Source organism: Lampetra planeri, chromosome 3 (genome assembly GCF_965212315.1).
Source record: "Lampetra planeri chromosome 3, kcLamPlan1.2.h2, whole genome shotgun sequence".
NCBI lineage: Eukaryota > Metazoa > Chordata > Hyperoartia > Petromyzontiformes > Petromyzontidae > Lampetra > Lampetra planeri.
In genome coordinates this window covers 14,968,510-15,112,688 of record NC_136109.1, presented here as the reverse complement: position 1 = coordinate 15,112,688, position 144,179 = coordinate 14,968,510, and the positions used below count along the sequence as shown (strand labels likewise).

The window sequence follows — 144,179 nt, the reverse complement described above, 5'->3', positions numbered from 1 at the left end:
GGCGTCACAACCAGTAGCACGCGTCGGCCATATCGGGGGGGGATTTTAACCCAGTCTCTCTCCAAGACTCGCATCGCAGCATATAGCTGTACCGACCAAGCCGAGACGACCCATCGTTCACTCACTGCACAACATGCACCCTAACAACTGAGGGATACAGTCCCAACGTAACAGGACAACTCCACCTGAACCTTACGAATCTCCAGCCCACTGTTTCAACGCACCTCGGAGTGTCTCACTCTCCGGGCCGTCAGGTCAAGCCATCAGACACAGCATGATGGGACCACACTCTCTGAGCCATGTGAGCGCACAGCCCACTTGGCTAGACAAGCCACGGAGTGTCTCGATCTCCGGGCTGTCAGGTCAAGCTGTCAGACAGCATGACGGGACCACACTCTCTGAGCCATGTGAGCGCACAGCCCACTAGGCTAGACAAGCCACGGAGTGTCTCGATCTCCGGGCTGTCAGGTCAAGCTGTCAGACAGCATGACGGGACCACACTCTCTGAGCCATGTGAGCGCACAGCCCACTAGGCTAGACAAGCCACGGAGTGTCTCAATCTCCGGGCTGTCAGGTCAAGCCGTCAGCCATTGCATGACGGGACCACACTCTCCGAGCCCTGTGAGCGCACAGCCCACTAGGCTAGACATGCCACGGAGTGTTTCAATTTCCGGGCTGTCAGGTCAAGCCGTCAGCCATTGCATGACGGGACCACACTCTCCGAGCCCTGTGAGCGCACAGCCCACTAGGCTAGACATACCACGGAGTGTTTCAATCTCCGGGCTGTCAGGTGAAGCCGTCAGCCATTGCATGACGGGACCACAACGTTCATGTTAGACACGCAACACTCACTGGGCCATCCTGGTCAGGACCTGCGCCCCAAGATAGGTGACAGCCAGCAGCACAATTCCAAATCCCTGGCCGCATGTCACCATCACAATTTAACACCATCACAACACATACAATTTGAATTATGATCCCCCACAGAACTGATCCAATGCCGAACAGGTACGCACAATTTGTGACGATCCCGAATATTCAATGGGTCACAACAATACACCTCACATCCCGTATCCGTACACATCATCTCCGAGACTCGCATTGCAGCATGCAGCTGTACCAACCGAGTGGAGAGCAACGCAATTTGACGGCAATTAACGGAAACGGACCCCCGATCCATGTAGAACACAAGGAGCATTCTCGCACAAAAGACATCATCTGTGCAACAACGGACAGGAACCAACCAGTGAGTTTGAAACGAATCGAACCTGTCATTTCAAAATCTCCTTCAACATTAACCATGGGACTCAGGGCATTCGAATTTTGAGAGCAAACAAACTATACACAAACCCCAAGAATCGCCAAATTGATTAATACAGTATATGCAGTATATGAAATTCGTACAGTGAATCATTTGGCGCAATGCTCCATCCAGTCCCCACATGGCAACACACACAATCAATACTCCAGACAATCCGTATATAGTAAATAATCACAAGCAAGTACCCAACATTCCATACACTGTTAACAATTCCAAGCAAAGCTCCATACGGTCTGTACCTTGGCAACAATGACGATCAAAGTTTCTTACAGTTACACGTGGCAATCACGAGCGAAACTCCATACAGTATACACAATAACAACGGCGATTTCGCAACAAAACGATGTAACAACACGAGTCATTAACACGGCAACATACAGGATATCAACGGAGCTCGGGACACCAACACGAATTAATCATTAACTACACCCAGAAGATACCGATCTCGACGCCGTATTTAACAACAACACTTGTTACAAGCAGAAACCCCCATGGTCGCCGCGTCACTTTATCACGCACACAACCGGACGAACACGCTCCGCAACCCAGCGAGTTAAAAAAAAAACACCCGCGATCGCAACCCGGCAAACGCAAGATGGGTGAAGTTTATTATTATTTTTCTTGGGGCCGGGTGCTTGTCATGTCACGACTCGCCTGGCAAACTGTGAATAGCGGAGGGCGGCAAGGTGGAGCACTGGAACGGCCCGAAGAATCTTTCATGGTGAACACGGCCTGCTCTTGCGAACCCATCCACCTCTCGCGCTCGAGCAGAAGGCTGGAACTCCCCCTCTGCAGGCGTTGGTGTCGGCGGGAGCGGCATTTCGGCAGCAGGAGCGGCGTTTTGGTGGGAACCGCGCCCCGACCAGCCCTCGAGTTGGCGGGAACCGCGCCCCGACCAGCCCTCGAGTTGGCGGGAGCGGCGTTTTGGCGGGAACCGCGCCACGATCAGCCACCGAGTTGGCGGGAGCGGCGTTTTGGCGGGAACCGCGCCACGATCAGCCACCGAGTTGGCGGCCCCACCGCGTGGCCCGCATGCCTGGGCCTCCCCCCGCCAGCCCCCGCAGAGACGACGGTGTCCTCTCCCCGCGGCTCCATCGCTCCGTTCCCGATGGCGGCGAAGCAGCGGTGCGATGACAGTCCCGCCGCTCCGCGTGCAGCGCCATCTCTCTCCCTCTGTCACCGGGGCTGCCATCCCCGGGGCTGTCCGAAGGATGGTCGTCATACCATCCCCGTCGTACGAAGGCGTCCAGATGAGTTTTGTCTTTGTTTTTCGTGTGCCCATTTTACTTCCCTAGGATAACACCTAGCAATATTTATATTTCCACAACTTCTGACGCCAAATGTAGTAGGTTCAAATTAGGTGCACACACACGCAACTTGGAGGCAACACTATTTATTAAACGATAAATAATATAACACTCTACATGAGGTGGTGACCACCTTCCTCAACTCACTAACACTCTGGAACACGACACAGACTGGACCAGGCAGGCAACGGCCTGCCTGGCCCAGGACGACGACTCGGGACTTGACGACCGAAGATGTCTTCACCTTGGAGTACAGTACAACAGCCGCCTCGCTCTGCGTTCACACCACGCTTATATTTGGTTTGGCGTGGCTGGCTCCGCCCCGGCGTGGCTGGCTCTCTTCAGGCCACGCCTCCCTTCCCAGGACACGCCTCACTTCCCCCACCTCTGGGAGGGTCCGGATCCCTCCACCACGCGACCCCCCAGGCACCCCCTTGGGGCCCCCAGCCTTCGTACGGGCCGACACAGTAGTGACCTTTCTCTGTCACTACACATATTCTGTCTGGAGAAGAAAGATTACAGAAACCTCTTTGTGCTTCCTGTAAGAAATCACCTGTTTAATAAAGGAGCGACACTACGAGGTGGATTTGACGATGATTGAATGCTCTGAGGTGAGAAACATTTACATAATGGATAAGGATTTTCATTTATTTCCCACTAAAATCCCGTGACACCTCAGAGTGGCACGGGATCAAGGTGGCATCCTTCCCTTCATTGTACACACGCTGCACCTTTTAGTTGAGCAGAATGAACAGAGCACGTGTGCACTCCAGGCAATCAAAAGTTAGGGGCAGCGTGAGGGAAATTGCGCCACAGCGTTAATGGTGCAGCCCCCATGCACCCATTGATGAAAACTGACCAATAAAGGCCTGATATGTCGGATATGCATGTCCGTATGTGTATGTGTGCATGCTTGGTGTGAGGGGTCCATTCAGAACAGAACTGTTTCACAGATCACAGAGCGAGCCTCCGAACTGTAGAGATATTGCGCAAAGGGGAATATCACTTCCAAACGGCATCTGCTATGTGCCTCTTGCTTCAGTGTGAGAGCGGAGTGGTCCTGCTGTCATGTATACACAGACACGTGTGTATCTGTATACCTCAAGGTCAAGGCTAAGAGGTTGTCCCAGGATATTTCTCTTCACCCCACCACACTTCACCCTTCTTCTTAGGTTTTTTCGGTAAAGTCACGTAGAAAGTAAAATAAAATAAAAAACAAAAATCACGACGTTTCGGAGGCAACACAAGTCTCCGTCATCAGGTGGGACCGTCACAGCCAGATTAGCTGTATCAAGTGAGGCAATGATTCAAGATGTAATCCCTTAAAAGCGAGTTGAGGGGGGAGGGAGAGGGAGGGGGGAGCTCATCAGACTATGGTAGATTCTGCACTTGTAAACATCAGAGTACTGGACTTTAATAAAGCAACCATAGACTTTATATAAGTTTATTCACCAGCGGCAAATTGCCCTGGAATTTTGCAATATTCAAGCCTTTATGGCGACACCAAAAACACAGCTCACCATCCCACCGCCGGCCCGCGACGCGCAACGCTGGCACCACAATCACCACGCACCGGCCGCGCAGCAGTATCCGACACGCTGTGTCATTTCGAGCTTTGGCACCTCTTTTCTTGGCAGGGCCCCCCCGCTTATTCCACACTTCCTCTCCTGATGGTTCGAGGTCACAGTCATCGGTAACAAAGCAACCATAGAAGGAGATGCTGGTCATTAAAATGTTATGGCAAAACATGGTAAGTAACCTATACGTTCATAAAGGGAATATTGTAGTGTAACAATGTATTCGCATTCTTTGGGTCTTACGGTAAAGGCACATAGATAGAACTAATAATAAAACATAAAAAAATATAATAACAATATCACGACGTTTCGATTGCAACACAAGCAATCGTCATCAGGTGAAAAATATAGCGGGAGAGCTGCTGGGGCAGGAAAAAATATATGGTGGGAGCGCTGCTAAGGTAGGGAGTTATAAAGGTTTTAGATGGGTGTAGGCCTAGGGTCACTGAAATTTGCGTGTAAATGTAAGAAATTCGTGATCACGAACACAGCCACCGTTAGCTGTATTAGTAAATGGCGGCTTGTCATCCTCTTTCCGAGCTCTCTCCGAGCTTACATTTACAAGCAAATGTCTTACATTGACATGCTAATCCCTCACAATACAATGGCCACCCCCACAGCTTAGTTTGTCAAGATTTCTCCCATCTTAAATTTACATGCAAATTTCATCTCTAGCCCCGCCCACTGACCCTTGGGCTACACCCATCTCAAACCTTTATAATTCCCTGCCTTAGCAGCGCTCCCACCATTATTTTTTTCCTGCCGCAGCAGCTCTCCCACTATATTTTTCACCTGATGACGATTGCTTGTGTTGCGATCGAAATGTCGTGATATTGTTATTATTATTTTAAATGATTTGTTCTATCTACGTGGCTTCATCGAAAGACCCAAACAATATGAATTCCTGCAGTCACGAAAGCTTTAAGTCAAGATTGAATGTATTCGCAGTGTAGAAGCAGCTTGAAAAACAATGCTTTTCATGGTTGAAGTACATATATATGATGGGGTAGGACAAGTTCCTGAGACAGGTGTTTGATTTGGCACCTAGAAGTTCGCAATCAAGGCAGCCAGCTGGGTGAAAAAACCGTCGAGGTCAGGTGTCAACTATGCAACGAATTATAATATCTGACAGAAGGAAAATAAGTGATGGCAAAGTATGCTGACATGAATAACATTGCTTTGAGAACCTTTTGACTGCCCTCATAATAAACAAGCCACTTCATAGGCTGAATAAAATGACACTTCCTGCAATTTGTTCTTTTGTATTCTGAACAACAACAAGAAATCCTACAGCACTTCTGGTCGAGTGACAGCCACATGCAAAATGTCTGTTTATGCCTATCTCGTTCGAGAACTACTGTTTAAATCAATTTCTAAGCCCAATATTCAAATTAACATACACATATAAAAGCCATACCCATAACTCCTGAAAATAGAAATAGTTATTGTAAGGTTACAGTGCCTCCACTGTGGAAACGCACGGCAAAAGGAAATACATCACGAGGCTTTTTCCACCCTGGTAGGCGATGTCGGCAACTTGGTGGCAACAATGAGATGCACCATTTTGCGCGCTCTCTCTCTCTCTCGTTGTTTCGTTGCCACGTCGTTGTCGACGACTGCCTTGCATTTAATTTCCATACCCTTCTCTCCAAGTAGGAGCGCCGATAGTGGGGCGTGCATATTTTCCGTCGTTCGTACGAATCCCAGCGCCGTGCGGAGATAATTAGACGTGATAATCCGAGATGTGTGTTCGTTCAAGTGTGTCCATTGTCTTCCCGGATTCACGATGGCGCAACGATCACCTCATTGCTCGATGCACTTCTTCACAGCTGCGCTAGAGCTGATAAAAGTAATGCGAATGCTCTTCGTTGCCTTTAAACCTTTTTCGTGCTTACAGCGGGACAAATGTGCACACAAATGTAATATGATAACATCATACAGAAAAAGTATAATGTAAGCACTTCTTATATAATCTATGTATCTTGTGTATATTTTGTACACTTTTTGTAAATGGTAATGGAAGCTTTTTGTTTTAAGACAGAACGGAGAAAAACTAAATATGAATAATAGATATATAACGAAAAAAACCTATACAAGCTGATTACTGCTTTAAATCGGGTTATGTCGGGTCTATTTAGGACAGGATTAAAAATGCTATCTGATGTCTGCAGTTGACACATGTACAATTCATAAACGTACCTCAACTTTGCATGCAATAAATACCAATGCTCGGTTGCCAAATGTAATAGGGGCACATTTGTTTTTATAAGGTGACATCATTCATGTACAAACTATTGTGTGTGTGTGTTTTTTGTATCTGTTTGTTTTAAAAGGGTCCGTAGCAGCTCGGTTAATACTCGAGTCATGCAGTGCTGGATAACATTCACACATGGCTGCCTACATCACATGGTGAACTGGAGCAAAAAAAAAAGACTGGGCAGATGGAGAATAAAATGTAATATGGGATTTAGACTCCTGATAGTTTATTTTATGGTTAGGGGTTGAGTCAAGGTTAGGGAAACAGGCCATACACAAGCCTGTTGAGGATTAAACTTTTATGAGGTTATTGTTGCGGCATCCTGATGGCATCTCTTTTCAGGCACTGTTTAACCTCGAGGTCTGGGAAAGCAGATATCATCTGACCTAATGACACTGTGGTCAGAAAGCTTAGCTCACAACTAGAACGGGGCTATCTGATTATTTAATAGGTTACCTACTGATTATTGGTTTCATTATTCGCCGAATCAAGTTAACTTGAAAAAGGTCTCACCTCTGTCTCCACGTGCCGCTAGATGGGTGGTGATGGGCCTCATTCTATCATCGGCCACATAGCGCTGGGTGTGGATTGTAGGGGAGATCAGTGTTTTTAAAAGCGCCCATGTAATCGACCATAATAAAATAAGTTTTAGGGCAGATTAAGGGGACTATACACATGCAACGTAAAGCTGTGGAGTAGGTTATTCTTCATAATTTGCACTCGCTCTACATCTGCAACTAGGTATATTTGAACGTTCTTTCTGGTCTCCAAATGTGTCTTTTTTTGCATGCGATTTGTTGACTAGCTTGAAAATGGTACGATTCTTTTAGAGAGTTATTCCAGAAAATGCTGTCAGCTTTCAGTTTCTGCCACCGCAACAATCGTTTCAACGTGAGAAATAAATGCAATTTAAAAAATGCAGATATAAATATTGAACACGTTGAATTTAACTCATTAATACTCGAATTTGGTGGGCCATTTCCAGTTACCTTCGAGCATCCAGAGGAATTGTGAACAATGATGTATGAATCAAATTGTGTAAACTATGCTGCAGGAATTATATTAAACAGCCATGGGGAGTCATTAAAATAAACCATGACGTGTAATGCAAGTACAGGTAATCCGTTTATCATAATTAGAGACCTGCAAATAATTAATTTGAGATTTTTTCCCGTCTATTTTCTGCACTTAATTAATTTAAAAGATAATCAGGACATAAATGATATGCAGGTGGTCCTCCGTTCTCAGTGAACACCATTTTGTATTATTATTATTTTAATGTTGGGCTTGAGGAATATGTGGGAATGTGGGTCAAATATAGCAAAACAGTGTTGCCTGCAGAATGTTTATTGTTTGAGAAAATGAAGTGTGATTTATTGAGGTAAAAGAAAATGTAAGCTTGCAATTTTACTTGTACTCCATGGATGTCCTCAACAAAATAATATTGAGGGGCAACCTTGTAGATTTGGCCCAAATTTAGAAGGGAGAGAAGCTGTATACAACCTCTGTTCTCAAAACCAGACCAATGTCTTGCTTCTGATGTTGAGTGGAACATAACGTCAGAAATCTGAAAAGGTGAAAGCAACCAGTTCACACTTAAGAGCAAGTGATTAAACACAGCATCTGATAATATGTTGTATTGTTAATGATTGCACTAAATAGTGATGCTGTTTTGCTTTTGTGGCAGTTTCTGGCCAGAGCTATAACCTTTGTAACCTTGGGCAGATATGTATATTAGTATTCAACTCAATGCTCCTTACCAAACAAGAACACACTTGTTCAGGAATTAATTTAGTCTTTTCATTAACGATGCTCTTTGACCTTGCAAGCATTTAGATTAATTCTCCATGAACAAAACCATAAAAATTGGCTGTAAAAATACACTAATTTGTATATGTATGTATATCTAAAGCTGTGGTTTATGTTATATATTCCCACATACTACCATCAATCATTTATCATAGATTTGAATTAATGTGTTCATTACTATCGTCAAATGTTATTAATGTCTGTAATCCACTGGTGACTTCCAATTGGCTTTAAATTGCAAAATATGTAAAAGCTTTCTAAAGAAAAAAATGATGACTTCATATTAGGGCATATTAACAAAGATAATGCAATTGTTATACAATGACGCTGTCATGAGTCAATAACAGCGTCTCAAAAAACTAGACACAGTCGACCAGTGGTGTCTGTGACAGATACTCTGCATCCACGACAGTGAGCACATCATTAATGCAGAGGTCCGTCGCGAAACAGCATCTCCGGCGGTGACTGAAACGTTGAGAGTCAGAAAACTTCAGCTCTTCGGACTCACGTTGGCGGGGTGGACGCCTCTGCCGATCGCACCAAAACCCTGCGCACCATCATCATTCATGGCGGTGGAGCTACCGCGGGATTGCAGTTGACCTCAGGGGCAGACCATGGTTGACGTGGATGCACGCCACTGTTGAGCTGAATGGAGTTTAAAAAACACTCGCAAAAAACACCTTCTGAAAGACCCAACGCAGAAGGATTTGATATTCCACAAAAGCGCATGGTCCACCCTAAACCGCATCCATACACACCATGGCAGATGCGGATACTTGATGCAAATATGGAAAATGTAAAACTCTCCAGTGTGCGACTGTGGCCATCCAGAACAGACCATACAACATATTGTGAAGATGCCATGAACTTCACCAGTGCAATCTCTCTTTACCACCAATGCGGCCACAACTGTGAGGCTAAAATTACCCTATTTCACATACATAGAGATGCCAGACAGTGTGGATAATTGTGTTATTGATGAACGTTTTGAGTTTGCTTTGTTCAATGTTTATACAGTCCAATTTAATCTAATCTGCAATGGACTGAGAAGTAGCCACCGATTTAAAAGTTGTGTAAGTTTTACAACTTTATTCTTTAAGGAGCAAACAAGCAGAAATACTTATCTGTTTTATCTGCTTTTTCGGCAGAATTCATGTATTGCCAGAAGCCCTCATTCTACCACCTTTGTTAATTATAAGTATGGCTTTGTTGGTATAAAAAAGTGGTGGGAAACAAATCTCCACTTTACTCTCCAACACACCGGTGTGCTGAAGTAGTAACTAATTGGGACGTTTTGTTTATGAGACAAACCTTACTAATTGGCTGTGTCGGGTGGTGGCGGGTTCAATGACACATTTATATTTATGTGATCTCAGCCAAAAAAAACGCTATTATGGATAATATTGGTCGCGAAAGCCTACTTGCTAAAATAACACATTCAAACAAAATTTTACAGCTGTGTGTATATATATATTTAAAACCTAACATGTATAACAATCGTTTTTTATTGAGAATAATAATTATAAATTCAACAAAAGAGTGGCTATGGCTGCATTGGTAGTGGTGAACAAGTAAAAGGCAAATAATTCGCTACATCCAGTCATTAGCACTGCCTCATAATAAATATACAGCACATATATGTTAGCTCGGCGTTTCAGGCAATGCCCCTTCTTTGGAGTGGAGAAAGAGGGCAGAGAGATCGACTTTATAGTTGGAGATTTATACTTTACACTGCATCAAACTGTTTTCGTTAAAACTGTGTTTGTTACTTAATATTTTAATTACGCAATTGCACGCATTAACATGCATACATATACAGATAATCTATTTTATGAAAACATTATTTTCTAAGATAATGTTAGAACTACTTTTCATGTGGATTCATAGTTTTTACTTTGAATCAGTATATTTACACTTTTAAAAAGACACAGTTTATGCATGTATGTTTAAGCATACATTCAATTTTGCAGCAAATTGAATGACAGCAGTTGTTGCAAGTTACTATGCATTGCTTTGGCATTTAGAGTGGTTTGAGGGGTTGTTGTTTTTACCATGAATGGTCTGCTGGAATGCACACGTTGTGCCCTGCTGGTCTGTGTGGTGTGCCGTATATGTACGAGTCCAAACAATGTGGGGCTTTCATTGCTGAAACTGCGGCAATCCTGATGGGGATTGTGCTGGCTGAAATATTATGCACATCCAGGCATAGTTGAAAAAGTTTTCTTGTGTGCCAAATGGTGCATTTACTATCAGCTATAAATAAGCATAGTGCACGTATGTCAGAAAAATGGTCATGGAAATAATAAGTGCTGTATATGATCATGGTTGACTGTGGCTGATGGGGATGATGATATATCATCGTGTGAGGAGTGGTGGTAGGAGTTAACACACTACGCCACGAATCTGGCGACCCAAGTTAATATCTTGGCCATGGCTAAAAACAAGTGGTGAACGATATCTGAACAAGTCCTGGGCCAACCAGTGCCTTCACCAACTCACACTGATCAGCATGGTATAGTTTCGTCGTAGAACCTATTTAACCGACAATGTGAGGAGGCCTTCATTCAGCAGTTGATTGAGAAACGGCTGCGAATTATTACGTTGACATTACTATTTTAAAACTACTGTTAATATTGCGTTTATTAATATCCTGTAAACAAAATAAAACCATGTTGATGGAAGTGCTCTACATGTCATGCCTAATAATACATTTTACTTAAAATGGAATGTGTGTAAATATGAATGAATTGTTGTGCTGAAACCTTTCAGCAGTGTACAAATATCAAGGTCATACCTCATGTTTTCCTGCCCACTGTCACTGTGCATAATCACAGATACAATAAATGCCGGGCATAACTATTTGCTTGCTCACATCTCCAATAAAGTATCCTTATGCAGATGATTAGTATCAATGAAAAAGTTTGATCCTGTTATTTTAATATAGGTTGCTAAGAATGGCTATAAATTACACTTACTTGATCTCAATGTAACATTTAATTAAAAAATATACATGCAAAAATGTACAGCGAAGAACCCACATGAGCCATGGTTTACTACTCAATTATAAACCTCATTTGACAATTAAATTAAACCTGGGTGTGTATCTATATAACTATAGAACGAGGTAAAACTGATGGAAAAATACAGCACAAAATACAGCATCTGTTAATACTTGTGAAGTATTGGAAAATGACGGCAGGAAACTCCTTGACGGGAACACACTTCTTTTATTAAATCTTGACTTGTAACAATACAACGCGTGGCCTCTCTTCTTCACAATGCGCTTCTCTTGACTCTGGATTCTGTGCTGCTGGCTCTCTGTGCCTCGTGTAGACTCCGCGCCTCGGTTACACTCCTCTCTCGCCTCGTGTAGACTCTGCGCCTCTGCTACACTCTCCACTCGCCTCGTGTAGACTTTGCATCTCTCTCTCTGGCTACACCGTATGCATACTCGGCTCGTGTAGACCTTCCTCTCTCTCTGGCTACACCGTATGCATACTCGGCTCGTGTAGACCGTTCTCTCTCGCTGGCTACACACTATACATTACTCAGCTCGTGTAGACCGTTCTCTCTCGCTGGCTACACACTATACATTACTCAGCTCGTGTAGACCGTTCTCTCTCGCTGGCTACACACTATACATTACTCAGCTCGTGTAGACCGTTCTCTCTCGCTGGCTACACACTATACATTACTCAGCTCGTGTAGACCGTTCTCTCTCGCTGGCTACACACTTATACCTTACTCTCCTCTACTCTCCATTACTCTCCATTACTCTCCTCTCCGGGCTCTATCTCTGCACCTTCGTCTTCATTCTTAGATGGTTCCACTTTCTCCCCCTGCTCCTCTGTGCATCACCTTATATACCCCTTCTTCCCGGGAGACGGAGCGGATGCGGACCTCAACGTCGGCACCGCTCCTCAGTTACCCAATCCCCACGCGCTATCCCTACGATCCGGTTCCGCTCAGCGCGTGTTTCCACTCCCCGACCAATCACACCGCGCTGCTACCCGATCACTCCCTCTGGGCGCGTCACCGGCACACAGCCAATCAGCAGCACTACCCCCACCCGCGCACTGACGCCTGCTCCTCCCCGTCAGCGCGCGTCACCACACACACACCCGTACATACGCGCTGGCACACGACATATACACCCAGCGCGTATCACCACTACATCACCCCCTCCCACATAGCTCGCAGCCGGCCCGGCTGCTAACAACAACCAACCGCGACGATAAACGACAACCAACAAAAAAAAACCCCGTAACCCCCCGAGTGTGCCCCGTAACATAACACAACAACAACAACAACAAGAATAACTATGTACAGATTGACAATGAACCCGAAAAGTCAACAATAACACGATACGAGCAAATTCGAAACGAACGCGCCCCACGTCCCTGCGACTACACGCAGTGACGAGGCGCTCCAACTGCCCCGACTCCTCACGAGGCAGGTCATGCAAAGTAGCACGACCTGGCGCGAGTCCGTCTGGCTGGTCCATCGTATGGGGCGGGACACTGACGACCGTCCGGCGGTTCCGGCTGCTCCAGACGGCGCGGAACGGGCCTGAAAGGGCCGGCCCCGCCGCGGAGATCCGGCCGCCGGTGATCGGCAGCTGTCAGTTCCGAGACACCTGGGAGCAGATCAGGCGAAAATACGTGTGGATCAGGCAGAGACATTTCCCCCTCTGGGTCGCCGGTCACGTCACACGCCCGGCCATCACGACACAAGGGGAGGCCATATGGAGGCGAGAACGGTTTCAGTCGGGAGGGGTGAACGTACCAACGGCGCTTTCCCCACTTTATCTGAACGCACTGGGGCCGTGCAATGCGCACGACCTCCACGGGTCCCCTCCACGGTCTCAACAATTTAGGCGACGTAGCCAAGGGTGCCTGAGGGCAATGCAGCCAGGCCCTGTCACCTGGTTTCCATTCGTGCATGGACACCTTCCGTGCCCGCAACCGTTCATTAGCAATTTGACGAGCCCGCGAATTAAGCCGCGCGGCCTCCCTCGCCTCTGTCAGCTTGTGAATATTAAACTTAATATGTTCTGCCAAATTAGAATTAGTTCGTGGAGCGGACAGGCCAAGTTGCGTTTCTATTGGCGGGTCAGCTTCCCGACCGTACATCAAATAGAATGGGGAAAACCCCGTAGCTGCATGGGGGGCCATTCTATACGCGGCAAGGACTCCCGGGACCTGCAGGTCCCAATCTACATGTGCCTCGCACACCCGCTGGCACAGCATGGAAGTCAAGGTTTTGTGGAGTCTCTCCACCATCCCGTCAGTCTGCGGGTGGTACGGGGAGGTACGCACCTTCTTGGTACCCAACAGATCGCACACCTCTTGCAACAATTTACTCGAAAATTTTTTACCTTGGTCGGTCAGCAGGCGTTCGGGAGCCCCCTTGTCCAGGACATAGCCCTGGACGAAGGCATCCGTCACAGCCGCTGCCGACTGGTTAGCGAGAGGCCACGCCATAGGCCATCGGGTAAAGTATTCGACCCCCACTAACAAATATTTATTCCCTCTCGGCGTGACTGGGAAGGGCCCCAAAATATCGAGTGCAACGAGCTCGTTGGTACGCGAGACCTGAATAGATTGCAGCGGTGGATTAGCTGCCACGGCCGGTGGTTTACGCCTGGCGCACTCAACGCACCCCTTCAGAATATGCACCACATCACTTCCCATTCCCGGCCAGTAATAGTCACGCTGAAGCAGGGCAAGCGTCTTGTTAACTCCCAAGTGCAAGAGGCGTTCGTGTGCCGCCAAGACAACCCTCCCCCTCACAGCGGAAGGCACCACGAGTGCGTTCCGCCGGGACAAACTGTCCCATTTCAATAACACGCCCTGCGCAAGTACATAGGAGCCGGTACGCTCCTGGTCCCCCTCGGGACCCCCAACCTTGCGGCGCAATGCTAGCAGCGAGCTGTCCGCCATCTGGAGGCGGCCCCATTCGCTGAGCGACAGCGAGAGCAGCGAGTCCCGACCCTGAGAGGCAGTGGAATCATCCCCGATCGGTGCGCCCGCTGTCGCAGCCAGTGCCCCCATCTCCCCCGCAAGCGTCGGTTTACAGCGCGCCGATCCCGACAAACACGCGCAATCATCACAAGGCAACAACCGCGACAAGCAATCGGCATTCGTGTGTCGCAACCCCTTACGGTACGTAGTCGTAAACTGATAGTCCTGGAGGACTTCCAACCAACGCGACAACTGGCCCGAGGGCTGGGCGACCCTCAATGAATACTGTAGCGCCGCGTGGTCCGTTCGGACTGTAAAGTGACGACCATAAAGATATGGCCTAAACTGCTGCACAAAAAAAACAATGGCAAGCAGCTCGCGACGGGTGACACAGTAGCGCTGCTCCGCCGGAGACAACACCCTACTACCGTAGGCGACAACTCTTTCGACACCCCCAACGACTTGGGATAGCACCCCCCCAATGCCCGTGTTGCTAGCATCCGTGTCCAGCAAAAAGGGACTGGCAAAATCGGGATAACACAAGGGTGGGGCACCCACCAAGGCGTCCCGGAGGGAGCGAAACGCGGCCTCCTCCTCCGGTCCCCATTTGAACTTCACTCCCTTCGCCGTTAGAGCGTGCAAGGGTTTTGCAATAGTGGCGAAGTGCTCAACGAACCGCCGATAATAAGAAGCAAACCCGATGAAACTACGCACGTCGGAAACGGACGTAGGTGTCGGCCACGAACTGACACAATCCGTCTTCGCGGGATCGGTGGAGATCCCCGAAGAATCGACAATGTGACCCAAGTATCTAACGGACCTACGAAGGAGGTGACATTTGGCCGGTTTAAATTTCAACTTAGCCGATCGCATTCGCAAGAACACCCCTCTCAATCGCCGGAGGTGTTCCTCAAACGTTTTACTGAAAACAATGACATCGTCCATATAAATCAAGCATGTATCCCACTGCAAGCCCGACAAAACCAGCTCCATAAGTCGCTGAAACGTCGCTGGAGAGGAGTGAAGTCCCATGGGTAACCGGTTAAACTGGAACAGCCCCCCTGGAGTCCGAAATGCTGTCTTAGGTTTCGACTCTTCGTCGAGCGGCAACTGCCAAAACCCCGATAACAAATCAAGAGTCGAAAAATATCGCGCACCAGACAATGCATCGAGGGACTCATCCATCCTGGGGAGCGGATACGCGTCAGCCACAGAGATCTTATTCAGGCGACGGAAATCAACGCAGAATCGCAGGGACCCGTCCTGCTTCTTAACCAGCACAATAGGCGCTCCCCACGGGCTAGAGGAGGGCGAAATAATATCGGCTTCTAGCATATCGTTAACAGCCGACTGAACATGTTCCTTCTCCACGGGACTCAGTCGGAAGGGATTTAGCCTGACCGGCGCCGCATCGCCCGTTTCAATGTGATGGTGCAACAAATCCGTGCACCCAATGTCATACTTATGTTTACTGAATACATCAGAGAATTCAATGAGCAACTCGCGCAGCGCACCCAACTGCGCCGCCGACAAATCGTCCGAGGCGGCACATAACGAATGGACCCACTCAAGGTCTTCCCTTGGCTCAACGTTCCACGCGGGGCTCGAGCCCACCTGCGCAACCAACCCATCATCTCCAGGGACCTGCGCCGCGTGAGCCAGCACGGTGCCCTGCGGAATGACAGCTGGTCGCGACCCCGCGTTCAAAACCATCACAAACGGATCCCTGTCAGCCCGCACCAAAGTGTGAGCCACCGATAAATCAAGACCCCCGACAGCCTTGTTAGAAGGACCCAAAAGCATACTCTGTCCCGAAGCCTCCCTCACCCATGGTTTCCGCAATCAACATCTGTGAACCCGGGGGCACTTGCACTGTCTGCGTCGCCACCGCTTGTATCGTAGCGCACGCCGTCCGAATGTCAGTAGGGCCCGTCAAAAATGAAATCCGGCGACCCGATGGCAGTTCAATGCATCGTTGATCGATAAGAATTTTAATGGGCATTTTAGCCAAAAAGTCAGTGCCCAAAAGACACGGAACTGCCAAAGAAGACGAAACGAAAACGGGTCCCGACAATTTGATATCTCCAATGCAAATGGACGCCCTAACCTGACCGATAATGCCCAACGATCCCCCATTAGCGGCGTAAAATGGCACATCCACTGGAAGCAGCGGACGACATTGGACCGGAAGAATATTATAAATGAGGTCCGATATAATAGTTGCCGATACCCCCGTGTCCACTAACACCCTAATCTCAACCCCATCAATAGATCCCGTAACAACGGACGAACCCGCCGAAGCAGCCACAATTCTATGCCCCAATTCCGCCCATTCAATGTCTCCCTGGTCCCGGCCGAACCCCCCTCGCCGAACCGAATCCCCGAACCTTAACCGGCCCTCCTCCGCCGCAACGCGGCGTCCCATGTGTGCCGAATAAACAGGCCGAGCGTGTGAGGTGCCGCGACTTGCCGGGGATTGTAGAGATGACTTGGGCTCTCGGTCGTCGTCCAGCCGAGCTCCCATGGCGCGCTGCCGCGGAGCACGGCACCCGGACGCCACGTGGCCCCGGAGGCCGCAGTTATAGCACGTGACGAGGGTCGGAGTAGATCTTGGTTGCTCCGACTTTCGGCCCGATCGCAGAGGCGACCGGGCCCCCGGCCTCCAGTCCCCTGGTCGTCCCGTGGCGAACGCCTCCTCTCGTGGGCTGACGACTTGGGGTTCGGCGACCACCAAACCCGGGGCTGCGACGACAGCAGCGTTGCAACCAACGCCTTGCTTCCGTTGTAGGGCCTCGTGCGCTTGAATACTCGTGGCGACTCTCAAAGAAGAAATATCAATCTCGTCAGCTGTGTTGATAGGGACCCCCAGGTCCTGCGCCAACTTGAGCAGCTGCTCCAAAACCATCGCGTCTTGGCCCTCCTCGTCCATCCGAGGGAACGCAGCATCAGCAAGAGCCAGCAACGCCGTGCGATAGGCCAGCGCGGTCTCCGTGGCCGCTTTCCGTCTTGCGTAGAACTGATGGCGGCACGTAGAGGGAGGCCCGTAGACCCTGGCCAACAAACCCAGCGCATCCTTCAGCGTTGAGCGGTCCGACTTCCGTGCAGCCCTGAAGGCCGCGAGCGCATCGTCGTCCAGCATGGCGGGCAATGCCCGCAGCGCCGTAGCATCGGACCACGCTGACATCTCTTGATGCGCCAAAAACCTTCGCTGAAATTGGCCCCAGTCTCCGCCTTCCGCCTTGAAGGCTGACAACGTGGGCAGGCGCTGCTGAAAAATGAAGTCATCCGCCTCGTGGTTCCTCTCCGCCTGTCCGTCGGTGCCTAAGATGGCGGCTCCAGCAGCAGACGTAAGATGGCGGACCCCCTCGCGCGCTGATGACGTCGATGCGCGCGCTTGGGAACCCACCACCACGTGGCGCTCGCCGTTCCCGCCAAAAGTAGGCCCAGGCGCAATGGCGGGAATCCCCCATTCGTTTTGGCGGGAATCTGCGGGGCGACCTTGTAAAATGTCCCCCACCGTCCCCGCTCCTCCCGACGAGCTGATCTCCGCCAAGATGGACGCGGCGGCGAGCAGCAGCTCCGCCAGTCGGGAGTGCGCCTCACGAAGCCCGGCGTCTGTCCCCGGTCGCTCGGCCGGCGCCGTCGACGGACCCTGCAGCGTGGGCAAGTCCTCTTCCTCACCCCCCGCCACCAGCGGCCCCGAGTCGTCCAGGTCTTCCTCGCGGTCAATCCCGTGGGTCCTACTGGTCTTCCTCGTCTCCATACTTGGAAGCCCGTTTCACTTCTGACGCCAGATGAAGTATTGGAAAATGACGGCAGGAAACTCCTTGACGGGAACACACTTCTTTTATTAAATCTTGACTTGTAACAATACAACGCGTGGCCTCTCTTCTTCACAATGCGCTTCTCTTGACTCTGGATTCTGTGCTGCTGGCTCTCTGTGCCTCGTGTAGACTCCGCGCCTCGGCTACACTCCTCTCTCGCCTCGTGTAGACTCTGCGCCTCTGCTACACTCTCCACTCGCCTCGTGTAGACTTTGCATCTCTCTCTCTGGCTACACCGTATGCATACTCGGCTCGTGTAGACCTTCCTCTCTCTCTGGCTACACCGTATGCATACTCGGCTCGTGTAGACCGTTCTCTCTCGCTGGCTACACACTATACATTACTCAGCTCGTGTAGACCGTTCTCTCTCGCTGGCTACACACTATACATTACTCAGCTCGTGTAGACCGTTCTCTCTCGCTGGCTACACACTATACATTACTCAGCTCGTGTAGACCGTTCTCTCTCGCTGGCTACACACTATACATTACTCAGCTCGTGTAGACCGTTCTCTCTCGCTGGCTACACACTTATACCTTACTCTCCTCTACTCTCCATTACTCTCCATTACTCTCCATTACTCTCCTCTCCGGGCTCTATCTCTGCACCTTCGTCTTCATTCTTAGATGGTTCCACTTTCTCCCCCTGCTCCTCTGTGCATCACCTTATATACCCCTTCTTCCCGGGAGACGGAGCGGATGCGGACCTCAACGTCGGCACCGCTCCTCAGTTACCCAATCCCCACGCGCTATCCCTACGATCCGGTTCCGCTCAGCGCGTGTTTCCACTCCCCGACCAATCACACCGCGCTGCTACCCGATCACTCCCTCTGGGCGCGTCACCACACACACACCCGTACATACGCGCTGGCACACGACATATACACCCAGCGCGTATCACCACTACACTTGTGTAACGACATAAATGGGCCGTTCTATGGCGACAGTGGGTGTACTATACACAAGGGCTCACTAGAGGGCAGATTTCGGATGTCACGGAGGTCGGGTCAGGACATGACAGTCTGGGTGAACCCGCGAGAGCACGTGACCGGACGAGGGGCACGGAGGCCCCCAGAAGGGGGTGAGCCGGCCACGTGATGTGGACACAGACTCTTCGCGAAGGATCGAGAAGAGGGCGTGACCAGAGGCGGAGCTCGGTCACGCCACATGAATTATAAGCAGAGCTCCGAGAAGGAGCGTGGCTGTTCAACCCGGTGTAACAGGCTGGAGTATACCCCCAGGCCGTAGTATACCTGGGTTAAAACGGCCTAGGCTAGATCATACCCGGGTATATTATGGCCTAGGCCAATTTATACTCTGGGGTATATTATGGCCTAGGCCAAATTATACCCCTCTAGGCCAAATCATACCCCGATGATAGTAATAGTGTTGAGTGATATACACATGAATTACTAAATTTTTCCAACATTTTATTTAAAACTGTAAACACATAGACTTTGATTGCTTCAACCAGAAAAAAACCTTTAATAACCCTATCCCTAACCTTTACCCTATCCCTAACCCTATCCCTAACCTTTACCCTATCCCTAACCCTAAAAATGCTTCAATTGATCAAATTGAGATTCTTACTTCCATTTATATGCTTCTTAGATATCGATTGAAGTTCGTTTGAACTTTCACATGGGGCATATTCTGGCCTGGAGGGGTATGGTCTGGCCCAGCCTAGTTTAAACCCCCGGGTATAGTTTAGACTAGGACACTTTATCACCCCGGGTAAACTCTGGCCTGGGCCAAACTATATCCGGGTTTAATCGGGGCAGGGGTTATTTTAGCCTGTTACACCGGGAATAAGTCGTCTTCTCCGATCTTCGCTCTTCAGTACGCGACGACACGACGGCGTGTCGGCTGTTCTGGTTCAACCATATAGGGAATCCGTTCAAGTGGTTAGGTGGTTAGGAAAGGTGGCCACCACCTTACGTAGTTAACCTGTAATGTACATAGTCGCTCAGAATATACATAGTTAACTTTGGAACGTTGAATAGTGTTGGTTGTGTTAGAGAATACAACGTGTTACCTCCCAGTCTTGGTGTGCGCCTGATTAGAACTCACTACACGTGCAATATCAATACAATGAATGAACACTGCAGCGTCATAACTGAGAGGGAGCCAATGAATGCATACCATTTGGCAGAGTTCACCAGGGCCTCATCTGCTGTGGGTGATGTGTGGAGTGGAAAATGCATTGGGTGGGAGGAGCAAAATTAAGGGGCCCGCCCATTGTGAAATGGCAAGATGGCGGCTACAACAAGTAGGTTTTTGGATTTTTACGTGTGAAACTCTTGAGTGTTATTGCCTCTTTTGTGTCGTGTTTTTTTTCTTTCTGGGTACACGATTTTCTTCCCACATTAAACAAGGTACTCATCAAGAGGAAATGGCCAAACATCCCAATGCAGGGCCCACCTGAAAACGAGTTATGTGACTTTCTGGATCAACAAATTGCATGCATACATACAGCAGGCCACCTCTGAATATGGATAAGGGTGCTACAAGGCCATCATCTGTAGATATAAAGCAATTAGCCGTGCACGTGAGACTATGGTTGCTTACAAAGTTTATCTTAAGTGACATGCCTGATGATGCTATGTGTCTGTTACCTGCCACATCAGACGGAACTACAGTACTTATGTAGCCCCAGAACCGCCTCTCTGTAACTGTGGTACCCTCATACCCAGCACATTGTCAACTCCTTCACAGTACTCTCACTCTGCAAACGCATGGTGCTCTCCCACTAAGAAATGAACAGCACTGTGAGTGCAGATGCTATGTAGGCTTACGCATTAAGTGGCTTAAATCTATACCGTGGCCTCTCCTATACATGCACCACATACCTGTCTGCAGCTTGGTACAACCGATTTCTGACATCAGAAACAGAGGTTTATTATTTTACAGTGTTAAATACATGAGCACTGACCACTCAAAAACTGTCACATGTGTGGTGGGTTCCACGGAGACACACACTTGACTTTGAAGGCAACACGTTTATTCTCACACCCCAACAGGGTAACTACATAAACGTACAACAGGTTAACTAGACTACAATGGGTAACGACATAACCGGGTCAGGCAGTGTGTTACTGACCCAGCCCGGGCCGATATGACGGGGGCCCCGTGTGGGGCTCTGGGTTCTTGACTGTTGGCGAGTGAAGATCCACGTCGGGTTGAAGAAGCCTCTAGCCACGTGCTCCGGGACCCAGTTCGTGGTGCGGACCGGGATAGCGAGACCGTGTCTAGTTCTGCCGTAGCGTGGTAAGATGGGCGTTCAACACCCGAGTGTAGGTTACGTTATGTTGTGTTGAGTTGATGTAATAAATAGTGTTGTTCCCAAGACAACGTCTGAGACTCAGTTGGACTCACTACACATGTATTGTCACCAATGCAATAAGTAGGATAAATAACTCCTCCATGTTAAACAATGCATATTTACTTGTTAATAGTCTGAACAGCATCGTGAATTTTGGCCAAAACTGACATGGTGTGGGATTTATAAAGGGCTATAAATTATGAATATTATATTTTTTCAGGGTGCCACGGTGGTGAGATGTGAAGTACCGTGCCTGGTACATAGGTTGTCTGTTCTATCCCGACCCTGATGCCTGCATATTTGGAGTTTTTACGTTCTCCCCGTGGTTGCATGGATTTTTTCCCAGGTCCTCTGGGGTTTCCCTCTACATTAAAAGACATGTATTTGCTTGCAATAAATGTCCACATGATAAGCCACTTCGTTGAGCTATCATTTATGGCCAAGTCGCTTCTGAAAAAGAATTATATAGTTTGGTGGGCCTTACCTGGCAAAATATAAAAAAAAATTGTTTCGTTTAAGAGTATTTGTACAATTGCCGTTAATGTAACATATACATTGGACACTTGCACGAAGACCATGGAATTACAATTGTAATGCAATTGTTATGTATAACACATGTACACTGCAAGTGCAATACAATATTAAGTTACTATACAGAGTATAGGCACGAGAGATGGGAGGTAAAAGTTGTTAAGATGTACGAGAAACATTTATGGGCAACCACAATAATAAAAAACGGCATTTGCACCTCTGATTAGCACGTTTGGCTACGTATGGTGCGAAAGAAGTTCAACATAGACACAACTGCAAATTGCCAAACATCAAGCGGACTGAAATCAAGAGTTTATAATTCCACTTCAACTCTTTCTAAACCAAACACCGTATCGAAGGATGTGCCAATTAAAACTAGACTCTTCCATATAGGAGGTCAAGCATAGTGCTTTGTAAAAGCTGTAAAACACAGGTTCTTCACGAATCTGTTGGTTGCTGCCAGGAACCAGGGCTAAGGGGAATATTGATGCTAAATATTATGGTGATTCCATCTTATGGCAATGAGATAATGATTATGATGCAGCAGTTCAAGATGGTTATGAAATTTAAAATACAATGTAATCTATTTTTACATATATAACGTAATGTGGAATACCAAAGATCTCCACTGACCTGAATCGATTCATCTTGATTCACTCAAACAACAAATCATGATGTAATATCACTTAACCTCACTAAATATGCTCGCCTGATTTGAGTTCACACATTCAATTGTCCGATCCTTGTTTAATCTGAGAAAGTGGCGTATTGGTTAGGGTGTGTGTGTATGTTGAACTTCTATCGCACCGTACATACCAACCGTGCTAATCAAGTGTGACTCACACTCGGCTGGTTGCGAGTTAATATTTTTAAACGGGATCAAGTCGGCCCTTTTATTCCTCCAGGGTTGATAAGAGGAAACTCAAGTGGTTGTCCTATTTAAAAACTTGCCCCTACCATAGGAATGTGGAATTTTCACAACTGGCTTTAATATGTCAACATGGGACGAACAGCACCACAAATTCGTTTAAGCAGAAACACACTTGTTTCGTCCTTGTTTCACTCACATTGTTAATCCGCGGATTCCCTGTTAGATCTTTTAATTTTCTTTCTTTTCTGAAGTGTCGGTAATCATACAATCATCCAAACCGTTATTGTTCAGATGGGAATGCAGCATATGCTAACCCACTTTGTACAACCAGCCACAATACATCAGCATACTCCACAAAGCTTGTTAGTCAGGGTGGCATTTCATCTGGCATGAGCTGAATGGCTCAAAACACGATATGACCAGTAATAGCTACCACCACGCCTAAACCCTGCCTTTAGTTTAGCTTCATAGCCCCACATATTTCTTCTCTATTCCAAATGCAATTGATGTGCATGTACTGCTTAATTGTACAACATATTGAGATAAGTAGCGTTCAAACACTTTAATATTCATCATTTCATTTAGGCTGTCATGTGGAGAAGGATTGGAATTGTTTTTCTTGGAGACTACTGGACATCTGTGAAAAAGGCCTTTATAGCTCATCGGATTCCTCCAGTATAAATAAAGATTCTGATTTCCCTTGCTTTTGTTTTATTGGACCTGAGAGTAAGCAAGACAAGTCAAATAAAGATAGAAAGGAGCAAATCAAACACAGTAAGCATGTGCACAGTCATTTCTCAATTTTAGCAAGAATAATGTAAAAGAAAACAATGTTATCATACATCCATATTGACTGGGTCCATGATGACCCTACAGGCTTTGTTGTTTATGTTGAATTCTTAAAAAGGATGGGAGTTTACGTTTTTCTTGCCCGGCATACAGAGCATGCATTGCCTGTGGAGTTTATTTTATCCTTTCGTAAATAATGAGGTTCGTGTCTCTGGTCCATTGTCTTCAAGAAATATTTTATACACCAAATTACCACTTAAAAGATGACAGACTAAGGCGGCACAGTAAAAGTTTGCTATGTATATGGTTTCCTTCATAAGTCATATGGAGAGTAATGCCAATTTGACAGATTTGCTTGAAAGTGAATATATTTTTAAAACACCCAGCCTACCTTTGCTTTCCCCAGGGCCCCATGGTGCATGTTTATTTGAAAAGGGGAGGGAAAACGCGTCCGGTCGAGGCTATGAAGCCTGACCGCCTACGCAGCAGCATCTGTAGTGCGAGCTAATGAACCTTCTCGAAGGCCACATGTGAAATATTCATCACTGTTTTTTCACTTATGCCACCTGTTTTATGGTCTGCTTAAAAGCCTTTTTCCCCCACCCCTAATATTGACATATTCTTTATTTAATGCGATTATTTGTATCCATATATCTTGACCACGTTTGTGTAAAAAGTGAGAAATGTAAACAAACATGGGCATAGGTTGCATATCCATGTGATCCGGTGATCCGCAATGTAAATGGTGAGGTAAGAACGGCTCAATTTTTTACAGCGTCTTGAGAAGCACTTACATATAGATGCTGTATAAATCTACATCGCAATCGTGACATGATACTTAACTTGCATTACAATCTACTACAATATGCAGCTATCATTCGAATGGATCCCCAATTCGAGATGCTGCGAAGGAGTGAGAGAGCCCCGGGCAAAAACACACACACACAAAAAGAAAGAGGGCGAAGGAAAGGATGAGAGAGGTGGCTGTGGGGATACAGGATAGAGACATTAGATGGAGGTAGGGGGGTGGTAAGTCAGAAGTGGAGGAGAGTGGTATGCGCCTAAACTTGAACAAGGAGTTGAATCCATCAGTGCACACAATTAGGGAGGTGGGGGGAGAGTTCTAGACTATCGGGAGCAGACGTTGAGAAGTCACCACGATTAACCTTGGGGGGTGGTGGTATCAACAAAAAATGCCTGGCTTCTGTAGAAGCAGAGAACATGGGAAGATGAGTTAGAGCACGAAAGGATGAGAGAGATTGGTTAAAGACAAGCCATAGAGGTGGTCATTTTGTAATCAACCTAATCGTCTATTGGGAGCTAGCGAAGCATCTCAGGAAAGCAATCATGAACAGGGCGCAACTATCGGATGTGCCCCGTATGCGACGCATAGGGGCACAGTCGGCCACCAGGGGGGCCCGAATCAATATATAAACAAGTACAACATCTGAATAAAAACATTCCCGAAATAAATAATTCATAAAAATATTACCTGCGGTCTACCATGGGCTAAGCCCGATGAACGCATCTGGCTATCATGTCAATGCAGCATAAAATTGAACTTTCTACTCACTTTGAGGACATCCTCGACCGATGGGCCGGAATGAAAGTACCGTGATAACTTAATTGCGAGTAGTGTACCTTAAAATATGTTTTATTAATACTGTCACTGTGAGACTGTATTCCTCTAAACCCAATAAATGGCCCAACTAAAACAATATATACAGTATATGCAGTAGTTATAGCCTACACATTATTGTATACGGGGTAAAAACATTCCGTAGCTATTTCAGTAAAAGTGAGTCGGGAGAAAGCAAGGGGGGTCCCACAATCCTATCCTGCATACTCCCCGTTGAGATCTCATTTGTGGGTGAGGATGAGACATCTGGTTGCGATGGATTTACGAAGGCGATGTGAAAATTCGTGGATCAAGATCTCTGCAGCATAGAGTAAGGAAATGATAGATGGAGATGTTGTACAGTTGGAAGTAGGATGGCTTTCAGAGAGATGAGGCGTATGAAGATACAAGGAAAGCTCTGGTTCAATAATGACTCCAAGGTTGTATACACTCTTAGCGCACTTGAGGTCAGAGTTTAGCAGGCAGTTACACATCATTGTGGATCATTGCGCAGGTCTGATTTATCGTCAATGCCAATTTTCTTTTAAAAGTACAGTTGTAAAAAGTTTGAAATGATGCAGGTTGAGAAGCAATGAGAGTAGATTCAAAAGATATAACAGTGAAAAGAGCCCAGTTGAATCAATCGTTATGCACAGCTGGGCAAAAATGTAGGTAGCTTTTTTCCAGGTTTTCGGATGCCATCATCACGATCCATGGGCAAATAGCTCGTAGATAGGAAAAAGAAGCTGATCAAAAATGGAACCTTTCAGGACACCTCAGCAATGGAGTGTCTGACACGTGTAGGTGACAAAAGCATGCAAGAGACACCAACATAGTCGTCCTGAAAGGCTTTAACATAGCCGTGAAGGCGTTACCCAGCTTTGTATAACCACAGGCGTTACTGACCCCTTGTCACAGTTTACTGGATAATGTCAAACTGATATTTGAACCGGTCTTGGGACCCCCCCACCGCCCCAATGCACCAACCCCTTCAGCCGACCTGCACTGACGAACATAGCTAAGTAGGGTCAAACAAGCCCCACGGCTGATATGTTATGAGGAGGTCCACATCCTAGTTTCATAAAGAGTTGTGCATTACATTTTGTAACGAAGTCTTTCGTCTTTGTATTGTGCAGTGGGTTTAATACGTATAACACATATTACTTTGGGTTATAAAAGTGTCTGTTAGACAATTGTGCTTGTCGAGTAAGACAAAACAAGTGTTTTCCACAATATCATTAACGTTCCCCCCCCCTCCAATAATGCGTTTCAAACAGCGTGTAATATAAATGTGTTCTATCAGGCTATAATGCACCAACATGTACAAAAATATATAATTGAAAACAACGAAGTAGAGGTACATTTTGATACATTTAGCACACACTCTATGCACTCCATGTGCTTGTAGTATTGGGTCTGAAACTGCACTCTCTGGCATGCTGTATATTATATGAAACACACAACAAGGGTGCTATTAACGAACACTCTAAGGCTTCCTTCTCAATTAAGACATATGTGTTGTGACTGCATAGCAAGTTTAAACTAAAGGAAGCCATCGCCAATTATTTGTCTAATATTTGCTCTATGGAATATTCCTGGTCAGTTTCCACAGCCGAATAAATCCCACCCAATGTGAACATCACCGGCTGCACATATTGAGTGTAATCTTATCGTTGTCTACTGCCATTATCAGCTGTTCCCTCACAAAGGTGAATGTGAGGGGAGTGTGAGGCTGAGTGTGCGGCCGGGTGGATGAGGACACTCCGAGGTGCGATGCGAGATGGATTTCGCCTCTTGCACCAGCACCAGCAGTCTTATCGCAGTAAGAATCCTCTCTCCTGCCTGTGTTCTGCTTCAGTTGTACTATGGCTGTCCCTTGTTTATCCACCTAGTGCACATTCTCTGTTTTGCGCATAATTCGTGGCTCATATAACCAACCTCTTGACTCTGTTATGGTTGGTATGTAACAAAAAAAACACAACAGGAGGCGTTTTTGCCTACAAGTCCTTCACGAAAGGACTGCATTTTCTGGAATGCCGTATATTATATGAAATATAAAACAAGTGTGCTATTAATCGGAGGTACAAGGACATATTAAACAAGCGCTTGTACCTCTGATTATCATGGTTGGCTACGTACGGTGCGAAATATGTTCAACAAACATAGACATAAAAGGCACAGAAGGCCAATTAAAATATATTTTTTCTGTGGTGTTTTCAGGCCGTGATTCTACATCACTGCAAATATATCCCTCAATGTTTGTGTTTTTTAGAAAATGACAAAGCGTTGCTGCCCCTGTGGGTGGATATTTCCTGACTGTGCACTTGATATTTGTGATTCACTCACCCTCTGTCCAAAGCAATGGATTTACAGATATGCACTGCCTTGCGAAATACAGTATAGTGAAACTACTCTTATTGGCAGCCTTATTATCTGTGACCTTAAATACCTGAGCTCTCATTCTTTACATTATCCACAATTATCCTGCATTGTCGAATGGTTTACTATTATCTGAAAATGTTTCACTAATCAATGGAATTCATGGGGAAACTCATCCCGTTATTTTCTATTATTCACGATTTTTTACATGAACGGAGTAAACCCACAGAAAATAACATGAGAGGAGTTATATTGCATGTGCGTATCACTATAGGCTCTTTTAAATACATTTCCCCTAGCCTCTCTATAAATAGCATATTCCTACGTGATTCGTATTTCTCTGAACTTTGTAATCCCTTAATAAATAATTTTGGCCAAAATATTCATATCTTTTCTTCTCAGTCAAAAGGGAAAAACAATGTTCTTGTTTTACTGACCCTGTAAGTACAAACCCCATGATAATAAATGTACAATCAATGGCAGTTAGTTACGTCTCGTTGTGTCTCCTGGGAAATTTAATGGCTTGAACTAATACCTTTTAAGAGAGTCATATCAATGTTCATTATACTCTATAGTAAATCACTCTGCAAAAAAAAACACATCCTGGTGGTTAAATACATATGATGCAGAATTATGTAGGCAGCACTCCAGATAAGCTGCGTACTGGGCATTTTACACTCTAAAAATATATATGACATTTACATTTAACGTGTAAATAATATGCGAAGCACTTTTGTTGCACAGACTCAGAATGTATGACAGAAAAAAGCTCACACTACGCACGGTGAAAGTGCAGTCACATGATCCTCATTAAACTGAAATGGCATGGGGAATTCTTCATCCAGCAGTGGCTTGAGAAAGATCTGTGAGATGTTTCTGTTTCTTTTACGAGATGGTGCCATGGTGTAATGGTTGACACACGAGACTTACAATTCCGAGGTTGCCGGTTGGATGACCCTGCAGTTATTGATTTATTTAGGAATAATACGTATAAGTCTTTAAAATTTTAAAGTTTTTTTTAAAGCTTTTTCATTGGGGTATATTTATATTTGGTCTATGTGTGTGTATCATCATCACCACCACTCTTTATTTCAAGTTTCAAGTTTTCATTTTCAAGTTTCATTTATTAGGTATAGCCCTGTGAGCCATTTGGCTCTTGAATCGGGTGCAACCACAACAAACAAAAAACAAAAACATGAACAAGAAAAGATCTTAAAGTGACTATGTGCAAACAGAAAATCCAAGAAAAGACGGCAAAATATTGCAGAAAAAGCACCAACGCTGTGTGCAAAAATCCCAGTGGGACGTAAGTCAAACAACAACAACCACAAGACAACTTAGATTAAGGCCATCAGTCTAACTCTGTACTATAACAAACAAACATGGCCTTTATCAATTATATTAAGCATCAACAGTCATAAACATCAGTCTTCAGCATCTTCAGCAGCATCATCATCGTCATGAGCAGCATGGTACAGTGATGTACTTCTGTAATTCAACAGTTCGGAATACAATGTTGGTGGATCACTGTAGGAGTATCAATAGATCGTCGTCGTACAGCAAGTGGTTTATACAAACCCATCCGTGTTCAATTGTGATATCCCCTCTTATGCATATGTTTTCTCCAGACACTCTTTAATATGAAACACATTCCTGCGGAGGGTAGGAACGTTGGGTTGCTCGGTCAATGGCCAGGGTCAACGGCGGCGTGGTGTATTCCGCAAATATGGCCGACTGTGAGGGCGGGCACAAACCGGCGTGAGTAGGTGTGTGCATTCGCTAAGTTGTCCCCACCTGAAGAAGGTCGCTTGTGTTGCACCCGAAACGTCGTGATTAAATTATTTAAATTTTTTACCTACGTGACTTTACCGAAAAAACCCCAAAGAGTATGAATCCTTGCAGTCACAAAAACTTCAAACCTGATTATTTTTTATTTAATGTTAACGTAAACAACACTAAAATATGAGAATAGGTTTTCCACTTTTTTCTGGCAACAAACAGGTGTTAAGCTGTACGCTGAAGGCGTACAGCTTAACACCGTTTGAGACGAGGCTCAAAAGAAAGCTGTCTCTGGTGTGGACCAATCAGTTTCAAGGACAATGCATATATTATCAGAGTATGTTTTTTTTTGCATTCTGACCACAAGCATTGTGGTTAATGCAGAGATTATTCCTTGTAAAAGGTTTCAGTTTGGTGTTTTAACATCTTATCACCTGTTTTGTTGCCAGAAAAAAGGGGAAAACCTATTCTTTCGTGACTGCAGGAATTCATATTCTATGGTTCTTTCGGTAAAGTCACGTAGATAAAGTCACGTAGATAAAAAAAAAAATATGACGACGCCCGCTTGTGTTGCGATCGAATCGTCGTGATATTTTATTATTTTTTATTCACTTTATTTTCATTTATATTTATTATTATTTGATTGTTATTATTTTTCTTCTATCTACGTGACTTTACCGAAAGAACCATAGAATACTAAAATAATACTACCGTTCATTTCAGTGCAATTCACTATCACCATTAAACCAAAAAGCAGTGGTTGTTTCTCATGGGTTCAAGAAAAAAAATATTTGGAGGGGTGGAGGGGACGGTTTGTAGAAAATGACAGAATGTGAGAGTGAGAGATAGTCCTCGAGAATAACACAAATGAGTGCGATGTTCAAGTGCACGGGTTCACAATATTCCACATAACAGATAACTAGTATATAGCTTTAGCATTCCCATTCCGCATACACCTACTCCTACTGTGCACCGGTTAATAAATTATTTCTGTCACATTTTGAATGACATAGCTGGCTAAGCACTTTGTTGATTATTTATTTTGAAGCCTTTCTGGATTCCCGAGAATTTCAGCTTTGCTGTTTTAGACTGTGAATGAGTATTAATACAATGCTTTGTGCACTGCACTTTGAACCTAGATAACTCGAGTTTGAATCCCCGCCTCAGCTATCAGAGGGAAGTGATTTCTGAACTGCCCCTGACCCCCTTTCACCGACCTGCACTGACAGGCATAGTATGGTGAAATTATCCTCACAACTGACAAAGTGTGTCGGGAGCCATTCATCCAGCAGTGGATTGACAAAGGTGCGTATTTGTGTATATTAGATGGTAGCTTCACTTTATTATATCAGCATGTAGTACTTTAATGATTATCATGCATATAAAGGTCATGAGGGTGTTTGATCTGAATGGTTAAACCTTTCATCTGAAATACCTTTAAAGAGGGAAACAAAGGCATTCAATTAAATATTTAAAAGTTTTATATATAATCCGAAAGGTTTAAAAGCCACATTTCCTCACATAAAAGGAATCGAGCACAGTGATAATTAGAATAATTTTGCATGCTCAGTTGAATGGCAAAGTGTTTCCCTGCTCAAACCAGCATGGGACAGTGCTCATCTCCAATGGTGGCCCACAGCTAATGCTTTGAATTCCACGTTCCTACGACGAGGCCAGTATGTCTGGTTGACTCCCCCCATAAAGTGGCAGTAATGATGATGGGCTTGGTCAGCCATTCTAGTTACTCCATCTTTAGTGCCACCCAGCTGGCAAAATCTAATATGATCTTGTAAGAAACTAACCAGAAATTCAAAAGTATCCACTTTGGTAGACTCATAATAACATCAAGGTACATTTTTTTAAAGATAATTTTACATCACAAAGAGAAAATACAATTTTGAATGTTGGCTCATGGGCATTATTTTAGAAATAATATCTTTCAGAGTGATTTTCAAACATTGTATACTGGAAATAATGTATTTGGGTTGTGTTGCTACAGAGCATCCAGAATTGAATGCTAGCAGATTTACCAAAATGAATTGACCTTCAAATCACATGAAGAAGGTTAATTGCTCAAAACATTTTCTGTGATATATTGTTTCCTTTAAGACAGTCTTAATAAATAACGTGTTTATTATTTTTAATGGATAGATTAGCGACTGAAACTGATATCACTGCTTATAAGATTAATCTTAGGAAGTAGCCACTCTTGTCAAACCAAGGTTGAGAATTAGGAATCCTGGAATTTGAAGATTCACTTATAGCAGAAGGACGTTTCATTCATAGCCAAAGAAAGCTGGACAATCAATTTCAAAGGTAACTGTTAGTGCAGCTTCAGATGGTAGACTTGTTTTGTTTTTTTGACGTGATGAAGAAAGGTTTTTGTGTTCTGCTGTGTTCACATACACACACATTGGTCAGTGTTGCTCCATCCACAGGTCATTTTAATTGTATGAATGTCAGAATTATAAGTGAAGGAAAGACCTAAGGGGCGAGGTGAGGATACATTAGATAGGCATGTTACCCAGACAGAGGTATTTAAAGTGCAATGTTGCCAAATGGTCCTTAATGATTGGTTAATGTGTAGTATGCTCGGAATGTATGACCGCACACATGATTGTGGTTGTGCTGTGCAGCTCTCCGATGGGGTTTCGGGTCGATTCGTGCATTGTCCGGCACAATATCCGATACTTCCTGAAGAAACTCCCATCACATGGAGCAAAGCGTCCAAAATCGTGTCGCACAACAAGCGGGACGGCGGTGGGTAAACAAATTGGTGGGAAAGCAATGTAGATATAATCAGGTAGTAGTATTAATGATACACATGATTTATAACGCATGCATATTTCAAGAATCGGATGCAATGTTCGACCGAGAACTTGGAGGTACGTATGTAGGATGGAGGTTATGCGTTGGAGTGAGTATCTAGAGGAGGTCAGCAACCAACCGGGAAGGACCTCAACACAGGTGATCGCCATTAGCTCTGATTACCTGTTGATAATACAGTTATTGTATGAATACCATTGAAAACACGTATAAATATACAATGGATCATGCTTATTATATTTTATAGATATTTTGGGTAACCTATGGGGGAACTGGTCCCCATTATAGAAATGTTGAATTTCCAACACTCGTTTTAGGGTCACAAATGCAGATGAGCACCATCACATACACTTGTACTGGTAGGAACCTCCTGGTTACACCAGTCCACAGGGGATTATTGTGTCCGTCTGTCCATCCGTCGTGCATCCAAAAATGGGAGGGGTGGGGCTGGGTGGAGAGGGGAGGGTGGGGAGGGGCTGGGTAGGGAGGGTGGGGAGGGGCTGGGTGGGGAGGGCTGGGTGGGGAGGGGGCTGGGTGGGGAGGGTGGGGCTGGGTAGGGGGTGGGAGGGAGGGGTGGGGCTGGGTGGGGAGGGGCTGGTCACCTCGTGGTGCCCTTATAAAACTAAATGTTTAACCTACTCACGCCGGCTTGTGCCCGCCCTCACAGTCAGCCATATTTGCGGAATACACCACGCCGCTGTTGACCCTGGCCATTGACCGAGCAACCCAACGTTCCTACCAGCTCCCTCCGCAGGAATGTGATTTAGATAGGAACACACTTTGTCACATTTGACCAACACGGCATCTTCTGATACAACAATAATTTTGCTTATATATGAATCGATAGTTCCGTCTTCCATATATACACTTGACCTCCTGTAACTGCAACCTTTATGTAGTCCTCAAATAACCCACTTTAGATGCTCACACTGGAACAAGGTGCTGATTGATACCACTTTTCTGTAAGCACATTCTTTAATTCAAACGTCAGTGGACCCTGCGTGATTTAAGTGTACAGGACACAACATGACTGATGGTTGGACCATCAAAGACAATTCCGTTAAATGGGACATTCCCACAGAATATGTCAAGCACATGTTGAAGTCAATCCTCAGAGTGCCTATAAAAGCACCTGGTAGGGGGATAGAGAGCTGCATAACAATGAGAGAGTACTACGTTATGATAACAGGGATGACAACGTCACATGATTAATGCAGCATTTCTACAGTAAGAGAAAATCCATCACATGTAAATGAATATATTTTAAAACAAACAGATGCGTAAACATTCATCGTCCTATTTTTTTGTTGATGGCATTGGCTTATGCCAGTTAAACTTGAGACAATAAATGCTGATATAAACAAAACAAGTTTCGCTGACATTTGACTCCATTTTGCAGATGGCAGCAATTACACATCCTGCCCCCAAACATGTGCCCCCATCAGCTGCACTGGGGCCTCACGCTAAGTGGATGCATAACTAAACTTTGACAAAAAATGTTTTACAATCTTAAAAATATGGGCCGAATTTGAGTTAATACACGTGCAAAATGAATAAACATGCGAGCCAATATGTGGAGTCAGCTTTTTCTCCAAGGAAAAAAATCATGGTCGCCTGTGTAAAATGCTTTTGAAATGACTCTGAAATAGAAGAGCATAATTATTGTTTAATGAACTGTAAATGTAATCCAAATCCATGAATGGAGCAATAATAGTGCTTTCAAGTTTAAGTGTCTTCCTACTCAAATGAGCAATTGGGTGGCACTGATCTTCCTTGGTGTTCCTGAACCAATGTTCATGTTTCCACATTCCCATGGTGTGATGTTATTTCTCCATAAAATGACCAGCGTTTACTTCCCATGCAGTGGTACCCATATTATTAACCCCAAAATGATGACAGAGGCTGAGTTAACCCATCCCACTAACTTCTGATTGGGAACTGATCCATCTAAGTACACGGCCACCTGGTCATGGCAATTCTGGCAGAGCCAAATACAATTTATCTCCAGCTTATGATTGCTTTTCAAGCATTTCATTTCAGAAATATGGCCAGATTGCACCCCATTCCCTGGCTATCGGACCTTAAAAAGCTGTTCCCCGCATGTGTCTTTTCACTCATCGATTTTTGCAATGCTTTATTAGCTGACATCACTCTCAAGCTGTTAAACCGTCTCCAGCACGTACAGAATGCAGCTGCGAGAGTTCTTACTCGAATACCAGTTGCTGAGCACATTACCCCTGTACTTGAGTCTCTTCTTTGGTTACCGGTCAGGTTCCGAGTGGAGTTCAAGATCATATTTCTCACCTACTAGGCCCTCAATAATGCCCCCCCCCCCCCTCTTGCATCCGTGCCCTCCTCCACCCGTATGTCCCAACGCGAGTTCTTCGGTCGCCAGAGTGTAGGCTATTGTGTGTGTCGAGGTCACACCTCCGTTTAATGGGTGACCCGAGGGCCTTTTCCGTGTTGCTGCCAAGCTATGGAATTCACTTCCATCAAATATTTGATCTGCTGAGTCCCTCTTTTTATTTAAATCCCGCCTTAATATTTTTTTTTCTTAAAGGCCTTTTCTCCTGATTAACTTGGTTATGTGTTTTGGGAGTGTGGGGGGGGGGGCGGATTTGTATCTGTGGTTAAATCATGAGCCTGTACGCTTATATTAGGTTTTAGAATTGTGTGAGTTATTTACTTTTAGCTCTGTGCAGAGCCTTGCGACAGGTTGTGCAACATATTTTCTAAGTGTAAATTATTATTAATGTTGGCTTGTTTTTCAAACCAACCATTACACCAATAGTATGAACGAATAATATTATTTGAGTGACATTTAGATTGCACAGCGCATTGAAATCAGGCCTGGTGCTAGAAAGTGTGAGGTTGATTGAAATAAAGAAAATATGTGCAGAATTCCATGTATGGTATTCTTCTTGCATCACAACTACACCAAATATTTTTTTTGGGTCAGTTCTCTTACAGATAATACACACGTTCACGGAGGAAATTTTGCATTCGCAACAACCATTTATAGCTTTCGCTTTGCACAAGATGAACCCTTCCCAAGTGGCTTTGAAGGCATTATCACTGTAGTATGGTGTCTGTATCTAGAAATGTAGCCAACTGCTTTGAACACTAGTTCATAGCAATGATAAAAGATAGATGTGAATGTATTCCCATCACGATATGCAAAATCCATGGGGCTTTCACAGCAATTCAAAAATGATGCACTCTTTGTGGAATAACATGTTAGAATGCCGTTGCGTAATGTTTAAATGTGGACACTAAATTGGAAATATTACGTCTAATTGACTACTCCATTGAACCTGCATCAGGCATAATATTAAATGCAGCTTCCTGCTTACTTCAGTCTAAAATTGTTCACGCATTCAACATTTTTCATACGTAATTTTCTGGTTCATACAGAAACAGTAAGTTCTAAAAAATAAAGATCTGCTATGTATCCTCCTTCATCCCACATCCAGTTGTCTAATGAGCCAACGAACTCTTCGTATGAAACTTTTTGCGCCCATCTCCTTTTTGAAAACATTGCCATTCTCACCATATGCTTTAATTTGCTGTTTGATTGTGACATTGATATGATCTTCTTAACTCAAAGCTGGCATTCTCCAAATGATCTCACTCTTTGAAGTCACCTTCCTGGGCACAGCAACTGAAGGTGGTGGCCTTTTCATGTTTTCAAAACCTCAATTCGGATTCGTTTTTTACACAAAATGTCATCCTTTGAATGCCTCTTCCTTCTGACTTCAAAGGCTTAAATTTTGTGTAGATGCTAAACTAAAAATGTACTTCCTGACCACACGCACTCTCATGCCCAGCGTATTCAATGATCCCATTGGCAACGTCAAATTTCATTCGTCACTTTATGATTCTAACAGCTTCCACCAACAAAAGTTACTTGCGGCCAACTTTAATAGTCATATTTTTACCTTCTCATTTCATACAGACAGCTCAATGGTTTGTCTAACAATATTAATACCTCATTCTTACAGTGATCACCTTATCATTAACTTCTCCTCTTGCTACTTTAAACTCTAATTTCCAAAAAGAGACCTTCCCTACTGTAAAGCCACACTTGTTGCCCTTAAGCTCACACGTAATTATTTGACCTTATCAGGAAAAATACGGTAAAAACCTTCCCTGGAATGTTCCACATACGTATCCCTCCAGAGTTACCAAATGTATTTTATAGCCATGATGATAGCGTTTTCCAATCTGAAGGCAATTGTTTGTAAGTTCAATCAGCTTTTATGTTCTTAGGTTCTCTCTATTCTCTGCCACCTTGTTACAAGCTCCAACTATTTATTTTAATCACATTTCAGCTAACTTTCCAAACTCTTCTATGGTCACTTAGTTCTCCAGCTTAGCAGTCTAATTGGTCTTTTGAAAGTTGGATTTGTCTAACTGCCTGATGTTTCTCAATGATGCCTCTCAGCGCTGATGTTTCTCCATTATTAAAAGCTGCTTAATCCAACACTACCAAATCTCCAGGACTTCATGCTTTTCTCTAGGTTGTGTTCCCCTGTGATCCATCTTCTAACCAATTTTGTTAGCTACGGTATTGAGACCATTTAATACTTTCCCGCTTTTTGTTAGCATCTTTGGAGAAGATATTTCAAAACAAGAAACAGCAAGGGAACGATATTAAATAGCTGTTGTTGAGACATGGACAGAAGTACTGTACTAGGTAGTGGCAAGGTGGTACAGCGAAGAGATAAGGAAAAATGTGTACACCTTTAAATGAAGTATACGAACAGAGAACATGAACAACACTTGGAATGGCTGCTTAAAAGCAGGAGAGGATGTAGGCCAGGTTCAAAAGTATATGTAAAAGGTAAGATGCTTGTTTCCGAATACGACTGAGAGTTGGCAAAAACAGGCAGTAAAAAATGTAAAACGCAAGCAAAATGAATCATACATATGGCAGTGTTGTGCTCGTTCATTGAAATGCTTTACTTTGTTAATGGTAATCAATCAATTAAATAAAAATAGAAACATTTTGTGTTGAGGACAATATGCATTAAATTTTTTTAAAATAAGAAAATATAATATTATTTTGATAATAGGTTTTTCCCCTTTTTTCTCGCAACGAAACAGGTGTTAAGATGTTAAAACACCAAACTGAAACCTTTTACAAGGAATCATGTCTGGTCTTACACCGTTTGAGATGAGGCTCAAAAGAAAGCTGTCTCTGGTGTGGACCAATCAGTTTCAAGGACAATGCATATATTATCAGAGTATGTTTTTTGTTTGCATTCTGACCACAAGCATTGTGGTTAATGCAGAAACATAGTTTACCACTCAAGATCGACATTTTTTTCGTTTGAAGTGTGCTCCGATGTTAACTGCCCCCTCTACTTAGGCCCTTTTATTGGTTACTCTCAGTAGCATGGCTTCATACTCTGCTCCCGTACCCACACCGCAAAGTTGTGATCTGCGTTCAGAGAGAAACGATAAACTGTACTGCATGGAGAAGCATGTGGGGTGGAGAAACTGTGCTACCCTCTGTCAAAACTTGGCAGAGACTCGTTGAGGCTTTTTTGGGTAAACAGGCAGATTAAAAATAACAAAAATAGAGCAGTGGATACTTATCAGGCACTCTATAAATTCTGCAATCTGCATGTTTTTTTTAATGTTAATTTAACGAGTACATGGTCATATATATCGTAGTAATACAATTTGAATTAAATAATAGGGGTTCGTTTATGCAAGTGGTAATGTTTGAGGCACACAGAGCCACGTTGCAGTAATCATCACTTTTTATAGCTCCATTTTATTTAACCATGTGAGAGACTTGTTAAATTTACATATACTGTACATGTGATTAATGTCCTTTAATTAACCGAGAGCCCTTTCGGATTAATCGCTTGTGCTTGATGTCCCGTAATTTTAGAAAGTGGGAAGCCATTCATAACATTCTTCAGCCAGGTGGCAGGTGAGGGCCATCGGGACTAATTAATTATCCATTTTTCAACGGAGAGCTAGGATGCATGTAGAACAACCACGTGAGAGTAATATATACGGCCTTTTTAAGATACACCACTGAATGCAGTCTGCCCCATGCAGTGTCAACCATGGACTTTGTTTTCTCGCACCTCCGGATAGCACGGTTGGTTACGTACGGTGCGAAAAAAGTTCAACAAATGTACCTTACTGTGTCATGCTGGTGAGTGTATATTGCTGATGTGGGGACCCAGGGCCACTTCAGCTATCACTCAAATAAGGCCAATTATATTTCAATTATTAAGTTGTGGCAAATTTAGAATGTATCATTTTGCCTGTGGTAATTGTCAATGGACTGACTACATGTATATGCATTGATGAGTATTGGAATTGTATGCATCTTTCTGCATCATCAAGTATAATCCTCTACTTGGAAGTTTAGATTGGAATGTGGGAAGGCTGTAATCAGGCAGGGTACGTACCAATGTACGTATATTGAACTTCTTTCGCACCGGAAGTAGCCAATCGTGCTAATCAGAGGTGCGGGAGAAGGACAACAAACGAAACACAAAAAGCAGTTCTAAAGAAATTAATTTTCATCCTCGATTTCAAAGTGCATAGCTCCAGTGGCTTCCTAATATCGCAAGGAAGAGCATTCCAGACGGATGCAGAAGCGCATCTGAAAGCACGTGATGGAGTGGCTGTCTTTGTTCGATGGTTAGGCAAAAAGCTGCTGTGAAGATGACCGGCGTTTGTGTGATGTTGAAACTCCTTGCCGAGATCAACACAGTATTGTGGTTCTTATGTATGTTGAACTTCTTTCGCACCATAGATAGGCAACTGTTCTAATCGGAGGTGCGGATTAGTTGTGGCAGTCATTTTGTGTGTTATGCGTGCAAAATGATAATGTATTCGTCCAGCAACCAGAAGCCAATGTAGCTCTGTGAGCACTGGACAGACATGGTCAGATCTTCCAGTACCCGTCACGACATGTGCCAAATTATTTCGTACACGCTGCACCTTGCTAATGTTTTTGCCAGACATCCTGTAGAGTAGTGAGTTACAATAGGCGAGCCTTGTCGGTAATATATGAGATGTTGGAGCACAGTTTACCAAGATAAGTATTGGAGTTGGTACCCCGAGGATGACCCAATACCAGATGGTTGGACAGTTTAAGAGCAGACATTCACGGTGTTATGGCAACTGTGAACGAAACAGCAAATTCCTCACCCTCGTTTACAAATCGCTCTATGGTTCTGCCCACACCCGATCTCGCTTCTCTTATTTCTTATTACATCCAATCTTGACCCCTGCGTTCACAATATGTATTATCCCTCACTATGCCCCCCCCCCCGCCTCCCTGCGCTCAGTCAAGTTTGTGCTCCTTTTCCCTCCTGGCTCGCCACCATTGGAATAAACTCCCACTCCGCATCAAACAGGCAACTTCACTAACCATTTTTCGTTGCTCCGTTAAGACTCATGGTTTTTCACTCGAATATCTCTCTACTACTTCCTGTCCTCGTCCTTAAAACCTTCACCATCCTCCCCTTTTCCCGTCCTAACCTCGCCCCCCCCCTTTCCCCATAATCACGCTCTCTCACCATCCTTCCCCTTCATAATCTCGCCCATCCCTTTCCCTATCATCCTTCCTTGCCATCACTTCCCCTCCTGCCACTCAAACCTCAATTTTCCCCATCAGCCAATACGAATGTACAATTTATAATTCTTGTAAAGCACATTGACAAAAGTGATATATAAAATCATAGATAGATAAGAAAGAATGGTTCAACCATTTACATGATCTTGTGATGATATGATGATGTAATGATGCTAGTGACACTGATGTTAAAAAGGTAAAGAACACACTATTCCATTCAGCAGAACATCTCAACCTTAAGACAAGGAACAAAATTCCAGAATTCCCAAAAATGTGTATGTAATTTCTTTCAAATCCTCTGCAACCACCCTACCCCTCTTAAAATGCTACCCCAAAACAAGCTGTTGACTCTAGATTTGAAGCTTTCGTGACTGCAAGGAATCATACTCTTTGGGTTTTTTCGGTAAAGTCACGTAGGTAAAACAATTAATAAAATAAAATAAATGAAAACAACTAAATTAAATCACAACGTTTCGGAGGCAACACAAGTCTCCCTCATCAGGTGTAAAAAGGCACAGCAAAATAGCCGTAACAGCAAAATAACTGCTGCAGTTATTAATAACTGCTACAGTTATTTTGCTGTCGCATTTTTACACATGATGAGCATAATAACTGGAGAGTTCCTGAACGGGGCGTGGTTATGGGCAGTGCCGGGCAGGTGGCACGTGCAAGGTAGTCTGGAACCTTTGGGAATGTTCCAGAGGGAGGCGCGGCTGAGGGTGGAGCCAGGTCGCGCCGAGAGGGATAAAAAATGAGCCGCGATCGCATATCGGAGCTGTCTGCAGGTCAATTGGAACCCAAGTGCTACGTCTTCGTCTCCGACGTCGTGGGTCAGGCAGCACATTGGCTGATCTGACCCGGTTATGGTTATCTCGTGTGCACCAGAGATAGGTGTGTTATAGTCCCGTGTGTAACGAGTGTAAGAGTCAGGTGTATTGTAGTCCCGTGTGTAACGGTGTTATGTAATGTAGAATAAACGTTGTTGCCTCCTGAATAGTGGCTCCGAAGTAACTCACGACAAATGTATGAGAGAAGTCAGTATTGTGTGTAGAGCGGTGTGGGGTATGGGGATATTGTTTATTAATTAAAACTTGGAGATCGTAATCTACCAGGCTATGCGTTAACTGTGTGGTAGCCAACTCTCTGTGTTGCATTGCATTACATTTCCAAAAAATTGCTAAGTTTTGTTTTCTCAAACTGCCTATTTCTTTACCAGGCTCTCATAGGGCCATTCGATCTTTCTCTCCCTCGGTCGCTTCGGGGTGGATTTCCACACAACTCTCTCTAAAATGTACCAGTCTTGTTGGGTCTTTCATTGACATGCTAATCTCTCTGCTCCAGCAGCTGCCCCAGCAGATCCACCTCTCTCTCTCTGCCCCTCCCCCCTCTATATTTAAGGCCTCGACCCAGAGGCATTGGGTCTCTGTGTGTCTATGTTGTCTCTCTCTGTGTGTCTCTGTGTTGTCTCTCTCTGCTTGTGTGTCTGTCTGTGTGTCTCCGTGTCTGTGTTTTGTCTCTCTCAAATTTAGTTCTACCTGATGACGGTTGCTTGTGTTGCAATCGAAACGTCGTATTTTATTATTTTATTTATTTTCTTTCTACGTGACTTTACCGAAAGAACCAAAGAGTGTTTATTAATTGTTATGCCCAACTATGGGCTCAAATGTGTGTAGTCAAACACCCACAATTGACAATTTGCACCGGAGAGATGTGGAAATACAGACAACGCAGGTTTGTAAGCTGGGATCAAGGTTGAGACATTGCAGCTCTTGGCAGCTTTTGGCAGTTTAAGTTTAAGGCACCAAGGCTGAACATTGTAACCTTAAGGTGATGCCAAAAGTAATGCCTCATTTCCACAGCCAATGGGCACTGAAATGGGCCCCCACTTCATCACAGATAAGATGGGATGTACTGTAGCTATGTCTACCATTAACTTTAAACCTTCACTCATTTCAAACATCGCACTCCACTCACTGGGAATTTCTGAATATTTTAAAATGATAAGTGGCTTTATATGTCTATTTCATTTAAATTATTATACATCTTAAATGTTCACTTCTACCTCTTACCTCTTATATTAAAAACACATGCATTTTGTAACTATATTTCCATGGAATGTTTCTTTTGCATGATAAATATTTTGTGCTCCTTTACCTTTTGCATTGCATTATCATTTTTGCATTGATCTTAATCAATCCTGTTTTTTTCTTACCTTCTTCTGAAAGAGATACTTTTTCAATGAGTCCTCACTTTGATACAGAACATCTTCAATGTATCTTGTTTTCTGCATAATAGCTCCTAATCTACGTTACATCGATTGCAAAACAAATCTCATGAGCTGTTATCTTTAGTCATAAAAGACTAACCTGTGCGCATTTTCCCATGTTGTTCACAAGCCGTCAGGTTGTGACAACCAACGCCGCGACACCTTCTTTGCTAAGTCGCCAAGACGAAAGATTTAGTCTGGCGCATGACTCATTTCAAAGGTAATCCCATGAAATGCGATCATAATAGCCCTTGTTCTCTCTGTGCTTTGTGCGCAAGTCACCGCACACGATAGTCATGAAACCCATGCAGTAGGGGCTTATCCACAATGGCATCCTGGCTTTGTACACTGTGCTATGGTCACCCATGCCTCATGCAGGCGATGATTACTTTCAATTGCAGGTTTTATTTTTATGTCTTCTTTGGTACATAACTACAATAAGTGCCCAAGAAATTGGACCTTGTTTGTAGGAAGGAGTAAAGAATCCAATGGGAGGACACCATGGGCAAAATAGATATGACATACATGCATCCAAAATTGCTTTACGATTTAACAACGCAGCATATTACATGTATAATTAATATCATCATCCAATAATTATCAATGTTGTATTTTATTAGTCCCTTATATAATTTAAGATGAAGAATAAATGCTCAATTTATAAATATATTATAATGAATATTGCACTGTATTCTGTGTGATATCATAATAAAATATTGATATACTGAAGGTTAACAAAGCAAATGTAACTTATAGTACTCCATATTTATAATTGTATACCTCACTACAAAATTATATAATTGTATATATCGTACTTCATTAAGTTGTGAATTAATTTCCTACAGTGGAAGCTGGATATAAGCACACCACTTGGGAGAAAGTCTACATGTGCTTATATTGAAAGTGTGCTTGTAATAGAAGTTACCCTTCACCTTTTCCCTACCAGTGTGATGTAAGGTTGTCTTGCTTATACCGGTACAATGTTTTATAAGGTGTGCTTATATCTATCTTCTAATCTTTGAATAATATTTCCACCACTCTCACAAAAAGGTTAAACATTTCGCCACCCATCGTCTCCAATGTCCACTAGGTGTACGTGCTCCTAATCGGGCCCGACTGCTCAGTGGTGATTGTCAGAGTCGATTTCGTCAGGCCTGGTTTGTTTAGGCTAAAATCGGTAAGTCCACAACCCGGCTTTACCTAAAACAAGTCTGAAGTCTGTCCCAACCATACCAAATCTCGAGTTCTGCCATACCAGTTCTTAGACAGTTGGTGCATCTCACCTGGAATTACATATCTAGATATATGTTCCCAGAACCCTTGTATGGAGTATCGCTGTATTGAAACGGGTTTATATAAAGTGTTCGAGAATACTGATTACTTTTCAAAATATAACTGCAAACCCTGAAAATGAATGCACTTATTCTGCTGCGTGAATAGTGCATTTAGATGGTCCTTTAAATCAGTGCTAATGTAATCCATTCTGTGCTGGCAATTAAAGCTCTTTCGGCACCTCTATATATCTTATTATGGTTTTTTTTTTAATAAACATACCAACAATGTAATATGTATCATGATATTGTTTTCTGTGCACTGCACATGTTCAATAAATATGCAGAGGCAGCATTAATTATTCAGTTGCGTTAATTTTTACAGGCTTTGGAGACAAAAGCATTTCTGTGATTAACAATTACTCTACGTGAAAAAAAATCCGTACGGGGGCAGTAAAACGAGAGGTACCGTTTTCAGTGGTAAATGGTGAAATTCTTTACCTCACAGATGGCTAAGCAGGCACGCACGCACTTCATTGCATCAAGTGACAGCTCTGAGCAACAATGCAGCTCGTTGGTGAATGTATAGTCGACATGTGAAAGTGGTTATATTCCCCCCCCCCTGCAAATAACTATGTGCAGCATTGGCTGAACAGCTGTAATCGGAAACCTTGGGACGGTGTGCTTCGCCATGTGGTTATAATAATAAGTCTCTGAGTTGATTCGGCTGGACTTGTGGTATGACTGCATCAGCCAGCAAAGCAGAGAGACCTTTTTCACCCACCTCAAGGTATGGGCATAGGGGTTATAAGCAGTCGGCCCTACCTCAAGCAATAACATGTTATATGTAATCTTAATAGATGTCACACCACTTAGGATTGCTGCACGCTTAATCCCGGTTTGGGATTGCCATCAAAGGTAAAGAAGGCAGTCGTTGCCCTTTGGTCGAACACTCTGGTTCAATTCCATATTTGGATTGTTTACAACTCACGATAAAGAGCTGGGGTACATGTGAGATGTTTTGACTCTGGCAAGCAGATCTTACTTTATCGCCATCATCATTCTCAAATTTTCCCACAATCGTGGAAGGTTTAAATAGGTGAGGTAGGACGAATCAGGCTGAACAGTCATGTATACAGATACAGTACAATCCGTGATCTCCTTGCTGTAGTATAAATGTCTCACTTGTTTAATAAAATACTGCTGTGGCCCACCTTATCGGCATGGGTATTCAAATCTCCAGTTACGCTGTGTGTATTCATGTTTTATTTTTCATGTCAACATAGCAACATTCTCACAGCTATGCACAGCTGGAATAATTTTAAATACATTACTGCTTTTGACATGTACTGAATTCGATGCACATCCTGGTATATCCATGACTTGAGGTTTTATGAGTACAATGCTCACAGTTCCGTCTAGAGGTCTGAATATTTTATTTTTGTAATGGTCTGCTTGCCATGCACCACTGCGTTTGGGAATGAAAGTTTAAACTGAAATGTCTTGGACTGAAAAACATTTCAGAGGGAGATGTGAAAGTTGTATACCTTCCCTGCTATATTAAAAGTAAGCAGGAGTCACGTGTTATTATGCAATTCAATTTTTGATTTACAACGCGCCTCAATACAATTGTATCTCTAGAAGCTGCACAGGAATTTGAAGATTGCAGGAAGAATGTGGAGGTCGAGAGGAGTTAACAGTCTCAACTGTGAGACATAAAGCAAGGAAAACAATTATTACTAAGACATGGTTATCCAACTGATGGGATAAATCATAGAATATTTAATATCAGAAGGGGAGAGGAGAACATTGGAATAAAATAAAAATCAATTGTGTGTATTTGAGATTGTGAAAAGTAGTCTGAAGTCTAGACTTAAACATGAGCAATGTATTCACAACAATAGGGACAGCAGAGGAAAAAAGTATTCTCCAACATAGTAGAGTTTACTTTTATACGTAGGCATTCACGACTAGTATTAGGCTTCGTAATAATTCATTTCTTCTGGGTTAAATTGTGTAACTATAATGTCAATGTACAGCTATCCCCTCCGTCACCTGACAGTCCCAATTAAAGCAAGTTGTTAAATAGGCACATATGCCAATTGATTTGGTTTTACAGCCAAACCGCAATGCTGAAAAGCAAGCAACATTTTTACAATTGTATACTACATTCAGCATCAGAGCAGAGCTGCTGTTAACACCTGATGATGAGTGCCAGAGGGTATAGTTGAACATTGGCATACTCTATCTAGACTTGAAGCTTTCGTGACTGCTCCTCCGAGTACACTCCCATGTCCTCCTTGAATTTATCAAGATGAGCATCAAGGATATGGACTTTTAGGGACATCCTACAGCCCATTGTGCCGTAGTTCTTCACCAGTCTCAACCAGCTCCACATAGTTGTTTACCTTGTGATTGCCCAGGAAGCCACAAACCACTGCGACAAAGCTGTTCCAAGCCGCTTTCTCCTTACTCGTGAGCTTCTTGGGGAATTCATTGCACTCCAGGATCTTCTTTATCTGTGGTCCGACGAAGACACCGGCTTTGACCTTTGCCTCAGGCAGCTTAGGGAAGAAGTCTTGAAGGTACTTGAAGGCTGCCGACTCCTTATCTACAGCTCTGACAAATTGTTTCATAAGGCTCAATTTGATATGCAGTGGTGGCATCAGCACCTTCCGGGGGTCCACCAGTGGCTACCTGGAATTACATATCTTCCCCACAGAGAACTCGGTCCGCTGTGGCCAGTCCCGCCTGTAGTAATGCGCCTTTGTGTCTAAATCTTTTGTAGTCATTTTTGTATTACCTAGTATAAATACATGTTAATTTAGATTCTGTTTTAATGTGAACGAAAATACACAAATTTGCCCGTTTTCTCATTGAAAATGTGTAAATTTCAAAATATCATTGTCCTGGTCACAAGAGCAAAGTTTGTGGGGAATATTAGTAATTTTTTGCACCTTTGAGGCATAAGGAATTAGGAAATAACACGTACTACCCAGGAACAAAGAACATGTTTTTTTGTTACACAGTGTTATCATTTTGGGTGGTACTGTGAAATGACGGTAAAGATGACGTGGGGGATGGTAGCAGAGATGACAACATCTAAGCATCTTAGAACATCAACGACAAAGACCCCCACAAAATAACACTTAACAGACTGTAAGGGCAAGTGCACAGTCAGCACGGAAAACAAGATGGTGGGTGGCCAACACCACACCGTTGTCTCCCCAGTGGTGGTGTTTACACACCGCAACAGGTACTCTTTTGAGGCTGAATCGACCTTGGGGAAGCCCAGGACCGGTTCAGTTAACTGTAACTGGTATTGACCATGAGCGGGAATCGAACTCAGGTCGACAGGTTCGTAGCGCTGAGCGCTAACCACTGCACCACCGCTCCCCAACAGCATCACACACCATCATATTCATCATCTTCATTGTCGTCTTCAATGTACTTTGGCTGTTGCATAATTATTCTTTGGTTCTTTTCGGTTAAGTCACGTCTAAAAATAAAATAATAAATTAAAATAAAATAACATATTACGACGTTTCGATTGCAACACAAGCAATCATCATCAGGCATAAAAGAAATAGCAACAAAAATCTAACTAGAAAAAAAACTATAGACAGACATACAAGCAGACAGACATCACAACGGCACACAGAGAGAGGAGCAAGCTGACAACGCGGCACGGGCACGCAAGCCTGAAAATTAGGAGGCAGGCACACGAAAATTACTAGGTTATTTAATTTTCGTGTGCCTGCCTCCTAACGAAAATTACTAGGTTATTTAATTTTCGTGTGCCTGCCTCCTAATTTTCAGGCTTGCGTGCCCGTGCCGCGTTGTCAGCTTGCTCCTCTCTCTGTGTGCCGTTGTGATGTCTGTCTGCTTGTATGTCTGTCTATAGTTTTTTTTTCTAGTTAGATTTTTGTTGCTATTTCTTTTATGCCTGATGATGATTGCTTGTGTTGCAATCGAAACGTCGTAATATGCTATTTTATTTTAATTTATTATTTTATTTTTAGACGTGACTTAACCGAAAAGAACCAAAGAATAATTCCTGCAGTCACGAAAGCTCCTAAATTAAGACTGTTGCATAATGTTCACTCGTCCTCTGAGGTATGCTATACATTTGCAATCTCAAACATTATTCATGACCTCTCTGCTGCTGCTCTATTGCCTATTCTGATAAATCATCTCAACGGCTGTGACTGGCAGTCAAAATGTAGACCACTGACAAACATTATCATCTTTTTCGATGGTGGTGGTGGCAGCTATTAACATAAACCATCATAATTATTTCTACCGTTTATGGAAACTTTAAACGATTGGAAAATATAAACGGCCTTGTTATTATCTGCATATGCTGTGGATAACAAGATGACTGTTTTGCCTGCAGATTCTTCATTATTCGCAAAAGAATCCAGAACATTAGAACAACCACCTGCAGTTAATGAGATGAATAATGGACTGGTAAAACCGAATGGATATTCGGAGTCACATCTAGTAAGGCTATAGATAATGTCTCTACTTTTCGATCTGCCTTCTCGACAGACCTGTTTTCCACCTGAAGACGGCTGCTTGCGTTGTGGCCGAAACGTCGTGAGAATTATTTTGTTATGTTTTATTTTTATTATTTTATTACTTCCCTTCTACGTGACTTTACCGAAAGAACCAAGAAAATGTCTCTACTGTATACAAAATCTTTCTACAATTAGGATTTGTAAGTGAAAACACTCTTTTTACCTGAGAAAATGTTCACGGTTATAAACAGTTCAGGAATGATTGTGACAATCTATTTTTTTGTATTAATCACATCACACTCAATGCTACGATGCTGGCTTGTCACAATTGAAATGAAATGGATTCCACTACTTTATACGGACTGACTCCATGTACCCCACAGTTTGTTCGAGACAGTGGTATTCCAAAACCTGTCTTCTTGTGTTACTGATGTGACACCGAAACAAGAAGCACTTCTTCATATCCAACTGTGCGAAGCCACAGTCATGAAAAAAAAGTAACGTCGCCCGGCAAACGTGCGGGAAAACGAACTGAGAGGCTTGCACCTGAGTTAATGATGACGTCACCCTGCTGCTGCTCTATATAAGAACGGGAGACAGAGCAGAGCCTCACCATTCTGGCGAATTGCCCGATGATGCTGGATGCAATTACCAGCGAAACGTCGTACTACTCAAAAATTGTAAATGTTGTGGTTTCACGCTTCAACACACCGGTGGGCTAAAGCAGTGAACTATTTGTCTTTTGTCAACGTGACACTTTTTTATTGATTGGCCGTGTCGGGTGGTGGAGGGTTACGACACATTTATAAATAACGCGATCTTAACCCAAAAACGTTGATTATGAATAATATTGGTCGCGAAAGCCTACGTGTTAAGCTGTTCCAAGCAGTCTCCACAGCGCCAGTAAAGCATCACATTGCACTTGCGCTGCTGCATGGGGTGGCTAGAATAAATAGCACGTAGCCAATTAATGCAGACATGCCATTTCACTGACATTGTGTTTCTCACAGTCGGTTCAGGTCAGTGGTATTCTACCAATCCATGTTACGTATGTGACATTAAACCAGACATTTCTGAATTTGCATCCACCTGCGTAATGCTGCAGACGCAATCGAATAATATCACCTCGTCTCTTTATGGACAAATATGACGGAGATGTGGCGAGAAACCTCTCCCATATACAGGCAAAACATGAGCCTCAATCGCCTTTCAATGTATTTTAGAGTTGCACTGCACGTTACTGAATATTCCATTTCTAAAGAAGCTCCGAGCACGTGGAGAGAAATATCGGACACGATGCTGAACAACACGCAAATTGGAGAGCTCTATATCACGGCTGCCAAAACCTACACAGTGATAAGCCTCAATATATGCGGTGAGTGAAATAAAATAAATAACACTTAAAGGGCCACGGTGAATTTCTCCCCTCAATGATGGAGAGAGATGAGGACTGCAAGTCGTTGCTCTGTAAAAATTAAAGTGCACTAAATCACTTTTTATCTTGAGGCTTGCTTTGAATTTATGGTCCGTAGTAAAGAAATGGATGCTAGACTTTAGATATATTTTTGCACTGTGAAGAATGGAATATTTGCAAAGGTAATAGGGAAGTATTAAACATTTGAATTGTGCATTATGATAATTATTGAAGGGCAACAATAAAAATTAAGACGTAAAAAAATAAATTAAAGAAGTGGTATATTAAATAGTGTACATTGTGCTGAGACTCAATTTCGAATGTGTTCATTCACATAATGGCAGGATGAATATGTACAGCAAAAGCCATAGGTAGAGCAATGTGAATTAAAGGCATCAAAGAGTGCTAAACATCAAAGAGTTATCAAGAGATTGAGAGAATAGCAGAACATAGAGAAGCTGCGAAGAACATTATTACCGACCATCAGATTAAAGATGTAAGATGATTTTGATCATGAGTAAAGTACTGTTTGTTACACACCAAAACACACATTCTTATCTATGGTTAGATATTGCTACCTCAATGACTCCTAATGGTATTATGGTACTGAATTAAGATTTACTTTTTTCTCTAATAGGATTCTGAAATAAAAGGATTATGGACGAGTGGAGTTTCACTTATACTTGTAACCTGCACATCCTTTGGATGTGACCGTCCGTCCCTCCCAACCAGCCATCCAGCAATATTGTTTTCTCATACAGAGCGCTGTCTCTCTCCACCTTTCTCCTGCCTTCTCTGTGCTATATATCCAATTTATCTTGATTTACTGCTTTGTTTCCATCCGTTTATCAATTTCTTAGTACCCTCTCCTCCATCCATTGTAACTCACACACTTCCCTCTTCCTAGCTCTCTCCCTGTTTATCTCTCTCACCTCTCACTCTCGATCGTCTTATTCCCCCTCTCCCTTTCCTGTGTCATTCTCTCTTGCCTCTCCCTAAACCTCTCTCCCATTGCTTCACAGGTTCCCTCACTGTCCTCTTTCCGTTTTGCTCTTTTTTTCCTTTCCATTTCATGACCATTCACACTCTCCCTGTCCCTCTACTTTCCATATTTTCCTCCCTCCTTTACCCCCCTCTCTCACTCACCACTTTCAGCTATCTTCCACTCTGACCTCACTCCTTTGTTTTACCATCGTATGGCAGTATGAGTATGATATCGAGAGTATGACATGACAGCATGATAGAGTATCCCGCACATTTGTGTGCGGGATACACATCCGGGGAGGTGGGTGAGTGGGAGGGTGGCATGATGCTAGCATGCACAAACCCGGCTCAACGCTGGAGGTCTGCATTGTCCCACTCTGTTCACTAACATTCTTCCAGATCTGGGTGAAGTTCAAGGATCGTGACAGCACGATCCCAAAAAGGGGATTGGGACTTGAGATGGCGGCGAGCTACATGGTTCAGGTATTGGTTGATGGGAAAGTAGTTGTTGTCATTCGCAAGAAAACGTGGCTGACATTATTGCTCAGGTCGATGTAGCCCCTATGGAGTTTTCGTGACTGCAGGAAATAATAGGATGTAGCGAGGTGCAATGCCCCCCGCCCATCTCTCCCCCCCCCCTATCTCTCCCCTTCTCTCTCCCCCTGTCTCTGCCCCCTTCCTCTCTCCATTGTCTGCTTCTACATTAACGCTGGCTGACTGGCTGCCCCGCCCATGCTGTTTGCGCTGCACAGGCTCACCTCCGCCCAACTCCCCCTTTGTTTTGCTCCTGCATTAGCGTGCTGCTTGTGCAGCTCGTGTTGTTCGTGCAGCTCGTGTTGTTCGCGCAGCTCTTTCCCCCACCCACTCACTTTGGAACCCTTACATTTGGAGGCTTGCCCCCTCTTTTCTCTCCGCCTGATGAAGACCGCTTGTGTTGTGATCGAAACGTCGTGGGTTTTTTGCTTTTATTATTTTCAATTTATTTTTATTTAAAAATTGATTTTACTATTTTTCTTTATTGTATTGTGGGTTTTTTGCTTTTATTATTTTCAATTTATTATTTTTATATTTTATTCTATTTTAATTATTTAAAAGTAGAATTTTAAATAAATGTTTTATTTTTTTTTCTATTACGTGACCATCATATATCTGCAGGTCTCTGCAGATATATGGTGGTAAAACTTTTGCCAGAACGGGGAGCCAGGGGATTGGTGTCGGTTTCAGTGTTCCGTTTATGATTCGAATTATGTTAATTGTGCATATAGCACTTTGTGTACGAGCTGCCGTACTAGGCTGAGGTGCAGTACTCTGCCACTCAGAAGGTCAGTGACAGGGTGTTTAAGTTTCTGTAGCAGAGTGATTCCTGATTTGGTCTTTTCACAGATCTGTTGCATGTGGGGCTTGAAGGTCAGGCTTCTGTCCATGGTAACCCCTTGATATCTTGGACTGCAATCATAGTGCACTTTGGCTACCACAGAAGGACACATTAAGGGTGGCATCTGCTGTATGTTTGTACGGGAGGAAAGCACTTGTGGTGGATTTGAAAGGATTTGGTCGGAGTCTCCATCAACAAAAGTATGCCTCCAATATACTTAGATCAGCTGTTAGAGTAGTGGCAATATTCTCGCAGTTTGTGCTGTCTTCAGTAAGGACTATATTAACTACATGTGAACTTGCGAAATTATGTATATGGCAGGTCCATGATATATATGTACGTTTGTGAAGTTGCTAATACTGAGCATCGAGGAAGGCCATTTGTTTTAACAGTGAGATGTACCCTGATAGTATATTTGCGAAGCATCGCACCGATTTGGTGTACAGTAGAACGTCGTCTGATGATTTTGGCCAATTTCAACAGCAAGCCATGATGCCTAACAGTGTCGTAAGCAGTGGAGAGGTCAATCATTGCTAGTGCTGGTTTTATATTGACGATGGATCTGGGTCTATGAGGATGGTGGAAACTACAGCTGTTCACAGCAGCTATGGCAAGTTCAAAATACGGCTTGTTCGGGAGGCAGTTGGGGAATGGGGGACAGTCTGACAAGCACTAGCACATTCTATCAGTCTGGAGGTGAGATGTGCGCACTCACGAAAGCATGCTTGGCCTTTAATAGGTACAACGCAAAAGACTATACTCTGCACGACACCAGTTTGCAGCACGTTGTGAGGCACAGCGTTGCGTAGCACCCGGATATGCTTTTAAGTTGCACGGCATGCTGTTCGGCAGAATGGCTTGACGATTGGTCCATGAGCTGGGGAGCCTCTTCATGATCAATTGTGGGGGCATCGTGCTGAAGAACCCGCGATATAACCAGCAGACACGTTGGAGAGCTTTAGAGCACAGTCGTGAGAAACTATGCAGTGCAGTGATAATAACGTGGTACAATCCAAGTGATTTTAAACTTTCGTGACTGCAGGAATTCATTTTCTTGGGTTCTTTTGGTAAAGTCACGTAGATAGAAAATAACAAAATTTTAATTAAAAACCAAAAACTCACGAATTTTCGATCGCAACACAAGCGGTCGTCATCAGGCGGAGGAAAAATGGGGGCAAGCCTTCAATTGCAACTGTTTATCAAGGCTTGAAATGGGCATAACCCAAGTGTCAGAAGGAGTGGGGACAAGTGCTGCGGGGCAGCATGAATGGACGAGCAAAAGCTGCGAGTGGGCGGGGCACAAGAACCGTGGAGTCAGCCCTGAGCGACATGTCTTGGACCATGTCCGTGAACATAAGGCAGATTTGAAACACGGTAGGACCAATACTTCTGCCGTGGGTGATCATTATTTTAATGCGGCTGGCTTACACGAAATGTATTTCTCTAAAACGATGGTACTTTGCAAGCCTATTGGCTATCAACAAAGATTCGTTCATGAAGCCATCCACATATAAAGACACAGACACAATTTAAACTGAGAAGATGGTTATGAACTCAGCAATCATTGGAAGGATGTCATCAACCACTTTGGGTCATGACTTGATTTGTAATTTCTTGTCAACCTCCACTGTCTGCACAGACCCCAGCTGCATGCTCAAGATGCTGGCAATCTGTAATGTTTTTATAGCAATGAGTATTAGTGTGTAATGATTCACTCCTCGAGAAATTTGATTTCTCACCATTCAGGGTGATGACTCAATCATTTAAATTAATCGTTTCATATAATTGACATAAATTGGAAAACATGGATCCATAAGCATGTGATCCATTTGTAGTGTACTAATTCACTGACACTAGTAGGAGGTATTCTCTTTTATTCTGGCCTTCACAGCCTTAAAGGATAACTGCATCCTGTGTCGCGACAGCCAACATGCTGCCAAACCCACAGCTTGAAGAGGGCGAAGATCACGACGATGACGACGACTGTGAGTCGGAGCTCGTCTCTTATCCTGCCAGCGTAGCCAGGCTCCGCCCTCGGCCCCGCCTTCCTCTAGATCCCCCAGAGGGCTCCGTGCCTTGTCCACAGGTCCAACTGGCATAACGGGCTGTTACCCATAACTCCGTTGTCTACCAATCTGCCAGCAGCACGCGCTAGTGACTCATTCAGTGTCACTACACATGTATATCGTAAGCCGTATGAATAAATGTAATTATATTAGTTAATGCATTATCAAACCCCGAATGATGAGTGATCTCTATAGTATACACATCCATAATGCAGAAGATAATTTTTTAAATAGCACTCGGAGGACGTGTGACTTGTAGATTAAACAAATAAAGTGTAACCTCGACATACCAGGTTCATTCAGGAGTGGGTGCCCCATTGTATGTTTTCATGTATATAAATAAACCTCCGTGATTTCTGTGAAGACCGAATTTACACCATTTACAACTTACAATATTTACATTGCCTTTTAAATGTCATTTTGAAAATCAATATAAAAGATAGGTCAAGAAAAACAATCGTAAAATCAATTCTAGAATACATAATAATCCAGTGCCGCTATAGTCACCGCACAATATGGTGCTCAACTGAGACAGCCTAGCCCGTGATGTTTCTGCGCAGTGTCGAGACGCAGATAACAATTCATTGTTGCTTTGCTGAAGATATTTTTTCAACACCAACACAAACCAAGGTGGCATGGGTACTATGCAAAGTGGCGGCTAACAATGTAAATGAATCACACTACAAGCCCACAAATGCTGTATTTTTTTATTTGGAGAGTGATGTGTTGTTATTAAGTTTTAATTAGTGTACAACCATTTACGGAAAAGCCAATTGTTTACGTTACACCTCTCTATTTTAAAATTCCACATTATATTGTTTTGTTGACTTCAACGTTAAAATGTAAAAGCTCACAAAATGATATATATATAGTGCAACATGCCCAAACCATGTGGCTAGCTGCCTGAGGGAGTTCAATCCTAAACAGGAATGTTTCTGAGCCAGCACATGCTAATAAAAAAAACTCAAGCTCTGGTTTACTGGTTTCAGTTCTGAGTCGCTACAATTAGATTGTGCCAGCTCAGTCACCAATGAGTAATGTTGACTTTTCATTTTGTTTGGCACTATCCAACTCTTTGTATGAAGTGAAATTAAAATGTGTAATTCTACACTCAATGAGAAACCCAGAATCACACAGAATGTCGATTATATAAATGTGTAATATTCCATGATACTGTATTTATTTTGCAATAAATGTGTACATTTCAATTGGCACATACTATATTGAATACAAAATAGTTTCATGTGTAAAAAATACAATATTCTGTTAAATGTATGATCAACACATCTTTTAATCGAATGTTGTTTTTATAAAATATCTTCATTATATTCAAGTGTGTAACATTTAAACAAGTTGGATCTCAAAGCTATGAATGTCAAAATATATGGTTCCAGGAAAAATTATGATGCCAATCTATAAATTAAAGGATTTATTTCACAATAACATTGAAGCAGAGGCACAGGCCAAGCCTTCAAACAAACATTGGCTATCTCAGGCACCATCTTGACAGCATTCTCGGAAGTCTCTTGCACCAAACACTGTATGTACGTGCATGCCGACCATTAGACGTATTGTGGAAAGAAGATTGTATTTCTTCTAGTTTTTGTGTGTTTTATCGGTGTAAAACATCAGCAACCAGGTACAATTCTGGATATCAGCTTTAAACACCGCGTCATGGTGTAATAGCGTCCTGTTGCTTGGCAACGCGGCCAGAAGCGCACGTGCAAAATCCATTTAGATTGCGAGCTTGGAGTGCTTTGCCCGTCATTCCATTACCGAGGACGATTCACAACAGCAACACTCGATAGCTGCAGAAAAAAAAAACAAGGAAAACAAAAAACAAGTGCACTGTAAATATTACATTAAAAACAATCACACAATGGACCACGTGGCACAGTTGATTCATGAAATGCATTATTTTTTTTATAATGCACATGGGGTCTAACTAAGTAATAATGCTCTCATTTTGTTCTAGGTTTAATCATGGAACAGATGTGAGGGGGGAGGCACTTCAGGAAATGCCTCAGAGCGGGAGGGTTGCCTTTAAAATGCATATTTATTACTCCCCATCCCATATCTTTCACGATAAGCCACCGCCTGTCACCTACCCTTGATGTATCCACTGCTTAGAGGGAGATTGACATCATTGTGACTCATAGTCTTAAAAGTGTTTGCATAAATACTTAATGATCAGAAATGTAGTCTAAGACGTACTTTAAATTCATGGAGTTAAGCGTGACTTCGTGCGAGACTCATGCTGTAGGTCCACAACAATGGGTAGTAGTCTCAGTGGCCCAGAAATGGCCCATTTAAGATGTCAGGATCAACAGGACAATGTTTTACACTCACACACTGCTTGAGCCACAAGGCCCTGTTTGCTCAACCCCAAGACCAACTTAGGGGCGCCAATGGCTTCGGGTACCATTTTTTTTTGCATTGACCCCTTTGGTGTTCGGTCAGCTCTGCAAGGCTGCCGTGAGAAAGCGGGGTGAAGCTGCGAGGCCCCTTTACGAAATGAGTCGGCACCATTCCCAGTGGCCGTAGAAGCACGGAAATTAGAGAGCCAGACTAGGTCATGAAGGTGCTAATAATTCATTGATAATACCCGAGGCTTATCGAGATCTACATTCATATATTCAACATTATTGCGATTCACCTAATTGAGAGTCAGGCTGAGAAATATGTAGGCCTTTAAGTCTACATGTTTTGCTTACAATGCGGAGAGAGACAGCTTTAAGTGGCATAGCCAAGGGTGGCCATTCAGCTAGTACAGTATAGCAAAACTATTTTGAGCATATGCTGTGTATAGAAACATCTAAAATAACGGTATGCAATGAATTGCTGAATTTCCTACAGAATAAAATATAAATTGGGTGGTATAGCATATAATGAGCTTGCAACGGGCACATTTTATAACGAGTTGACAGTTTAATTTTCTCCGGTACTTGATACATGACTGTGATTTCTGTGGGAAATTATCAAAGTGTACTTTATACTCTAAAGTGAACTTAATAATGTTAAATGTATATCATCATTCACAAAGTGGGTGGTAATAGTGTGTCATTGATGTCACCCAAATCCAAAGTTTAAAATTGTCTTCATCTGCAATAAATACCTCTCCTTTACAAAAGTATGCAACCCAGTAAACATGCAACATTTAGGCAGCATTAGCATGTCCGAACTGCTGGGCCAATGTTGACCCAATGATTCATATTTACTGGTTATTGACTTGCTATGATTATCGACAATTTAAATAAACACATTTTGATGTTCATGTATTTATGTTGATTTACTTAATCCAAGTTACTTTTCATTGACTGCATATTTTTCAAAGTTATGGTGTTTGCTATACTATAATTCCCACACTACAATGCATTGAAATCAAAGTTCTCATAGGATAAACATTGTCCCCAGGCATATAACTATACATCAATTGATTGATTGAAATAAATGTTTACACTAATGACACATTCATTGAATTATGCATTTAACAATCGGTTATATTTCGAGTCATTTTTAAATTTTCGACGCGACTCCTGCATCCACTAGAGGCATTGAATTCACAATACTAACCTGATTGATTCATGAATCGAATTCTTGTGGCAATTCATAGAATCACGAGGGGGGCAAATCGTTACGTTATTATCTCTTACCATCAAAATCTATATTTTAAAACATAATATGTGAGTAGATAGACTCGAATTAACAATCTCTATGAAGTATATAATTTTCAAATACAAAATTGCACCGAAACCTTAACAACAGATGATCAGATGAAGGACAAAGGCCTGCATTTTGAATTTTGTTTTAAAAGGTTAAAAAAATACATGATCCAAATGGGATTACACTTTTAAATAGTGACTTAATAAACCATAACAAACTCGTTATAATATGTCAGGACATAATTCTTACGGAATCATTTTACACAAAAAATTAACCAGAGCGTTTTGCCATTACAAGAGAGGCCAACTGTAACACTATCTCCACAGTTGGCTGACTTGTAAAGCTATGAGTTTTAACAATTCATCTTCATCACAGCACACGTGTATGATGCATTACCAGCACTTACATTTTAAGCACATATAATTGCAATTTTCCCGACATATTTTCGATGAGTTTATTATTGAAAATGTAATGCAATTAAGCAAACAGTTATTTTTTGGGGTTAGGACGCATTTTAATGAAAAGTAGAAAATGTAAGTGTTTTTTTTTAATAATTATGACGATATTCTGGGTGAATAGGCGTTGCAGTTTATACTGGTAGGAACCTCCTGGTTACACCAGCCCTTAGGGGATTATTGTGTCCGTCCGTCATGCATCCAAAAATGGGAGGGGTGGGGCTGGGTGGAGAGGGGAGGGTGGGGAGGGGCTGGATGGGGAGGGTGGGGAGGGGCTGGGTGAGGAGGGGAGGGTGAGGAGGGGCTGGGTGGGGGGTGGGAGGGGTGGGGCTGGGTGGGGAGGGGCTGTTCACCCCGTGGTGCCCTTATAAAACTCAACGTTTAACCTACTCACGCCGGCTTGTGCCCGCCCTCACAGTCGGCCATATTTGCGAAATACACCACGCCGCCATTGACCCTGGCCATTGACCGAGCAACCCAACGTTCCTACCAGCTCCCTCCGCAGGAATGTTTTGAGTGCACTTGCTTTGCACCCAGGGTTACCTGTGTTTAATTCCTGGCCAAGACTAATGACCGCAACAAGTTACGTCTGAACCATGCCCTGGGCCCCTACCTTCACAAAACCGCTGGGACAAATGTGGTGAAGTTTGGGGAAACATCTGCTCGAGCTGACGTGGCATGGCCTTAATCTAGCAGTTGATTGACACATCTGTTATATATGTGATTAGTATTATCTGGATGCACATGTACATTCTAGAGGTACATTTTAAAAAGCATAGATTTTTTTGGACAACATTTTTTAACAGCCCTAACATTTTTTGTAACTGTTTACTCGATGTCATACCTTGCTGTATAGAAAGCATCATCTTCCCCCATCACTACCTCCACAGTTGCTGTGACCCAATACAATTTGCCTCCACTCTACAAAGACTGCACTCCTACGTGTGATCAATAACGTCTCTCTTCAGACCTTCTACCCCTCAAAGTTCTCCACGTTTCTCACTACTGCATTGACCACTTCAGCCTCTTTGAACACTGGCACAGACTGTCTCCTCATACTTGGAAAAAATAATTTTAAAGCTTCTTAGATAATGACACTCAACTCTTCATATCGATGAACTCAATGAATCCCTGTCCACTCACAAATTCTGCCTTGATGTGGTCTAACTTTCTGTAGTTAAGCATACCCAAAACTGAGATTCTCCTAATTAACTATATCCACTCTCACTAAAGGCTCAAGGAATTGCATCTCCTGAATGACAACATCACTCAAGTAAAGAGCATATCTAAGCTAAGCCATCATTGATCCATAGCTCTCATTTTGCACTTACATATCGCAACCGGTTATAGGAAATACCGTGAGATTGAAAAGTAATGATTGTCATCAGTTAATTGGTATGTGTATATAATGAAGTAATGTTTGAATTCCCATCGTGACTTCAGCGATGGCTGGACCCACAATTGCATTAAGATGTAAGAAGATATCATGCACGTACGTTTTCATGAATAGGCTCGATTTGTATACAATGTTTTAATGCATAGCGCGGTGTAATAATGATTGTTTCATCGTTATCAGAAATTGAAGAATAATAAGTGATTCAAACACATTGAGAAATGTTAATTGTCAACATCTATTTGATCATATAATGAATAACGTATTGCTTTGTTCGGTGAAATGTCCAAATCGCAATTGGACATAGACATACAATTATTACGGTTGATTAGACACTTTCAAGATTTAAAGAACTTAACTAAGACATTCTTGAAAGTGAGATGAAGAAGGTGACTGGTGTATAACTGCCAAAATCGCAGGATAAAAAAAAAACATTATGTGCTGGCTTATGCTCCATATTGTTTAAATATTATTTTTTCTACCTACGCGACTTTGCCGAAAGAAGCAAAGAGTATTGTTCAAATAGTTTGTTTTATTTCCATGAAAATGTCTACATTGTCCGAATTGTTCCGTAGCAGTTTGAGTTTTGTCACTTCGTAAACAAACTTTAAGCAGCTCCTTGCTGCTGTCCTACAATGGGCTATTTTTTTTCAAACCCATGTTACACAGTGCTGACATTATTATTTTTTCATTACGTCATGCAGTTTTTCCGCTGGAACCGGTGATGGGATTGTCACTTGAAAGCATGAGCAATCAGCTAGTGGGATTAGCTCAATGATGTAGTTACTAAGCTGTCAGACGTTGACCCTCACAGATTGTTTCAATATGTGTCTAAGGCAAAGGACATCAATTAGGCTTACTCTACACGTGGGAGAGATGAAGTTCACAACCTACACAATAAGAACATTCTATACTTTAACGGATTTTAGCAAATGCTTTTTACTCATGAACACATCTGCATGTTAATGAAAAACAGGGCGACTGTAACAACGTAACGTAACATATCTCAACAAATGTTGTTATTGAAAACTTTTTTCACAAAAATACGTTTTTTTCATACATCCAATGGTTTCATTATGAAGTGACAAAACCTCAGCTGATAAACAGAATAGTTTCATTGGGAATTTGCGCAGCTGTCACATTATCAAAGGTGTGATCTATGAAGCTTGCTGCCAAATTGCTATTTTTGCGATAAGTGGAACAATAAAGCCAGGCAATGATAAATTCTTGGGAATTTTTTTTGGTTTATCCAGAGGTGAGAGGCTCAATGGTGCCTCAGAGAGGCTCAGTGATCTGTGTGTCAGAGCACTGAAGCCGACACTGCTGAGATCCTGATTTGGAATCTGGGCAGCCACCCATGACTAAACAAAAGCCTGAATTGTAGGCAGTTATTTTATCTGCTCAGCTTGATCACAAATGGCTGCACACACAAAAACTACATCATAATATATTCAGTTTTATTCTCTTACATATCCATATTGCAACTGAAGACGAAATGATTATGTTAATCATGCAAACATAAACACTCTTCACCGAACATATGTAGGTATTTTTAAGTGGACATAAGAGGTCTATTATGATGGCTTTAGTAGTCCATTAGTTCTGTAATGTCATGTTCCTGAAGCTGTTCTTTGACAAGAAGTACAGTACAGTAATGTTCTGTTCCATGTGAAGGTTTTGTCTCATAATGTAATGCTCATTGCAAATGTGGCATACCGAATTAATGTGAGTTGAAATAAAACGATGTTTAGGGGCCGTCCATAAATGACGTCTCGCGATTTTGGACGATTTTTGACCCCCCCCCCCCCTCGTCACACGGCGTCATAAAAAGTCAGACCCCCCCCCTCAAATATGACGTCACAAAGCTCTGCTCCCCCAAAAATAAAACATGCTTCAAATCGCTTTAAACTATTGTCATTGTAGTGCGTATTTAATGTGGCGCTGCACTCTGATGTTGTAGGAGAAACCATTTATTAAAAAGTCTATTTAATTAAGTAGAACGTGTTGTTTATATTTAATTAAAGTTGCGCATTTTGATGTGACGTCACATTTCTCAACCCCCCCCCCCCTCGTTACACATCGCCACAAATGTCTGACCCCCCGCCCTAGGTGCATGACGTCATTTATGGACGGCCCCTTATCCGTGGAACCCAGCTTTGTTTCGAGATTGGCTGCAATTGCATAGTAAGATGCCTACCGATAGACAAAAACTGATAATTCTAGATTTGAAGCTTTCGTGACTGCAAGGATTCATACTCTTAGGTTTTTTCGGTAAAGTCACGTAGGTAAAAATAAATAATAAAAATAACGTCGTGATTTTTATTTCTATTATTGTTTTGATTATTTATTATTTATTTATTTTATTATTAATTTTTTACCTACGTGACTTAACCGAAAAAACTGATAAACCAAAACTGAATAAATGGGACTCATGGTGATGCATTTTAAAATGTCTGGATTCTTAAAAGCATACAGCCATCATCTGCTGAATATTGAAAGATTAATTGTCTAAAACCACTTTAGCTCTTTAAATATTTTTACCAAATGCAATTATATATAATCTAATGGGAATTGTGTGACGGGTGCACAAATTGTAGGACTGCTTTCGTACATTTTTTACTTTTAATGGAAATTTTTTAACATTTGTAATGTTTTAATTGCACGTCATCACAGACTCGTGTTTTCACTTTATTTTTTGAGTAGGAAAATTAAATGAACGTTACATATGCCAAAGGAGACAGTGCCCTGTTGAGTCTAAATACAGGAATAAAATACGAGTCAGTGTACTGCTTTTCAATACAAACTAGCAACCCGCACGTCCTTTGCACGTGACTGTCCATCCCTCCCAGACAGCCAGCAGCATTTCTATTCTCATATAGAGCCCTGTCTCTCTCAACCTTTTTCTTGTCTTCTCTGTACTGTATATCACGATTTATCTCGATTTTCTTGCTTTGTCTCCGTTTCTATCTGTTTCTAAATTCATCTGCCCGCTTTCCTCCATCCACTGTATCTCGCCCACTTCCCTCCCCCTATTTCTCTCCTTGTTTCTCTCTCTTTTTTACGATCAGTGGAATCAAGAAGATGCTCGGTGTAGTCGGCACTTTGCTTCGTTCATCATTTCGCAATTTTTTTTTTTAACTTTGCTTTATGTAAACCCCCACCTCTCGCTCACTCTCTTTATTCCCACCTTTCCCGTCTCAATCTCTCTTGCCTCTCACTAATCCTCTTTCCCACTGCTTGTCATGTTCCCTCGCTGTCCTCTTTCCATTTTGATCTCTTTCTTTCCTCTCTGTTTCATGGCCTGTTCATTCTCTCCCCGTCCCTCTCCTCTCCATCTATTCCTCTCTGCTCAATCTCCCACCCTCAACTCCCTCCTCTTTCTCGCTCCCTCACCTCCCGCCTCTACCGCATGTGTGGGATGCACGGCCGTGATGAGAGGTGGGGTGGGTGGCAGGCACGACGTCTGCGTGCCACGAACCGGGCTCAAGGTTATGGGATGCGGGAGACGTCATAGCGCAGATGTGCACGTTAACGTCTGTTTATCACGCGTGTGCACTTGGTGGCCTGGCACCCAAAGAGACAGGAATCCATCCAGGTTGTCCAGCACGAAAAGTTTTTTTTTTATATATATTATACGATAGAATTAAAATGACTGACTATCACTTTCCAGTTAGATTGATTTTGATTTGTATATACACATATTGCCATGTCTATACGAGACTCTATTACTCTAGTGTCAGGTGGAAATTAGGTGATATTGAAAGTAGATAATGTTTATGGAACGCATGAAATGTAACTTTACAGTAAAACCTTAACATTTGTGTGGAATACGTTCCAGTATAAGGGCGCAAATACTAAGTCAGCGGATATTAATACTCAAAGCTTATGATGAAAATAGGGTTGGGGGAATAAATAAATATATTACGTTTAAACAAACATATAAACTGAATGTATACATTAATTAATACAAATCTTTCAGAGTATTATTGTGTTATTTAAACGACCATTAATACCGATGAACCTTAACGTATTTAAAAGTACAAATATCAATAAACAAATTAATGTTATCCCGTACTTTATTGCAAATAATTGTAAAGGAAAGCACTCGCGGGTAAACATTGCGGCAGACAGAGGCAGACTGAGATGGTGAACACTCTCGCCGTCTACGCCTCTGCCATGCGTCACCACTCATTGGGTAGTCGCCAGCTCTGTTTAAAATACAACCCCGTGAATAGCACTACATTACATGTGTCGCGAATACACAAAGCAGCAATGATAACGACCGCGAATATTGGGGGCTCGCTGGACTTAAAACAGGCTGTGAAATGTTAACTAATGCCTTTTTTTGTTGAATATACCTCGTTGGAAGACAAAGACAATCTGCAAACTTTAGCTGTTTCAATTAAAAGTGAGTAACATTCTCAACTATGTCAAATTAAGAGTCAAATTAAAAATTATCGCGAAAGTAAAATGTGCGTGGTAAACCTCCCTCCACTTTCGGGTCTCTTGTGGATACACATTTATGATGTCACACCATCTATTAAAGGCTCAACACCTGAGAACATTTTCACAATTCAGGCTACTGCTTGATGATGCTGGTTGCAACATCAGCGAAACATCGTATCCAATGATGAAATGTTGTGACATTGCTGTTCAACACCGGTGTGCCGAAGCAGCAATACATTTTCATGTTTGTTCATGTGACAATTTTTATTTAGTGGCTGTGACTGGTGGAGGATAGTTTATAATGGACATTTTATTCAAGGGATCTGAGCATAAAAATGTATTATGAAAGTGTAGCTCATTGCCAGATATCATGTTAATGCTGCATCAGATGTCCTCATAAGGACCTGGCTCATTTTACATGTGACAATGGGTGCTGCATATCTACTCAACAACATCATCAGCTTTTCCATTAAGTAATCTCCCGGGTCACAAACTTTAACTAAAATAATTGTATTCACCCATTTTTCACTTTTTAATGGTTTATTGTCCAATGGCTACTAACGAAAACTGTTGATATGTTTTATATAACCGTTATTACAATATGATGCAAAGAACGATCAACACCAAATAATCAGAAATGCGCACAATCTCGTCAGATTTTAGAAGATTAACAGAGTTGATACTGGATCGTGATTGGAAGGGTGAGCACCATGCATAATCCGTGTTTTAGACTGCAGGGCTACGTCATGTGCAGCAAGGCCAGTGCATTAAATTCCATTGCCAAATCCATTGCCAACCCCCACTGACCAGTGTGGTGAAGTATCGTCATACCCCCACGACCTGCGCGATGTGTGGAGGCCCTTAAGCAGCAGTGTATGTTTATTAAGCATGATTACGAGAGCACACCACTACCAATGCAGCTCCTTACGTATTTATCTATTTACACAGCTTAGTAAAGTGGTGCATACATACAATTCAAGCAAAATAACGTAAAACTCTTTGTCAATCCACTACCAGATTAAGGCCTCCCCACGTTAAGTTGGTAACGGTGATTCTCGGATCACACTTCAACGTGATGGTCAGTGCAAGTCGGTGAAAGGCTAGGGTGGGGTGCCACGGTGGCGAGATGTCAATTACCTTACCTAGTATGCAGTAGGACGTGGGTTCGATCCCGATCCCGATCCCGACCCTGACGCCCGTGATTTTGAAGTTTGCGTGTCTCTCTCCCCATGGTCGCCTGGATTTTTCTCCAGGTTCTCCGGTTTTCCCCTCCACATTTAGAAACATGCATTCTAGAATATTTGGCTGCTAAAAAATTCCCCATGATAAGCCACTTCCTTGAGCTATTATTTATGGTTAGGTCGCTTCTGAAAAAAGTGCTATATAGCTCAGTGGGCTTTACCTGGTAAAATAAAAAATAGTTTAGTTTTTGTCATTTCAGATATCACTCGCCACAGATGTTAGCCCGTGCCTAAAAAAAAAAATGTTGGTTAATATAGCACAGTGTGCTAACCACCACTCAGCCATACGAATATGAGGATATTTATAATGAGTGAAGTGTGTCAGGTATGGCCAGTGATCAAAGGGTGTAATTTGACATTATGCAAGCGAATATATTACCCAAACACTGCTGTGAAAATTTGATTTTAGCACAGCTTTAATAAAACTATAATTTTAAGCTTGGCAGTTTGACTGACAAGAATGTCAACTTCAGCTTTGTCCCTCTTAGAATGACAAACTTATTAGGCGTCCATACATTTTTCAACCATATTAAAAAGTTCAAACATCAGTTTGATCTCAAGCAATAAAACTCGAAAAGCACACTCATTAGTATGACGATTTTTTTTATTATGATATGGGTTGCAACCCACATGTTCACCATGGCATTGGTGAAACACGTGGCATTGAGATTTAAGAATTTTAGGTGGTTTAAGATGCTTTTGTTACGTGATGTTGAAGATCACTGAAGCTTTTTGATTGAAAACATTGAAGTATATAAGGAATACAGTACGTTGTCAATATTTCAACCATGCACTTAAAACTGTTATCTAATTGTAATCCTTTAAATAATATAACATATGTGATAACCTACATTTTATGGGACATATCCGTTATTAGTGTGGTATAGCATTTTAACACGTAGAAGTAACTAGTAAATAAAGTAAATGAAATATTCATCACAGGAATTTAATTGCATCTTTGAAGTCACACTGTGTAAGAACGTGTAATTATAAATGCATCGAAGGTGCTGAAATAAACAACTATTGTGCATTAGTCACCACAAAAATCCGATTAACTATAATTACAGGGAATGATGGAAGATTTAAACAAAGAGGGCCACAAAGTTCAACTCAAGGATAATGTTGGCAAAACAAAATCCATGCGCGAGTTTTCTAAACCAAATATAACTGTTGGAGGAACCCAATGATACAAAAATATAGGTGAACAATAACAACAAAAATAATGAAAGACAGCATACTATTTTCTCTGAAGAGGAACGATTCCATTCAACACATAGAGTTAGCTATGATTCATCGATCAACAAAAGGGACAATGATAGATAAATTGGAACGAAAAATTGTGCAAAGAAGTAAGGAGAGACGCATGCTTGGAATGCCACTACAATTGAACACATGGGTCACGGAATAAATGCAATCGGAGATATATTGACTTTTACGAAAGGTCAGTGCAGGCAGGATCCAACGCGACTGATGACAACGGCAACCAAAAGGATGACCACCACAGAATAGGTGCGGCGAGCTCGGCTCATGTATACTCGCGAGATGGATTGTGGCATCGGAGGACAACGAGGGATGGTGATGGTGTTGGGATGCCTTCATGCACGGTTGATGATGATGATGATTGTGCATTGGTCTGGTGCAGTTCCATGAAATGCAGTGTGGCCTATGCTGTGACGAGCGATTAATATTTGTCACTCGTAAAATGTTGTCACCACCAATTTCATGAATAACCAATCACGAACAAATTAAAGGTGAAATTAAATCAATCAGCGTGAACAGATACGTGGTTGTACAAGAAACAGGGGGAATGGGGGAGATGGGAGAGAGAGGAGGACTTTCCTCAGTGAGAGCGAGGTGAGTGAAGAGAGTATATTCTTAGGTTTTTTCCGGTAAAGTCACGTAGGTAAAACATCAAAATTAATAAAAATTAAATAAAAATCACGACGTTTCGGAGGCAACACAAGTCTCCGTCATCAGGTTGCCTCCGAAACGTCGTGATTTTTATTTTTATTAATTTTGATGTTTTACCTACGTGACTTTACCGAAAAAACCTAAGAATATGAATCCTTGCAGTCACGAAAGCTTCAAATCTAGAAGTGAAGAGAGTGTTGCTTGTGTTGTTGTGCACTTATTTTTGTTGTTGTGGACTTGTGGTGTGAATCTCCCGGGGGATTTTAATGAAATCATAAACACCCAGATTGTACCAGATCTCGATAGCGATAGATGGGCGACCGACATGCGCATGACCTCGTACGATTAGCACGGTTGGCTACGTACAGTGCGAAAGAAGTTCAACATACAGACTGCTGCAGGACAGCATTTTAAAAGCCACTGTTACACTGTAATATGAACCAACATATATGCTCACCCTTTTCACCAACCCTCACGGACCAGCATAGTGAAATATAGTGAAATATAGTTAAATGACCCCGTCATCCAGCAGTGAATTGACAGACATACTCTACTGTACATGTAGTTTGGTGAGGTGGGATGGATGGTGCAGAATTAAGCCGTTAGTTGGGATGGGAGGGGGATGGTGTCATGTTGTATAAAGGGGGACCTTGCTGTGGCAGGGGTAAACACATTCCTGCGAAGGGAGCTGGTAGGAACGTTGGGTTGCTCAGTCAATGGCCAGGGTCAACGGCGGCGTGGTGTATTCCGCAAATATGCCCGACTGTGAGGGCGGGCACAAGCCGGCGTGAGTAGGTTAAACGTTGAGTTTTATAAGGGCACCACGGGGTGACCAGCCCCTCCCAAACCAGCCCAACCGCTCCCACCCCCCACCCAGCCCCACCCTCCCCACCCAGCCCCTCCCCACCCTCCCCTCCCCGCCTAGCCCCCACCCTACCCACCCAGCCCCTCCCCTCCCATTTTTGGATACACGACGGACGGACGGACACAATAATCCCCTGTGGGCTGGTGTAACCAGGAGGTTCCTAATATATAGAGTAATCTAAATCAGTTAAGCCTCCTGTTAATCACGTGACGTCGATGTGGCCACCCCCACTCCGAATCCCTCCCCTCTCCCCACCCCCTGTGAAAATAGACACTGATTCGTGCAGCGCCGATGTTCTTATGTGGACTCTTCCCCCCAATCCTCATCTTTCTCGACCCTTTAGTCCCGTGTTTCCATTCCATTTCCATCATTTTCCTCTTATTTCCCAATATTTATTTTCTCACTTTTTCCATTTTCTCGCCATGACTCTACTCGCCTGCACGTCATGTTCCAAGGGTATACCAGCTGTTGCATATAAATTCAGTGATATTGCAAAGCAATAGGTGGAGTGCATATGTGGCGATGCACATTGAGCACACATAGGATGTTGGAGAGGGGGTAGATATTGACCGGTTTGGTCAACAAAATACTGTGGGTGCAAGTGTAGTGGTGATACGCGCTGGGTGTATACGTCGTGTGCCAGCGCGTATGTACGGGTGTGTGTGTGGTGACGCGCGCTGACGGGGAGGAGCAGGCGTCAGTGCGCGGGTGGGGGTAGTGCTGCTGATTGGCTGTGTGCCGGTGACGCGCTGAGAGGGAGTGATCGGGTGGCAGCGCGGTGTGATTGGTCGGGGAGTGGAAACACGCGCTGGGCGAAAACGGATCGTGGAGATAGCGCGTGGTGATTGGGTAACTGAGGAGCGGTGCCGACGTTGAGGTCCGCATCCGCTCCGTCTCCCGGGAGGAAGAGATATATAAGGTGATGCACAGAGGAGTAGGAGGCAGAAGTGGAACCATCTAAGAATGAAGACGAAGGTGCAGAGATAGAGCCCGGAGAGGAGAGTAATGGAGAGTAGAGGAGAGTAAGGTATAAGTGTGTAGCCAGAGAGAGAGAACGGTCTACACGAGCTGAGTAATGTATAGTGTGTAGCCAGAGAGAGAGAACGGTCTACACGAGCTGAGTAATGTATAGTGTGTAGCCAGAGAGAGAGAACGGTCTACACGAGCTGAGTAATGTATAGTGTGTAGCCAGAGAGAGAGAAAGGTCTACACGAGCCGAGTATGCATACGGTGTAGCCAGAGAGAGAGAAAGGTCTACACGAGCCGAGTATGCATACGGTGTAGCCAGAGAGAGATGCAAAGTCTACACGAGGCGAGTGGAGAGTGTAGCAGAGGCGCAGAGTCTACACGAGGCGAGAGAAGAGTGTAGCCGAGGCGCGGAGTCTACACGAGGCACAGAGAGCCAGCAGCACAGAATCTAAGAGAGTCAAGAGAAGCGTAGGGCGGAGAGAAGAGGTCACGAGTTGTACCGTTGTATGGTGACCGCATTGTGAAGAAGAGAGGCCACGCGTTGTATCGTTGCAAGTCAAGATTTAATAAAAGAAGTGTGTTCCCGTCGAGGAGTTTCCTGCCGTCATTTTCCAATACTTCACAAGTATGACTATTGAGATTGGGCCATTAACTAATGTGAGGGCTCTCGGGCAAGGCAGCGTGGGTGCAGCAGAAGTGGTTATAGGATGCACTGTCATTAATCATAGGCTAGTTGTTGTATTAATTGGCAATGTATTGAGTGTCCTGATTTTTGTTGTTTTAATTGGAAGGTGGGAACGTTATGGATGTGTACTGGCTGAGGCTATGAGTGTGGGGAATAACTGAGAAAAATAATTTTAATAAAACAACATACGGGATGGAGTGGTTGGGCAGGGGTTCGTACATTGGACTTTGTACCTGGCGACCTGAGATAGATTCCCATCCATGGCCAATACCGGTGGTGAGTGATATCCTAATCCATACTGTACAACTCCATGACTAACCTGCACTGATTCGATGTGGAGTATGGCCAAACATCATCCATGAGCGAGAGGACTGTAATTCAGCAATGGGATTGATCAAGGGTTGTACCTTACAAGTTTATTGACAAAATACAATACAGTACTAAATATGAGCAGAGCTTAGCTGCCTACGCAGTCGGGTGAGATCACTCTTGTCATTGGTTTAAGCAAACTGTCCTGTGGAGCTTTCATTCACGGGGCTTCAGGAAAACTGCATAGCAAATATTTTTTTCTGTCAAGTTATTTTGCCCATCTGGAAACAATGTCTTGTTTGATGGGCTAGACGATTACCTGTCTTTATATGTAGTTATATACAATACAATATTTTTTGTATTTACTTAACGTTTTTGAAGGTTTTTTTTAAAAGCTAAAAGTATGTTAGGTATATAAAAAAAAGTCGATACATATCTCAATAGTTATAATGTGTTTGTCTTTTCCTTTTTGTCCAGCGGATTTTTATGTATTTATTTCATAGACGTTGCAAAACAGGCTGTGCTTGGACCTCCCTCAGCAGACGCATTTTTTTAAAGGATCCTTCTGTTTAACACGTAGACTTTCACGACCAATAAATCTGGCCGTCGCCAGATGAAGCTAATTATAATTGCTGACGAAACGTCGTACTCAGATTGTAAATGTTGCGGATTTGCTCTCCAACACACTGGTGTGCTGTACGAGTAACGAATTGGCATGTTTTGTTTACGTGACAAACCTTACTAATTGACTGAGTTGGGTGGTGGTGAGCTTAACGACACATTTATATATTTGTAGTGCGTCCAAGTGAGTCGCAGACGTTTTTCTTTAGAGGCAACACATTTATTATATCAACACGTAATACACAAAGGGGTAACTGCCCCTTTACCAGATACAGCCGAGGGTGGTGACCACCCAGCTAACTACACTATACGGAGGAGTTACAGCTACGAAGGGTCGGACCCTCACTTGGGTCCCGGCCAGGTGTCGATGTCTTGTAGGACGTAGAACTTCCAGCTTTAGGACGAAGCGACCCTGGTCCCTCTCAGGGACCCACCTTATATCCTCCCGGATATAAGGTGGGTCGAGCGTTCTAGCTCCCTCTCGATCCCTCTCAAGAGCTCTCCCTGGACACGTGATCACCCCCTAGCCCCCCCACCTGGGGCCCTCTCTGTGATTTTTGCACACAGCGTTGGTGTACGGTGTTTTTTTCTGCAATATTTTGCTGTCTTTTCATGGATTTTCTGTTTGCACTTAGTCACATATTCACTGTAAGATGTTTTCTTGTTCATGTTTTTGTTTTTTGTTTGTTGCGGTTGCACCCGACTCAAGAGCCGAATGGCTCACAGGGCTATACCTAATAAATGAACTTGAACTTGAACACAAGGTGGTACTCTACTATCTGCAGGAGTGCTGAATGGAAATGTAAGTATGAGCGCTTTTAGCTTTCTCAATAAAAAAAAATAGAGATGACATCGTCATCCTCTCAGCCGACAAGGGCAATGCCACAGTCATCATGAACAAAACCACATACAATAACAAAATTCAGGACCTACTTAATGATGGTAGCTATGCAAACATTTAAAGAGATCCCGACTAACAGCCTCATTACGAAAACCAACAATATCATCACCGATTCGATATCTTTAATCGAACCAACCAAGCGGTTTTCCTTAAAATCCTCTGCTACTAGACCACCCAGATTGTATGGCTTACCAAAAATCCATAAAGAAGGTATACCCCTTCGTCCTATCGTCTCCACCATTGACTCACCCACGTACAAACTGGCCCGATTTCTGTCTGAGACCTTACAACCATTCACTGGTAAGACAGCCTCAGCTGTACTTAACTCAGCTCAATTAGTTTCATTCATTAATGACATTTCACTATCTTCAGGTGATTTGCTCGTTAGTTTCGATGTAGTCTCTTTGTTTACCAAAGTTCCTGTGCCTGACACCATTGCAATCATTGAAGATTTGGTTCAACAAGGACTGAATGCTGATGCACCAGCCCTGGTGAGACACTGCCTCACCAACACTTACTTCACATGGAATGGAACATTCTACAAACATGTTGAAGGTACCCCAATGGGTTCTCCCTTATCTCGAGTTGTAGCCAATGTTTTCATGGAAAAATTTGAGACAGATGCCATCCAGGTGTAGTGGCATCGGGGATGTCACTGTATGGTGCAGGCCCGGAAGGGCCGCGCCGTTCGATGTTCCTACATCGTAGACAGCACCGTGTGGGTGGCTGTTTGTAATACCAGCCCTAGTGGGGCTTGGTGAGCACTGGGATAGTGCGGGCACCACGCACAGTGTGTGATGGGCGTTCCCACGAGGGGGAGTGGGTGAGCGTCAGCCCAGGGGCAGGGTTTCCCCGGGCCATGGCACTCTGGTTGACCCCGTAGACACGTGATCCGGAGAGTCCACACAAGGGACCCCAGGTGGGGGGGCTAGTGGGTGATCACGTGTCCGGGGAGAGCCCTTGAGAAGGATCGAGAGGGAACGAGAATGTTGAAGAAGGCGGGCGAGACCGTAAGGGGATATCAGGTGGGTCCCTGGGAGGGACCGGGGTCTCTTCGTTCGACAAGATGGAAGCTCGGTGAAGCTGGAAGCTCTTGGTCTTACGAGGCAACCACGTAGTTGGAGACCCGAGTGAGGGTCTCCAACTACGTAGCAGTAACTCCTCTGTATGGTGTAGTTAGCTGGATGGTCACCACCCTAAGTTGTATCTGGTAAAGGGGCAGTTACCCCTTTGTGTTACGGTGTTACAATAAATGTGTTGCCTCTAAAAGGAACATCTGCAACTCAGTTGGATTCACTACTCGGGCAACCACTCTACGTCCATCCTTGTGGAAGAGGTACGTAGATGACACGTTCGTTATCTGGCCACATGGCCGACCATCTCTGAACCAATTCCTCAACCACATCAATTCCATACACCCAGCCATCAAATTCACCATGGAGGTGGAAAAGGATGGCAAGCTACCATTCTTGAATATTTTAATCGATAAGAGACCAGATGGCTCAAATGGACACTCTGTCTACAAGAAAGCCACCCATACAGATGCCTACCTAAAACCTGACTCCCACCACAATCCATCCCAGAAGATTTCCCTCATCAAAACTCTACACCATAGAGCTCGATGTATTTTCAAACCATCATCACCTAGCCAGTGAACTGGAACGTGCACCAAGCTCTCAAGATGAATGGATAGTCAGACTACACAATCCGTTAAGCTTTCACCCCAACTGTTGGGAAATAACCATCTGAGGACCAAATCAAAACCATCACCTTGCCATACATAGCAGGGGTCACCAAAAATATTTCCAAAATCATGAGCAAACACATGATCCAGGTCCGATTTAACACAGTACATAAAATTCGTTATCTGATCCCATCTGTGAAGGATGTTATCCCTGTCATGCAATACCCCGGAGTCTACAAACTAAGCTGTGTCTGCCGCAGTAGTTACATTGGGGAAACTAAGCGACATGTCTCGGACCTTGTTCGTGAACACATTGCAGATGTGAAACACGGTAGGACCAATACCTCGACCGTGGCTGATCATTGTTTTAATCCGGTGGGCTCACACGATATTGATGTCTCTAAGATGAAGGTACTTTGCAAACCCACTGGCTATCAACAAAGATTCGTTCATGAAGCCATCCATATATACAGACACAATTTCAACCGAGACGATGGAAGGACGTTATCAACCAGTTTTAGTCATAATTGGCTGTGATGTTCCCATCCTGCCACCTTCCGATGTTAGTTGTTGTTTTCGGCTCTCTGATTTTATATTAACAGGTAAAATTTCTCACACCAACACAGCCACCTTCGTGCGCTGTACCTTGACATGGCGGTGGCTCTGCGATCTTACATGAACATGCTAATTTTTACCTGGCAGCCCATTAATTGGTGGAAACCCACTGCCATCGCGGCCGCTGCCAATCACTTACATTAACATTAACTTCCCTACCCATGCTGCTGACATTTGGGCTATGCCCATTTTAAACCTCTATAAACAGTTTGCCTTTAGAAGCTAACCCTCTTTTCCTGATGATGACCGCTTGTGTTGCGATCGAAACGTCATAGTTTTTTGTTATTTTCTTTGAACCTATCTACGGGACTTTACCGAAAGAACCAAAGAATATGAATTCCTGCAGTCACGAAAGCTTCAAGTCAAGATCCAACGTAAAATTTCTACCATGCTGGTCCAGCCATTTGTATCTGCCAATCATATTAACAATACAGTTAGGGGTATGAGTGACACTTAAATGATTGCTGGGTGAGCACCTGCTCATGCATCTGGTGTTCCCACCATTCTTTTAGCCCAAGGCTATTGTAAACGTACTATGTTTCACAGATATGGTCTGCAGCAGTTTCACAATTGCTATGTGCTGGCACACAATGGCCTACCTGTTTCGCACAACTCTGTGCCTTTGTATGTCTCTATCTGTATATATGTGTCACCGTGTCTCCGTCCATGTCTCCATGTCTGTGTGTCTCTTTGTCTTCGCTGTGTTTCTCTATGTCTCTATCTCTCTGTGTGTATATGTAGTGACATAGCGCTGACTGTTGGACAGCAGCAACTGCAGGTGGGCACTTAGCGCACACGCCGCTGTGCATATACGCAGGTGTGCCGGCAGGGCGGAGGAATTGGGGCAATGGTCAAGATAGACCTCGCATGGAAGCCCCTGGAACCCTCCAGAGGGTTCGAGAAGGGAGCTGCGGCTAGGGCGGAGCTAAGCCGCACCGAGGGGAATATAAGCAGCGGAGAGCGAGAGCTCTGGGCTGCTGGTTCCGGGATTGGGCTCGTCTCGTCGTCTCTGTCATCATCGCCACCCTCGTCGTTGCCGCCTTTGCCCGATCATTGTATGGCTGGACAGTGGTTGGCTGTCCCGGCCGACGTCGTCGGTGCAATGCAGGCAGGGTTGTGTCTGGGACGCGGCTCGCGGCAGTGTGGGAGAGAGAGGGGGCCCGAGTGGTGGCATGAGCTCGGCAACAACGATTAAAGAGGGCAGAGCGGTGCCTCATACGACCACCTCACGCACAGACAACACTACATATACATGTCCACGAGAATAAAGATGACTTATTCTGCAAATTTCCTGCTATGACAAATAGATCAAAAGCATGTGATTCAACGCAACATACAAACGTGTTTATAGAAGCATATATAGATACACGCTTGGAATTACGGTGAAACAGGAGGAGGAACATGTGGAGGAGTTGACTTGAGCAGGTTAGGGATGACGGTCAGAGGTCGATACTGATGACAGAGTGACAGCCAAAGGAGGGAATTTACCCAAGAAGAAGTGCACTGTGGAGACGGAGTGATGAGATGAACTTGTGTGCTGGAGCTAGATGGATTGTTGCACCACGTGATTCGACAGAGAGCAATCACTTGGGGAGGACATCGTCCAGTGGTCACAGTGGTTGATGATGATTTGAATGATACCCTCTCAATGCTCTTTTCTCACATGGTGAGAGCTCATTACAATGTGTGTACACAAGTTGTAAATTAACTTATGGAATATCATAAAAATTCTTCAAACGTATACAATTAGTTTCAACTCTGTGAGTCTATCGTCTGAATTTAATCTGAAGTTACCCACTACCCAATTCCACAAATAATTTCCGAAATGTTTGAGACTATCTTTCTGTAAACCTCAATATTTCGTAATGAAACAATCTGGCTGAAACTTTAAGATATTTCTTCACTCCTAGTTAAAAACTCCTGTTATATTTCATTAACCTGTTGCTTATTGTATAATAATGCTGAAGCAGCAGTTTAATATTATGTAGGCTATGCAAATAACAAATATAAACACTTACTATTGTTGAGGAACAGCCAGAATCATCATTATGTAGTGGACATGAATTGTTTATTGGGTAGATTTTTTTAGATTCTTTTCATCCCCTTCTCTGTCGTTCACATGCAGTCTAGTTGGCAGGGTGATCCAGGTGTCTACTAAGAAATTGGCTTATTTATTGTTCCCGGTGCACAAGCACCAAGCGTGGGCTGCCCTGTCCACCCACGTGCGATCTCCCAAGGATAAAGGGCAATGCAATAATCAGAAAGAGAATAGCTCAATAGAGGCAGTCGCATTGCTTCGCAGGTGACATTTGTTGGTTGTCAGGGGCAAGTTATTATTCCGAACTTTTTAACACATCTAATGAGCATGTGCTTCCATGTTCTATGTGTGTGTGTGTGTTGTGCCACATTATTAAATCCTGTCACTTTGTAATGTAATTCCAAGAGTTTTGTGTGGGCATTACAGTCGCTATACCTCAATGCATGGATTTCAGCACAAATTTGTGTAAACACAAATGACTGAATACAAAAGCAAGAGGCAGAGCGAGAAAAAAACAAGGAAACAATGAGATGGAAAGAACGACGAGTGAGAGACAATGAACCAGGGAATAAACAATAATCTTGCACATACTAAACTAAACAATTTTTCGTAATATGTTTTACTAGGTAAGGACCAATGAGCTATCTTGCTCTTTTTCAGAACCAACCTAGCTAGGAAGGATAGCTCAACGAAGTGGCTTATCATGTGGACCATTATAACAGCCAAATACTCGAAATGCATGTTTCTAAATGTGGAATAAAAAAACCGGAGGAAAATCCACACAACCATGGGGAAAACATGCAAACTCCAAATATACAGGCGTCAGGCTTGGGATCAAACCCACGACCTACTGGATACCAGGCGAGGTAGTTAACCCTCACCACCATGGCGCCTCATCCGAACAGGTCTTCACAGAGACAAAGAGACGAGGCTCAAAACATATGGGCATTACTGCAATTTTTGATGATCTCATTCTCTCTTTAATTATTTTGCGGAACAAACTTCTGATACCATTGCTCAAGATGCCACGTAATTTTTTTTACAGAAAAACAGGGATGAATGGGATGGAGGGGAGAATCGGGGTGCTTAAACATTTGCTGAAGTTTCAACTAGGTTATCTAGTTTTTAAAAATGTAATCAAGCAAGCAACTTGTTGTATTATATTGTGGAGTAGTGGCCAGACCAGCCAAGAGATTTTGTTTCAACAATAATGTTTGGACTCGAAATCGTATGACAGTGACCTTTAGATTTTTCTCACAGACTAACACATTTCAGAAGGTTTTGTAATAAACATGCACACCATTCATATTTGAAGCATTCAGGTGTCTGGCTAGGGTTGTTTGAAATGTAAGTCCTGATTGGGAAATACAGAGTACATAAATGCCAAAGACAAAGATCGCCCATATAGCCTTAACTAACTGTTGGGGCAAGTGCTGTAAGTGAGCACCTATGAAGGCCGGCACGGCACACGAGGGGGTGGGTGGCCAACACCACGCCCGGCCGCCTTTGTCTCTCTAGTGGCGATGTATACACACTGCACAAGGCACTCATAAATGAGTACATACGTTGACATACATACCTAATCAAAAACAAAACGAACAAAAAATACCCTGATTGTCTTTAATACTGCCCTATAACAGTGAAATGTATAACATTAAAAGCAAACGTCATTCTTGATGTTGAGCCATTTGTGTTCAGCTTGTCTTGCATTGCCCGTGTGTTTCTCTCTACTTTGCTGCCGATGTGCAGCTCTCTTCACATCTCCACCTCTGTGCCCTGACCCAATTTCCACATCAATTACAAGTAATTGACTTCTTGTAGGGATGTCCGTAGCCATTTTCACTCATGTTGTTCGGCTGCCAAATGCACTAAAGATTATGTGTCTTGTGTACAAAAGTTATGTATTTTTTTATAATTTGCTAATTTTCAAACGAAGAACAATGACAGCGTGTACAAGTGCATGGCCACCACGTGTCCACCTACATTGCAGAAGTGTCTGTGTACTCGTGTGGCACATCACATGGATACTGAAATGTGTTTTTAGATATAACTGGTGTACTATGTATTATTCATGTATATGTGGTATTTTATCTTCTGAAATTTATTGTTTTAATCTTTTCAACTCAGGTTGAAGCGTTAATACATGAGATATGTCCATCTGTCTGGGTGGCAATGTGGTCTAGCGGTAGTGCGTTTGCTATTTTTTAGCAGAGATTCACGGTTCTAATCCAACGGCCATCCTCATTATTACTGCAGGTCATAATAACCATAATAATGCATGCTTCACAATGGATATTAAAGAACCCCTGATGTCATTCGTGGAGAGTAGGTAATTGTGTGCTGAAATCAGGGTCCAAATTGGCCGAATTCGAAAATTTACCGCAAATTACTCAATTGGGATGACAGTAAACATAGCAATCATCGCCCCCCTACTGGCAGACTAATGCAACACGCCACTGTTGCAAATAAGAAAATCCTGGTCTCTAGAGTTCTCACCCGGTTAAAGAAAATAAACTTAAAACATGGCTGTCCATGTGCCCATCCAATCATATCAGAGGGCAAACGTAACGCTCATCAAGATTATGCTATTTGAACGGAACTTGACTATAAATGTGTGTTGATATGAGGAAATTGCCTTGGAAAAGCAGCCAAATTTTATGAAATAAACACACAAACCTCCGAGGCAGGGCCTTTGAACGTATCCACTTGCTGCTCGCCTGGCATGAGAACTACCATTGTTATTGCAAATTAAATACTGCTGAGGACAAACACAAGTTGGAAAGCATGCGTAAACTATGCATATGCATGTTTTTTATTCCTTGTCCTTTTTTTAAATCTGTGGCCAAGAAAAAAGGGCATTTGATAATGTTAAGCAAAGCCTAAAAACAACAACAAGGAAACGATATCTAAATTTTATATTGACAGTGTTGATTTGAAGCTTTCATGACTGCAGGAATCCATACTTTTTTGTTCTTTCGGTAAAGTCACGCAGGTATCAAATAAAATAAATCACGAACCAAAGAGTTTGGATTCCAGCAGTCACGAAAGCTTCAAATCAAAATTGAACCACCTCTATGGGGCGGGTTTCCACACATCTGTTAGAGCTTTTAACAGACTGCGAGACAAGAAGGCTCACCTGATCGAGTCGTTAACCTTTCTCAAGAGATGCCGCGATAACAAGGTAATACCGATCACATTTACACTCACATCTGCTGCTGTCACTTCTCCTAACGCTAAACAGATCTTGTTCAAAGCTAGCCTATCACTAATCTCAGAGAGAATAAGATTGCTTCGATTTGAATTTGATTATTTAAACAAGACTCTCTTAAAATCACACTTAAAATTAACAGATAAAATGTCCACTTCTGATTGGGACCATGTAGATAACATGACAGTTTCTTCTGCTACTTCAATGTCAACTAAATGTAAAGTTAACTTGATCGCTAAATTCAACTTCTTGTTAAAAAAAGAAGCCAGAGCCACACGTAAAAAAATTTGACGTTAACAAGATTGTCATCAATCACAGTAACATCTCAATTTCCGACAGCCTAAAATCAGTACTAGCTAAAGGGTTGAATTTCGCAGTCACCCCTAAACACATCCCAGTGGATTATATAATTATCCAGATCGACGTAGCCCTCAAAGGCTTGGGACGCATCCCGGCAGACGTTGCTAGATGTGAAATCGCTGCTATCCTAAAAAAATGCTAAGAAACACATTAGCAACATCAGCAAGGACGAGCATTTTGAACTCTCTAAATTAAAAGAACAAAGATGACATTGTCATCCTTTCAGCCGACAAGGGCAATGCCACTCATCATGGATAAAACCACTTACAACAACAAAATTCAGGACCTGCTTAATGATGGCAGCTATACCAAAATCAACAGCGATCCCACCAACCGCCTAGCCACAAAAAACAACAATATCATCACTAAATCGACTTTTCTAATCGATCAGACCAAGCAGGGCTCCCTAAAACTTTCAGCTGCTAGACCACCCAGATTTTATTGCCTTCCAAAAATCCACAAAGTAGGTACCCCGCTTCGTCTTATCGTCTCCACCATTAACTCACCCACCTTCAAACTAGCCCGATTTCGGTATGAGACCCTGCTTCCTTTCACGGGCAAGTACACCTCAACTGTACTTAACTCAGCCCACTTGGTTTCTCTACGCAGAGCTTATGAGAGTATTCTGCTGAAACACTACTATGAATTTAAATATAGTTTTAAATGAACATAAATAATAGCTAGTCCGTCGTAATTACTTAGATTTTAAAGCAAATATTAATTTTGATGTTGACCACTCGTTCATAGAACCCTCAGATGAACGGTGTGATCCCCATGTTAGCTCTTAATTTTAGAACTTTCGTGACTGCAGGAATTATTATTTGGTTCTTTCGGTTAAGTCACGTCTAAAGATAAAATAATAAATTAAATTAAATAATAGAATACGACGTTTCGATTGCAACACAAGCAATCATCATCAGGTATAATGAAATAGCGACATAATATCTAGCCAGAAAACTATAGACAGACATATTAGCAGACAGATATCACAAGATACATACATAGCGAGAGCAACACAGGTGACAGAGAGGGGTGATCGTCTCTGTGGGGTGGCCTTAAATAGACAGAGGGGGGGCGGAGGCAGAGAGAGGGAGGGGGGTTAGAAAAAATTAGCATATCAATGAGTGGTCCAAAAGAAAACGTGGTGCTGCGAGTACGATGGCACAGCAAGCAAGCCTGAAAATCAGGAGAAAGACACACTAAAATTAAATAACCTAGTAAAATATCGAAATGTAATGTAATACAACACAGAGGGTCGGTCAACACACAATTAACGCATAGCCTGGTTGATTACGTATTTCAAAGATTGCTAAGTTAGAATTTAAGTGTGAACATTCTAAAGAGGACACAGGCAGAGAAAACAAGTCGCCAGAGAGAGAGAAAAAAGATAAGCTTAAAACTTCCCCGTAGAAGTGGTTCAATCTTAATTTTAGAACTTTCGTGACTGCAGGAATTATTATTTGGTTCTTTCGGTTAAGTCACGTCTAAAGATAAAATAATAAATTAAATTAAATAATAGAATACGACGTTTCGATTGCAACACAAGCAATCATCATCAGGTATAATGAAATAGCGACATAATATCTAGCCAGAAAACTATAGACAGACATATTAGCAGACAGATATCACAAGATACATACATAGCGAGAGCAACACAGGTGACAGAGAGGGGTGATCGTCTCTGTGGGGTGGCCTTAAATAGACAGAGGGGGGGCGGAGGCAGAGAGAGGGAGGGGGGTTAGAAAAAATTAGCATATCAATGAGTGGTCCAAAAGAAAACGTGGTGCTGCGAGTACGATGGCACAGCAAGCAAGCCTGAAAATCAGGAGAAAGACACACTAAAATTAAATAACCTAGTAAAATATCGAAATGTAATGTAATACAACACAGAGGGTCGGTCAACACACAATTAACGCATAGCCTGGTTGATTACGTATGTGTCCTCTTTAGAATGTTCACACTTAAATTCTAACTTAGCAATCTTTGAAATACGTAATCAACCAGGCTATGCGTTAATTGTGTGTTGACCGACCCTCTGTGTTGTATTACATTACATTTCGATATTTTACTAGGTTATTTAATTTTAGTGTGTCTTTCTCCTGATTTTCAGGCTTGCTTGCTGTGCCATCGTACTCGCAGCACCACGTTTTCTTTTGGACCACTCATTGATATGCTAATTTTTTCTAACCCCCCTCCCTCTCTCTGCCTCCGCCCCCATGTTAGCTTTTTCTTCCTGGTTAAAATTGGATTAATTTGATATTTTAACCAATTCTCTATGTTTCATCCTAGAGCAGATCACAGTCAGCTCATGATATTTCCCTTTCCGTGTGTTTAAGTCATCACTCGAATTCAAATATAGAGCCTACGTGCACCTGTACCTCACTTTTCATATATACACTTGTACTGATTTTGACTCGTGTGTCTTTTGTTTTTACGACCGACAAATTCCTCGTTTGTTCGTTGTACAATATTCCTTGAGGACCCAGTACTCATTCTCTGCATAATTGAACTTGTTGTCTTTTGTTGTTGCTGTGCTCACACTCACGGATCTCTCTTGTAAAATAGCTGTAAATTTGGCTAAAATGAATCATCCGTGTAACAAATCAAAATAAACATAAAACATAAACTTTCCATCCATACGTGTAATGTACCCCAGATGAGAAAGTGGTGGAAAAATGGAGTCACATCTCACAATTGACCTATCAGATTATGGTTTTGAGTTTTGTATGGATAGACCAGAACATTTTCATTCCAAATAAATAAACTCCAATTTTCTATCTCCACATCCCAGCTCTAGAGAGATTTAAGACGCGTGGGAAAGAGAGAGTTATAAGAGAGATATAAATGAGAGATTGATTCAGTTTTCAACATACAATCTCAAGAAAGCAGTTATATTTGGTGGTAGACGAGACATGTATTTATTGTTGGCATCCACCTGACCATGTATCAGCTGATATCAGCTTTACTAATCACCGCATATAAACCAATCAATACAGGTTGCTGTTTGCGAGTATAGTTTCCTTTCTGAGGAAATGTAAACGTTTAATTCTTGTATATGATAAATAAAAAAGCCGTTAAGAAATTGTTACACTACTTGGGCACCTCCACAGGTAATATAGTAAGGCTGATTGATATTCTTGTTAGATAAGGAAGTACGCGTCTCACAATTTTACGTATCTTATATGTTTCAAAACAACTAATTTTCATGAGATGTCTCTGAATATTTAAAAATGTACGTGTTGGACCAAATGATCACAAAATAATGCAAACACTCCATTCAGCATCATTAACTTTTTCAAGGCAGTGTTCAAATTGCACTTTGCCTGAAATCACTGCTCGAAGTATATTTATTTCTGTCTGCGTAGTTTGGTTTGCATTCCAGAGACCATTAATGTTAATGGGGCAATTACATGGCCCCTATTTAAATGAGTCATTGTACAATATGGCCGCGTTCAGCACTGATCGCATATCCGGCTTACAAAATGTCTTTTTCTATGGCAACCGTAATGATTTATATAAATATTCCGCAGATGTTGGTTTATGGTGTGATAAGTTACTGTGTATAATCTTGGTAAGCATATCTCTTTGTCATACTCTGCTATTTGATACGTATACTGATACCAAAAGAAAAAAATACAGACAATATGTATATTTAACATGCATTTCTCCAAAATAACATGAAAGTATGTTTTACACAACCCATCAGCTGCACCGCCTTCTGGGACTGCTTAATTTCAACTGCGCTGTTTCAATACAAGCAAACTGTAGACTCGTTTCAATATAGTCTCTCATCAGCAGTCAGGCTTTCTTGAATCAATGCTGCTGAACTGCCTACCTTAGAGGCAAGGACCTTGTTTTTACGATATGAGATCCCAGTATTTATTCGCTACTTGATTCCTACAACCTCAATCTTGAAGCATTTAGTGTTTTTTTCTACATAAATTCTAATTTTTATGATGGTCTTGTAAGAATGTTGACGATTCCATCGGTTGCTACGATATCAAAAGTCTTTTAATAAATGATAAAATCCAGATCAAATTTGTATTCAGTTTCTATTTTATTTTATTTTTATTTCACTGTAGTCACACTCATGCAAATGGAGCATTCAGACTAAGGTGACCCATTTGCAAGCTCTCATCATGAGTTCACAGCAAATGGAGTGGCTAAAAAAATGTCATGAAAGTATTGACATTCTGAACAATTTGAGAGTAATTATGCTTGACTAGCTATTTGCTTAAAATTGAGAATTTTTATCTACGGCAATTACATTTTCAAAGGAATCCATGGAATTTAACGATAGTGGCTTCAGCCTACTTAGATGAAAGAGAGTGCAAATATAACGGCAAAGCAACAACATGACAAGCAGTCGGCAGTGGCTTTCCTTTTTTGGCTAAAGCAGGTGGCATATAAAAATCCATTAAATCCGAACAAAATGTGTCATTAATTTAGATTGTGTTATGCTTGCATTTTTAGAGATGCTCCAATACGATATTTCCATAAAATACAGTAACGTGGCTTTAGTTTTTATTTTATTTTATGAGGATCCAATGTTTAAATAACGTATTTTAATTGTCAAGCATGAACAAGCAACTTAATGGATAAAGCATGAACCTCCCTGCACATGTTCCATGAAACATCAATAAATTTCATGGTTTTATGTAGTAGCTGCTTCGTTTAAATCCTGAATAATTAATTTAATTTGGACTCTATGTTGTCCTCCATTAATCTCAATAAAAGCAATGACCACAACCACAAAACGGTTGTTATCGTGTTATTGTTATTAAAGCACAATTTGTAAAAGGCTTATTTTAAATACACTCCACTACATTCATGCTCCATGTTCATATGCATTTTCGCAGAGATTTGTGGGAAAAGAATCAGAGTTCAGGATCAATTGCAACTCTAAGGTTCCACAAACTCCTTGCAAGTGCTTTGAAATGTAACAGCGGAATCAGGAGAGAAGCATGCCAGAGACAACTACATAGTTTTGGTGATGTTGCTGGAGGAGTGAGTAGTATATGGTATCAAAAGCAGCATAAATGTATAGAAATAAGGTTGAAAGTAACCGTTGGTCTGAGGATTAGGTGAAGGTTATTTACCACACAACGGAGACCAGTTTCAGTAAAATGTCATTGGCAGAACAATGTACTGGGTCATAGGGACCACAAAAAAAGTGTTTAAGGAAAGGGGAATTTGAGATATAATGTAAACGTGAAATTATGTTATGGTTCAGTGTAAAAAAAAATCAGCATGAAAAAATTAACCCGTAAAAACAAAGTTTTTCACTATAAATCCTTTATATGCGTGGCGGCTAGAGTCCTCTCGTCCTCTGGCTTGAGATGGCTGCCACCTATGGGTCAGATGATTGCCTGCCACCATTAAGCAATTGGTAATTAAATATAATTTATTTTTTCCTAAAAAGTGTAAAATTTTGGAAAAAAAATTTCACGAAAAGAAATTGTCACGCACAACGAGTCTGTGTGCAAAATGTCAGCTCGATTGGATCACGGGAAGTGGGTTAAAAAACGACCGAAAAATTTGCACGGTCGTAAGCGCGCAAGTAGGCAAGCAAGTGAACTTAATATAAAGGATTTAAAAAGACAGCAGCCGACGTTAAGAGCTAAGAGAATTGTATCAGTCGAGATGGAAGCATTGAGGAAGCTGGTCATGTATTGAGCCAGGTTGGGTAGGTAGTGAGGAATAAGTTCAATGAGAAACAAATTGAAGATGGAAGAATACGTTTTAGTTCGGAGATAATTTGTGATGTTATTAATGGCGACGGGATTTGTGTTTAAAAGGGTTGGTGGTGGTGGTCCGATGGAAGTCGAGGCAATAGCAATGGCATAGTCAGACACCAGAATGCAATTCCAGGTTTTCTCAACGTGTTAAGATAAATAGGAGGCGAGTCGTGCACACTTGGCAACAGACAGCAAGTCCAATAATCTAATTTCGTGCGCTCATATAAAAAAAACCAATCAGATCATACATGATAACAAAGCAAATCAATCGCATGCCCTTTTGTATAGACCTATTTTATAAAATGGCAGCAGAAACATTTTCAGATTTATCTTTCATGTTAATCGGCACCATTTATATGTTTTGTCCAAAGATCTGTAAATTAATGTAAAATCGAAAACACATGGTATTAGAGCTAAAGGCTTGCAAACAAATTGTTTCAACTAAAGGCTTGCAAACAAACTGTTTCTCTTCGGCAGGTAATAGGACATTAGTGACAACCACGAAGCAGTCCAGCGACAGCAGTGTTTGTTGTCTGTTCCAACCGTTGCATAACTAATGGAATGGCCACTGGATGCAATGTGCTTCACGAATACACAACTGCTTGTCTAAACTGTGTATGCATTTTGCTGGTACAGACAGGGCTTAGTCAGTTTACTAATGTAACAAAAAACAACCATACTTACAATAAATTAACATTTGTCAACACAAGTGGTTTCATTTATTCACAAATATTGTTGTACCCTATTAGAATGTTTAATTAATTATCGTACCTTGTACTTTCCAATGCAGCTGGTTTAAATAAAAGCCGTAGATTCTCTGCAACTGCCCGAGGATATGTTTATATTGGATCTGTTGAATTGCAAGCCCTGTGTACTGCTGAGTTTATTTGTCCCTGTGTATGCAGCTCTGGTAGAATCTCGGAGAAGAGGAATCCATGATAATGCACACTTTATATAGCTGTGACAAATTTTAATTGTCTAATATAGCTGGATCTCTATGTACATACAAAAATGCGTTGCTGAACATCCAAGGAGCGTATTTTAATACATTTACACAATTCCCCTTCATAAAATAGAAAACCCGTGACATGTCCCAGTATAATACATTCCATTAGGTTTGGATTATAGGGAACATTTGCGTTACAGAAAGCATTACAAATGTACATAGTGCTTATGTTTGGAGTTGAATTAATTCCATTCTGAATACAAAGCCAAGATCATATCTCGAGACCCCCCCCCCACCCTCTCATGCTTTCGGATGATCTATCTCTCACCCTTGGGTAACATCCTTCTCCAGCTGCTCGTTAATTGAGTGCCCACAGGTGGAGTTCCAGTGTTGAGCTCATCAGCGCAATCAGGGAGGCAGCATTGAAGATGTGCATCCCTAGGGCACTGGGCTTCATGCCGTCACATACTTGGCGTGACGCGGGCCTCTGCGTCACAAAGCAACTGCACATTTTAAAAACAAGCGTTCACAATTTTTGCTGTACACTTCTCATAAGTACTTACACGTTATCATACTGATTATTAAAGTACAGTACATGTGGTCAGTGTATGTCACGTAAATACATTGTAATGCAGATCAGTAGTGTATTGCAAGTATAGTTCTAGAATGTGTCAAATATTTTCATGCCGAATGAATATGCCAACTTGTCCAATACTATTCACCCCCCTCCCCTACTTCTCCCCTCTCATCTCACTCTTCTTCATGTGCTTTCCACTCCAGAAACCAAGGCTTGTCAAAATCTTCCGTCAGCCCCTGTTCAATGGAAGGGCACTCCTGTGCCCGTGCAGTGTGGCTATCTTGCACCCCATGGCTGTCTATATTCTCTGTGAAGTGTCTCCTAATACACCTTAACTTAATAACACACATATATATATCTTCTTTATCGGTGGTCCTCATAATGCACATCCTGCTCGTGTTCACGAAATTTTGAGATGAAGTTACAATTCAGACATATATGTAGGGGTGTTAGAGAGAGAGCCGTTATGCATGGCAGCTTATGGGAAACAAACACAGTGGGTGGGGCTACGTGAGTGCACGGGGGGGGGGGGGTGCTCTCAACGACGTCCGCACCAGGCAGCCCGGGGCCCCACCCCTCAGCGGGGGTTGAGTATAAAGGGGGGTGTGTCAGAGGGCTCGGGGCAGAATGTTAAAGCTAAACCAGTGAAGACCGAAGATCGTCTAGCTAGAGCCCTGGACTCCCCTGGGACGCCGCCCTTGTCAGGGCCGCGCAGGACCGAGCCAGCGGCGTGGTCCCGAGAACCAGAGCTAGTGCTCTGGGATTCTGGGTACCGTAGCCCGACTTACCAGTGTCGGGCCAGACAGCCTCCCCTAGCCCGTTAGTGGAGGACAAGGAGGTAGGTCAGAGATAGCTAACAGTGTATTCCCAGCTAGCCGGGTGAGGGGGCCGATACCCCCTCCAGTATTGTATGTCCGCGGTTGTGACAACTGTTGCGGAATAAATACGTGTGCCTCAACCCCGGGTGTCCAAGAGTCCTCAACGGTATTACATATACATACAAATTCCACTGTCACGTGTGTTGCTGTGAAGGCACACCACTAACGTTTAACAGTGCTCTCTTCATTGTCAGCCAACACTGGTATAAACATGGGCATTTTCGTTCATTTTCTATTATGTACATCCACAGTGACTTGCGCACAAACACGTCATTGACCACGACCACGAGTACCCCGTCCCTCTGTTAGCCCCCCCCCTCCCGATACGTTCCATTCATTGGCTACCACATTCTGATAAGCCCCTCCCCCCTTAACTGGTACTTAAGAGCTTATACCTTGAATCCCTCCCTCACTTGATGCAGCAAATCTGGCTGTGACGGTCCCACCTGATGATGGAGACTTGTGTTGCCTCCGAAACGTCGTGATTTTTATTGTTAAATTTTATTTCATTTTTTTTACCTACGTGGCTTTACCGAAAGAACTAAGAGTATGAATCCTTGCAGTCACGAAAGCTTCAAATATAGAATGGTCTACACAGTTGATCTCATGAATACATTACCCATGCAATTGTACGTTCATAGGTTATGCACTGAGAGACATGGTGTATGCAGATGATGCAGGTTTATTAGCAAGGACCTTGAGCTAGAGTCATGTAGCCCTTGGTAGTATTTAGACAATGAGACTGGACAGATATTAAAATGAGCTTCCTTTAAACAACACATTTAATCAAACCATTCACTGTACATTCATATTGTCTGGATGGTGACTCAAATAACAAACTGATTTTCGTGTTACAAACTGACATGGTATGGTTGTGTATGTAGAACATATACAGATACAACTTTTATGAGGAGCACTACAAAATAAATGAAAAATAAAATCTCCATATTTACCAATTCTAGTTCCTGGACTCGGTGTAAGAATATACATCTTAGAAAATGTGATTTTGCTTGTTGAGTTAACAGACAGAATGGACCTGGTGGTCACTTATATACATGCCTTAAAGGCAAACATGTTTATTGTTAGAAACAGTGGAGGATAACCAGCGAAACCATAAAAAAAGACAGTGGAGGACTCGTTCTCATTAAGATTCGAACATAAAACTTAGTGGAAACCCGATTCCTAACTGGTAACTACTGATTTTTCGGTTGACCTTAAAACCACATCACCGCAATCAATGGCTGGTTTCATAGTGAAGGTGACAAGTTGGTAATGATTTTTGGAATTAAGGCAAGATATATTTCTGAAAAAGGAGCCTAGTTTTTTCCATGAATTTATTCATGAGGTTTTGTACATGTTTTATTTCGGTGATTGTATCCATTGTAGTTTAACATTCTGCAGTTCTTTCAAAACCATACAAGAGAAGGGGAACCGGAACTATGAACACTATAGGAAGGATATAAATGAGCTTCGGCTGAGACGGCAGCCGAGTTGCAAGTCAAAAACTGAAAATGCATGAAAAGTGTGTGAAAAATTAAACTGAACAAAGCATCAATGGTGCCAGGGAATGTATTTCTTGGCACGGTTAAAAGGAGCAATAGAAGATACAGCCTAAGTTGAGAAAAAGCAAAGCCATTCCCTGGAATTACAGAGAACGACTCAGAATAGAACTGACGGTGCTGGTGCACACCTGGAATCCAACACTGTAAAGGCGAGGGTTTGTGGATCACACAAACGGCATGAAGCTCCATTCACGTGGGGCATTAAGGTCGCCACTGCCTAGCTCGACAGAAGGCAGTAGAGCAAGTAGATTGATATTCATCTATTTATATCGGATGGAGTGTTGCCCCATCGCACACGTGGGTTTACTCTGGGTACTCAGATTTCCTTTCACGTATATAATCACTCATTCATGGAGTTGGCCAATGATATTAATTGAGGGCCATAGAGCTTGAGCAACTGTTGGTGGGGCTGGGTGGGGAGGGTGGGGCTGGTTGGGGGGTGGGAGGGGTGGGGCTGGGTAGGGAGGGGCTGGTCACCCCGTGGTGCCCTTATAAAACTCACGCCGGCTTGTGCCCCACCTCACAGTCGGGCATATTTGCGGAATACACCACGCCGCCGTTGACCCTGGCCATTGACCGAGCAACCCAACGTTCCTACCAGCTCCCTCCGCAGGAATGCGTTAAAGCTGGTGAGGCCCATCCGGTTATTCTCCCCTGTGACAATCTGACTTAAAATCTGTCGACTAACCCATTACAATGCATTGCATTATGAGTGCATAATTGTGCAAATGACCTTAATTCTGCATTGCATGCCACCATATGAAATATAAAAATTTAAACAATACAATGGTCCAAATAATTAATCACAGGGAGCATATATAATAAAGCACATCGGTGAGTGTGAAGTTTAGATATAAACAGTACAGAAAATAGAGTAGAGCTTATTTTTATACTGATGACAGATACATAACCCTAGGACATCCCTTGAATGTGGAGATGCTGTGCCACTGGTTATAATGATGAGCAAGAGATTGCATTAGCATACCATTACTATCATCCACTCACCCCCACAGGCAGCTAGCTGCTGGCTGTGATTAATTTACTTTCATATGCAGGAGACTACCTCTTAACGCACATCTTTTATGGAAGAACAAAATCATAAAAGTGAGCTTCAAGAAAATGGATTTTAACTTTTATTATTTTGCTTTCAAGACAAATTGCACTGACTTAAAAAAAATTTGTGGTTACAGCAAATTATGTAAGTTAGACACTTGGGTGGGCATAATGTAAAATGTGTTTTAAGTCTCAAACGGTAGGCACAATTTAAGCTATGTGAAGTTGGTGGGGTGGGTGGGATGGGGTGGAAGAAGGTTGTTCAAAGAGTACGGCAAATGGAATATGCCTTTGAGGGGAAGTAATTGCATGTGTAATCATAATGTGCTGCACACGAGACAGCCACAAAGTATGATTCCATCAATTTAATGAACATAATTCTTTAATGGGTTGTCCATTTTAAATTAATATTTCCTCTGGAGCCATCAGCCATTATCTGTCCACTGCTGGATGGCAGCCTCCGCTACACGCTGTTGCCATCCCTGATAGTCCAGTGCTGCTACCATGCAGCTCGCTGCTGCACGTGAACTGTTTTCATCGCTCTGTCCTCGCAGTGGTTTTCTCATGGACTCATGGACGTGTTCTCTCCTCTACCGGCGATTTCGTCACAAGTCTCGTCTATTTGGACATCGTCTCATCCAGCAATGTTTCCTTGCCCAAGGCCAACTTAACTTCATGAATAGTCAATGTAATGTTTATGATTTGTGTTCCCTGATCCACGTACTTTTTACTTTCTCTCAGGTTCATCCAAGCATGCGTATCTCAATGCCTCTTTGTTCGCTTTTCTGCTTTTATTATTCTTGTCAGTTTTCCACGTTTCTGTTTCATGTCATAGATGGCAGTGTGCACTGATTGAAAACGTTCCTCTTCAGGCAAAATTTTAAATTGCTTTTCATTATCAAATCCTTTTCTTCCAAAAGGCACAATCCTGCTCTTGGTCTCCTCTTAATTGTATAGGCCTGACTCTGATTTTATTTCAATAACTGCCCTAAGGATACATTCTGGTGTCCTTTAAACGACTATTTTATTATGTATGGCAAATGTATTGTACATTTTTTTGTCTTACTCATATATCTATCTTGAGTCAAGCGTTGCAGCCATTTTGACGTGTTTCAATCATTTCTTTGAATTTATGTTCAATACCCCTTAAAATCGCTATGTCATCCGTAAAACTGAGATGATGGCTTAAACTCCATTTTTGTTTAAGCCTTTATTTCTCCAATCTGATATTCAGAAGACACCTTGTAATTTTGCAGTAAATATCCCTGGCGAGGGTGTATTTACTTGAATTGTATTTTTACTGCTCTCTTCATGCAATATCAATATGGACAGCCACTCTCTATTTGTAAATGTTTTGTTTGTTTAAATCTTGACTTTAAAGCTTTCGTGACTGCAGGAATTCGTATTCTTTGGGTCTTCCGGTAAAGCCACGTAGATAGAAAAATAATAAAATTTTATAAAATAATAACAATATCACGGCGTTTCGATCGCAACACAAGCAATAGCAGGAGAGCTGCTGAGGCTATATTTTTCACCTGATGACGATTGCTTGTGTTACGATCGAAACGCCGTGATATTGTTATTATTTCATTAAATTGTATTCTTTTTATATCTATGTGGCTTTTATATGTGTATTTATATATTTGCTATTTCTTGCTTTATGACAACTTTGATGACTGTTTTAGTTTCCACTCAATGAAATTCCTTTTTCAAAAATCGATAAAAAAAATATTTGACGTGCGTTTCTCTGTTATATGATGTAGTTGATAGTGCCCCCCTACAATGTGAATCATTAACAGTTGCAAATTCAGGAAGAAGCTATACCTCTTTAAACAAAAGAAAAAATATCACTTTTTATTCTAACACAGGTATCCACTGCCAATATTATGATCTATCGGTGATTTTTGGGTTAGGCTACGGTTGTAAAGCTGGAATTCATTGTTGGCTAATTCTGCCACATACGAATATCGTCACTCATTATGGGCACAATGATGAAAGTATTAATTGTTTAAATAGATTCTAACATTGATGTTTGCACTGAATTATGTATGTAAGAATTAGTGTTTTTGTATATGTTGTATGTTATGGGTTCACGTGACCCCAGCCGCCGCTCAACGTGCTGTACACTCAACAATACTGTATGTACTATTTATATAAATCAAAATATGTTATTATATCGAATCGCAAATCTTGATAGTTCATGAAATCGAATTGGAGATGAATTATGACAATTAATAGTTGTACAAATTCAAAGCAATGACGGCTTTTTCTTTTCTTTTAAGAAAATGTGCATTTATTAAGAAAAACGTGTATATCCAAGCTATGAATGGCTTAATAGTATCATCAGCACGCTCATATTGTGGCTAACACTGTTTATGTCACTTGTGGTCAGTAGGCCAGCCATGTAACTATGAATTCATGGTTTATAAATCAGAAACAAATATAATGATGTCGTCGAAATTGAGTTATGCAGCCAATTTAGGATTACAGAACTACCATGTGACATTTACTACAAAGAATAAACAATGTCCATGATCCATCCATATGCTGTAGTACGATGCCATAAACCACTGACCCCAAAACACTGAATGATGAATGGCAGCCAAATCAATCTAAAGCTTTTCTGAAAATAGACTTGTTAGTGGAAGCAAGCAGTGGTAAAGGCGCATACATTTTTTTATTGCATATGTAAATCCTGACAGAGTTATAACAGAGAGATTTAGAGGGACTTTTATCTATTTAACTAGATGTATAATATTACATTTTTATACCAAAGTTGCATGGAACACTCAATATACACAGGGCTCTGTTCAGATGTCGGAAAAAAAACCCATTTAGAATAAAATCCATTCCGTGCAATTTACATGACAATATACCTCCATGTGTAACTTTCTTACAAGAGGAAGAGTTAATTGAAGGATATAGGCTACCCATTAAGCAAGGGCTGGATGACTGTTTAGATACTATCGACAAGTAAGCATGAGATTTACACGAAGCGAAAGATGTATAGACTTATGAAATATAATGCTGACCATACAAATAAACCACAAAAATGATCAAAATAAAGAGATAACCAAGATCAATAACTGTCGAACAGTTGACATCATAACTAAATATAAACAAATATTTTACCAGGTAAGGCCCTCTAATCTATGTCGCCCTTTTTCAGAAGCGATCTGGCCACAAATGATAGCTCAACGAAGTGGCTCATCATGTGGAAATGTATCGCAGCCAAATACTCTAAGCGCGTGTTTCTAAATGTGGAAGGAAACCCCGGAGACCTGGACAAAAATCTACACGACAACGGGGAGAACATGCAAACTCCAAATATATGCAGGCATCAGTTTGTGATCGAACCCACGGTTTCCTGTATACCAGGCGAGGTAGTTAACATCTCGCCACCACAGCACCCCATAACTGACAGCATTCCACTGTCAGGTTTTCCTTATGAATACCAACTTGTAAATGGCCATTCCAAGGCCTGTCTCATTAATCTGCCTATAGACATCCTGCACATCTGTTTCACTGGCATCGTGCATTGTGCTGGCCCCACCACTTCCGTTAACACGTGTGCTGCACTAGCTTTAAATGGGTGCTCAATGGCAGCACCACGTGCATGTCTTTGTGTGTGCGCCTTTATTGTTGTGTGCATTTAGTTGTGAACATCGCCACTGGGGAGACGAAAGCGGCCGAGCGTGGTGTTGGCCACCTATACCCTCGTGTCCCGTGTCGGCCTTCATAGGTGCTCGCTAACAGCACTTGCCTCCAGCAGTCTGTTCAGGGTATACGGGGGATCTTTGTCTCTGTTTGTGTGCATTTGTGTATGTTTCCTATGAAAATGTGTTGTGTATGCTGTGTACGTATTGTATGAATTAATATGCATATATGTATTTGTAGGTTGTGTGGGATGGATTCAAAAGAATTAGATAATTATGTCAGTGACTCAGCCATCGTGTTTTCGACCTTGTGATTGCCCAGGAACCCACGAACCACTGCGACAAAACTGTTCACAGGCCGCTTTCTCCTTACTCGTGAGGTTCTTGGGGAATTCATTGCACTCCAGGATCTTCTTTATCTGTGGTCCGATGAAAACACTGGCTTTGACCTTTTCCTCAGACAGCTTAGGGAAGAAGTCTTGAAGGTACTTGAAGGCTGCCGACTCCTAATCTACAGCTCTGACAAATTGTTTCATAAGGCCCAATTTGATGTGCAGTGGTGGCGTCAGCACCTTCCGGGGGTCCACCAGTGGCTTCCACTTGACGTTGTTCCTCCCCACAGAGAACTCGGTCCGCTGTGGCCAGTAGTGCGCCTTGGTGTCTAAATCTTTTGTAGTCATGTTTGTATTATTTTAGTATAAATACATGTTAATTTTGATTCATATGTAGTTTTTTCTGACTTTATGTGAACGAAAAGACACAAATTCGCCCGTTTTCTCATTGAAAATAGGTAAGTTTCTAAATATCACCGTCCTGGTCACAAAAGCAAAGTTTGTGGGGAATAATAGCCATTTTCTGTACTTTTGAGTCATAAGCAATTCGGAAATAACACCTACTACCCAGGAACAAATCTAAATTTGTTACACAGTGTAATAATAATTATTTAAAATTATAAATCGCCCTTCCCAGGGCGTAGATGAACTGCTCCTTGGCACCTCCTCTTCACTATCCCGCACTAAGCAGCATGGAGAAGTATGGTCAAACAACACCCATGATCGACACAGCATAGGTACACCCTCATCCGATCATTACTGAACACTTCTTCTTCGGCTGTCCATCGCGAACGATTATCACTACGGAGAACAGCTAGCAGCTTTTTCCCGAGCGCTGGTGGGATGAGAGTCCCATCCCTTGAGTGGAAGCATCGGCCGCACTGTGGGAAAGAGTTGCTCGTCTGCTGGATGGGATTTGTGTTGTGTCGCTGCTGGTGTTGATACTTTTGTTGATACTTTTTTTGATACGTTTTTCCCTCCTTTTCTCTTCAACCCACTTGACCGAGTCAGCTACAGAACATTTCAACTGCTTACGGTTGGCTGCCATTTCCTCCCATTTTTAAATCCTTTATATTAAGTTCGCTTGCGCGCTTACGATCGTGCAAATCTTTCGGTCGTTTTTTAACCCACTTCCCGTGATCCAATCGAGCTGACATTTTCCACACAGACTCGTTGTGCGTGACAATTAATGTTCGTGAAATTTTTTTTCCAAAATTGTACACTTTTTAGGACAAAAATATTATATTTAATTACCAATTGCTTAATGGTGCAATGCAATCATCTGACCCATAGGTGGCAGCCATCTCAAGCCAGAGGACGAGAGGACTCGAGCCGCCACGCATATAAAGGATTTATAGTTAAAACTTTGTTTTTACGGGTTATACTTGTTCCACATTAATATTGGCTGCAGTGAGGTGTTTTTTTTAGGACGTCTTTGTAGCGCAGTGTTTGGCCACCAGGAGCATGCTTGCCCTCTTTGATTCACCATAAAGAGGGATTTTAGGGAGACGATATTCTGGCATTCAAGTTATGTGACCTGATCATCTCAACTGAGAGGAGGTAACCATCGCCTCTACACTGGAAATTCCGGCTCTCGCCAGCGCCTCGTTGCTTGGAAGTCGTTCTTGCCACTTGATCCTCATGACTTGGTGGTCTCGAATATCTCAGCGGTAGGCTCGTCGGTTTCTTCAGGCGTCATGTGCAAATAGTGTCAATGTTTCTGCAGAGTAAAGCAGTGAAGGAATTGCCACTGCTCTGCAGACCTTTGGTGATGTTGATCTCTTGCTGGGACCAAACACGCTTATTTTAGATGTAGTTTGAAGGCGCAATGAGATCTCAGTGCCTACGGATTTGTCGTTAGACACGGTGCTTCCCAGGTAAATGAATAAGTTCACACACCTGAGAGCTTAGCCATTGATAAATATTTCTGAGTGATCGTTGTTTACATGTTATTTGCTTGCTGGTTGTAACATCTCAGTCTTATTTCTGTAGATTTTCTTAGCCAAAATTGATTTACTGCAGCAGCAGCAGTTAGTGATTTCTTGCAAAGTTTTTCCCGGGTGTGAGGAATTCAGGCTGTGTCGTTGGCAAAAAATAAGTTCTCGGACACATTGTTCTCTCACTTTCGTGTTAGTATGTAGCCTGGCCAGATTAACTAGCTTGCCGTCGCTCCAGGTTCGTATGTAAGATACCAGTGCTAAGATTTACACTCGCGGTTGTGAGCACTGCTGCACGAAAGAGAGTGAAGAGGGTGGGGGCCAGAACGCATCCCTGTTTCACTCCATGGCAAATGTAAAAAGGGTCTGTCACATTTCCTGCGACTGATACCCAGAGGTGTGGACTCGAGTCATGTGACTTGGACTCGAGTCAGACTCGAGTCATGAATTTGATGACTTGCGACTCGACTTGGACTTGCATAACAATGACTTTGTCCCACCTATGAGATGTGGACTCGAGTCATGTGACTTGGACTCGAGTCAGACTCGAGTCATGAATTTGATGACTTGCGACTCGACTTGGACTTGCATAACAATGACTTTGTCCCACCTCTGCTGATACCATACCAGTAATGTTGTGATGGAACTGTCTGATGATGTTGACAACGTTCTCTGGACATCCATAGGCTCTTAGAACATTCCAGAGTGTGTTTCTGTCCACCGTGTCGAAGGCCTTTGAGAAATCGACAAAAAAGCATACAGGTGTTGGTGCTGCTGAGCAGCTTTTTCTTGTACTTGCCTAAGGGTGAAAATCCTGCCATTTGTTGAACTTGCTGCACAAAAACCACACGCTCTCAGGTAGGACTTCCAGCCCATTCATAAGTATCTTGGCAAGGATCTTCCCTGCTTTTGGCAGAAGGGAGATACCACGATTGTTTCCACAGTTTGATTTGTCACCTTTGCACGTGTGTATTATAATAATGAGTGCATCTTTGCATTCCTGGGGAAGCTCTTGTTTGCCCAAGCAGGTTTTGCAGAATGTAAGCAGCCTGGACTTTCACGCCCTCCGTGTTTGTCCACTTCTGGTAGAATTTAATCTTGTTCAGGAGCCTTGCCACACCTGGTGGCTCTTCATAGTGGTCTTGCACAGGCAAATTATTCACGTGATTAGGAGACGATGCAATTCAAGATTCAGTTTCTTTTTTAAATCCTTTATATTAAGTTCACTTGCTTGCTTGCTTAGGACCGTGCAAATCTTTCGGTCGTTTTTTAACCCACTTCCCGTTATCCAATCGAGCTGACATTTTCCACACAGACTGGTTGTGCGTGACAATTAATGTTCGTGAACATTTTTTCCCAAAATTTTACACTTTTTAGGACAGAAATATTATATTTAATTACCAATTGCTTAATGGTGCAATGCAATCATCTGACCCATAGGTGGCAGCCATCTCAAGCCAGAAGACGAGAGGACTCGAGCCGCCACGCATATAAAGGATTTATAGTGAAAAACTTTGTTTTACGGGTTATACTTGTTTACAATGCAGTGCATTATAGTGCCTTTAGTTGCTGCGTAAATGTCAAAAATAAAATACTGTAGATATGATATCGAAAATAACTCTCGTGCACAATTGAATACATGTAATTGACGCATTGTTCCACGTCTCGTGAATAAATACGTCGTTATAAATCAGCACCAATGCCTACTATGTAAAGGTGTCAATGGTTTATGAATGAGAATGGTACGATCTAATAATTTACATTTTAACCAAATGCAAATGAGGTGGCAGATTTGAGGATTTTGCAAGTTTTCTGTGGATAAAAAGTAAACTGGGAATGTAACTGGAGGCAGGAATTAATATTTTCAAATAAATACGCTCTATTTGACCTGAATGAGAAATGAACGTTAGTTTAAAACAAAAATTATAAGCCTACGTGTTAAACAATATATGCATTACAGTCTATAAATTGCAATATATATCTTTCTATTATAGAAAAAGCTAGATCTCAAAATTATTAAATCGTATGTGTATTCTGTCTACATAACGCAGTGTTCATGGCGATGGTGGGGAGGTTGTTTTTGGTCTCATCGAAGCAGAACAGTTTCATTGCAGGTGCAAGTCTCCCCCAAGCGGTAGGTTTTTGGATCACAGACAATTCTACAATAAAACTCAACTAAATCATGACTTAAAGCTTTCGTGACTCAGTAATTCATATGCTTTGGGTCTTTCGGTAAAGTCACGTAGCTAGGTTCAACATTAATAATAAAACAAATAAACAAAAACCACGACGTTTCGATCACAACACAAGCGATAGTCTTCACCTGTGTTGTGATCGAAACGTCGTGGTTTTTTTGTTTATTTTTCTATTAATTTTAACCTATCTACGTGACTTTATCGAAATACCCCCAAACATTTTAAACTAAACTATTATTTTATTTTCCAGATCTTAGCTCTTTTTTCAGATGCGACCTGGGCACAAATGATAGCTCAACGAAGCGGCTTATCCTTTGGAAATTTATAGCAGACAAATACTCAAAGAGCATGTTTGTAAATGTGGACGGAAAAACCGGAGGACCCGGAGCAAAATCCACTTGGCCACGGAGAAAACATGCAGAATCCAAATAGAAAGGCATCAGGGTTGGGATCGAACCCACGTCCTCCTGCATACCAGGCAAGGTAGTTAACATCTCGCTACCACGGCGCCCAACTTGGGAAAGAGAACCACTGAGAATTTCAGAATCTGACAATTGTACTTAAAAGTCCAGTAAGGTGACAGACCAAAATGGCCACCATCCAGCTCATCGAAGTGGCTTATCATCACATGTGGGAATTCATGGAAGCCCAATAATCTAAATGTCTATTTCTAATGTGGAAAGCATGCCCCAGCTAATTGCATTGTTTACGTTCATCTGATTATAAAATTAATAGCATGACACATAGATACTACAATATATAATTTAAGTGGCTAGATAATATACTGTAGATTTATTAGATTGTATTTACTCAAAAAAAAATTACATAAAAAATACAATAAAATATTTAAACGTATAATAGATGAGATCTGAATAAATAAAATATCAAACGTATCTCATTGTTACTGTAGCTAACCAGAGTAGCCCCCACTCCATGCCAACTCAAAGGTTTTCAGGTTTTAACCCCATAACGAACCCAGCTTTCTTTTAAATAGCGAATTGGTAAAAATAAAAAAAAATCCCTCTCCCTCCCTCCAAAATGTATTTCAATTGCGCTATCGACGTTGTGTCATGAGCCAGCATTCAGAGTCTGAGTTCATTTTGAACTCTTATGGCTGGCTGTGCGCCATCATGTTTCACAACATAAGACTCCCAATGTGACCTTCCAAAGTTCTTACTGAAGTCCCTTTTGTAAGTCAGTTTTTTTTGGTTCAGCGCTGAATTGGGAAGCAGTGAACCTGCTAAAACTGGTGTCCATCGTTTTTCAATATTGTACTTTAATGTAAGCAGCTTAATTAGGATTAAAAATACATACCTAAAAAAAGAATCCCCTCATGAATTGTTAAAAATACTAAATCACAGAACCTCGCCTGGCCAATTGATACGGAGACACACCATTGGAGCCAGGCTTGCTTTACAGGTCGATCTCAGAGTCGAGCTGCTGCTCCTCCGGATCGAGAGGAGCCAGTTGAAGTCGTTTGGGCACTCGGTAAGGATGCCCCCCGATAGACTCCCGCTGGAACTCTACCGGGCACCCCAGGACCGGCCCAGGACACGCTGGCGGGACTATGTTGCTCAGCTGGCCTGGAAACGCCTGGGGAATTCCCCAGGGAGAGCTAGACTCTGTCGTCAGGGAAAGAGAGGTCTGGACCGCCCTGCTCAACATGCTGTTGCCGCGACCCTCACCAGGATAAGTGGATTGAGAAACGAGCGAACGAACCTAAAAGCTTGAACACGTAGGCTTTTCCCGACCAATATCATCCATGATCGAGTTTTTTTTGGAGTTCGATCGCGTAAATATATAAATGTGTCGTTAAAACCCGCCACCACCCGACACAGCCAACTCGTAAGGGTTGTCACGTAAACTGAACGTGCCAATTCATCACTAGTACAGCACACCGGTGTGTTGGAGAGCCATGCCACAACATTTACAATCTGAGTACGACGTTTCGCCAGTAATTACAACTAGCTTCATCAGCTGACAGCTAGAACCGGGTCTGGCTGTGTCGGGTGGTGGCGGGTTTTAACGACACATTTATATATTTACGCGATCTAACCCAAAAAACCTCTATTATGAACCTAAAACTTTCTGACGAATTAACTCATGACTGGATACATTGTAAATTAACAAGGATCATGCAGATGATTTCTGCTTACACAACCCACTCTATTAATTAGCACAATAAATCAACAGCCAATAAAATAAGTATATTGCACATCCCATCAGTCGCACTGTCTTCTGGGAGCACAACATTTCAGCAGCATTGCTTCAGCACAGGCAAACTCTTTACTGGTTTCAACATTGAGTGTCTCATCAGCAGAATCAGGCTTGCTTGAACCAATGCTGGTGAATTGGCAGATGTTTATAGACCACCAACTGAAAATAGAAAATGGTCAAATGTTAATCTTAATTTTAGAACTTTCGTGACTGCAGGAATTATTATTTGGTTCTTTCGGTTAAGTCACGTCTAAAGATAAAATAATAAATTAACTTAAATAATAGCATACGACGTTTCGATTGCAACACAAGCAATCATCATCAGGTATAATGAAATAGCGACATAAAATCTAACCAGAAAGCTATAGACAGACATATTAGCAGACAGATATCACCAAGATACATAGAGAGAGCAACACAGGTAACAGAGAGGGGTGATCGTCTCTGTGGGGTGGCCTTAAATAGACAGAGGGGGGCGGAGGCAGAGAGAGGGAGGGGGGTTAGAGAAAAAATTAGCATATCAATGAGTGGTCAACAAACGTGGTGCTGCAAGTGCCATGACACGGCAAGCAAGCCTGAAAATCAGGAGAAGGACACACTAAAATTAAATAACCTAGTAAAATATCGAAATGTAATGTAATACAAGTTCTAAAATTAAGATTGAACCACTTCTACGGGGAAGTTTTAAGCTCATCTTTTTTCTCTCTCTCTGGCTACTTGTTCTCTCTGCCTGTGTCCTCTCTTTGGAATGTTCACACTTAAATTCTAACTTAGCAATCTTTGAAATACGTAATCAACCAGGCTATGCGTTAATTGTGTGTTGACCGACCCTCTGTGTTGTATTACATTACATTTCGATATTTTACTTGGTTATTTAATTTTAGTGTGTCCTTCTCCTGATTTTCAGGCTTGCTTGCCGTGTCATGGCACTTGCAGCACCACGTTTGTTGTCCACTCATTGATATGCTAATTTTTTCTCTAACCCCCCTCCCTCTCTCTGCCTCCGCCCCCCTCTGTCTATTTAAGGCCACCCCACAGAGACGATCACCCCTCTCTGTTACCTGTGTTGCTCTCTCTATGTATCTTGGTGATATCTGTCTGCTAATATGTCTGTCTATAGCTTTCTGGTTAGATTTTATGTCGCTATTTCATTATACCTGATGATGATTGCTTGTGTTGCAATCGAAACGTCGTATGCTATTATTTAATTTAATTTATTATTTTATCTTTAGACGTGACTTAACCGAAAGAACCAAATAATAAATGTTAATCTCTTTTGAGCCGCTCGTCTTGACAAGGCCGAGAGCATACTACATGCAATGTGGAGGTCATATGACATGTATAAAATGCATTATCGGAGTCGTGTCTTCCTGATGTTCTACCTTTGTGTGTTTTGTTAAATTTACTATAAATGCTGTGTGGCGGCCTGCCAAATGTACAGCATAAATGTGAGATTCTTATGTTCGTAATTACTTGACATTTTGCGGATTGAATAGCCACCTTTTTTAAAATATAATGTTTGTTACATATATATGGATCATTGTAAACCAGACTTTATTAATATGACATGCAACGTAGACAAATACGAGGTATACAATTATAAAAAAAATGGCTACAGATGTTAAATCAAATATAACTTGATATTATAACTCAAGTCTTATTAACCATCCTTATAAAAACTGTACTGTTCCTTCAAGAATAATAAAACTCGTCAACACACTTTATTAATATCCATTACCACAAAAGGTACCTGTTTAGGCAAATAGGTTGAATAATGAGGCCTTAAAATTAACTTTTCTTAAAACAGTCTTGCAAGCAGTGACTTGGGGAAAAGTCTCTACATCTTTATCACAGGCACATTAAAATCTGTATTTATATCGAGGCGATGCAACTGCATCTCAAAACGCCGTACAATACAGGAAGAACCATGTTATAGCAAAAACGTGTTGTGTGAACATGCGTTAAGCGAGGACGGATCATACATCCGACAGAAAAAGCCATGATGGAAATGCTTTTTCTGATAAAGTGTGTTTTTGTACATATATTCAGTTCAACTGGTGTTGTTCATGATATTACTACCTGAGACTCTGCTAGAGGTTGCAGGGTCCGTGAACATTTATTAAAACCTGTGTCGCTATTCCTAATTCGAGGTTTTTCTGTCTGACATTTGTAAAACAGCCTTCTCTGGGCTGAACATTTTCTTTTCAGACAAAGTAGCTGAGCCGAAAATTCATCCTTGATGTCCATAGGTTACCTGCACATTTTTAATAAATTATGCCCATACTTGATTTTGTTGCCAGGAAACGGGAAAAAAACAGAAGTGCTCAAGATCCATTGCACAGACAAAAATGTGTGGGTGTTGAAATCTAAATTCAATTATTAACGAATCTTCATTAATTGTAATATATATTTAATCCTCTGTAGATGAAGGTGGGCCTAAACGTGAAATCATTCGCATTTGAATGCATTTGAAAGCACCATTAAGGCAGTTACAACGAGAGAGTCATTCCTATGCAAATACTGTATGTATTGCTTGGACAGTGGATGTAGAGGAGTTTGAACGTCTCCACCAATCCATGGGTAGCGCACTTGTTGAGTTTTCAACAGAGTGCATTTCATTGTTATGCTCTTCTTTTTATCCACAACATTTTGCAGATCCGTGGAGGCACGCAACTAAGTCACCCTGTAATATACTGGGCTTGATGACGCCTCTGCGAAAATATCAAGTTTATACTCTTTGGTTCTTTCGGTAAAGTCACGTAGGTAGATATTAAATAAAAGAAAGTTTATAGTGGATAATATGATACATTTGCTGATGAGGCCCTCTTTCTGCAAATAAATTGTGAATTATAAGTGTTACGATTTAATTTCCCAAAGTGCATGCCATTAATTACATCACAATATTTTTGCAGATTAGAGGGGTTAATCACCAAATTCATCCGATTATCCATTTATAAACATATTTTTTTGCAGATGAGTGGACTATCTTAGGAGAAAAACAGAATCTCCAATGTTAGTCCCTTCGATCTCCCACGGATAAGAGTTCTTCTTCAGTGTTTTATGATTATTGCAGGGTTGTGCTGTCAGCAGAGAGCAGTGTAGCAAATTCCATAGTTTTGCTATACTTTGCTCCAAAGCCGAAGCAGCGGATTGGCAAAAAAGGGTTGTATATGTGCCATTATATAATCAGTGGCGTAGCTTAGTTAGCATGGGTTGTGGTGCAAGGAATTAAGTGGGACCCCTCTCCAATTTCATTCTTTGTTTTATAGCCTGGTGCCTGGGCCACTGCAGGCCATGCCACCACTCAGTGTGAATTACCTTAAGCTGTGTGCGTGTGTTACCAATAAATGGTAACCTCGGCGAAATGCACGTCGTGTGCCGAAGGGGCCATCGTCGTCTCTTCATAAGGCTCCTCTTCGGCCATCTGAACGCCACAAAAAAAAACAAAAGTCACGCAGCTTTACCATTAAGGCGAGTACATTAAACTCAGTCCTCTATGTGGCCGTGTCACTTGGCCAGATAATGCCTTGCCTGCTCGTGTGTTTTTTATTTGTGACAAACAGATTTAATTTGTGTGGACAACTGCTAAGCGTTTAATTAAATAAATGTTGCAACAATATTAAAATGTATCCATATCAGCATGCTAATGACAATCCATTTCAGAATGGGGGTCATACAATTAATATGCTGATAATTTTGTGAGAATGTATATATATAAATAGGGTTGATGTATCGCCCGACATATGCCAGACACTACCAGCCACCACTTAGGTTACACCACCCACCAGATACCAGACATTCACCGCTCACCTGACCTGCATTACTCATAACACTCACACACCACACTCACAGAAACCAGACGCCTGACACGTGACCCTCACCAGACAATCAGAAGGCAGCACCACTGCACACGTTCCAATTGCACAATTTTATCCAGCAGGCAATGTGCGTTTGGTGGGCGGTCATGGTTTTTTTTACCTACATCAAACCTTAGGTCCCTGGATTGTTCGCATCACTGTGTATCCTTAATAGACCCTCTGTAATGAAAGTTACTGAACTAAATGTTGTCACTGACAGACATAAATATGGACAGATTTGGCGAAAAATAAAGTTGCTAATAGACTGGAAGTAAGCCTGTGCTCTAGATCAGATGACATAACCCTCACCAGATACCACTCACCACTGACACTAGACATTTAAGCTCACCCCTCACATCACAAAAATGACACTCAGAAAATGATCAGCACTCGCCACACAAACCCACCACTCTCCTGACATCTGGCACACCACCCACCAGACAATCACCACTCACGTAACACCACTGAACACACATTCACCCACCAGACACTCACCTGACCCTCACTAGTACTTTACTCACCAGATACTCCATATTCACAGTCACCACTCTACCTATTCGAGTCTGTAGCAGGTGTTGTACTAGGTACTGTACATGTGGAGTCATACGATTAATCATCATCGTCAGCTATAATCTATCTACTGCTGGATGAAGGTCTCCCCTTGCAGTGAAGAAATGCTAATGTTGAACTCCCCTAACAAAGCCTTACATTCCAAACATGCCAAATATTCACCATACGAAATGGCGAAAACTTCCCCATGTAGCACGATCCTGAAAATATATTGGGACTTAATCAGCATTTCCTGAATAAATTAAGGATAGTATTACATATTATTATGCCTTCATATAAGGTGGAGGGGTATAGTGTACTGTACTATGAACCTGGTCACCTGAGTTTGATTTCATGCCACTGCTATCATCAGTGGAGAATGACATCGAAACTATTCCTCAGTGCATCCTTCCCCTTTACCAGCCATGCTCACCAACTTGGTGAAGTATGGTCAAACAACCCTCATGGCAGAGACAGCCTGGGGAGGCCTTCATCCAGCGACATGGAATTATTCCAGAAGAGGACCTCACACAATTACTTCGGAAGTCTTCTCATTGGGTCACTTAAATTAATGATAGATGGTTTTCATGAACGCGTTGCCGAGTAATAACTTGTAGAAGTAAATATGCTGCACATTGAAAGACATTTTCTCACAACTGGGCACTTTCAACTTAATACATTTTCTCTCACTGGGTTTATACAAAATTAAGTTTTACACCAACCATAGGACCCTGTCATGCATGTAACTATATTGCATCTTAACTTAAAACGTGGGTTTCCGTAGCCAATAAAATTATCCATATGTGTTGTTGGGTGAGACCAGGGAGTGTTTTATGCCAAAATTACTACGTGGTCTACCCCAAAAACAAATGCATTTAGTTTCAGGTTACAAAGCAACAGTTACAACAGTAGCACAGTTGTATAGTTACAATTCTCATTGTATATACTGACCGTTTGTAGATTTATCACAAACTGATCAGCTTAACACTGACCAATTTGGTTGGCACTTTGGTTAACTTTAAAATGGGCTTTAAGCCTACGTCTTAAGGAGTGGGCATTGCAGTGAACTTTAATTTGCTGTTGAGGTAGTGGTTTGTAGGAAGTACAAGAATGTGATACCTTTACAAACTAAACAATGGCGGTGTTTGTGTGATAAAGTACAGCAGGGAGGTTAAACAACAATGTTTTCACATTTCTAAAAATTATACGGATTTTAAAGTCACTAACATCATCACTTACCTCAGGAAATGTATCAGAAAAATCATCATCTAGAGATGAGAAATAAACACAATTTACCGTTATAATGATTCATCCCCCTCCACGATTTTCATATCAGGGTTATACGACACATTCGACCACTATTGAGTTGTGACATCGCCAACATGGTGTCGTGTAGCATAATATTGACAAGGCATGATTATTGCAACTCACTACTCTATGGGACGTCTGGCAAAAACATTACCAAGCTACAGCGTGTACAATATTCCCTGGCATGTGTTGTGACGGGTACTTCAAGATCTGACCATGTTCGTTCAGTGCTTGCCGAGCTACATTGGCTTCTGGTTGCTAAACGAATACATTATAAGGTCGCACTCATTACACATGAAGTGCTTGCCACAAAACACATTCCTGCGGAGGGAGCTGGTAGGAACGTTGGATTGCTCAGTCAATGGCCAGGGTCAACGGCGGCGTGGTGTATTCCGCAAATATGGCTGACTGTGAGGGCAGGCACAAGCCGGCGTGAGTAGGTTAAACGTTGAGTTTTATAAGGGCACCACGGGGTGACCAGCCCCTCCCCACCCAGCCCCACCCCTCCCACACCCACCCAGCCCCACCTTCCCCACCCAGCCCCTCCCCACCCAGCCCCTCCCCACCCAGCTCCTCCCTCCCCACCCAGCCCCTCCCTGCACGACGGACGGACACAATAATCCCCTGTGGGCTGGTGTAACCAGGAGGTTCCTACCAGTATTATCGATATATATAGATCACTATGAATAAGTGCAATTGCATTTCTGCAGAACATCCTCGTCAAGGTTTATATAACCAAAAAACACATTGGGCCTGCAGGGCTTCCTGATAACAAGCAGGAAATTGACAAACAAATAATAAAAAAAACAGTTGAGGAACTCCATTGGTTTGCCAAAAAAAATGTGCTTATTATATGTTTGTGTAGAAATCAATTGCAAAATACATTAATGTGTTCATTGCTTTAGCACTGAGAAAACAATTGCAAACTAAATATGCAAAGAGAGGTGATCTTCACTCCTGGGAACGGTTTTGCCCTCTTTACTCGTTGTCCCCATGCAACATTCGAGGTTTCAAGAGCAGCCTTTAGCCTTTCATAGCTGACTTTTGTAGAGGAAATTACTCGTACTGTAGAGACGCAGCTGGCATGTAGAGAGCCTTACTAAAAATGTAGATGCTTACTAGTAATGTGATTAACCTGACTAGTCATGTAAATATGCTGACGAATATTCTGGAAAGTGTTGCTAGTGTAGTCTTAATAGTAACGTGGAGAGCCTGACTAGTAATACGCCTTAATGATAATGTAATGAGGTTTACGAGTAACGAAGTAAACTGGACTAGTGATATAAATAACCTTACTAATATTAAATTTCGATTTAAAGCTTTCGTGACTGCAGGGATTCATCTTCTTGGTTCTTTCGGTAAAGTCACGTAGAAGGGAAGTAATAAAATAATATGTTTTTTATTATTTTATTACTTCCCTTCTACGTGACTTTACCGAAAGAACCAAGAAGACTTACTAATATTGTGATAAGTGTTACCAGTAAAATCTTATTATGAATGAGGAGAGCGTTAAATATAAGGTAGTACACATTACTAGTAATGTAATGAGTCCTACTTTCATGTTGTAAACCTACATGTAAAATAACGAGTGGTTATAATTGTACTGTAAAGTCTGACTAGTAATCTGGAGACCCTTACACGTCATGTATTATGCCTTATTAGGCGGAATACATTGCCATCTTACTAACAATATTGTATTAATAATGGAGTCAGCCTGAGTAGTAATGTAAAAATCCTTACTACGGATGTAGTAAGCCTGACCAATAATGAAAAGGACCTTGCTAGCATGGTAATATAGATTTAACAAAGCTTAAGAGAGGCTCGCTATAATTGTCGAATGTTTGTAGCATTGTAGAGAGCATTACCTGTGAACGTGGAGTCCGAGTAATCAGCTTCAGGTCGAGTTTCGGATGGACCGATGGCGCAGAAATTATCTGTTTGAATTTGTCCCGAATTCGAGACATTGTTTACATTGTTCGAGGCCGAGTCTGACGTGTTGCTCCTCTGTTGAAGATAAACGCATACGTATACATATATTGGGCCCCGTTCAAACCTTTCCAAGACACCAAAAACGATTCCGGTTTGGCAATTTGCCCGAGACATCAGCAATTTAAAGTCAAATAGCGTGGCAATACACACACTCGCCAGCATTTCAATCTGGCCCCACATGCGTTACATTCAGGAGGCCTGATTTCGCGTGTTGGTAAACGTTCCATTTTCGTCAATTATTTTTGGGAAACGTTCGGATGCCTCCATTAACCAACAGTTTGGGAAATTTCCAATGGGATGCGCAATAGCCGTATGCTCAAGATGCGCATCCTAATGGGCACGAGAGTCGTGTATCACAGCAATCATTGCCGGCGACCATCACCAGCACGCATTAACTGTGAACGACGGTGACAACTTGGCGGTCAATTGAATGGAAAGTTCTCTCGAAACCAATCAATGGAGACTTTGTTGCAATGTGTGTTCAAGTTAGAATTAAAATGGGCTTTAGGTTCAACTATACTATTGTCCAGGAAGAAGCAAAATATATATATATAATATTAACTTAACAATCGATGAACATCATTGGAACCGCATTTGCCAGTAAAAAATATGATAATTGGTTTTTTACCCTTCTATCTGGCAACAAAACTGACACCTTTTTTACAAGGAGCCATGTTTGCATAGACCACAATACCTGCAGTCATAATGCAAACAAAAAACACAACTCTGATAATGTATGCACTGTCCTTGAAGTTGATTGGTTCACACCCGAGACAGCTTTCCTTAGAGCCTAGTCTCACATGGGTTGGACTAGATGACGCCGAAAGGCGTGACTCCTTGTAAAAAAGGTGTCAGTTTTGTTGCCAGATAGAAGGGTAAAAAACCAATTATCAAACAATGAACATGTTTTAATGGCTCTGTCAAAATAAATTCAATAACGCAATGTATCCTGACTTTTGGGCTACCTTGTACAGTGAACTCTCGATTATCCATTGGTAGTAGTTTACACGTGCACTGGATACAATAATTATTAGCTACTCCTCACTCATTAGGAGTCAGTGACTCAGTGCTCACTACAACCACATCTGAGATGAAACCTTAAACAATAAAACAAATGACTCATTCTATGCCTTCATTCCAATTTAACATAGGTAAACAATTAAAACAGATATTCTAAACTAATTTACATATTTGGCATTATACTTTTTATATTCGGGCCAGAACTTACCATGATTACCACGGATAATAGAGAGTTGAACGTAACAAAAAACATGATGATGAAAAATAAGAATAGGTTTTACCCTTTAAAAAAATTTCCAGTCATTACGAGTGCTCCTAAAATATTATTTTACTCTTATAGGGCTAACCGTGTGAGTGAGCTGTGTATGTGTGAATGTATGTATGCATGCATGAGACACATACCCTGATCTTCATTTTCTTCCAAAAATAGTGGACAGCCAAACAAATGATCACTGTGCATAATGTTGTCACCCCAATGTAAACCGCTGGAAGGTTTTCATGAGATGGTTCTGCAAACAAGGATAGATTGTAATTAAAGTTGTGTGCCTGCAAATCTGTGAATGCCATGACCCAAAGATGCGTGGCACAGCTACTCGTACAGCTTTGATACTGCTTTAGAGCCTAATTTACTTGTTGATAAATGTTCCTTGCCAAATGATAAATTATTTATTTTTGTGAAGATCGACAAATATCTTCGCCATCAACTCTGGATGTGTGACTCGAGCCCAATTTATTTGCGCACGAGGAACATCGCACTATGAACCTGGTTAACCGAAGCTTTATTCCTCACCATGGCTGAGATCAGTGGCAAGTGACATCTGAACTCCCCCACCCCACTGTTCACTGACTAGCAGAGGTGTGGACTCGAGTCATGTGACTTGGACTCGAGTCAGACTCGAGTCATGAATTTGATGACTTGCGACTCGACTTGGACTTGCATAACAATGACTTTGTCCCACCTATGAGATGTGGACTCGAGTCATGTGACTTGGACTCGAGTCAGACTCGAGTCATGAATTTGATGACTTGCGACTCGACTTGGACTTGCATAACAATGACTTTGTCCCACCTCTGCTGACTAGCATAGTGAAGTATGGTCAAACAGCCTCTTTAAAGGCATGACATGGAGATGCCGTTATCCAACGGTAGGTTGACAAAGGGTTGGCGATTATTTGATTGTATGTGTAATATATTCAAATATTTCATTTGTCAGTATTTATGCATCTGCACCCTATATCATACCAGATAATACTCACCAATTTAAAGCTTTCCTCGAGACACATTGTTATTTTGTGTTTTAGTATCAAATAAAATGTTATAAGACACTCCAGCCTGCTTTCACTGGCCCGTTTCATGAGTTTGACCTATGCCCACCTTAAATAACTGTCCAATACAAATTCTGTTGTGTTTTTAAAATCGTGTCCCTCCCGAACTTATTTTCTTTTGTTCAGATAATTTGTGTACGTGACTTTTTTGTGTTTCAAATTAATCTGTAACAAAAACTTTACTGCCATTTTAAGTTCTTCAGTAATTTCAAGTAATATATGAACATTAGTTGTAAAAACTAATTCTGCAGAAATTAAGACATCGTAAATAAAATGTTACAAACGATGATGTATTACACAAGGAGATAGAACAAGGAACACATGGATGAGAGAACAAATTAAATTCAGAGACACTGTATTGACTGTTAAGTGGTCTTGGGCAGAACACATTGCAAGAAGGGCTGATGGCTAATGGAGTAAATCAATAACAGTGGCAACCAGAGAAACTATAAACTATTTAAAACGAAACTATTTTTAATTTTACCAGCTAAGGCCGACTGAGCTATAGAGTCCTTTTTCAGAAGCGACCTGGCCACAAATGAGAGCTCAAAGAAGTGGCTTATCATGTGGAAATGTATAGCAATCAAATACTGTAAATGCATGTTTCTAAATGTGGAGGGGGAAACCGGAGAAAAATCCACGCGACCACAGGGAGAACGTGCAAACTCTAAATATACAGGCATCAGGGTCGGGATTGAACACACGTCCTCCTGCATACCCGGCGAGGTAGTTAACATCTCACCACTGTGGCACCCCAGAAGAAGCCACTGTACCCGAGAGGACATCCACCATAGATTTGTTATGATGAGATCAGCTCATGTGTGGGAACAATAAGGATTGTGGCATTTCTGAAACTAGCCTTGCATTAATACACGAGTATATCTTCATGTAGTTTTTGGAAATCATGCATTGATAATTTGTGCACATGTAAATAAAGTAAGGATTACCTTCGGTTGTTGTTGGTCTCGGTGAGATCGGTCCATTTTTTCTTTTGGTGGAAGATTTACCTATCGGATAATAATTTGATAAATTACATCTAAAGGCAGTGCATTAACATTGTCTGAGCAGAGAACCACGGTTCCGTCAAAGGCTACTCAATAACACATGTGTTTCCTGAAAGTGATTGTTTTTCATTGCGAGTCCATAGATCCTCACTCGTGCATGACTGTTTTGTTTGTTGAATACAATTAACGGCCTTCCAGAATTGTTAGAAATCGATGTAACCTGAAGTTATATCATGAGGATCACAATGTAGATTTATTTTAATGCATTACCTTTGATGACGTCGAGCCTCGTTTCATAGAATTCCCCAGGAATGGTCAGCTCACACAGGTAAACACCTGCATCTTTACCATTGACATCATTAATTAACAATGATGTAGTTCTATTTTTCAAATATTTTGTTCTCATACTGTCAATTGAGAGAGGGTAGTATGGTTGTCCTTGTAGAGCAACATGCCAGTTAACACTTCCATTGATTTGTCTTGCAGAATTGGTTTGGCAGGGAATCGAGATGTGTTCCCCAATTCTAGCTTTCATATTTTTGTTCATCTTCACACCTGCAGACAAAAATAAGCACATTTTACCAACAGTGCTTCAATAATCACATTTCTTGGTACCTCAGCCAGTACACATGATAAGCCGAAAACTGTCAGCAATGCCCAATCACTCGTTCCACCCAAACAGTGAGTGGGGCTAACCCTTCATGATGTTGGCCCCACTTATTGCGAATAGGTCCAACCTACTATTGTGCCAACCATGCCCACTTTACAGCCCCATTATTTGCGTATGAATGTATGTTGAACTTCTTGAGCACTGTATGTAGCCAACCATGCGAATTGTGAGGACAGGAAATTTAACAATAGGAGAAAAAAAAATGTTGCAAGCTTTTGGACTTCAAAACAGCCTTTTTGAGACCAGGAAATGTTTAGTGGCCTTACCATTCTCAAAAGCACCATACCTATGCATAACACTTAGCCACTCGTCGAAATTCCACATTCTAGTTATCGCTCAAATATTGTGTAGCTTCAGCACGAGCAAGCGGTGATTTGAATTGGTGAAGCAGGATATAACGGACTGTGGAGTGGATGTGAAGATGGCCCAATTTAGGAATGAGTGTAAAAGTAGGACCCAGAAAGCAACCCCCCCCCCCCAAAATGAGTGAAATGACAGGTACCGTAGTCCATAAGTCCAGACCAGATATCCCACCTGCTGGTACTGCCTGAGGTGGCATCATTTTGGTGGTTCACATTTCTGGCCAACAGCAGTCAATTTTGTGATAACCATTTCGAATTGTGGATCATCAAATATCAAGTATTCCACTCGTATTTACACTAAATAAATCAATTGGTATGATTAAATATTTGCTATCTTTGGTGGTACCAATTTCTTCTGTGGCCCATGCGCTAAATGAAAAGATCCCCTGAACTGGAGTTAATTTGAGTCCAATTCATGGTCCCACTTTCACCGACTAGAACCCTTTGAGATAACGACCATCAATTTGGAAAAACGTAGATTGTAATTATCACAACTTCTTTCAATAAACTTACATAATAATGCAATAATAGAAACATGTATTCGTGTTAATTTTGGTATAGTATGTGCTTTGTTAAAAATGAATGTGTTTGCGTGTTACTTTTCTTACCTTTGATTATGAGAATATCTGTATCAACAAAGAACACTTCAGATTTACATGACCATTGACATCTGTGCAATCTAGAGCCCATCCAGTCAGGATTTTCAATGGTAAGGGAGTGGTTATCATGTTTAATGTATTTATTGACATGCGTTTCTTTGTCACTATAATCGTTAATGTGTTCCCATGTATCTGTAAACACAAACCAAACAATAAAGCTAACTTGGCCCGTGCAGAGTGTCAGGCAATGAAGGAGGATATTTTGGTGTTGTTTTGCTTTGACTTGTTCAGTTTTTCCAGGGATATTGCCTGCAGGGCGTGACAAAACAACCACAACAAGACGATACTCAATGCACATGCATTACACATGAAATGTTACATTTCTGAGAAATACAGTACAGTTTGAAGAAAGGCAAATTTCCCAAAAAATGTACGTTATTTATTTTCTGTTATTAAAGCAATCATTATTTAGTGCCCCTTTATCGATCCACTACTATATGAAGGCCCCCAAATGCATCGTCAGTCATGAGGGGATGTATCACCATTTTTCACCACTCTGGTCAGAGCGGGATAGTTGTGGTCAGGAATCGAACACAGGTGGCTGGGTTCTGAGTGAAATGTGTTAAGCACTGCCCCAGCACTCCTCCCTATGTGTGAGGCAGTGTTGATAATATTATCTGTAATACATTTCTTTTAATCATAAGTTATGCTATCAAGACCATAAGGACGAGCCATTTCGACAAAACCACATCTGATTCTTATTCACTTCAGACTGCATCATCATCATCGTTAGCCATGATCAATCCAAAGCTGGATGAAAGCCTCCCCGACCATTTTACGATCCTGTGATGTGTTAATCCACCGAACACTTGCACACGAGCTGATTTTATCACTCTCCACTGCCTCTGTGGGTGTGCTGTGGAACGCGTTCCATTCCCCGGCTGCCACTCAATCATCACCCTTAACCATTGGTCGTCATTCCTTCTAGCGACATGCCCTGCCCAAACTCACATTTATATTGACAACATTTGTTTGAACACACAATGCCTGTCTGGGTCATTCATCTTTCAGTCTCATCAGTCGAATCAAGCTTGTTAAACAAACACTGCCCGTGTACCAGATGCTACTGTCAAGAAACTGTCCTTGAAGTTGATTGGTCCACACCCGAGACAGCTTTCCGGGGTGTGGACCAATCAACTTCAAGGACAGTGCACATTATCAGAGTTATGTCTTTTGTTTGTATTATGACTGCAGGTATTGCGGTCTATGCAAACATGACTCATTGTAAAAAGGTGTCAGTTTTGTTGCCAGATAGAAGGGTAAAAAACCAATTATCATATTTTTACTGGCAAATGAGGTTCCCATAGTGTACAGCATGTACTGTTGTGGATCATTCTAGGGAATGCAATAAATGTAGTATGTATCTCTAAAAAAATATTCTTCAGTCCATTAGCCAGTTGTCTTTCTAACTCATGTTAATTTGCAATCATCAGCAGTATTTATTGAGACAAAAATCCAAACCAAACTCAGTATTCATGTTGTGACCACCAACACAAACACATATTGTTTTATACGAGGCTGAATGTGTTGATGTGACACACGAGGTTAAAATAAGTCCAGCTTGTATTGTTGGTTAATGCAAGTCCGGAAGGCCAATCGAGTGAGGGACTGAAGCGTTTTTGTTATTTGGAGAAGTGGTTAGAGGTCTATTTATTTTGTTACCCAGAAGGCTCCACAACAGTGCATAATGCGCTTTTTCTTTTTGCTTTGTTTATAACCTTTACTGATGCAACTTTATTTTACCAGCTAAGGCCCACTGAGCTGTATAGCTCTTTTCCAGAAGCGACCTGGCCAGAAATGATAGCCCAACGAAGTGGCTTATCATGTGGACTTTGATCGCAGCCAAATAATCTAGGCGCACGTTTCTAAATGTGAAGGGAAAAACCGGAATACCGGGAGAAAAATCCACGTGACCACGGGGACAAAAATGCCGAATCCAAATATACAAACGTCGGGGTCGGGATCGATCCCACGACCTCCTGTATGCCAGGCGATGTAGTTAATCAGATTTACAATTCAAGTTACGCTGAGTTTATTGCATCGAGGCCCATATATCAATGGCCAGTTTATCAGGCATTAAATACCTCATTCTCTGTTGGCCCAGTGCAGCCCTAGACACCTTTGTACGAGTTCAGTAAGAAAGATTTAATGTGCATAACAAACCGGTGATTGACATGGACAATCGAAATTAATATACTTTAATTTGCAAACAAAAAGTTCAGACCACACAGGGTAAAGAGAGGTCACAATCTCGCCACGCTTCAGACTTGCCCTTAAACGAAGGTGCGCATTAGAAGGGGGCTACGTACTCATGACAGCAGCCCAACCAGCGACGATGCAGGCGACACGGAGCCAAGCAGATGATCCAGCCATGTCCAGCTACACACATCTCACTTCCTTGTGCACCGTTCAGTGTAAAAAAGCCTGTTGTTTGTTTCCTCTTTATTGCTGGTGTGTGGGGAGTTTCCCTTGTGTTTCCGCTGTGGTCCCACCTCCATGTATGTTGAACATGTTAACCTCAACCAAATAGGCTGCCGGAAAATTTAAAAATAAATGTCAGTACGAGCTTAACACCATTGAACGCATGATATTGCCTTGCTGCAGTAGCACAGCTGGAAAATACAGTTTTCTGATGATCTTTTTCACGTGATTGTAATGAAGATCCAGCTCAACGCCTTAACATTGAATTCATTAAGTACGTTGTCATTCCTCAATATCTGTTATATCGAAAGCTCGATTCACGTGGTGGCAATTTTTTCTTATATTTGGCAAACGTGTGCCGATGTCTTCATCACATTCGATGGAGGAAATAACTAAGATTTTACCTATTCATATAGAGTTTTTTTCATGCTTTTGCATAGTTCAAAATTGAGTTGTAAAATCCACAAAAGTCATTGCCCCAAATGAATGAGAAAATATTTTACCCGATTCAACCGTGCAAGAAAATGACGCCGATTAAAAAGCTGATGGGAATTGTGGCTTTGCATGCTTGCCCTGCCGATTGACTGAGCCGACCAATCAGGCTCGATCCATCTCACATACGAACGAACTCACATTCCAAGTCTCGCAGACACACACATCAGAATGTGTGTACAATATTTGAAATGTAAGTAATGGTTCACAAAATCACTTTTGCGGACACGAGAATGTGTGCGCGATTGATTAGTAGCACTAAGCCAAAGGCTGCTTTAAAATCACCATAATCTTTTTCTTCATCATTACAGTAATCTACATTTATATGGGGTTATATAGGAGATAAAAGATAATGCCGCTCGACTGATTTAAAGTACTGTAAGAACTCCACTGCCGAACCAGGGCTGTTCATGAGCACACTGCCCTGGTATGGAAATGCCGCCACTCACTCTGAAATTACTCTATTACTGTACTCATAGAAGGTTGAGGGGTTGGTGTGTTTGATGACTTAAAATTCCCAGGTAAGTGGGGCTGATGGTATGGCCCCACTTCTTAGTGGCACCCTTCAGGTTCAGCAAAAGGATCTCCAACCTATTTTTACCGTATTATCAGCTAACATTAAATGGTTTACAAGTTGGGAACCATCTCTTGATCACACCCTGGGATTGAACAGCCTCCAATTGTATTTGTACCAGATAGAAATTGCTCTGGTGCAGCCATGGAAAGCTTCCAAGACTACGTACTGAAAAAAAAAGTTAAATATTGTGAGGACCAGAGACTGCACCCCAAGGTGATGGCTCTGACTCCTGGCCACGCAGCTTTTCCCAGGCCGGTTTGCCTTCATGACGGACCTGAATTATCTATTTGTTTTCTCATTTGTATTACATAGGCGAAAGCTACTGTGAAAAGTATTACGTTGCTATGATGAGATTGGATTTTGTTCAGCGGCTAGATGGATTGTTGCATCACAATAACATAAGAGATACGTTATTTCATGTTAAATGTTTCAACTCAAAAACCCCTTGCGATGGAACATCTCATTTGAAAGGGTGTTCCGGTCTTTGATGGACACACACATAGCAAACTCGCAATGACACGTACACAAACATTTTAAATCTATAAATACCGTGGTGACAACTTTAGCTGACTTTATTTGAGCAGTGGATAAATGCATGGCTAATGATGATAATGGCAACTCTACTGCAAACAGTACATGAAGGAAGTGTTGTATCTCGCACTGGAATTTGGCGGGAACCCACTGACCACGCAGGCAACTGCTACTTCTGCATGGTGGACCCTTTCAAACGTCGGACTGGCAAGAATGCACCTGCTATCACGTATCCGGATCTTCCTTCATCCATCGCCCCGGTGCCACACTGCCATGAGCTCCCCGTACCCAATCCTCCGGAGAGAGAGCAGCCGTCAATAGAAGAGAGCAGCAAGTCAGAGAGCGAGGAAGACGTTGTAGATCCAGATGACAATTGCATAGGTGGAGATGAGGAGAGAAACCCATACTACCCCAACCGAAAAGACCTCAACGACTTGATCAGAGATCTTGGTCTCACAAAGTCCAATGCTGAGCTTTTGACGTCTAGGCTCAAGCAGTGGAACTTGTTGGATGAAAGTGTGCAAGTCGCAGATCAGAGGAAGCGTCACCAACCTTTTTGCAGCTTCTTCACCCGTCAAGATGAGCTCTGCTTCTGACACAATGTGACCAGTCTGTTCAAAGCAATCGGAATCTCCTGTAACCAGAATGAGTGGCGCCTCTTCATTGACAGCTCATCCAGGAGTCTCAATTACAACAGCATCAAGACCTTTCTGGACGCCTTGAAGTATGATGAGTATGGCTGGGAGATCATCGGAGACTTCAAAATGGTGGCATTCCTAATGGGTCTCCAAGGCGGTTTTACCAAGTTTCCCTGCTATCTTTGCCTTTGGGACAGCAGGGACACCAAGGCGCACTACCACAGGCAGGACTGGCCACAGTAGACCGAGTTCTCTGTGAGGAGGAACAACGCCAAGTGGGAGTCACCACTGCACATCAAATTGGGCCTTATGAAACAATTTGTCAGAGCTGTAGATAATGAGTCGGCAGCCTTCAAGTATCTTCAAGACTTCTTCCCTAAGCTGTCTGAGGCAAAGGTCAAAGCCGGTGTCTTCGTCGGACCACAGATAAAGAAGATCCTGAAATGCAATTAATTCCCCAAGAAGCTCACTAGTAATGAAAAAGCAGCTGGGGACAGCTTTGTCGCAGTGGTTCGTGGCTTCCTGGGCAATCACAAGGTCGAAAACTATGTGGAGCTGGTTGAGACTGGTGAAGAACTACGGCACAATGGGCTGTAGGATGTCCCTCAAAGTCCATATCCTTGATGCTCATCTTGATGAATTCAAGGAAAACATGGGAGCGTACTCGGAGGAGCAAGGCGAGCGCTTCCACCAGGATATACTGGACTTGGAACGCCGCTACCAAGGACAGTATAACGAGACGACATTTGGGGGCTGATTCATGATAAGTGATTTACAGTATAATCGTAAATCTCGAAAAACTACTCACTTCTAAATCTTTTGGAGTCATTTTTTGTATTACTTTAGTATAAATACATGTTAATTTTGGTTCATATGTTGTTTTTTCTGACTTTATGTGAACGAAAAGATACAAATTCGCCCGTTTTATCATTGAAAATAGGTAAGTTTCTAAATATCACTGTCCTGGTCACAAAAGCAAAGTTTGTGGTGAATAATAGCCATCTGCTATATTTTTAAGGCATAAGCAATTACGAAATAACACTTACTACCCAGGAACAAAAATTGAGTTCCATAGTGTAATCAATGCCGAGTCCTCTTTTAATAAAACTGTTTTGCGTGCATTCCTTGCAATGTGCGGTAGGTGGAGCCTTTGCCCAAAGGATAATGCACAAATGCTGGACTGCCGAATTGTTTTCTACCAGCGTTGAATTTTACCAAGTATATCGCCAGATATAGCGATGTTTTGCATTGCCATTGTGACAACATTGTTATACATCGACGAGCTACAAATCTAGCGACGTTCTGGGATGAAGATATTGTGCAAATTTAGCATTCCAGTAAGTCTTAACTGTCATAGTTTAATATGCTCATTACTCGGTGAAGTGTCGTCGAGTGCCATGTTTAATGACTTAACACCGATATGTTTAGCCACGTCTAGAGACTGGGGTTCATTTTGTGGCATTCTGCTGTAAGGAGTCGGTAACACAATGTCGACTGCTTGGCTGGAAATAACCAACATTTCCATGTAATAAATAGTTCACGATACAGTTCTCCTTTTCAACAAAGCTTCAAGATCGGTAGTTTTGCACGTAAAATAACACCAAACATTTCAAATCTTTAAAACATCCTGCCTCAGCAGCTTTTCCCGCTATTTTTTTTTCTCCTGATGACGATTGCTTGTGTTACGATCGAAACTTCGTAGTTTTTTTTTTATTTTCTTTGTACCTATCGACGTGACTTTTACCGAAATACCCAGGAATATCACCAAACAGTTTTGGCTCCTGAGTTAGTTGCTTTGCCTTGCAATTGCCAACGTAAAAAAATAACATGTTTCAAGCACCCTTATTCAGCTGCACTTAATTGCACAAGCTACTCTGCTTAGCATTATTCCATTTGAGTGCATTAAACATGCAGCCTCTGCAGCACTCCCACTGAGTGATTAGAGCGTTTTATTATGAACGAGGTACAATAGTAGCACTTGTTTAATTCAGACCGATGCATACATTTTGACATCAAAGCATTATAAGTGAAATGTTTTGCTGAATCAATGATGGCTAATTGTGCTATAGGCTCGCTGAGTGATGTCTGACTCATTGTGAACTCTGTTAACCGTGGAAATATAAAATTAATACTTCCCGGTGCAGCCATATGTGTACATCCCTTCATTTCATGGGAAATAATACAGTTATGACATACAAATGTGAGAATATAGGTAAAAAGTTAATGATATTGGCTACATTTTCAAAAGGAAATGTTTACACCGTATAATGTAAATATGCACACCCCATTTTTTTCCCGATACCATTGTTTTCATTATGAAAAAACAATTATCACATCATGTATTTTAAATTGTGACACAATTATGTAAGGCAGCGTAATACATTTTGCACAAACTCGGACTACTTACGTACCCATTAAAGCTGTTTAAAAATACGGAATAACAATTGTTGTGTATGCATGTAGGCATGCCCACATTTATGATCACATGTTCTCTGCTTGGATAATGCGGCATGAATGTTAATGGGCTTCCACCAGATACTGCATATCGAAGTACAATAGAATGTTTTACAATATTATGCATGTTTCTATTGCATTTTCTGATGCATTTAAATGTATTAGTAGTATTATACATTTGCACATAGTGTGACCAGTGCATATTGAAAACATTTGTATGTGTGCAGCTTACTGTGAGCTCTGAAATGAAATTACAGTCATAAGCTGTGCACCATCGAAATTAATTACTTGTAATTACGGTAGATGAGACGTACTATTTTAGGTCAACAAAGTATATCCCCTTAAAGAGCTCTAACAAGCTCAGATGAGCAAACAGTTGTGCACCGCATTGTAATGTTTGCAAATTGGAGTCTACACCACTGTGCCCTAAAACAATCATGAACGTCATTGTGGAGAATATAAATAACAATAGATACAAACATGCTCACAGAACCCATCAGCCCCTGTGGCCTTCTGGGAGTGAGTAGTTTTAGCAGTATTGATTCAGTACAAGCAAATTCTAGATCGGTTTAAACATGGCAGTGTCTTAGCAGCAAAGTCAGGTTTGCTTGAATCAATGCATGTGAACTGCCAGGTGTCAAATGCAAGGATCTTTAAGACGTAGGCTTTCGCGAACAAAATAATCCATATTAGTGTGTTTTGGGTTAGATCGCGTAAATATATAAATGTGCCGTTAAAACCCGCCACCACCCGACACAGCCAACTAGTAAGGGTTGTCGCGTAAACTGAACATGCCAATTCGTAGCACAGAAATCTGCTGTTATCAAGATGCTCATTCATCGAGCTAAGAAAGTGTCAGAGGTGAAAGTCTGAGAAGTGAAATTCAACATGTTAAAGATGCGCTGTAAATGAACGGTTGCAATGATGCACAAATCAACATGGCATTGAATACCAAAACCAAATAAAATAACAAGAGCATTTAAACTGCCCAATTAATTAAAACGATCATAATACCGACCGTACATTGCGGGAGTAACTGATAAACTAGCCAAATGTTTGGAAAAACAAAACATCAGAGTCAGATTTGGCATGATACATAAAATACAGAAATTAATACTGGTAGGAACCACCTGGTTCCTCCAGCCCACAGGGGATTATTGTGTCCGTCCGTCGTGAATCCAAAAATGGGAGGGGTCGGGCTGGGTGGAGAGGGGAGGGTGGGGAGGGGCTGGGTGGGGAGGGTGTGGAGGGGTTAGGGTGGGGAGGGTGGGGAGGGGCTGGGTGGGGACGGTGGGCTGGGTGGGGGTGGGTGGGGAGGGGCTGGTCACCCCGTGGTGCCCTTATAAAAGTCAACGTTTAACCTACTCACGCCGGCTTGTGCCCGCCCTCACAGTCGGCCATATTTGCGGAATACACCACGCCGCCATTGACCCTGGCCATTGACTGAGCAACCCAACGTTCCTACCAGCTCCCTCCGCAGGAATGTGTTATCTGGTACAAAAGCTGTATTACCGAAGCTATCAACAGAAGGTGTGTACAAGATTAACTGCACGTGTGGTAAATGTTATGTTGGGCAAACAGGACAAATGATCAGCACGAGAATGAAATAACATCAGAGAAATATTAAATTCTCCCAAATACAACTGTCAGCAGTAGCAGAACACGCGTGCCAATAAGGACACTCAATTGATTTTGATGATGTTGAAGTTTTGTGCAAAACTAGCTACTACTGGCCAAGACTAATTAGCGAATCTATCGAAATTAAAAGAAATCAAAATAACTTTAACCGTTCGGATAGCTACCGCCTTAGTGCTGCGTTGAAGTGAATAATCAAATAATACATTATTTAAATGCATGACAAAAAGGGCAGCATATTTCAATAGGAATTACCGTTGGTAGGGCTATCTTAATACACACAATAGACAGGAAGGACAAGTTCAAAGGGCTCGCATAATGCACATGCATCATGTACGTTGCCTCAGTAATCCCCCCCACACACACCTTGTGCAAGAGTGCAGAAGGATGGTCAACACATCTATGCCTCTATATAAGGAACGAAACAGTAAGACTTCTCCACAAATCTGGTTTCGCCTGATGAAGCTAGTTGTAATTACTGGCGAAACGTCGTACTCAGATTGTAAATGTTGTGGCTTGGCTCTCCAACACACCGGTGTGCTGTACTAGTGATGAATTGGCACGTTCTGTTTACGTGACAACCCTTACTAGTTGGCTGTGTCGGGTGGTGGCGGGTTTTAACGACACATTTATATATTTACGCGATCTAACCCAAAAAACACTATTATGCAAGGCTCTTAAAAATGGGTCCTAAATAGATAAGCAGACACTATGTCTCATTTACGTTTATTTCTTTTCACGTAAAAATGTAGAACAAAATATTGTTTTAAATGTATAATAAATAGTTTATAAGTGTATTATGTGGAGACAGATATATGAACGGGAATATAGTCTTCATATACAATTTTTGCTCTATGAAAATAAAGATACACAACGTTAAGGTATGTAATTAAAAGAGAGGGAAATTAATTTACAGGTACCTTTTAGAATATTTAATTAATGTCTTGTTGTTGTGACTGATGGCAATAGAATAGGAAAGCTGTCATCTAGAAGTGGATAAACAATGTATGATAATGATTTTGTTTCATGTGTATTGTTATAATTTTGTGATATAATTGCCATGTTGACTGAATTTAATTCGCAGTTTCATCTCAATGAGCACTCGGAAAGAATGGATGCCTGCTGTGAAATACAACTCTTGGCTGTAAAATCTAAATTTAAACTGTAGATTGCACAATTGCTGAACAATTTCATATGTATCGTCATGTTTCCATGTGGAATATAAATATTGAATGTTTTATCCCAACAACTGCAAATGTTATTGGTCATTGCCATCATGCCCGCCTTTTGTACTGCACGTATAACAATGAGAGAACGTGCCAATTATATTAAGCACTTGTATGACTCAGACTTCATGGCCGCTGTGCATGGTGAAAATTTACCGTCCAATAATCCAAAAAGCAGCGCTATTATTGGACCGTGCCCTGACTATGAAAGTATACGTATCCAATTAAAGTTACGTTTTTCTATTACAACTATTAAACACAGATGATAACGGGTGTTTTTTTCGACTACGGTCTTTTAAACTTTGTGGACCCAGTTATTTAACGTGCACACTTGTGCACCTGGTTACCGTTCACTGCTCACAGTATGTGAATTCTGGTTCGTGTAAAATGGCCCCAATAGTAATGCTGTGTTATATTTGCTCGCCAATCTTTGTGGACTATAGGTTGTGATGTTAATATATGGGGGGTGGCCCAGTGGCTCAGAACTAATGATCTTGTCTAATGTGAGCCATCACCAATGTATGTTGAACTTCTTTCGCACCGTATGTAGCCAACCGTGCTAATCGGAGGTGGAAATATACATCACTGGTGTTGGCCATGAGCGGGACTCCAACTTGAGTCATGCCGTAAGGTGGGTCATGGTCAATGAAATCCTGGGTTCAAATCTGGGAAATCATGACTATTAAACTACTTTTTCAAGTGCAATGGTCTGATCGCCTCAGATTGCTTACTACTGCTGAAGGGCAAAGGAATGTCGTTAGTAGATCCCTTAGCTCAGTATGTCTAGGTAATAATTGTACGAAATTTGTTTAACAATTGTTGACCAAGGTGATCCTTGCAAGAGACCTGTTGTCTCAATGGATTCTCAACTCGTGAAATTTGAAATCAATCAATCTCGATGTATTATTCCACTTTATGTGGTCTATTGCATCTATTAATGCTACATTTATAACTACAATTCCACAGCTATCATTATTTATTGTTGCAAATATGCATGGATAATAGTAATGTAAAATCACATCATCCCAAATAGGAGTAATTCTGCATATCTGAGTTTGTATTTATTCCAGACTATTTGTGTATTATTTGTAGAAGTCCTATTCAGGGGAAATTGGCGTTGTCATTCTGCACACTGCATAATTAATGCAGAATTATGAATATTGTCCACATTCTGATATCAAGCTGCAGGTTGCAAGATGTAGGCTGAAGACCACATAACACTTTCGTCTAAAGGATTTTTGGTGCTTTATTAAAATACATCGTGAAAATGTATCTTTAAATTTAGTGTGTGCCATGTCTTGGCTCAAAATATTAAAAATATTTAAGGGGTTACTTGCCTGAGCACAAATACAAGGCCTGTTTCCTCTGGAGCTGCACCATCAATTCCATTCAGGATAATTTCATATCAGAATTTTGTGTTGAAAAAAAAGATCCACATCAGATACAAATTATTGGCTTGATAGGGGCTCGCTTTAACCAGGGGAAACCCTGAGAGCTAAAACAGGTCAATATTCGGTTCTCCCTGGCCAATAGACACCCTGTCGGAGGCAGTGTTCACCCACCTTGCCGTCATCTACAGACTGTGGGGTCCAACTATTGCAGCGATGGTTCCCGTGTGTTTGGGGAGTGAGGCGGTTGTTACCATATCTGCAGAGCGGGTGGTAATTGTGGGGTGTGATGCAAGTGAGCTGCTGAACAATCAACAGAAGTTTCGATTTAAAGCTTTCGTGACTGCAGGGATTCATCTTCTTGGTTCTTTCGGTAAAGTCACAACTTTACCGAAAGAACCAAGAAGATGACTCAACAGAAGCATGAGAAGCCACTTGCATGTATGTATGTTGAACTTTTTTCGCACTGTACGCATCCCACCGTGCTAATGAGAGGTGTGGGGGAAGGACAACACACTAAACACAAAAGGCAGTTCTAAAAAAATAGTTTTCAATCTAGATTTAAAAGTGCATTGCTGCAGTGGCTACCTAATATCGGAACGAAGAGCGTTCCAGATGGCCGCAGAAGCGGATTTGAAAGTGCGCAATGCAGTGACCGCCTTTGTTCAATGGCCAGCCAAAAGCCGGTGTTCTTTACCTCTCGTGTGTCCCAGGGGAGAAACCATGCATATGGGTAAGACTACGATGAGAAAGTGGAGTGACGATGCTGTTTATGATGATAGTGATGATGGTTCTTCATCATATCCGTTGCTGCAGTGTTACGCTTTCTGGTACGGTTAAGCAGGTTCCATGTTGTGGAAGCATTCCTGTCAAATTATGGTGGAGCAGAATACGTTATGACTCGCACTGAATGCATAATCACCATGCCCATTCCACAATCACTTATTTAACCACTCAATCGCCTCCACAGTAGCACTACCCACTTTTGAGCAATTCACTTTGTTTACCAAGGAAAATTGCATAATGCAACACACCAGCAGTGAACAGGGCCCTATAAGAATTCCCAAAAATGTAATCACGACAACTGTTAACAAAATCGACCACTATTCCATGAAAAAAGGTCAGAATGATGGGCAAAAACGCATATACATGGTACCATTTACCTGGATTGGCCCATGAATAATTACTGAATAGCATGATGTCCAACATTTCTCTCCATATGCTGGGATCTTCTTCAGGAACTAATTTTTTCAATGTTTTTAAGTTGTACATCTTGCGGAGCAATACACCCAAAAAATACAGCATGAACAAAAACACACATGGCGACAACATTCTACGGCATAATGATGTAGCGAATCTCCTGTAGTAACACTCAGACAATGGCGAAAATATCCACATTTCCATGACAGGTGTAAGTCTCTTGATCTTTTATACATTATACGTTTATCTTGCCACTTGTCCAAAACTGCGTCGTAGTTAGAGGGTCTGCCCACTCGATCCTGCGTGGCTACATGCCTGGGTACACTGATTTTTAAAAATAATCCCAGTTAATCGGCCCCATTATCACATTTGAAATGATTACACGTTTTTTTTTTATTCTTTGCTGCTGAAAATACTTTAGTACTGTAAATTAAAGTGTTTTCTTCACCAAAAATATAACCCAGGAGTATTGTGAACTCAATAGGAAGCATTCAACCAATAACACTATAATCACAAGGCTCCACTGGGGCTATACTTAACGGAATATTTGACTACATCTGTCGTAGAATGAGAATGTTTTTTACATTAGAAATTTATCATTTCTGTTACCATAAAAAATACAATCATCCCTTCTAGCTTATCATGAATTTGAACAACTAGCCAATCAGGTTATAACCCAATCATGATCTGGCCGATCATTCAATGTTATCTGATTTTCTTTGACTTGAAACAGTTAGGATCCAATGCTCAATAGATCATGTATTTTTATTGTATATAGTTATAATTTTTTTTATTATTGCACCTTCTACTGTTAAAATACAATAATAATACTGAGAATATATCAATTAAAACACAAATTTGGTATTTGGCCTCATTTATTAAAGCTCCTGTGTTACATACTTAACGGTGTATTTTTCTCATACATCAATCCAGCCATGTACATATAAGTAATTGACTTGTGACAAATGAGTTATATGTCAGGTGATTATTTTGAATTAACTTTATTGCCACTCCAACGATGGCCGGAACGTCATTCCAGGCTTTGCTTCTGAAGCCCTCTTCACCACAATATGAAATTATTAAATTAATGATGCTCTGCTGTTTTTTTTGTTAACTACTGCATGTAGAAGCATTATACTGTGGCTATAATTCCTTTTTTTAATGAGCCAGATTGCTCTTCCTAAAACGCATAGCATGAACATGAAAACTATGATATACATATCTTTCTAAAAACAAAGTATTTATGTTTAATATATGTTTTGATTTAAAGCTTTCGTGACTGCAGGGATTCATATTCTTGGTTCTTTCGGTAAAGTCACGTAGAAGGAAAATAATAAAATAATACAAATATTTAAAAAATGTAATTTTCATTTCATTTTTTTGTTTTATATTTTTCTTTTTTAATATATGTGTTTATAAATATTCTGGTTCGTGTAAAATGTACTGTCATGTTAGCATAAAATAATGCTCATGATGTCTAATCTCATGAGGTCGTTTCACTGCAAGGGTTACGTTCAGAGAGAGTCTGTCATTGTGGTCCATAAATCAAATCACGAATACGTCAGCAAAGGAAATTTCTGTGCAGTCGCTGGGGACGAGATAAAGGGAAAGTGAAAGGCAATGCAAGCACTATACATTCGGCAGATGGAAGGAAATATTAAAGTACTGTATTGTAATAGGGCCTTACCAAAAATTGACTTATTGACAGAATAGATTTATTTTAATTTTCATTTCAAGTAAAAACAAATATTCTCTCACAATATTTAAAGCATAGTAAATTAATACAAACATAGCATTTAAGTAATAAACACAATTGAGAATTTTGACTTAAAACTTTCATGACTGCAGCAATTAATATTCTATGGTTCTTCCGGTAAAGTCACGTAGATAGAAGCATAAAAATAAAGTGAATAAAAAAAACACTAATGTAGACTGTAGCCCGGTTCTTAATCTGAGTGAGTGTACTGGCAGTCTATAATGTAGACTGTAGCCTGCTTCTTAACCTCGGTGAGTGTACTGGCAGTCTATAATGTAGACTGTAGCAATGGTTATTATGTATAAAAAAATGTGTTTGATCGATGGAAAATCCCCTTATTTTGACACCCCTGTTTGTTCACCGTTATTTCAACATGTCATTCTCCATGGTGAAACTGAGCAGTGCTTATTCCCATTGGAAGCACTAAGCCACTGGTGGAAATTCCATGTTTCTATGGAAGGAGCTAATATATCTTCATTATGAACCATTGTTTACTTCTCACTGGGTGTCATTTTATCAAGCCAAGGTGGATGATGGGCCGAGTTTATCCCCAAACCTGGTTGTGAACGTTCAAACCTTCCAAGTGTAGTGACGTGGGACGAGTCACTGGAGCGCGTGCCGCTGGGAGATTGGTAGACAATCGAATTAGGGGTAGCAGCCCATTCTACCAGTTCCACCTGTGGCAGAGGTCGCAAACGGGTTTTGATTCCTTACCCGTACCCGGCCGCACCAGGGTCGCAAACGGGTACGGATATCGGGTACCTGATTGCGACCTCTGGGATGAAGCCATGTTGCAGGCGTGGGTGGGTTGATTCTAGGAACTTGAATTGTGAGAAGAGACAAGACGTTGGGAAATGAGTGACAAACGGTGACTCACCAGTGACTCACGGTCTACCCATACCCGTACCCGGCCGCACCAGGTTCGCAAACGGGTACCCGTACCCGTATCCGGCCGGGTAGCCGGGTATCGGGTAGGGTACGGGTATCGGGTACCCGGTTGCGACCTCTGACCTGTGGGCAAGGCACGGAGCCATCTGGGGATCCAGAGGGGTGCGGGGCCGAGGGCGGAGCCTGGCTACGCTGGGCAGGGTGTAAGGCGAGCTCCGACTCACAGTCTGGGCTGCTGCGATCTGGAGTGGAACTTGTCGTCGTTGTGATGTGACGGAGATCAGAAGGGGCCTGTCGTGGCGCCCGGGATGGAGTGTTGTTTACGGTGTTTTATTTGGTTTTCTTTGTTTCCGCTGAGAAGTTAATAAAAACCTTTAAATCGGATCTTCACGCTGTGGGTCTGGCAGCATGTTGGCTGTCCCGACCGGGTGGGTGGTTATCCCCTAAAGGCTGTGAAGGCCGGAATAAAAGAGAGAGAGTACCTCCTACTAGTGTCTGTGAATTAGTACACTACACAAGTGTGGGTCGATGGCTTTTAATCGCAGCACCACGAAGACAAATGAATACGCTATTTAAAAAAAAAACTTACATGAAGCAAAATTAAATCGTGATCCAAGATAAATATGCGTCACGGTAATTCCCAGGTGCTGCAACGGGTAGACCAGATGTCGCGCTCGATTGCAGTTCACAATCTGAAGGTTGCGAGGTCAGATCTTGGTTGGGTGTTGACTCGGCCCATCATCCCTCTGGGGTCAATAGAATAAGTACAACTTTGTGGGGAAGTTAACGTTGGTTGTCCTATGGAGAGGCTTACCCCTGCCATAGGAAGGTTGCTTTATTCCTCTGGCTTCAAACTGTAAATAGGAGATGAGTACCACCACCCCAATGGTCATTTTAACAAGAAATCGCCTTTGGTGCCTCTTTAAAATATTATTAGCATCACTTGTATAATAAATACCTAAATAATATTCATGGTAATAGTTTTTTTACCCTTCTATCTGGCAACAAAACTGACACCTTTTTTTTTACAAGGAGTCATGTTTGCATAGACTACAATACCTGCAGCCATAATGCAAACAAAAAACATAACTCCTTAAAAGGTAAGCTGTCAATCAACTTCAAGGACAGTGCATATATTATCAGAGTTATGTTTTTTGTTTGCATTATGGCTGCAGGTATTGTGGTCTATGCAATAATGACTCCTTGTAAAAAAAAAAAGGTGCCAGTTTTGTTGCCAGATAGAAGGGTAAAAAAACAATTATCATATTTTTTACTGGCAAATGAGGTTCCAATGGTGTAATATTCATGGCTTGACTGTTGAATACAATAATCAATTAACACGATGCAAACGCAGTGGTGTATCGCTGGTTAGGCCTTCTGGAGCAGCTGTGGAAACCATGGGCAGTTTCTTAAATCCCTTCACCTTTGTCCACCCAGCAGGAAAATGGGTATACACCGCAGTTAGATGATTGCAAGGCTACCTCTTCCAAGGCGCCTGGTTGGCGTAGAAGAGTAGGCCAAGTAACCTCGAAAGGAGCACTTTAAAGCTCCCACCAGTAGAGGCCCTCCTACCTGCAGTCGTGTGAGGAAGCAATTGCAGTGCTGTGGTTTTACTTTATATCCGCTAAAAATCCTTTAATCTATTATCTGTGGGAAGCAGGGATTGGTGGCCAAGGTGATGACCTAAAGCTAGATGGAAGGATCCAATCATTGGACCTTTGAGGTCGGCTGTCAAATGTGCAGCAGATGTGGGATTTGGCTGAAGCTTACCCTATCCTGCCAATATGACATTGTGTATCCTCTACAGGTACCTGTGTTTCAAAAGGCAGACCCTTATTTTCGAATTGCTTTGTTAAAGTGCAGCTCTCTGATCTGTACAGTATTAGACACGATTCCTGCCTCGAACACCAGTCTCTTATCACTTAAACTCACGTATCTATGTATTCAAAGTGGTTTATCTAATATGACAACAATGCACACCTCCCTGCAATGCCAGAATACTTCTGAGAACGCTGGATTTGGAGAATTCGACCATAACGGACCCGTGTCCGGGAACTTTAAGAGCTGACTTAATTTTGTGGCGATATTCCTGGATTTATTTTTACGTAGGACGTTAGTGCGAAACAAAACGTGAATATTGGGGGTTGGAATGTATCTTCTTAAGGGGCCTCATCCCAAGTACGACGAGACGAAAGCCTAAAACACATTTCGGTAGAAAGGCAGTTTAAACTCGCCAATATTTTCTGGAAAATGAACTGCTGTTTGTTGTTGAATGAAAAGTGTTCTACTCAAAATAAAGACAGCTGCCACAAACACATGGATTAAGCCCACTGCTCTCAGTGGACTCTAAGCTGGTTATAACGGGTTTAATTAATTCATATACATAAACCACAAAGCCTAAAGGGATCAGGGTAATTCAGTCGCAAGATGAGCGATCATTTTAATTATACATCAACTACTGTATAATAGATTAATTAGTGTGCAATTAATTATCGTCAATTCTAATACAGCTTTGGATGAAACAGGCCCTCGTTGGTTGATTTAATGTAAATATATTAGAGCTAGATGATCTTATTCAATAACGCCTTAACATAGATGCGAATACAACAATACAAATCAACACATTTTACGGTGACTCGTGTTTAAATATTGTAGTCAATTTATAGCTAATCAATTTATAGCCAATAAATTATACAAAAAAAATAGGACTGCGGTTAGAAATAATTGTACAAATGTACACATTTCGAATAACGACTTGCACACAGCATGCTACGGTGAAGCATCGAGGTTGTACAATGATATTCACCATGGCCGTGACAAGATGAGTCTCTGCGCCGTGATGACTTACAGCTGCCATACGCTCGCAATGACGTCAATGGTGACACGCATCTCAGGCAATTTGTCCAAGTGGCATCACCATGCATTCATTATTCGCTGCTGCTGGAAATCAATTTCGGCAATTATACTTGCCTTCAGCAGCATTAACTGTTCTTTGGAACTGCGCCATAAAGGAAAGTGAAACTTATTCATTGAAGTGGTCTGAATGTACACAGTTGTGAAGTAATACATTTTCCGAGTGTGTTTTATACCAGCTTTTACGTAACCTCAAAATGACAAGGACAGTGCGTGACAATAGTTGATTTGTCAATCCCCTATGGCAGGGGTCGGCAACCAAAATAACAAGAAGAGCCATTTCTTTCCAATTCGGTACAAAATTCAGTATTTCAAGAGCCGCAATGCATCTGAGTACATACTGTACATACGTACATATCGTCAAGAAGCAGCCCGTAAAGAGCCGCATGCGGCTCCGGAGCCGTAGGTTGCCGACCCCTGCCCTATGGGATGAAGGGCCCCCCTATGCCGTGTGAGTTATGGCATTATCTGACTGTCCTTCACGATGCTAATACATGCGGCGGCTTTCGGATTGAGTGGGCACGAACAGGATTTCAAGGATATTGATTTGCCACTGACGGTAGCCGTGGCTGGAATCGAACTTCTGTCATCAGTCCCCCCGCCCTCTCTGACTTTAAATAATACTGTACATGTAAAATATTGTGAACTTACAAAAATATATTTATAACGAACATGCTTTCCGTTCATGTCCGACTATTTCTGAGTTCTATTAACATATAATGGGGGGGTAATTTAATAAGATTAACAATACATCTGTAAAAACAAGTGTGGAAACTACCCTATGGGCCTAAGAGAAGTGGGGCTGACTCGAGAACAGAATCTTTTGTGAAGGACTTTCAATACAGCAGCCAGAAAAAAACATATTTAGTACGTGGAAGAATCACGAATCCCCCTTCCCATACTCAATGGTTGAATTAATTAGGCCCAACTGGCGCATCTGAGCTATAAGCCCAGAGACAAGAAAGAAGAATACACACGAACATGGGGTTCATACTAAAACCTTAGACCAGTCTTAAATACCTGAGCCCAGAGTGGCGATGACCTGACCACCCCATCACCCAAATAAAATCCCCCCCACCCCCCGCCTGCTCTGATCAGTCCGGTATGCCTAATACCGTCAATAAAACTGGGAATGCTGTCCACAATGTCAGCATGTTACAATGTGTAATGTGAGAATGTGGAATAAAAAAAATGTATTTTAAAAAAAAGTATATGGTGAAGTAGCGCTGCAGCGGTCAGCGAATTTAGCAATAAACCTTGTGACTTGAGTCAAATTCCCAGCCATTGATAACAGTGGCGAGTGATATCTGACCCAGTCCTGGGCCACCCAACCAGTACGGTAAAGGATGGCCAAACAACTGACGCAGCTTTGGTAGACTTTCATCCCTCACTGGATTGACAAAGGACTGTAAAGGTACTCCACTCCGTCCTATCGTTTCCACCATTAACTCACCTACCTACAAACTGGCCCGATTTCTGTCTGAGACCCTGCTTCCATTCACGGGCAAGACCACCTCAGCAGTACTTAATTCAGCTCACTTGGTTTCTCTAATCAAGGACATTTCACTCTCTCCAAGTGATTTGCTTGTCAGCTTCGATGTAGTCTCTCTGTTCACCAAGGTACTTGTACCTGACACCATAACAATCATTGAAGACTTGGTCCAACAGGGACTGAATCCTGATGTACCAGGCCCTCAAGATGAATGGATACTCAGACCGCACAATCCGCAAAGCTGTACCCCCAACCAAGGGGAGACCACATTCTGAGGACCGAATCAAAACCACCACCTTGCCATACATAGCAGGTGTTACCAAAAATATTTCCAAAATCTTAAACACAAGATCCAGGTCCGATTCAATACAGTACACAAAATCTGTTATTTGATCCCATCTGTGATGCAATACCCTGGTATCTACAAACTAAGCTGTGTCTGCGGCAGCAGTTACATTGGGGAAACTAAGCGACATGTCTCGGACCTTGTTCGTGAACACATTAAAGATGTGAAACACGGTAGGACCAATACCTCGACCGTGGCTGATCATTGGTATAACGCAGTGGGCTCGCACGATATTGTTTTTTCTGAGACCAAGGTACTCTGCAAATCTCTGGGCTACCATCAAAGGTTTGTCCATGAAGCCATCCAGATATATACACACGGAGACAATTTTAACCGAGAAGATGGGTATAAGCTGAGGAATCATTGGAAGGACGTTAGTAACCAAGCAAAGTCGTAACTTGCTGTGGTGCTTCCATTCTTCCCTGCCGTTTGGCTGTTATCTCCGACTCTCTGAGTTGCATTGCCCTGTTGGGTGCCTCTGCATTAACGGGATGGGGTGTCACTAACATGGCCACCTCTGCTCCCTTAGCCTCGATGTATCAATGGTTCTGGTTGTGTGATGGGCTGTGTGTCTCACTGGAGCGACCACCGTTGCGGTGGTTCTCTTGCATTGACGCGCTTGCCTCTCACAGCGCAGTTGGCAGCGCCGCAGCTTGTGTTACACATAGACATGACGTTAACTTGCTAATCCCCCTAATCTCTCTGCCATCAAAATAGTGCTAATCTCATATTAACACTGCTGTTGTGCGCATTTGCGAGGACGATACTCTTATGCGTCGACGGCAGCTCATGTCATGCTCATCTCTCTCCCTAATCTCTCTCTCCCGAATCTCCCCCATTAACACAACGGACGTGCTTGCGTGCAGGGATGGAATTCCTTTCCAGCCCAGACCCCGCCTGCTTGCCCTTCACCACATATATAACCTCTTGTTGTAACAGCTCTCTCGCTGTGTTCTTCCTGGTTCAGCAGTTCCACTGCTGGATTATTTTTTCCGCCTGAGGACGACCGCTTGTGTTGCGATCGAAACGTCGTGATATATTTTTTTATTTTCTTTTTTCTACCTTCGTGACTTTACCGAAGGAACCAAAGAGTATGGATTCCTGTTGTCACGAAAGCTTCAAATCAATAATGACTGCGAATTATTACATAATGTATGACTCTATTATAAAGTGAGCTATGTTTAGGATCACAACATCTTTAGTTCGTGAAGCATAATTGATCGTGTTAAAACCAGTCCAGCGTTTGCTTGTATTTAAACTAATCCTGCTAAAAGGGTTGTGATAAAATATATATACAGTACTTAAATTTTTTTTACATGGAAAGACAAATATGGGAAGGAAGCATATTGTCTGCTTAATACGTGTCAGAAACATTGATGCATTGAACATTGACATAGGACGAGTTATTCACAGTAATTATCTCTGTTGACTTGCACTGTTCTGAGAAAAAAATTACTTTGTCAGAAATTACATTGGTAATTTGTGTTTGGTTTCACAAAGCCATTGTAAAGAAACACATTTGTCTAACTCATACCTCTTCACTTTAAACAGTATTAGCACATAAATGCATCGTTGAGTCATCAGCGTCCTCATTTTTTTAAAGCATTATGTTAATTTGCGAGTTATCCGACTGAAATGTAATGAGCTTTACCATTGTGCAGCCCTGTAACGGGAGGCCAAATGTGTCCGACAATCTACAAATTAACTTCTAAATGCATTAAAATGTTCACGTGCTGAAGACTCATCACACCTCAATGACTCAATCACCACCCACCATCCAACTTCACCCACCAAGCCTATTTAACTGGGATACAAAAAAACGATACGTTTAATGGAGAAAATGCTTTTTGCAGAATTTGCACTTGTTGGCAAATTTATGCAAAAGCATCTAGGAGAACGATAGATAAATTGGGACCATTGCGTCTGAGTATATGGAGAGGTGGCTGTTACAAAATTAAGAGGACTTGGAGCACTGTCAGGTGCCTATATAAAGCCACAACAGCAGATCATTATTTCTCACCTGATGATGGACGCTTGTGTTGCGACCGAAACGTCGTGTTCTTTTATTATTATTTTCTATTTACGTGACTTTGCCGAAAGAACCAGAGAGTATGCATTCCTGCAGTCACGAAAGCGTCAAATCGAGGTTGAATTTAAAGTTCATGGGAAAAAATATTTGTTTCTCAGGTATTTTCTCAGTAATTTAACTGCTGTAGTAATAATTATCATAATCATCCAGAGGTTTTTTTTGGGGTTACATCGAGTAAATATAAATGTGTCGTTAAACCTGCCACCTCCCAACACAGCCAACTAGTAAGGTTTTTCACGTAAACGAAACATAATTCAGCACACCGGTGTGTTGGAGAGTAAACCCACGGCGTAAAAAAATTCGAGGATGACGTTTCGGCGGTAATTACAACCATCCTCGCCAGGCTACAGCCATAATTGTGGATACATCCTCCTGTTTCGGTCTTAAATAGAGGTATAAATGTGATGTCATCACTTGTGACCCAATCAGGTGCGAAGACCAAGGTGGGGGGGGGGGCGGGGGGCAATGTATTCATAAAAAATTACAATTAATATATATTATTGGTTGGGTTATCCACAGTTCAGCAAGAAGTAACCGGGGAGAGACAGACTCAACAGACAAGCAGGAAAAAATATAACGCTATATTTTTTCCTGCCTCAGCATTCCTGCTGTATTTTTTCACCTGAAGATGATTGCTTGTGTTGCGATCGAAAGGTCGTGATTTTATTTTATTTTATTATTTTTCTATCTACGTGACTTTACCGAAAGACCCAAAGAGTATGGATTCCAAACATGTTATACAACATGTAAACTAGACATGGGGAATGGCTTTAAAAGTTGTATAATCTCATGTAGATAAAGATGCTACTGGTTCTTCATATTTCTGCAGATTTGGATGCCACCACCGCCATCAATTGCATTGCGGTCTAAACGTATGTCTCTTGGTCCGAACAGGCAACTGGACATATGGACAGATATGTTCGTATGTCTGCAAGTTCGTAAGTCGAATGTTCGTAAGTAGAGGAGTCCAAAAATGCATATGTTTCACAACCCATCGGCCCCACTGCCTTCTGTTAGTGCACAATTTCAGCAGCATTGATTCAATACAAGCAAACTCGGGATCCGTTTAGATATAGTCTCATCAACTGTTGAAATTGCGTACTGAATCAATGCTGCGGAAATTATGGCCTTAATCAGGGGAGACGCAAATATGATGGAGAAGTATTGTCTGCTTATCTAATGTATTGCTTATATTCTCCAATTACGCTAATTATCTAGTATTACAATGTTTAATTGACAACACTATTATGTTTACAGTTAACTGACATTTCTAATCTAAAAAAGGGATAATTCAATCAACCAGTCAGAATATGACTTGAGCCTGATCGGGTCTCAATGCAGTTCATGCACAAATAATTCAAACCGATGCAGGTTATTTGCCGAAAAACATATTGGGTCTACTGCGAGCATTCTTTGACTCGTAATATATAGCAGCACTGAATGCTCAATTGTATTGCGCAAGGCCAGTGCCATAATTTAATAACACTTCTACTAAATGCTAAATATGGCATATTCTTTCAACGTTGACTCATCAAAATGTAGTTTGAACTGCATAGGTGCCTTTTCAAGGTAACACGGTAGCCACATCAGCTGATGTGTCAATGTAGTCGCTCTCTGAATAGTGGCGTATTGTGCATTTTCATATGCACATTTTATCATTAATATGAATTTTATCCCCACTGAAATGTACATTGTATCGTGTTCATGTGCGGGTTTGGTTATGTCCCAGTGATGTAAATTCCATATCCCCATGCCCAGGGTCAATGACCTCCATAGTACAACCGATGTGCACGCTATAATAATCATTAAAAAAGCCACAATTTGTTTATTCACTTTCAGATTCTAAGCCATAAACACAAATTGGAACCTCGCAGCTATTACCCCTGCATAGTCTCCCCCAAAACCATCTCAAAATGAGCACACGGAAGATTATACCAGAGCACAGGCAGCAATAACACCAACATGGTGTGAGTGCTGTAGTAGACCAGCATGATTTGGCTTCACGACCATAATAAGATTGCATGTCTCTCGTCAGCCCCAGTTTCATTGTAATATTATTTAAGAGTAATACTGCACCCTAGCTACGTGACCGCGTGGACTTCCCAGACCAGTTCTCCCATTTTTTTACTCTGTCATGTTCTTTAGAAGAGATTAAACAGAAATATAATAAAAGACCGAGGAAAAGGGTAAGAAACCAAAGTTAGGATATGTAATATACTTCCATGACACATAGCTCTTTGGAAGTTTCTCACATTACTCCACACAATGATCATGTGTAATTTCCAATGGAACATGGCACCTACTCCATGCTAATAAACTCTGGGCTTCAGAACCCTCTTCTCTTTTCCCACCTCATTGAATGTGTTAGGTGCAAATTGCCACTTTTTGGTCTGCAATACTAACAGCGAATAAATTCACTGCATCCACTGCATGACCTTCCATCTGAAGCTAACAATACAACACCAATTATGACCAGTGAGAACCCACAAGGTGGTGGAAGGTCTCACGGTTTCAGCTATCTTTAGCTTTGGATTCATATTTATAGATAATTAAATACTGTACATGCCTGTGATGAGATTATCAGTGACATATTTTTACAAAGGCATATGATGCTAAAATAAATCTATGCTGACAAGGGGAACGAACACATTCGAACAATCTTCATCAAAATGTGTGGCTATAAATTCCACAAAAGGAAAATGTAAAACTCTCCAGTGTGCGACTGTGGTCATCAAGAACAGGCTGAACAACAGCTAACGACGCAGTGCCCGATCCACACATACGAAGGAGACACTCCCCTGCTGGTGATACGGATATCTGACTTAATCACTTGAATGTGAAATTGTAGCTGTTGCTCTGCATCTACGTATGTTGAACGTCTTTCGCACCGTACGTAGCCAACCGTGCGAATCAGATGTGGGGGAAGGACAACAAACTAAGCACAAAAAGCAGGTCTCAAGAAATGAGTTTTCAATCTAGATTTAAAAGTGGATAGCTACAGTGGCTTCCTAATATTGGAAGGAAAAGCGTTCCAGATGGCCGCAGAAGCTCATCTGAAAGCACGCGATGCAGTGCTTAGCCAAAAGCCGCTGCGAGGATGACCGGAGTTCACGTGATGGTTTATGCTCCTTTACAAGATCAGCAAGGTATTGTGGTTCATTTGTGGCAATCAGGTTTTGTGTAATAGGTGCGACCTTATGTATTCGTTTGGCAACCAGAAGCCAATGCAGCTCGATGAGAACTGGACGGATTCTGCAGTGTCCGTTAAGACACGTGCCAGAAATTTTTGTACATGCAGCTTGGTAATGTTTTTTTCAGACGTCCTGTAGAGTAGTCATTTGCAATAATCTAGCCTTGTGGATACTATGCTACATGCCACCATCCATGCTATCATATTTGTCATTCAATTGATATTGGATGATCCTCCACCTGCATCCTTCCACCATGCCCTGGAATTATGTTGGAGAGATCCACTTTTCGTGTCACCAGTCCAAGCCATCTTAAAATCATTTTCATCGCCATTGTCAACAGTGGTGGGCGTTCTCCCATTTTGTGAATTCAACTGTGCGTGGTATTTGTAGTAATCTTCTGAGGGATCTTATCCCAAATTCGAGTATTCCTTATTCTGTCTCAGCAGTAAGTCTCCACGATTGACAGCCACATAGCACTGGAGAAATAACTATTGCTCGTAGCAGGCAGATGTTGGATGTGAACGATACACGTGTTTGCCCATACCCTTTTGACGTTAGCTAGTCTTCCAGTTACAGCAGCTCGTCTGCTGTTGACTTCATTGTCTGATCTTTGATGGTTGCTCCGAAGTGAACGATTATACTCTTTCCAACTTCTTCCCACCTATGCAGATATCAGTTATGAGATTTCCTACGTGTTTTTCTGTTATATTAACCTTCCTCTTTACCGCAATCATATCCATCCCGTCAAATGATGTCATGCTCTGTTCGATCTGCCACTGCTTATTCTGTTCCTGCAATCAAATTGATGTCATCCGCGAAATTAGGATTGCAGATATTCCTCTCTACAATAACTGAGCATTCATTATTTTTCAAGACATCTCACACAATGCGTTATCACGAATGACTCATGAGATTTGATGAAAGTAGTCAGCCTTGGCACACTCCCCCACTGTTTTACAAAACTAGTCGTTAAGTGTACTTCTCACCAGTACCGTGCTCTTTGCGTTATGCAGAGACATTTGATTGTCCTTACTATTCTAGATATTATATTGTGTTTTTTATAATTATTGCCCATAGTCCTTGTTGTCATACATGATCAAAGGCTCTCTTGAAGTTAATTAAATTATGGTGTACGCTTTTATTGATCGTTTAAATATTTGTCAAACATTCCAAGTTGAAAACCTCTTTTTGTAGAGCTCTGCCCTATTCTAAAACCTGCTGGTTCTTCAGCCAAAAGTGCATCCACCTGCACGTGTGTGTGTGTGTCTTTATGTATGTGTAACGGTTATGACTCCCCCGAGTGGGTCATGACGCAAACACTTGGGTTGGAGTGATTGGAAGATATGGGCCTGATCAGCTCAATAATAACGGGAGGGGGCTGCTGGACTTCTGTGCAGCCAATGGCCTTGTAATTATGAACACGCTTTTCCGGCATTGGCGCATCCACACTACATAATGGATGCACGCCAGGTCCAAGCAATAACATCTGCTGGACTATATAATTACGGACCAGCGGATGCAGGCTCATGTCCTTGACACCAGGACCTACCGTGGAGCTGATCTGCACACTGACCATCGACTTGTCATCTGTAAGATGCGCCTGCCATTCTTCCACTCCAGTGGTGGGTGTCCATCTAGGACCCCTTTCAAACCCACAGTGGCCTTGGTCTCAGCGAGCTGAGGATAGTTGCAAGCAGGGATTTTAACATCTCTTGCAGCTGGGGTTGTCTGACTCATTTGCCGCGTGATCACTTTAATAGGCACATTGCCATGTGCTTTGCGGTGGGACTTCTTTGAAAAGCATGTTTTTATTATTGTAATGGGGTACCAGTATTAATAAATTAAAATGTATGCCCCCCACCCTCTGTCCCCCTCTTTTAAACAAAAAAATAAACGGTTGTAATTCTCATACTTGTAGATTTCCATGGGTTTTTTTTATTGTGAAGTTCCTTGGGCAGGGGTTGCCACCTTTTTCGACAGAGCAGACCTAGACACATTTCTCAAGTCAGCCTACGACCTACGTCTATCAACACCTATGTGGCAAATGTGTAATAAAGCCTGGGCGGCAGGGTTGCGCAGTGGGCACACCCATGCCTCACAACAAGAAGCGCCTGGGTTCAATCCCTGACTTGGGCGCCTGTCTGTGTGGAGTATGTATGTTCTCTCCCTCTTCTGTATGCATTTTCTTCAGGTTCTCCGGTTTCTTCCCTTAGCTAAAACAAAACTTGCCGAGAACAAAACAATGCCGAGAAGCTACTTGAAAACTACTAAATTGGGATTACACATGGCAATATTTCCCCTACTGCAAGCACTTGAAAAATAGTATTGAGACTCGATTAGTCTTCCTGGGTAAACAAGTACACAACGATAAAACAATAAAACCAGTTCAACACAATATACCATCAGATCTTGGTACAAATCGATTGCTGTCACCCAAACTTAGATGATAATTCCCAGACTGACCCAGACAGATGGCAACGCTACAATGGAATGACTTGTGTGAAGGCACTCCAAAAAGCTAGATTTCATGAATATATGGGTCAGGGAGCTGACTTTAATAAAAACAGGTTATTACAAACAAATATACTGGCCTTTGACTATATCCGTATACTGAAGATAGGAACTTCATAAAACTATTTGGGCATTATTGGGATGCTGTTGATGTGGAAGTTTGAGCAATGGGCAAGTCGATCGGCAGTTCCCGTGTGGTTGGGTGAAGTGCGTGATCCCACCTATTCTATAATGTTTACTGCAAAGATGTAAGTGTAAGTTTTGTGCACTTTATCTAATGACAACAATTAACTTGGAAACCACAGATATATAATTATTCGGAAGCCAATGGAGCTATGTATGCCCTTTAAAATCTAGATTGACAACTCATTTCTTTAGAAATGCTTTTTATGTCTAGTTTGTTGCCCTCCCCCCGCATCCCCGATTAGCACGGTTGGTTACGTACGGTGCGAAATAAGTTCAACATAAATACATAGGTAATCAGTGCACATACGTACAAATGCATAATTTAAATTAGCTATGATCAGTGGGGTCACTAGGGTTGGTGTCACCCAGTGCGGTAACTCATGGTGTCACCACTCATGGACCTCCGCCCGAACCAGACCATACAGAATCCTTAGTAATGTTTTTTGTACTAATGTTACTCGTAAATCGTAATTCCCGTATATCACTGAATGTACTGGCAATAGTAGTGACGTAAACAACTAGCAAAATTACACCTTTAAATTACAATATTTCCTTTAATTACTTCTTCATTCTCAAAAAAGTTATTGATATAGGTTCACAAATACTGATTAGCACAATATTGTAGCTAAAACACCAGAAATTTTTAACAAAATCGGCGACGATAAAAACACGAGCAGCGACGAAAACAACAGCGCGTGCTTGCAGCGCGTGCAGACGAAAGCACGTGACTCGAAGCGTCACTGTAGTTGGGTAACAATGACAGCTAAAGTCTCAAGAGTTTCAGCCTTGTAGGTATATTGATACAGTACATGTAAGCTGGGCTTACGAAAAAAATATTTGTTGTTACTACTAACTACGGGCATATTTTTTTTATTAAAAATAATAAATTTCTGCTGAAACACTGCACAAAAAATGTTATAGACAGTCATTTTGGTGTCACCCCCTATTGGTGGTGTGACCCGGTGCGGTCCGCACCTCCTATCACCCCCCTGGTGACGCCACTGGCTATGACCCAACTGGAAAAAAACAACACAACCCAACAATAATCTTCTTTGAAACCATCCAAACTTATCAGTGATTTGTGGGAAGAGTTGCCCGGTAACAAATGTACAGCGTGGCTTGTGCTGAAACGAGAACATGTTATTACTAAACCATACTCACGTATGTCCACTCATGCCCTCTTGTATGCTTTATGACTGGAATATTGTGAAAGCCAAGAGCACATTACACTGATTTGTGCAATTTTACTGACAAGAATTGCGTGAGGCATGTGGACTTGCAGGCAGGAAGGCAGACGCACCGCAATTTTTTTTAATAGCAAAGGCAAGCCAAATGCTGCACCCCCCTCCCCCCAACAGCATGTATAGACCCCCTCTCGGACACTTGACAGGAACATCATGACTACTTGCCAAGCAGTATAATTGCATAATTAATGTTGTCTTTCAATTAAAAGCAACTTCATTCGGAGGCTAAAGCCTCTGCTGTGACGTCATTGAATGCAACTTGCACGCTTCCCTGGTGTCGTTTCATGTGATCCGCCTAGGCCAATTATGGGCAAAGTAGTGGGTTTTTTTGTTAATCAAGATTTCTCCTAGCAGCCACATCCGTAACAACCACTGACACCTGGCACAAGGCCATTCCTCGTGACAAGCAAAACCAACCACTACCCGCCCAGGGGCACGATGATATCACTCGTGAACACACAACCCATGGCTACCACTCAGTATGAGACCACCAGGCATGAGATGGCTTTTCTGACAAATACCACCACCAAGGGCAAGACTGATTATTGTGAACACGTCCAGGCATGAAATCGCTCCTCACCTCCACTACCAGGCACAATATACTCCTCACAATCATCACCAAAGCATTCTACAAAACTGTTACTCTTACCCACCACCACCATCAACTAAGGATTTTGATAATGACCAACCATTTCTCACAACAGGGAGCATAAAAAGACACGGCCCGATTGCAACAATTCTCAAATGTCCCTCTATTTTGTGCTAATGGAATCAGGTCACGTGCCTCAATGTCGGAGTTAGTCCTACATGAGTGGTTACTTTTTGTATGCCTTGGCAGCACCGACACCATTACATACTCAATGTTATATCTCACCAAACAGGTTTGGCGTGCAGAGCCAGATCCAACCGATCCCCCAGGTATAACTAAAAAGAATTAACCCATAAAAACAAAGTTTTTCACTATAAATCCTTTATATGCGTGGCGGCTAGAATCCTCTCGTCCTCTGGCTTGAGATGGCTGCCACCTATGGGTCAGATGATTGCCTGCCACCATTAAGCAATTGGTAATTACATATAAAAAATTTTCCTAAAAAGTGTAAAATTTTGGAAAAATATTTTCGCGAAAATAAATTGTCACGCACAACGAGTCTGTGTGGAAAATGTCAGCTCGATTAGATCACGGGAAGTGGGTTAAAAACGACCGAAAGATTTGCATGGTCGTAAGCGCGCAAGCAAGTGAACTTAATATAAAGGATTTAAAAAGAGGTTCGACTGTCCTGTAAGCCAGCAGGGCCATGCTGCGGATCTGGAAAGGAGGGAGAACGTGGTTCCAAGCACCTGCTCATTGCAGTGCACAGCACACCTTGAGGTGCACCGTCTGCCACCAGGTAAAAGTATCGTGGACACGCCGGGCCCACAGTCATGCCTTGTGCGAGTGCGGTTGAACCCAAGTGCGGGTTAAGGTCATTCTGTAAAGGAAGCTTGGTGATGGTGCAGAAATTAGCACAGCCCACATCGGAAGTGAGGATGCAGTTCACGACCAGGTCCCCACCAAATGTGGCTCGTGGCTGGAGCCCGACCATAGCCTTCATCTGTTGACTGCGTTTCTCTAAACAGTGTGGAATCGGGACAAGCACGGCCCACCTGGGATTTCAGACTTTGTAATACCATCTGCACTGACCAATGCGTTACTAAAGTATACCAGGCCATGCCTATCGCTGTTGAGGTGACTCCAGCTGGATTTTGCTGCAGCCCAAAAGCCTAAGGGCATTGGTCGTCGTTGATGCTGCGAGTTGGCTGCCCTATACCATGATTATCCCGTAGTTCAAGTACTAATGAGTCCACACGCAGGACTTTGTTGTCACCTTCAAGCCAGGTTTAAAAAAAAAAACTCCCAACCAGAGCCGAGGGAGTTTTACGGCTTGAGCAGACTTCTGCCATCTGGTGCTCCTGACCTCCAATTCTATTTGCGGCAATGCCGACAGGCTTAGCACTGATACGCAGGACAGGATGTGGTGGTCTGTGCGCAAAAATGGACGGTAGACCACGTTGCAGTCTGAAATGCACCACTCAGGCAGACAGGGCTCATTACTCACAAGGGTAGAACATGAGGATACAAACTTTAA

The 144,179-nt window shown here is 42.2% G+C and overlaps 1 protein-coding gene across 7 annotated transcripts; it reads right to left on the bottom strand.

Moving 5' to 3' along the window:
* Positions 1-55,001: 55,001 nt before the first annotated feature.
* LOC144738579 (uncharacterized) lies at positions 55,002-115,297 on the bottom strand. 7 transcript variants are annotated; one of them, XM_078621614.1, is made up of 9 exons: positions 115,185-115,297; positions 112,825-113,124; positions 111,455-111,739; positions 111,128-111,187; positions 109,258-109,364; positions 107,712-107,850; positions 105,778-105,806; positions 103,451-103,556; positions 55,002-55,485 (listed from the first exon to the last, which is right to left on the bottom strand). In XM_078621614.1, exons 1-8 carry the CDS (start codon positions 115,246-115,248, stop codon positions 103,470-103,472), a joined length of 1,071 nt encoding a protein of 356 aa, XP_078477740.1. In that variant the 5' UTR covers positions 115,249-115,297; the 3' UTR covers positions 55,002-55,485; positions 103,451-103,469. The 7 variants fall into 7 exon arrangements, 4 of the variants coding, with proteins under 4 accessions (XP_078477740.1, XP_078477730.1, XP_078477736.1 ...); XM_078621604.1 differs by lacking the exon at positions 55,002-55,485 and adding an exon at positions 87,529-88,685; XM_078621610.1 differs by lacking the exon at positions 55,002-55,485 and adding an exon at positions 98,097-100,291.
* Positions 115,298-144,179: the final 28,882 nt, after the last annotated feature.

Excerpts from the sequence above, each read along its gene's own strand:
- LOC144738579 (XM_078621588.1), bottom strand. The coding sequence starts at position 115,248 with ATGGCTGGATCATCTGCTTGGCTCCGTGTCGCCTGCATCGTCGCTGGT. Across the intron at positions 111,188-111,454 it reads GAGGCTCGACGTCATCAAAG|GTAAATCTTCCACCAAAAGA; the intron begins GTAATGCATTAA and ends ATTATCCGATAG. Across the intron at positions 107,851-109,257 it reads GGAAGAAAATGAAGATCAGG|AGGAGCAACACGTCAGACTC; the intron begins GTATGTGTCTCA and ends TATCTTCAACAG.